The following is a 144,179-nucleotide window of genomic DNA, read 5'->3' as shown; positions in this document are numbered from 1 at the left end:
AGAACAATTTGCTCCCCTACAAGCAGTCGAGCGCTTCGTCTATGCATGGTGTTGTGTAGTGGTCAGGCACTGTCCGGCTGTTCAGTAGCCTGTAGTCTATGCACATCCTTATGGTTCAATTTTTCTTGCGCACGATGACTATTGGGGAAGCATATGGACTACGGGATTCCTTAATAATGCCTGTACACAGCAACTCTTGGAGATGTTTTCTGACATTTTCTATGTCTGCAGGAGCCAGCCATCGCGATCTCTGACGGAAGGGACTTGAGTCAGACAGCAGGATAGTGTGTTCCACCTCTTTGGCAAGACCAACATCCCACTCGCTGACTGAGAAGACTTTGGAGCGTTCTGCTAGCTTGAGTCGAAGTCGATCTCTCCACTCCTCAGGCACAGGGGAGTCTCCAAACTGAATCTGACTGCCATCAAACTGGGTGTTCTCTGACTTTCAGAGTGGCGTTGAAATAACACTTGTAGTATGATACATATGACCCATGACTGTTCCCACAGGAATGATGGTTTCTTTAGCTGATTGATTTTGGACTATGATTTTAAAGTTGTTAACTTGTACAGCGTTGCCAGGAACCACCATAGGCTGTAATAGCACACCACCCGGAAGTGGAACCACTGGAGAAGCATCCACCATTAAGATTTCCTTGTCGATTGTTTGCTTGAGGTCAACTTTACAGGAAACTTGCAGGTCTTTTCCAGTAGGCAGGATTAAAGGGCTCGGACCCCTCCACACTACACTTCCAACCTCATCATCCCTTGAGGTTAAGGAAACAGTACCCGCTACAGCAAGTTTTGGACTATTGTCAGCTTGAATTCCCAGGACTTTGGTGATGTCCAGACCCTTTTTTCTGCACTGTTTTACCAGGTTGTGAACATGACTAGTGTTTGTTCCCACAATCACGGGAATCTGTTCTTCTTTAGCACTTGGGCAAATCAGAGCTAGTACAGACACTGTGTGACTGTTGCCAGTAAGTTCAGCAGGGTACTCATAATCAACTACCACATAGCCACAATAGAGGTAGCTAAAATTCGACTCACTCAAACCCCAGAGATCAAGTCCAGTGACTACCTGCACAGGGACAGAAGATAGGTGGGTTTTGTACCACGACTCAAAGATAATAGTGGCTTGAGATCTGCTGTCAAATAGGGCAACACAGGGCTGACCCAGCGACACAATCCTAGAAAGTTGAAATATTTTCAACTTTTCATCGTAGTCACTCGGATGAGGACCAGTCAACGGTGGTTTCATTCACTGATCAATGAGCGGACAGGATGCTCAGTTCGTCTCCGAGCAAACATGGAGGAGAAGTTGATACTTGCTACGACGGATTTCCCAGAACTGTACAATATTTCTACCAAAGAATATAGAGATATTCACAAAAAGGCCACATTCTGCCAGCACCTTGTGAAACATTATCACTTTTTAAACTCTGAACCGCTTAAATAACCTTAATTCCCTCCAATCTGACACAGCCAATCAAAACAACAGAAGATTCGATTTCGCCATGGAACGAACGCGTCAACAGCTTTGCCGCTGGCTGCTGCTGCGGGTCACGTCCCGTGTGTCAGGTAATAAAAGTGGCACCGATGAAGTTCGCTGATCGTGGTCGTTTGTTGCCTCCCATGTGTCGAGACCATAATAGTCCAAACTGATAAAGTCAGTGAAGTCCTCGCCTCCGGTAGAGCTGTTACAGTAGATCTTCACACTCCCACTCCCATCTACAGCTAGTCCAAGTGTGTGGCCCACACTCAGTCACGGGTCCTTGTTTCCCACGGTGCCAGAGGTCCTCTGAGGCTTCCAGGTGGCTCAGAGTGCTATCCGTCGTTTTCCACTTTGGTAATGATATTCTACAAGCTGCTATGCCCAGCTGGGTTAGCGAACAGCAGCCTATAGTCCTTATATGAGCTGGTTATCCTCGGCTACTTGATATGCTAAGCTAACGGTACAAACAGTCCAAAAGCTTCGTGTGGAAACTTTAATATGTTTTACCTTTTACTTAGCACATAAACTCTTGAGCAGATTACCTCACAGACAACCCACAACACAAATTACTCCTCTCCATCCAAAAACCAGTGCACTTTTTCCGTTGGCTCTTTTCTCATCTCCCCCAAACCGGATCTCTCTGGTTTTTTCCTTTTTTTCCCTCCTTTTCGGAGTTGCGTTCCCTTCAAAGACTCTCACTGCATAGGAAATTACACTTCTCACATGTACCCCTAACAAATAAAATAAAACACATACACGCACTTATGTATTGAACATACAGATTAACATTTTTAATAACACAACTATTATTCATGAACTTTTATTTATCAAAATATTAATAAACTTTTACTTTTTAAACCTTTTTAGTGCCTCTTATTTATCCGGGCTACACACATAAAGCTTATACACCGAGATGGCACCCCTTTTCCCTGCCTGGATAAACTTTTTGTCAGAACTCAAGTCCCCAAACCAGCCTCTCCCAGCTAGCCGGCCTCCACCACGGACCACAATTCCCAGCATGCCCCTCGCGGGGATTCCCTCCACGTCGCACCTACTTCATGAACCGTGACTATATACGGAAGTCGCCTCCCCAGCTCATCACTCAGTCATTGTTTCTTCGTATTCATGATCAGAGTTACCAATCTACCGATCCATCTCACGAACTCTCTGCTCACAGTAAGTGTTCTTACTTACTTCTGGAAAACCCAGCACTTCAGTGTCACTTCATTGACGCTCGAACGCTCTGGGATTCCTAGATTAAATGGCGAGCCGGCGTTTCACCAGCGCTCTCACTTCCGCGTCTGTGAAACCCCGCTCTCAACAAGCTCAGCTCCCGACCCCAGCCGATCAGTCTGACAGGATGACTGAGTCCGTGAACCCAGAGGAGTTTGAGCGAATGAAAAATGAGATTATTCAGCTTCACGCCTTGGTCGACCGACTCAACACCAAGGTGAACTCTCTGACCGACCTCACTCTTCAATTATCCACAACCATCAACACTCTTCAGTAGCAGGCCCTCGCCCCACCTAAGGCGGAGCCGCACTTCAGCCTACCTGAGAGGTGGAATGGAGAGGTTGGGAGCCCAGATGGTTTGCTCGCCTCCCTCGACATGCAATTTGAGTGCCAACCAGACCCCTTCCCCACTGCCCGCACTTGGGTTGCGCACCTCACCTCCCTGCTTTCTGGACGCGCTCAGGAGTGGGCCACTGCTCTCTATAATTCTAAATCCCCTGCCTGCAATGACTATGTTGCTTTTGTGGCCGCCCTCAGGAAGACCTTCATTCCACCCAGTAGCGAAGTGGGGGCTGAAGCACGTCTATATTCCGGGGTAGCTCAGCCCGGGTCACCCTCTGCCCCCGTCTCTTCCCACCGAACGCTCTGGGATTCCTAGATTAAATGGCGAGCCGGCGTTTCACCAGCGCTCTCACTTCCGCGTCTGTGAAACCCCGCTCTCAACAAGCTCAGCTCCCGACCCCAGCCGATCAGTCTGACAGGATGACTGAGTCCGTGAACCCAGAGGAGTTTGAGCGAATGAAAAATGAGATTATTCAGCTTCACGCCTTGGTCGACCGACTCAACACCAAGGTGAACTCTCTGACCGACCTCACTCTTCAATTATCCACAACCATCAACACTCTTCAGTAGCAGGCCCTCGCCCCACCTAAGGCGGAGCCGCACTTCAGCCTACCTGAGAGGTGGAATGGAGAGGTTGGGAGCCCAGATGGTTTGCTCGCCTCCCTCGACATGCAATTTGAGTGCCAACCAGACCCCTTCCCCACTGCCCGCACTTGGGTTGCGCACCTCACCTCCCTGCTTTCTGGACGCGCTCAGGAGTGGGCCACTGCTCTCTATAATTCTAAATCCCCTGCCTGCAATGACTATGTTGCTTTTGTGGCCGCCCTCAGGAAGACCTTCATTCCACCCAGTAGCGAAGTGGGGGCTGAAGCACGTCTATATTCCGGGGTAGCTCAGCCCGGGTCACCCTCTGCCCCCGTCTCTTCCCACCGACTCCTCCTCCCTGTCACTGTCTTTCATGATGAGACCTCGCATCAGCTGCATGCTCTGGTGGACTCGGGGGCCGCCGACAACTTCATGGATGTGAACTGGCCAAACGCCTACAGATCCCCCTGACTCCCCTGGAATGAGTAGTCCCTGTTACCTCGGTGGACGGCAGACCTCTCCAGCCCTATCCTGTCCAAGACCAAACCCAGCCACTCCAGATGGTCCTCTAAGGCCAGCGGGCAACCCTCCATTTTCTTATCATCTCCGCTCCCCCCTCTCCTCTAATTCTGGGGTTCCCCTGGCCTCGTCTCCATGACCCCCAGATTTCCTGGTCCCAGAACTGCCTCCTAGGCTGGGGGACCCAGTGCCAGGCCCACCTCTCTCCTCCTCCACCCATGGCAGACTGCCCAGCTGTTGGTCTTGGACCTCTACCGCCCAATCTACCACTATCCTATCGGGACTTAGCTGCAGTCTTCGATAAGCGACGCGCCCCCACGCTGCCGCCTCACTGCCCATATGATATGGAAATCAAGGTGCAACCAGGAACCAGTCCTCCCCGTGGGCGCCTTTTCTCTCTCGCTCTCCCTCCGAGTCCAGAGCCATGGAGGAATATATCAACCAGGCCCTCCAGCAGGGTTTCATCCGACCCTCCTCTTCCCCGGGTGCTGCAGGCTTCTTCTTTGTGAAAAAGAAGGAAGGTGACCTTCGTCCCTGTATAGATTATCGGGGTCCGAACAAGATCACCATCAGGGACCGCCATACCCTGCCACTCCTCACGACCGCTCTGGACTCCATCTCCCAGGCGCGGATATTCACAAAACTGGACCTCCGGAGCGCCTACAATCTGGTCCGCATCAAAGTCGGGGAGGAATGGAAGACCGCATTCCTCACACCCACCGGTCATTGGGAGTACCTGGTCATGCCCTTCGGGCTGTGCAATAGCCCGCCGTGTTCCAACGCCTCATTAATGATGTCCTCCGCGATATGCTGGGCTGGTGGGTGTTTGCCTACCTGGATGACATCCTAATTTATTTCAAAACTGAGGCCGAACACCTCCACCATGTTTGTGCTGTCCTCACCTGGCTCCTTAACACCAACCTGTACTGCAAGCCCGAGAAATGCTCTTTCCACCAGCGGACCATCTCATTCCTGGGCTTCACGATTTCTGATCAGGGCATAACCATGGACCCTCAGAAGGTCCAGGCGGTCGCTGACTGGCCTCTTCCTACAAGCCTGAAACAGCTGCAGAGTTTTCTGGGCTTCTGCAACTTTTACCGCCGCTTCATCAAGAACTTCAGCGCCATTGTGGCACCTCTCACCTCCCTCACCCGACCAAGCCCACCCGACCAACCGTTCCGTCTAAATCCAGACGCCATTTGGGCCTTCCATTACCTGGTCACCCAGTTCACGTCGGCCCCTATCCTCCGCCATCCAGATCCTACGGAGCCTTTTGTGGTCGAGGTCGATGCCTCGGACGTCGGTGCCGGTTCCATCATGTCCCAAGGCGGGCCCGATGACAGGCTCCATCCCTGCGCCTACTTCTCTAGGAAGTTTTCCACCACCCAGCAGAAGTACGGCGTGGGTGATCGCAAACTGCTGGCCATAAAATGGGTGCTGGAAGAGTGGAGACAATGGCTTCTAGGCACCACCCAGCCTTTCACTATCTGGACGGACCACCAGAACCTGACTCATACCCGATCCGCCAAGCAGCTCAATCCTCGCCAGGCCCGCTGGGCCCTCTTCTTCGAGCCCTATGAGTTCCATCTCGCCTACCGCCCTAGAACTAAAAACCAGAAGGCATATGCCCTCTCCTGCCAGTTCAAAGACTCCACGCTCACGTCCGAGCCAGCACCAATTCTCCCAGAGCACCGTTTCCTGGCCCACCTCAGGTGGCCGTTGGAGGAGGCTATCCAGAACGCCCTCTGGGACGACTCCGCACCTCCGGAGACCCCCGTGGGTCGTCTATGTCCCTACGTCCTGTCGCAGCGAGGCGCTCTCCTGGGCCCATTCGTCACGCCTGTCTGGCCACGCTGGGTTCTCTCGAACTCTTAAGTTCCTCCAACGAGCTCTCTGGTGGCCTTGCATGGTGAAGGATGTAAAGGAATACACCAGCGCCTGTGACATCTGCGCCCGCTCCAAGACACCCAGCCAGGCCTCTGTTAGTGTCCTCAGACCTCTTCCGGTGCCCAGCCGTCCGTGGTCCCACGTGGGTCTGGATTTCGTGACAGGACTCCCACCAGTTAACAACTTTGACACAGTCCTCACGGTCACTGACCGGTTTTCTAAAGCGGTCCACTTCATCGCCCTTTCAGGTCTCCCTTCGGCCCGACGCACGACGGAACTATTCCTGGAGAACGTGGTGCGCCTACACGGCTTCCCTGTCGTTGTGGTCTCTGACCAGGGTCCACAGTTTACGGCCCGATTCTGGAAGGCCTTTTGCCACCTCATGGGAGCATCGGTCAGCGTATCCTCAGGCTATCACCCGCAGACCAATGGTCAGATGGAGTGGGCTAACCAACAGCTGGGTCGGTACCTCCGGTGCTTTGTCTCAGCCCAACCTTCGCAATGGCCTAAATACCTCCTCTGGGCAGAGCTGTCCCACAATCTTCACACCTCTTCAACCACTCAGATGTCCCCTTTCGAGGTCTGCTATGGCTACCAGCCACCGGTTTTCACCCACCAGGAGCCCGAAGTGGTTGTGCCTGCCGCGCAATCCCTGGTGAGGCGCTGCAAGAACACCTGGATCAAAGCACTAGCTACTATCACCCGAGCCAACGCCCGTTGTGCTCGCCAACATCTCTGCCGACACCGTCCTGGTCCCTCCTATGTCCCTGGGGATAAGGTCTGGGTGTCCACCGTGGACCTCCGTTTCCGTGCTGGATCCAAAAAGCTCGCTCCCCGGATCCTCGGGCCTTACACGTTACAGAAAGTCATCAACCCAGTCTCGTACCTGCTGCGGTTACCGGCAACTCTCCGCATCCATCCCACCTTCCACGTCTCCCGACTCAAGCCCTATGTAGAATCCTCCCTGCTTCCACCTCCGGCTCCGCCGCCTCCGCCTGCCCGCTTCCTCGACGGTGAGCCCATCTATACCATCCGGCACATCCTGGACGCCAGTCGCAGGGGTCGGGATGGCAGTATCTTGTGGACTGGGCGGACTACGGCCCCGAGGAACGCTCCTGGGAACCGGCCCGCTCCATCCTGGACCCGGCCCTTATCACTGACTTCTGGGACCACCTGGGCCGCCCTGGGACTTCAGGAGCCGTCCCTGGATGGGGGGGGGGGGGGGGGGGGGGTTCCTGTCAGAACTTAAGTCCCCAAACCAGCCTCTCCCAGCTAGCCGGCCTCCACCACGGACCACAATTCCCAGCATGCCTCTCGCAGGGATTCCCTCCACGTCACACCTACATCATGGACCGCAACTATAAACGTAAGTCGCCTCCTCAGCTCATCACTCAGTCATCGTTTCTTCGTATCCATGATCAGAGTTACCAATCTACCGATCCATCTCACGAACTCTCTGCTCACACTAAGTGTTCTTACTTACTTCTGGAAAACCCAGCACTTCTGTGTCACTTCATTGACGCTCGAACGCTCAGGGATTCATAGATTAAATCGCGAGCCGGCATTTCACCGGCGCTCTCACTTCCGCGTCTGTGAAACCCCGCTCTCAACAAGCTCAGCTCCTGACCCTAGCCGATCAGCGGGACGAGGACTCGGCGCCGATCCAGGATTTCCTTAGGAAACTGGTCATTCACGCTGATGTATTTTCCTTTGAGCTCTCTTCTGTAGCTTTTAACAAGATCCTTCTGTTTAAAATGTTCAGATTTAGCCACGATGAGACGAAAACTTCTGCTGTCCACTCATTTAGCTCCAAGGCGATGCACCTGGTGAAATGTGATTTTTTGTACCGTTTCTTTGGGTGTCTTGATTTGGGTCTGGAGAAAGTTCTTGATTGTTTGCTCACAGTTCTCCGCCCCTCCTGTCTGCTCCGGCAGCCCTGCAAACACCAAATTATCCCTCATGCTACGGGCTAGAAGGTCCAAAACCGTCTCTTTGAGAATCTTGTTGTCCTGGGTGATCCGCTTACTCCCTCTTCTAGGGAAGAAACTGACTCTCAGCAGTGAGCCGCTCCACCTGCTCCTGGCTGAATTCCAGAGACTGATGGAGGTTCAGGAACTCCTGATGTAGAACCTCAAGCAGAAGGAGTCGTCCCTCAAATCCCAGAAGCCATTTATCTATAGAATCTTATAACTCTAATATGTCCTTACGGGGAGATGAGGCCTCAGGTGAGTCCTGAGGATGGCTCCTCTTGGTCCCAGGTGTTTCTGTGTCAGCTGCCGATTTCTTCGGACCCATAACAAAAAACTCAGAATCTTCATCAATATAGTTTTGTAAACTTTCAAAATTTTCTCCAATTATCTCCAGGTTGAGTGAGTTATACTTACCAGATAATTTATTTGCATTGCCAGCAAATAAGTTGGGCGAAAATGCGTCTTAATTGTTTGTGGATGTTTGTTAACGAGCTGCCATCAGCTTCAAGCTGCTGTGTCCGGCGATCGGTCGTCATCACATGTGTAACAGAGATGAAAATGTGAATTTCACCAAAAGTGATGTGCAGTGATTGTTTGTTTTTGGAGCCGCCTACTGGTGGTTAGGCATAACTGCATGCAACGAGTCCTTCAGGCGCATTCACGGCCCCTCCCACCAAAGCAGTAATGAAAGCTGGTACCTGCAGCAGGTGTACTGTGAAGCCGCTCTGCACTTAGTCATTTTAACCTTTAGTTAATATATCAATAGGACTTGTTACAGATATTTAAGTGTTGTTAGAGCATATTTTGAAAAAGGTTAGCTGTGTTTGCATTGAATTAATAACTTTATAGACGAGATTCACGCTAATGGAAGCTAGATTTTCAGTCCTTTTAGTAATGTTTGGGTTTTTCTTTTTGCCTTGAACAGACCGTTGTATGCAGTTGCAGTGCACTCACACTGATGAATTACTTATTGTGTGCTTGTTTTTACATCAGGTAGGTTCAGATGTGTTTGGTAAAAATATGATTTGTAAATGTTTTATTGTTTCAACTGCCGGTGGCAGTTGACTATTATACCTACTGATGGCAGTTAACTGTTTCAACTGTTGGTGGCTGCGCTGTCATTGTTGGTACTATTAACTATTTTATATGATTTATCAAAAGAAAGTATGTGTTGCTCTGAAATGCAAGTTGGTAAATTAATATATTGCTGTTGTTATTAAATGTCACTATACGATCACATGATGGAAAAAAAGAGAAAAGCAGTAATGAACGCTGGTGGAGACCGTTGTATGCAGTTGCAGCGCGCACACACTGATGAATTATTGTGTGCTTGTTTTTACATCAGATCCTGCCAGTAAAAAGCTCTGAAGGGCAGTCCTGTGTCTGTGGCCTGATTGTATGTGTGCGGTGATTTGAGGCAACAAAAAAAGAAAAACTCCAATAACCCTGGACGGACAAGAAGAAGCCGTCACATATGCGCATCTCATCTCCCCTGTTTTTTTTTTTTCTATGAACCACTATCTTCAAAAACTTGTTATTAACAATGCAAACTGCCTTTACCTGCATTCTTCCTTATGGTAAAATAATGTCTTATTTGGTTATACAGAACATGACAAAGGAAAAATAATCACTTTTCTCAGAATCAGAAAGCTTTTATTGCCTCTGCGTGAGGTTGCGATAAAATTGGAAGGCTCTCAAATGGTGCATTTGGCACACAGATAAAAGAAAAACAAGATATACAAAAAAAGAAAAGGTAGGTATAAAAATCCATCCATTATGATCTGCTTATCCGGATTGGGTCACTCTGGGGCAGCAGCCTAAGCCTAGTGGCCCAGACTTCCCTCTCCCCAGCCACTTGGGCCACCTCCTCCGGGGGAATCCCAAGGCATATTAGATGGTGGTCTTCAGAACCCACCTAATCTTCGCATCAGGAGGCAGACACTATCTCCTACAGTCTCTGCCTTCATCTGATTGATCTTGACCACCATCTGCCTGATCCTCACCCCTTGAGGAAGAGGAGTCATGCACTGGCTGGTAATCCTTTTCATCAGTGGAGATGCTGTCTTCATCTGTGGGTGCCCTTGTTTATAAGAGAGGAGGTGCCCAAGATTTCTCCACATCTTTGCTCTGACGCCATAGCACAGTGACAGCCACACATGCTCAAACAGTAAATCTGATCTTTTTCCCATCATGCCAGAGGAAACATAAATGATCAGGGAGCTGTCGCATTTACGTAGCCTTAGCATTGAGTGCATAAGCTGCATGAACTCGAAAGGGACAAATGCTGTGTTTAGTTTAAAATGACAGCATTTTGACTTAAATAGTTTAATCATCCACTGGTGACAACATGTATTTGAGGTTACAAGAGGTTTAAATGTAGGTTTAGAAAAATTTTATAGGATGATGTAAGCTTTGATTTGTAATTCTTTTCAGTTTAGTACATTTTTCTGTTAGTTCAATTCTCAAAATATAGACTTGTCCATTGCAAATAAAGAATGGGTAAAAAATCCCTTTAATTGACTTGTGGCATTTAGTTATTATTCTGACCTTAAGTTTATTTACTATAATTAAAAAAAGAAAGCTTTTGTTAATCATGTTATTTTCCACAATCTAGGCATCTTATCAGTTTGCCATCTGCTCACTGGGTCTTACAAGAGAAAACACATTTTGTTCTTCACATAAAATGGTTTGTCCAAGACAGCTTTCTTCTTTTTTGATTCCCTTTGAGCCAGACACAGAGAGTCATAGATCTTCTTCCATGAATCTATCTCTGAGCTCCACAGAGCTGCTCTGGCTCTGATAAACTTTGAAACCTCGGTCTTGCTTCCTTTAGCCAGATCAATGCTCTCTTTACAGATGTAGAAGATATCCATGCCAATGAAGAGAGAATTGAGGGCAATCAAACCGACTCTCATACTCTTGGCAGTGGTTAGAGTCCCTTTTAGTGCTGCCTGGCCAACATCTGGGGTCTCGGAGGCCAAACGTGTACTGCCACCTGCACACCCACCAGCTCTTACAATCACATCTTTGTTTTTTATCAATCTAAGATCAGAAACATCTTTGGCCAGGGAATGAACACTTTTTCCAACAGAAACAACCTTAGAAGATCCTGTGCACAAAGACTCGATATGCCTGCCTTCTATGTTGTTTACTGGCTGGAAGATCACCTGCTCCAGACATGTCTGGAGACTCGTCATTTCTGTCATCAAACTTTCAAGGACTTCCTTGGCTTTGGTTTCATATTTTCTATTAACTCCTATCCCTGTGAATGTGGTGACAGCATTATTTACCCCACTAGTGATTCCCATCGCTTTCCCTCCGATAGTCAGACCCAGGGACAATCCTGCTGTGAATGGCATCAATGCCAACCCAGCAATTGACAAAGCACCGCCCACTGCTCCCACTGAACTTCCTGCTATGCTGGAGATCTTTGACCCTGTGTTCATTCTGTCTAACTGAACAGCACACTCCTCTAGATCGTTTAGAGACTGCAGCATCCTTGGTTGTCGCTCCTTAAACTCCATCATGAAGTCATCATAGGAAATTTCCTGAAACAAGAACAGCATACGGAAGTGCTCGTTCTCCCTGGTAAAAAAAAAAAAAAATTGAGGATGAGGTATTTTGTAGGCAATCTAAACTTTTTAAAATAGATTTAGAAACAAACAGTTCCAAATAAAAACATTTAAATGATAAAATTGTGAAGCACAGCAAGCAGTGGCTATTTGAGGCTGTTTCTAGAGGCGTCTCAGCACCCTTCAAACTAAACAAAAAGCTGCAAACTGGCATAAGTAGCTGTAAGTAACCAAGGCACATTTACTTTGTAATCAGCTTTTATTTTAAAAGTGACAACTAAAGTTTTCCTGTGGGCGTTGTATCGATCTGTCAACAGAGAGCTGAGCCGGAAGGCAAAGCTCTCGATTTAACAGTCGATCTACGTTTCCTACCCTCACCTATGGTCACGCGCTTTGGGTAGTGACCGAAAGAATGAGATCATGGATACAAGTGGCCGAAATAATTTTTCTCTGCTGGGTGGCTGGGCTCTCCCTTAGAGATAGGGTGAGAAGCGCAGTCATCCAAGAGGGGCTCCAAGTAGACCCGCTGTTCCTCCACATCAAGAGGAGCCAGTCAAGTTAGCTTGTTAGGATACCTCCTGGACGCCTCCCTGGTGAGGTTTTCTGGGCATGCCCAACTGGGAGGTGACCTAATGGAAGACTGAGGACACATTGGAGGGACTATTTTTCTTGGCTGGCCAGGGAGCGTCTTGAGATTTCCCCGGAGGAGCTGGCCCAAGTGGCTGGGGAGAGGGAAGTCTGGGCCTCTCTAGACCAGACTGCCAGACTTGCCCTCTGTCTATTCTACACAGAAGTCAAATTGAGGTACTCAGAGGCAGAGAGCACCATGAGGGGTGAGACTAGCCAGCTCAAAAATATCCAATCAGAAAAAAGGCAGAAGTGATGACTGTATCGCGTGACGCAGTGGTTTTTAAGCTGAAGTCAAAGATGGCAACGTCATAAACATCTTTGTTTAGAAGAAAGGCTTTTAGCGCTCCTTCTTGTTGTTATAAATACATCTCCAAGTCATTTAGAACAGAAGAAAGAGCCGCAGCGAACTCAGCTTCAGATGCGTTCTTTGCTGTTTATTAGAAACTGAATGTTGCGGTGTGTGACATGCTGCTCAGCGCTGATTGGCTTGGTTAGCATTCTCAGGGGTGGGGTTATTTGAATGGGAGCGTTACTATGCCAATGTTTCCCGTAAGGAAGCATTGGCATGCTTGGTCAGGCTAGGGCTTCTCTGCTTAGCCTGCTGCCCCGACCCTGGATAAGCAGAAGGGCATGGATGGACAGATGGATTTTGACTTTGGATTAAATTATCACTGAAATAGGCAAATAAATTAAGTAGACTTCCTGTAAAGTAGAAATGAACACTGCATGTCTGCAGAGTTTAACACTGACTTTTAACTCGGCCTTTGAGCTGGTTTACTCTTTAATTAGTTATAAATTTGTTAGGTTAATAAAATTGACTCTGCAATATGAACACTCTGTTTTTCACTGTGTGGGGGCTTAGACCTTCAAAGGTCATTTCCTAGAACTACCCCTGTCAGCAGGAGATTCTTACCTGATTTCATCAAGCTGGTTAATGTGATCTAGCATCGTTAGTAGGTCATGTTCAGAAAACCTGACATCCACGTGGACCTTGGTGTCTTTGTTCATCGTAAGGTCACTGATGTGGCTGTTAAAGACACAATAGGGATTTAATTCCTACAGGAAACAAATGTAGTTATGGGAGGTGCTTTTAACGTTTTGTGACTTTACCTCTCCTGAAACTGCTGACAGATTTTCTGAGTGGTCTGAATGTATTTGTCCAGCTGATTGGCCAGCACTTCTACATTCTGCTCTTTTGGAAGAAAGAACATGTTTGCATCTCTTTTGAACACCAGGAGTAGAGGACCGACACATTGTGAGGCCATGATCACAGACTGAACATGACTGATATCCTTGGGCAGTTGTAGTCTCTTTCTCCCATTCATGAACACGTGTTTGGAAGTGACTGCAAGCTTCTCCACAGCATCCAGGAAGTCTTCCAGCTTCTCCAGACCTCTCAAAGTTTCTTTCAACACTCCATCCACATTATTTTTGCTCTGAATGTTTTTTACTGCTGTCTTCCTTTCATCCAACCATTTAGAAGATGACTCACAGAATCCCCTCACTGTGCTGATGAGGCTGAAGGTATCTGAGATGTATTTGCACAATGCCTCCTGCAATTTATTTCTGACACAGAACAATTTCTTTATTAAAATAACACAATTTTTAAAAAGGGTTTCATCGTCGTCATCGCCACCTTTTTTCAATATGTGCTTTTATACAGCCAATAATGGATGACCCAATGTGCCTAACCCAACATATAAAACCACGTGAAAATAAACAGTAGCAGATATGACATGCCAGACACAACAGAACAATAAAAGATCAAAAACGAAAATAGATTAAGCAAAAAGATTTTCTTTCTGTGTGTTTGTGGTCTGAGAGGCTTCAGAACGTTTCATTTCAATAGTGGGCTTTGATGAAACAACTATCATCATCACTTCTCTTTCTTTCACTTTTACTTTGACGCTCTGTCCTCCCGACCCTTATGAAAAATATTCTACTTATAAATTCACAATTTTTTCTAAGTCACCTTTTAACACATTCACGTTCCTTTCTACATTATTTTAACATTTCCTGCCCTGTTCTATCAGTTTTCAAAATATAATTATGTCTATCAGTGACGATAAAACCAAATCTAAAACAATGCCCTTTGGAAGGAGCTGATTACAGGAAACACGCTGTTTGTATCTAACCTGACACATCTCTACATATATTCTGGCAGGACATTTTTCTTGTTGTATCCCATAGGTGTTAGAAACATAATTTATCCCAATTCATAAAGACTTTGAGGCTCAGTTTATCTCAAATTTAGTTTCACATGCTTACTTACCTTGCCATGTCTTGTTGCTGTTCCTGAATACAAATGATCCTTGCTTTCACTTTTGCTATTTTCGTGGTAGGAGTATATTTCACTAAGGTGTGTCCTCAGCCCAACCAATGACCTTCACTCTGAAGCAGGGGTGTCAAACTCAAACTCACACGGGGCCAAAATGAAACTCTGGGACGGAGTCGAGGGCCAAACTTAATATTTTTTGAAAAAGTGACGGCAAATTTGCACATTTTCTTTATCAACATATATGCAATTTTGAACCTTTAAATTTGGAAACAAACATATTTCTGCATTAACACTGAATGTGGAATAACCAAATTACACACGAGCAAGTCAGTTTGAAATAAAAGGCATCAGTGGCATTCATTACTTGTGGTATAATCAGCATTTTTAAAATCTATTCAGGATTTATGTTTTCTTGTTTATTCATTTTTCTTATTTTTTATTCTCCTTTTTTCTCCTGTAATACGTGTCATCGCTGCTGTGACGTCTAGCTTTCCCCACTGAGGAACAATAAAGGGCTTTTCTATTCTATTCATCTATCTGCAGCCTTTCCATTTCCTGTTTACTGTAGGTTAAATCTTTGCTCACGGGCCAACAACAAAATAAAAATAACATTTTATCTTAAATGAAAATGCAACATCTCACCTGTTAACTTTCATGTTTTGGAGCAGAAAAAGAGCATAAAACCAACATATTGAAAGCTCAGTTTGTTCCACTGGTTTACTGTGATGCTCACCTGTTCCAGCCAGATACCTGCATCATGGGGTTGATCTGAGCTGAGGAGGAGACTCCTGTTGTTTTGTTCATCTTCATCATAATAATGACAACATTAGATGACAACAGGTGCTCACATAGGTTTGTGCTGCTGAACATGTCTGAGCAGCTTGACCACGTTGTTGTGTGTCGGGGAGGAAAAACTACTGCAACCACAGAGTCATGCTGGTTTGAGCGTGTCGCTGCTCGCTGGAGTTATATCAGCTCTGTCTGGACGTTAGTTGGAAAACTTTCTCTTTCAGTCGTGAACACATTACTGAGCGACTAGAATCTCCGTTTCTGGGCTTCAGCGTTAGAAAATAGCTGAGTGAACTCGGTGCTGAGTGAGAGGAGTGTAGTTTGTCCGAGACAGCGGAGCTGCAGACACCGGCAGCAGGCGCTGGAAAAAACACAAAAGAGGGGGCGAGTCGGCTCCGCGCTAACGCCGCAAAGCATCATGGGAGTTGAAGTCTTTGCGGTAAAATCGGCCAGCGGGCCAGTTTTAATATATTTTTGATATTTATCTCGCGGGCCACATAAAAATGCTCCGCGGGCCGCATCTGGCCCGCGGGCCTTGTGTCTGACACGTGCTCTGAAGAGTGGTATTTATGACTGCTGTTTGTTAAAATTCTGCTGATTTATCTCAATCTTCCAACAGGGAGAATGATGAACTTGATTGTGATTTTGGTGACAATTGTGCTCAGCAGAGTCATACATTACACACTTTAGGAAAACACAGATAGAAAATGTAACCTAAACAACAGAAAACAAATCTGAATAATATTTCATGCTATTTTACATCGTTATTTTGTTTTGTCTGGCAGCTGAGGCAACATCAACCAAGCTGATATAGCTGAGTTTCTCCAGACCCTCTCATAAGTTTGAATATATTTCAATTTATTTGAATGTATTTGAAAACGAATGGAAAAAGCATGAGCTTGTAAAAGTTCCCAACCCCACTAACTCGCTGCAGGATTACATTAACACCAAATGCAGATATACAGCAAGGCAGCTTTATATATGAAGCATATTTCAGACACAGGGACAATTCAATGTGCTTTACAATTAGCATGAAATGGCACGACAATAAACAGGAGAACACAAATTAAAAATATACACAGATAGAATTATAATTTAGAGCTAAAAGGAAAAGACAGAATTAAGGTTGAGTAATTACATCACAGATTACAGTGGAGATGATGCAGCATAAGAAACAATTCATTCAAAGGCTGATGAGTGCATTAGGGTTTTTAGTTTTGTTATGAACAACACTAGGGTTGGGGCAGATCTGAGGTCATGGGGGAGTTGATTCCATATGTGAGTAGCATAGTAGCTAAAAGCATCTCCACCATGTTTTGTTCTGACCTGTGGCTCTACCAGCTGATTGTTTCCAAGGGATCTGAGAGCCCTATTAGGTGTATATACTGGAATGAGATCAGACATGTATTTTGATCCCATGCCATTGAGTGATTTATAATCTAGTAGGAGCACTTTGAAATCTATTCTGTAGTTTACTGGTAACCAGTGTAGAGATCTAAGAACAGGAGTGATGAGCTCCGTTCTCTTAGTTCTTGTTAAGACCCTAGCAGCAGCATTCTGAACAATCTGCAGTTGCTTCACAGCTTTTTTGGGAAGACCAGTGAGGAGACCATTGCAGTAATCCAGTCGACTAGAAATAAAAGCATGAATAAGTTTCTCCAAGTGTGGTCTGGACATGAGACCTCTGACTCTTGTTATCTGATGAAGGTGTTAAAACGCTGATTTAGTTAAAGCCTTAATATGTCCAGAGAAGCTCAGGTCGGCGTCAATAATAACACCAAGATTTCTAACCTGGGTCTTTGTCTTTATTCCCCTGGAGTCTAGCTGAGCAATAACATCCATTCTATCCCTCTTGTTGCCAAAGACAATAGCTTCAGTCTTGTCTTTGTTTAGCAGAAGGAAGTTTGACTGCATCCAGCCGTTTACTTGTTCTAGGCACTGACAGAGTGAGTCCAGTGGCCGACAGTCACTAAGTGATAGGACTACAAAACTAAACGACTCATAAGATGTGAAACAGTCCGCCAGAAGCGACCCAGGAAGGTTCTCTTCGACCAGTCATGTGTATTCTGTGGGGGCCTACGACTCTTGGATACAACATGTAGGAGCCAAATAAGTTGTTTCCTTTTCTTTGGTCTTGATGTTTTAATTGATATGTGGGCGTGTCATTATTACTGGTCGGAATAAAGGTAGTGATGTCATTGTTGGCGTCAGGCACTATTCCGGAAGGTCAAACAGGTTTTTGACCGCTGTGGCGTGAAGATGTTTGAATGGGAAAGTAAGCGAATTACTCCTATTATTGTTTCACCTGGAATGCAATCAACATTAAACAAGAAGCATTATCATAACAATTCCACGCTTAAGGCTGTTTTTTAAGCAAATAGTAATTTAATTAGTCAACATCGGATCAACACAGAGCGTCAACCAGGTCCCGGTCTAACAGCCTCAGAAGTTTGAGTAATGGACTTGACTTCTACAATTTAGTCAAAAACCTGCCGTGGGGATGAGTGGACGTCGTTGGACGCTGTTGTCGCTGGTCGAAGGGGAGCTGCGTGACAAGTGGAGCAACTGGATGTGCGTTGGATCCCTGCGGGTCTGAAGGGCATTTCCTGTTTGTTTGGAGGAGGAAATCAAGTCGTCGGATCAAGCTGAGGATCACCGCGGCTTTCAAGTCGTCACGGCGCCCATCAAAGAGGTATGCGTAGCGCTACGCTGAGCATGGCCATTTAAATTGTGTGCACACAAAATAAAAACTAAAATCCAATGCATTGGTAACCGAACGAAGGGAGCTACAACTTTGTACAAGTTTTCATCTTAGCTGCGAGCCTGGGGTGGTTGTCATGGAAACTGAGGGAACAAAGTCAGATATAATGAATCCCTGGACTAACGTGCAATCTATTAATAAATCAAGTAGCCTGTCGGACAGTGCTAAAACGGTAGTGGTAAAAAGAGTGGTAAAGCTAACTGAAAAGGCACTTGTTAATGAGTTAGACAGGTTGCAATCAGGTAGAAAAGCAATATTAAATAAAGCAGCAGTATTAATAAAATCAATACAAAGTTTGATGCAGAAAAATGAAAAATTTATGGTAAAAAATGCTTTGGAAGACATGCTTGCACTGTGTGTTAAGGTAAAAGGTTTGCGTAATGATTTGATGGGTTTATTGCCGGTTGATGAAAAAGAAAAACATGAAATATGGTTTAAAGCAAAAATGCTTCCTATTGATGAGTGTGTTGAGAACACTAAGGTGTGGGTTTCAAATGATGATGGTGATAAAAATGACAAGGTTGTTGATGATATAAACCCTAATGACAGTGTTTCAAATATCAGTAAACATTCAAGTCACAAAAATGGTCGAAGTAATAAATCCAGCAGCACATCAGTGGCAGCTGTCATGGCTCAGGCAGACAAAGCAGCACTTCTGGCTCGTGCTGCAGAATTAAAGAAAAAACATGCATTGGAGGAGGAAGAATTGATGTTGAAGAGGAAAAAGGAACAGCTGGAACTGGAAACAGAAATTGCTGCATTTGATGCAAAACTGGCTGTGTTGCAAACTTCAGGAAGAAAAGGTTCTTCACAAGGATCGAGCAAAGGCATGAACTCTTATTTTGAAAAGAAAAAGGGAAAAAGGTTCATGATGTTTTAAATCGGAATATCAAAGGAATATCAACCTGGAGCATTGAAAACAACTCAAACAAGTGCAAGGCAGCTATTAAAAGATGTGCAACCTACAAAAACAAGGCAATGGATTGAGGATTCCTCAAATTATCTGCATCGTCACCAGGAAGAGGACAATATTCCAGAAACATCTCAACTTTTGACTCATCCTTTGTTAACTGTTCAACCAATACATCAGCCACAAAGCAATAAAGATGTTTCTGAAAATATACTGAATGTCATGCATAGACAAAATGAAATATCATGCGGCATTGTTACAGCAGCAACAGTTGACCTCATTACCGCCAAGGAATATTCCTATATTTGAAGGTGACCCTCTTCCATACAGAGCCTTCACAAAAGCCTTTGAACAAGGAGTGGTGAAAAAGACAGGAAAAGCTGATTGTATTATCTTGAGCAATTTACAAGAGGACAACCAGGCGAGTTGGTACGCAGTTGTCAGCACATGGCTCCTGAGCGTGGCTATACAATGGCAAAGGATTTGTTACAGAAACATTTTGGAAATCAATATACGATTTCAAGTGCTTACATGGAAAAGGCTTTTTCCTGGCAACCCATGAAATCAGAAGATCTGAAAGCACTACAAGCCCATTCCTTATTTTTAAGAGGATGCAGTAATGCCATAGAAGATCTGCAACACATGCAGGAGTTGGACATGCCTGTATATATGAGAGCCTTTATTGCAAAGCTACCCTTTAACTTAAAGGAGCAATGGAGGACCAGTGCTTATGAAATAATGGAAACAACCGGACGTCCAGCATGTTTTAACGATTTGGTCCTGTTCATTGAATGTCGTGTCAAGATTTTGTCAGATCCATTGTTTGGTGAAATGCATGACCCAATCTCTGGTGTCATAGGGACAAAGTCTGTTACCAGTTTCAGATTACCATCCAGCAACAGAGTAAAAGGAAATGTTGTTGCCACCACAGTAACATCAATGGAGGTATCAAAAGGAAATAAAGAACCAGCATCTGATTCAGACAAATTGGAAAATGGGTGTCTTTATTGTGCTCACATACATCCATTGGAGGTATGCAAGAAATTTAAAGAAAAAAGGCACAAAGAAAAGCTCTCATTTCTGAAGGAAAAGGGGATTTGTTTTGCATGTTTGTGTACGGGTCACCTGAGCCGGGATTGTAAGGCCCGTCTAAAATGCAAAGTTTGTGGACACCTCCATCCTACTGTGCTTCATATAAAGAGAGAAACACCGGTTGAAACAGTGGATACTTCCAACCAGTTAATTTCACCAAAAACATGCGGACATACAGGGGCCGGTAATGAAAAGTGTGTGCTGTCTATCTTACCAGTAAAGGTTGAAAGCACCAAGGGAAATAAAATAATACACACCTATGCATTTTCGGATCCTGGAAGCTCAGCCACATTTTGTACTGAGCAGCTGATGCAAAGGTTGAATGTTGCTGGTCTGAAAACCAGCTTCCTGTTGAGCACGATGGGACAAAAAACAGTAATGCCAACACACCTATTGAATGGTTTGGAGGTATCTGGCTTACACAGTGATGACTTCTACAGTCTTCCTGAAGTCCTCACACAAGTGAAAATGCTTGTTACTGTTGATAACATGATGACAAAGGAAGAACTGACAAAATGGCCATATTTATCAAAGGTCAATTTTGCAACCATAACAGCAGATGTAGACTTGCTGATTGGAACCAATGCGTCTAAACTGCTGGAACCCTGGGAAGACATTAATAGTTGTGGAAATGGTCCGTATGCTATTAAGACAGTATTAGGATGGGTGGTTAGTGGTACACTGAATGGTAACAGTGATATCTTAAAAGATGAACCTCTCACAGTCACAGTGAACAGAATTTATGTGTGCAAATTGGAAGAAATGCTGGCAAACCAATATAAGCATGAGTTCAATGAGAAAGTCATGGAGGGGAGTGAAATGTCCCAAGAAGATCTCCAGTTTATGGAAAGCATGGATCGTTCAGCAGTGTTGCAAGGGAAGCAATATTGTTTAAAGTTGCCCTTTAAAGACAAAGAAGTACTTTTACCAAACAATCTTGCAGTAGTCAAAAAAAAGATGCAAGTTTTGAAGAAAAAACTCTTGAAAACCAAACTGCTGCACCAAGGGTACATAGAGTACATGGATACAATCAACAAAAAACAATATGCAGAGCAAGTACCTCACCAAGATCTGCACTGTGAAAAGGGAAAGGTTTGGTACATTCCGCATCACTGTGTTTTCCATCCGAAAAAGAAATCTCTTCGTGTGGTGTTTGATTGTGAAGCTACATTTCAAGGTGTATCCTTGAACAGTAAGCTGTTGCCTGGGCCAAATCTCACAAGCTCTCTACTTGGAGTTTTACTTCGATTTAGAAAGGAGCCAGTTACCTACATGGGTGACATTCAAGCCATGTTTTATCAAGTGAAGGTTGCGGAAAAGACAGAGATTTTCTTTGCTTTCTCTGGTGGCCAGAAGGAGACCTCACTCAGGAGCGCTTGCAATATCGTGTGACTGTGCATCTGTTTGGCGCTACATCATCTCCAAGTTGTGCAAGTTATGCACTAAGAAAAACAGCAGATGACAATCAGTCTGAGTTTCCTGAGGAGGTTACTCAGTCTATAAAACAGAACTTTTATGTGGACAACTGTCTCAAAAGTTCTCCCACCGAAGAAGAGGCAATCCAAATGATAAAGGATTTAAGCCGCTTATGTGAGAAGGGTGGTTTTGTGTTGGATAAGTGGAGCTGCAATAGCAGAACGGTGCTACAATCCATTGCAGAAGATTTCAGAGCCAAGAGCTTAAAGGATCTGGACCTGAAGCAAACAGAACATCCTGTTGAAAGGACCCTTGGCCTTCAGTGGTGCATGGAAACTGACACCTTTAAGTTCAAGATGGAGATGAAACAGCAATCCTTTACCAGGCGTGGTATGCTGTCAACTATCTGTTCGGTGTATGATCCACTGGGTTTTTTGGCACTGATTGTTCTGCTCTCCAAAATAATGCAGCAAGAACTCTGTAGGAGACGCTGTGGATGGGATGATGATCTACCCAAAGACATCTCCCACCAATGGAAAAAATGGTTGAAGGATCGGGATCAACTGACTGCATTTAATGTAAATAGATGCATCAAGCCAGTGAAGGTTGGGAAAATCAAACTTGCACAGTTACACCACTTTGCTGATGCAAGTGAACGAGGATGCGGAACTGTAACCTATTCAGATGTTGAATCCAGAGGACGACATTCAGGTTACCTTTCTGCTTGGCAAAGCCAGAGTAACACCATTAAAAGCTGTTACTATTCCAAGGTTGGAACTGACAGCAGCTGTTTTAGCTGCCAGAATGGACACTTTGCTGAAGATGGAGCTCAATTTCAAACTGGAAGCTTCAGTTTTTTTGGACAGATAGTACTTCGGTACTAAAATATCTGAACAATGAGGACAAATGCTTTCACACATTCGTGGCCAACAGAATTTCAACCATCAGAGAAGTGTCAGAACCTTCACAATGGAGACATGTCAGCTCTAAAGACAATCCAGCTGATGGTGCATCAAGAGGAATGAAAGTCTCAGATTTCTTGGAAAAGAACAGCTGGTTGAAAGGACCTCCATTTCTTTGGAGACGCCCAGAAGAGTGACCCGAACCAGTTTTGGATACATCACTGGATTGTGATGATCAAGAAGTGAAGACGGAGGCAACAGTGAACACCATTAATATAGGTCATGACAATAGTCCTACAGACCAGCTCATCTTGTACTTCTCTGACTGGAAGAAGCTCAAAATAACAGTTGCTTGGTTTTTGAGGTTGAAAGTCATATTGCTGGCCCGAAGTCGTTCAAAAAAGCAATTGCAGGATCAGTCAAAGCAGACCACCAATCCAATGGTTACAAAAAGAGGTGCTTTGACATTGGATGATTTGATAGAATCAGAACTTGCAATAATTCGTTATTGTCAGCACCAAAGATTCAGCAAGGAGATTCTTTGTCCTCAGGAACAAGGATAGTGAGTCAACAAAGTTCAATTTATAAACTGGACCCAGTTTTGGAGCATGGTTTTCTGAGAATGGGTGGAAGATTGAGCAGAGGATCAATGCCTGAAGAAGTTAAACATCCATATATCCTCTCCAAAGACCAGCACATCTCTACTCTCATCATCCGACATGTACATCAGAATCTAGGTCACAGTGGACGGACTCATACACTGTCAAAGGTGGGAAAAAGATTTTGGATTACCAATGGAAATTCAGCAGTAAGAAAGATCATTGGTGCATGTAGTTTCTGCAGCCATTATAATGGAAGAACAATGGAACAAAAATGGCTGATTTGCCAAAAATTAGGATTCTTCCTGATTTGCCACCATTCACCAACACAGGAGTGGATTACTTTGGACCTTTTGAAGTAGAGGAAGATCTACATGCAAGAGGTATGGTGTTATCTTCACCTGTATGTCCAGCAGAGCCGTTCATCTGGAAGTTGCTGCCTCATTAGACACTGATGCATGTATAAATGCCATAAGGCGCTTTATCAGCAGAAGAGGACAGGTGACACATTTGACATCTGATAATGGAACCAACTTTGTTGGTGCACAAAGAGAACTGAAGGAAGCCTTGGCAGCATTGGATCAGGACAAGATTCAAGGAGCCTTGTCACAGGTTGAGGTACATTGGAGTTTTAACCCACCAACAGGCTCACATCATGGTGGTGTGTGGGAACGCATGATCCGTTCAGTGAGAAAGGTTCTCAACTCAGTACTAAATCAACAACGGTTGGATGATGATGGACTTCATACAACATTTTGTGAAGTAGAAGCCATTTTGAATGATCGACCAATCACAAAACTCTCAGACAATCCCAACACCTAATCATCTTCTTCTTTTAAAGCGTAAACCTGCTTTTCCACCAGGCGTGTTTGAACCTAAAGATAAAAACATGAGAAGACGTTGGAAGCAAGTACAGTATTTTGCTGACATTTTTTGGAAAAGATGGATCCATGAATACTTACTTTTACTCCAAGAGAGACAAAAATGGAACGCAAGAAGAAAGAGTTTGGTCACTGGAGATGTGTGTTAGGTATTTTTAATTGTTCATTATTGTTGTGAAATCTTTTCCTTTGTCTATGTGAAGAGTTCATTCGCCTTTGCTGCTTAAATGTGGTTAGGAAAAACCCTGACCTAGTTATTTGTTTTCACGTTTGGGTGTTTTAGGAAACTCCTTTCTGCTTTAGGCATTTTGATCCAGTATCTGAAGTTTTCCTGTGCATTCTAAGACCAAGATGTTATTCCAGACTGGTCAGGCAGGGGTTGCACGCTAATGGTATTTGTGGGTGTGAACATTTTGGATTCAATAAAAACCCCTCCATGAGCTCCCGGCTCCTTTGTGAGAGGAAAATGGCTTCCGTGTGTGATGGTCTGAGTCACTCTCACCCTCTGCAGAGTTCTATCACTTTGCAGAGTTTGTCTGTCTGTTTAATAGGTTTGTTACAGTTTACCAAATTAAGAATCTAATCCCTCTGTGTGTGTGTTCTGACTTCCTTTAAGGTAATATAAGTTTAAGGTATTATAAGAACAATGCTAAATTAAAATACTCAACATAATAGTGAATAATGCTAAAGTAAATTACCGAACATAGATTAAAATTACCTATCATGATAATAGTGAATAATGCTAAAGTAAATTACCGAACATAGATTAAAATTACCTATCATGTGGTGGAGAATGTGGGCAATGCAGAGCTGGTGAGCTGAGGGCTTTGTCTGTGAGCTGAGTGGGGGTAAGGCTCCGTTTGGCTCCATGGACGGGCTTTCTGCGCCCAGCTCTCGCATATCGATTCAGGGTCATGTAAATTACGAATAATCAATCTACACTCTCTCTCTCTGTGTGTGTCGTCCTTTAAGGTAATGGAGGAGCTGTAATGTGGGAGAGAGACAATGGAAAGCTCCGGAGGGAGTTTGGGTCTTCGCCCTCTTTCCTCAATTTCTAATTATGTAAGGTGTGTTATTTCAGGTGACGCATATAAAAATTCTAACAGTTAATGGTCTTTCGAGCAAGGTAGCAGATGCCTTCTGGTGGGAGATCGCCTTCGGGGAGCCGCATGGCCACTTCCTCATTAAAGTCCGGCCAGCTGAATTGCTCTCCGGCCGGCTGCTCCGCAGGTGAACTTCCGCCTATGGCTCTCGCTCTACCAGGACAAGGAACGCCAAGTAAGTACCTAAATTAAATTGCACCCTTTTTCTATATAACTAGTTGGCAGTGTGTTTTTTAAGCTGAGTGTGGTGACTAGGCATTCACGCACGAAAAGACGTTTTCGTGTCCATTTAAGGGTTACACGTGTGAACCGTAGAGGTAGCACTGAAACGTGAACCGTGGCTGTAGACCTGCTGGGTTGTAATTCATCTGTGTCTGCCGGGCACAGCCCACAGTGCTGCTGTGGGTGGTAAAAGACAGGTGAATGTGTAGTGGGCCTAAAACCGTTGTGAACCCCATATACACGCAGCACGAAGTCCATGTGCTGGTGTCGAGGAAGGAAAGGATAGATGCTAAAAATCATACTATCGCTGGGATGTTAAATAAATATTTCATGGTGCACAGAGGTTAAATCATCATTATAATTGGCTAAAATAATCCAAACCGTTCTAAAATTCACTCCTTGTCATCTTGTGTGTCTGCTGACTCATTGTGTTTCTGTGTGTGAAAGCTGTCGTGTAGGTATGGTGACTCAGGACTTCAAGGAATGTTGTGTGTGTGTGTGTGTGTGTGAGTGTGTAAGACACCTGCAGTTCTGAGCATCAATGTGTGTGCATATCTGAGTTTTTGAGTACCTGCAGGTTGTTCTAAGTGTGATTGTGTAGCTACAATTTTGGAGTTTGAACCGGTTCTGTCTTTCTGTCGGTTCTGTCGGTTCTGTCTGTTTGTCTGTCTGTCTGTCTGTCTGTCTGTGCATGTATGAGAATGTCTGTCTGTGCATGTATGAGAATGTCTGTCTGTGCATGTATGAGAAAGTATGACTCTAGAGGTAATTCTGAAACGGTGTGTTCAGTTGTGTGTGTGTGTGTGTGAGTGTGTGTGTGTGTAAAAAAGAAAACTGTTTATCACCAGCAGGGTAGCTACAGAGGGAAGTTTAATCCCCAGAAGGATGGACGTAACAGCAATCAGAGACAGTGGTCCTCACTAGACCACTCACAGCCACTCGTTTGTTGGACTTGTGGAGGTCAAGGTCACATGTCATGTGACTGTCCCTCCTAGTCAGGTGGCCCAGATAACAAGAGCCCAAAGAGGCAGGGGTTTCCAAACATAGAGGAGCCGACCTAGCCGTGAGCCTGTCAATCATCAGGCTGCCTGTTAAATCTTCTAGGCAGAGACCTCATGTCAGCGTTAAAAATCTCTATTTTCCCCATAAAGGATGACATGAGAACGGTTTGTGTGGCTGAAAGATTGCTGTCATCTCCATGGGTGTGTGACTGCTGATAGAATCTTTGAAGTGATAAACTGATTTTGTGGTGTTGACGGATGAGTAAGAGGTTTAACTTAAACCAGATCCCTGCAATTTACTATTTTCCTGTTAGAAACTAGATTTTCCAGGGTTTGTGGTTGACACTAATAGATCACGTAGGATTTAGACCTAAATAGTTCCCTAATGCCCCTTTGTATATTTCTCTTTTGTGATGAATGAGTTACAGAATTAGAAGGTGCCTTTATTATAAAGTATGATTTGGTATTAATGTGGTACAAAGCCCCATGAATAGTTTCTGCTTGGTTTTTTCATATGATGTATAACTGTAAAGAAGGTGCCTTATTGCCATTTTAAAGTGATTAACTCTTTTCCTTTGTACAAATTCTAACACAGATCTGGTTTTACCAGATTCGAGTTCCTGAGAAGGCAGATTAGCTGGGAGGCCTAATCCATGTCCACAGATGCTTTCTGCTACTGGATTTAATTTAAGAATGTGGTTTTGCTTTGGGATGGTCTCTGTTTTCAATTGGTAAGGTTCCTTCATGGAATGCAAACCTTAGCTCAGCAACCTGTTTTGTTTCATTGGTCAGACTAAGTAAATATGGTGTAATTGTAACATTTGTCATTTTCTTTGGAGAAGTGAGCTACTTTTATGAGACATATGAAAAGCTTGGTTTAAAGTACTCTGACTCCATCCTATGTTCTTTTATTTGCAGTTAATTGTATATTGGGTTTATCTTTACTTTTTACTTTCTGGGAGTGCGAATTTACCAGATTTCAGGGGGTGACAACCTAAAACCCGGGTATTATAAGGTTTGTAGTGCCTGTCTGCATACAAAACTACAGTTTGGGCATTCCAAAAATAATGGTTGTCATCATTTGAATCTCCCTGGTTCCCCGATATTCTGTTAAATCTTTATTTGATTTGTTTTTCAAAGTCTGCTGCTGCTGAAGTCAGTCCAGCTCAAGACTGGTTGAGCTGCTTGCTGAACAGTGTTGAGGGTCTGACCTCATGAGGAAATTACTATGCAGTGATTTTCTCCAAAATGACTGTGCTTAAATTGCTCTGGAAAGCAAATAATCACATCAGCGCCAAGAAACTTCATTTCCCATGATGCTTTGCACACGGAAGCATTGGGTGATGTCACCGCCTAGTACCAGAAACACGTTCTGCGCATGTGCGGGAAGCCGTGGAGCTTTTCCCGCGAACTAAGACCATAAATCTTCAGCAGAGACAAAGAAACCTCGTTCTTTTGCCCAGGATACCTGGCGGTAAGGACACGCTTGTCGAACGCTCCGACAACTTGAGCACGCGGAAGCTCTAAGTGCCCAAGTTGAGCCCACGCAACCGCTGGAAACTACACTCAACTCCATCGGGACCTGACTGGGAACGAGCGGAGCTCCATCCAGCTCTCAGAGACGCTGTAAGTTGTCAAACTCAGCACAAAAGAAACTTCGTTCTCTTTGTGTCCAGCCCGTGGAGAAACACTCCCGGAGAACGCCAAACAACGGAGAAAGCATCAAACCGACGGATGACGCTGAAAACTGCGGAGAAAACGGAGAACCGTCAAATCAAACAGCTGGGGACGCCTTGCTGCTCTTCTGGTGATCAGAAAACTCATTTTTCTCTCTCCTTTTCTTCTCCCGTTTCCTCTATAGTCCAGAATAAGCAATAAAACCGCGCTATTGCTTTAAAAGTAGCTTCGTGTTTTCCTCTTTCGTTCCCAAAACACGTCCGCCGGGTCATTTTGAAAGAATAAACTGCTTATTGATCATCGCTAATATCTTTAGTCGTCAGCTCTGGCCAGGCTGCCGACTCCTTTTAGATTAAATAATTTACAAGTGACCTTTTGTTGTTTGTTAACTTTTGAAGTGTTTGAGTTAAGTTTTACTGTGATTCTAAGCCACTAAGTGTTCGGGAAAGTAGAAAACTTTACACATCCAGGTCTCCTGTTGAATGCGAGGGGAGGGGAAGAGCCCCACACACACTCACAGCTCACTCCCCCCACCTACTCTGGGGAAACAAAGACCCATTCATCTCACACACACACACACACTCACACTCACTCACACACACCACACAAACACCTTGAACATTATTTTGAATATACATCCTTTTATTATATCACATGGTTATTATTCATTTATGCCACTGTTTATTCATTTGACAAATTGTTAATTAAACGTTATAAAATTCAGATTTTCGTCTCCAGTAGCTTTGTTGTGTCGAAGAGAAGTCTCTGCTCCAAGGATTCTACGAACTTCAAGAAAGACTGATAAGAGTTTTGGATTCAATTTTTCCCCGGTTAAAGGGGAATGGTGCCCCGTATGTCTAAGAATATCTTAATTAATTAATAAATCAGTAAATATTTACATATTTACAGAATTTATTGAAGAATCCAAAAGTAAGTTGAAGCTTACTAATTGTTCGCTCCTAATAACCCCAACAACAGTTAATCAGATAAGTGTTTTCTGGCTCTGAGCAAAAAAAAGGTTTGCCTCAGATCTTTGTCAGTAAAGGACAAAAGAGACAGAAATGTTCTGAGTTCTGACCCAGTCACTCAACTTCTGAGTAAGGACGTTTTGCTTGGTGTAAATTGTGTTTTAATGCTGCTATAGTAAGGGTGAGCTGCCATTTCTGTTTAACCTTTTGCTTGTTTGATAAGTCAGGCAGATATATGGTACTTCAAGGGTTAGTGAGTAGTTAGGTTTATTCTTTATTATTTTGGCCTTTGACTCACCCTGAAGCAAAAGCAGTGATCTCAGCCTGGAATACATAGATTTCTTAGGGTTAATTGTTAAAGCTCTGTTCCTTTCTTTTGCTGAATAGTCTTTTCATTTTTAATGATTTTGTGTTATAATCAGTTACTGTTGTTTGAGTTTATTCATTTTGATTTTCTAACTCCTGGATTGATATATTTACATCTTTTCTTTTACTATGACTGCTGTTTAAATGTTTTATTTTGCCTTTAAGTTGCCTGATCCGTAAACAAGTAAGAACATCCTGATGAGAGACTTTGTGTTTGTTTCATGGATTCTTGTCATAAGCAGACTCTTTGCCAAGGTAAGATATCTGGCCATAATGGTTTGACTTACTGTTTTTACAGAAAGGTGTTTGGCTTTTTCATAAACCTAAAAACTTCTTGTTAAATGAGTCTTATTGGGTTACATGAACTAATAGTGTGGGTTGTTTAATGCAGCATGGAACATGAATTGATGAATGTAGTTTGCTGATAATTATATGAGTTGATTCCAGCTTAAAGAGGATACTGAGTGGACTTTGTTGGTAAATTTCAGGTGAATGTTGGCCCCATTAAATTCAAACTGGACTGTGTACTGAATGGTTGTTGCTGAAGATGTCAAAAAGCCACAATAACACTTTTGCGCTTTCTCACCGCAGGCCATGGAACCAAGGAGTTTGGGGTCCTGTTGCATGTGATACCACCACAAATGAGGCGTCAAGGTCACTCGTCTCATCCCTCCCACTGCTGCATACTGCTGAGAGGCCACTACAACTGACCATCATCAGATGGAATGCATGCAGGCTCGCCAGGACGGCAGATAAGTAAACGATCTGCCTTCAGCTTGCAGGACCAATCCACCATGTCGCTGCTGATGATGGGAGATTGCACTTTGCTCTGAAACTGCCCCTCAGCATCTGATGGAACGAAAGGAATAGCAGTAGTTGGGAGGAACAACGGAATCAACATCTGGTGTTTGAGACCCCTCCTGGGTCCGTCCACACGGCACTGTGACCTGCCTCCAACGACGTATCCAGTACCCCAAATCTCCCGTCTGGTTTCATGGCTCCCTGTCCAAAAGACATCCCCTCACCATCTCTCAGAATGTCTCTCTCTCTCCTGTCACATCGCAGGTTGGCTCCCTGCCCCCACTTCACGTTGCGTGAAGATGGGCGTCCTTACGAGGACATTTGAGCTGAAGAAGGAGAGTATGGGTCTGTGATGACTCGTCTGTCTCATCTCGACGAAAGGGCAACACCATTCTATGGAAAACATTGTTTTAACATCAACTTTCCCCCTCTAGCAATTCCAACGAATCGACTGAGTTTGCTGGTATCTAATAATTCATATCAACTCGTGTTCAAGTTTCTTGCATCTGTGATGGTTATCTTAATAAAGCTAGGCACACAGGATAAAGTAGATTTTGGTGTTTGGGTTATTGTTAAGCTAAAATCATCGTATTCATTCATAATTCGTGCTCATTGACTATTGGGTTATTGACATCTTACTCTGATTTGTTATAACAACAAAAATGAACATCAGGATGGAATGTTAGGTATTTTTAATTGTTCATTATTGTTGTGAAATCTTTTCCTTTGTCTATGTGAAGAGTTCATTCACCTTTGCTGCTTAAATGTGGTTAGGAAAAACCCTGACCTAGTTATTTGTTTTCACGTTTGGGTGTTTTAGGAAACTCCTTTCTGCTTTAGGCATTTTGATCCAGTATCTGAAGTTTTCCTGTGCATTCTAAGACCAAGATGTTATTCCAAACTGGTCAGGCAGGGGTTGCACGCTAATGGTATTTGTGGGTGTGAACATTTTGGATTCAATAAAAACCCCTCCATGAGCTCCCGGCTCCTTTGTGAGAGGAAAATGGCTTCCGTGTGTGATGGTCTGAGTCACTCTCACCCTCTGCAGAGTTCTATCACTTTGCAGAGTTTGTCAGTCTGTTTAATAGGTTTGTTACAGTTTACCAAATTAAGAATCTAATCCCTCTGTGTGTGTGTTCTGACTTCCTTTAAGGTAATATAAGTTTAAGGTATTATAAGAACAATGCTAAATTAAAATACGCAACATAAAAGTGAATAATGCTAAAGTAAATTACCGAACATAGATTAAAATTACCTATCAATGTGGTTGTGATTATGGATTCTTCCGCTCATAGGCGTCATTTTAACCGGGGACGCCGGGAACATGTCCCCGGCAAAATTTGTAATTGGCAGCTGTGTCCCCCCACTTTCAAAAAAGCCTGCTGATGAGGATTTTTGTTTTACCAGCTCAGATCTTATACCAGGGGTCAGCAACCTGTTCCCATCAAAGGGCCATTATTACCCATTTCCCACAGTAAAGAAAACACCGCAGCAGTCGCATCGTTGTGGGCGGGGCCTACCCTCAGACAGCAGAGAGCTGCTCCAACAGGTGACAGCAGCCGGTACCATGGGCGTCGCACCCGTGGGGGATTCAACACCCACACTTTTCCAGCTGTTTTGCTCACCTCCACACCAGTCTGGTTTCTTTATGTCGCACTCACTCTGTTTGCCTCATCTCCTTCTTCACCTCCGCTTCTGACAGCCGATGTCGGGTTTCCAGGAGAGGGAGGGACGGAAGAGCTCGACTGAATAATTTCACATCTTGACATTAGCTGTACAAAGTCTGAGTTTGATAAAGTGAAGAACAACAATTTGCAGAGGTTTATAACAGGCGCAGCGCCAGGTTTTCATTTTTGGGTGGGCCACGGTGATTTTGGACGGACCTTAATAAGCAGTGACTTAGTGAAGCAGGCAGGTCGCGCTAGAAAATTTAGTTTAAAAAGACGTCATAAATGTTTCCCGTCATTTTAATTTCTAAAATATGAAGTAAAAACTCCCAATTTAATTTTCATTCATTTGTCATTAATATGTAGTCTACACCCGTGCGTTAAGTGGACCAACTTCCAGTAAACGCAAAGCATCCAGCCCACCTCTCCAAATGCGTAAAATGTGCATCAGCCGCTAGTTAGGCGTGCCGCGCGCACCGTCAGCTATCGGCCCAGACAAGAGCAGAGAAAATAGAGAAAGAATAGAGGATAATTGTGTCTGGATGTGGATGGAGATTACATTTTACAGCAGCCTGATCATCATTTAAATACGTAAACCATCACCTGTCTTCTAGTCCATGCTATCAGCATTATTTTATCTGGTGTGTGTGTGTGTGTGTGTGTGTGTGTGTGTGTGTGTGTGTGTGTGTGTGTGTGTGTGTGTGTGTGTGTGTGTGTGTGTGTTCCACTTCAAACACTGGTCTAACCAACCAGACCAGCGTGTCCAGTAACATATTAATGTTACAATTAAACAGTTTCACTTCATGTAGGCTAGGAACATTTCACTTGCCGTGGCCCGGCCGCTTCTGCTCCACATAAACTTTGTGCGTGATCAAATGTCTCTACAGGAGCTTTCTGAGCTGAAGAGGCGACTGGATGCGTCATGCGTCTCCATATTGGAGACGGGAACAAGCGCTGTTCAGCCAAACTTTCATAATTTCATAAAAATAACATTTTTCCAAGTGACACATCCCTCAGAGAGACTGGGTTTCCAGACCGCTTCAGTGGGAGGAAATCAACAAACATCCTTGAGTTTATCCGTCAAAATAAACAGTCAAATGGAAATATCTGTAACCTGTCATTTAACTGTTTTGCATTCTTGTGAAGATTGTTGCAAAGAGAAACAACTAAACTTGATTAACCCCAGAGCCACGTGCACTGCGCTGTACGTCGTGACTGTAAATGAGGGGAAACGATTTAATCGGATCCTTTTCTTTTCAACATGGTTTAATGTAAAGTTTCATTCAGTACAAACTTTAGTTATACCAATATAACGAGACAGAGCCTGGATTTGTATTCTGAACAGTTTAAACATGTTTAAAACGGAGACATGCGTGACACGTCTAAAATTCGCACCTGCTCCGCTATTATGGAAATTAAACTAACAAGATGAATAGCATGAACTTATTTTAGGCACAGACAACATCCCCCACACTTTTGAAAATCTTGCAACGCGCCTGGTCGCTCGTGTACGTCAAAGTTATCTTTCGTAAGAAGATAATCAATAAAACGATTGATATAAAGTGGATCCAGAAGCTGTAGCCCGTCTCTGCCTACAATATTTTGATATTTTTCACCCTGTTGGTGGTTTTACTGAGCAGGTGCCACTTTTGTCACGCGATTCTTTTTAAAACATGTTTAGACTGTTCAGAATACAAATCCGGGCTCTGTCACGTTTGATTGTTGTAATTAAACTTTGTAGGTGGGGAAGGTCAGAAAGCAGCTCAGAAGCGCATATGATTACGCACAAGCGTGACGCGTCAACCCGGTCTCACAGTAAGACTGGGTTGGGCCTGTTCAGGTTTATGCAGACAATCTTTACATTTAGAATAAGCATACAGATGTAAAATTAATGCAGTAAAATATAAAGCATTTTATTTAAATATCCATTCATTATTTTACAAGCACAGAGAGCCAGATGGATGGAAGAGCCGCATGCGGCTCCAGAGCCGCGGGGTGCCGACCCCTGTGCTAGCCTACTTTATTGTCCCCAGCAATTTTTAAACCCCACTCAAGTGTATGGTTATTGTCCCCAGCAATTCTGAAAACAAACTGACGCCCTTGCTTCCGCTCCACGTGGCTCTTGGCCACTTGGGAGGGTTCTGAAAACCTTTCCAGATAAGAATGGATTGGTACGTTCAGTCAGATTGCAAACAAAAACCAATGTTTTGGATGGGCCAGTGACAAAACTTTGCCTTGTTGTATAAATTGACCTTGATCATTATGGTTGCTCCTACTCTATTTAGTTTAAATTGTTATTGACAATAACAATTAGGGGCCGGTGTGTAGGAGCCAAATAAGTTGTTTCCTTTTCTTTGGTCTTGATGTTTTAATTGATATGTGGGCGTGTCATTATTACTGGTCGGAATAAAGGTAGTGATGTCATTGTTGGCGTCAGGCACTATTCTGGAAGGGCAAACAGGTTTTTGACCGCTGTGGCGTGAAGATGTTTGAATGGGAAAGTAAGCGAATTACTCCTATTATTGTTTCACCTGGATGCAGTCAACATTAAACAAGAAGCATTATCATAACAATTCCACGCTTAAGGCTGTTTTTTAAGCAAATAGTAATTTAATTAGTCAATATCGGATCAACACAGAGCGTCATCCAGGTCCCGGTCTAACAGCCTCAGAAGTTTGAGTAATGGACTTGACTTCTACACAACAGAAGTCCACTCACTTGCTTTGGCGAGACGGCTTCAGACCAGATCCTTGAGAACTTCCACTCCACTGGTACGTAGGCTCTGCACTGGCGTTGGATTTGTTAAGATTAATTTGATAAATAATTAAACCTCATTAAATTCAACCAGATTTATTTTAAAACCCAGACATCACATATTTCCGAGTCAATTAATTAAGCTCTTCATAACCTATAAGGTCATCTTTCATCAGAGTTTATTCATTGTCTCAGTTGACATTACCTTGAATGACCATTTATAATTTCTCTTGCATCATAATTAGTAGTAGAAATATAGTAATAAATAGATTTTTATAAACTACATTTTTGCTTCTGTGTCAAATTATTATCAAGTCTTGGTTCCCTGGCTTACACATTACTGAGTTTCATCATCAATTGAATATTAAAGGTTCAATACAAATAATTTACATTTTTATGGAATATTATATTTTATTGAATATCTTTATATTCTATTGACAATTTATTAAAAGCAACCACTTACAAAGTGTTACATCACTGATATTTATTACATTTACGTTAATTTTCTCACACCTGATCAGCATTTTACCTCTTGGTTATGAATATTTGTTTACCTTATTTTTTCTGTATATACTACGACCGGCTTTCCTTTTTCCAGACACTGAAAACAGCTTTGAAACAAGAACAATAATGTTTGAGATGCTGTGAAAAGAAAAACATTTTTGATGTATTTAATTAGTTAGATTTAACTTGTTTAGCTCATCTTCACAGTTGTGTGTATGCTATAGATACGCCATCTAGTGGGGAGAAAGATAAACAGTGTAACATATTTAAAAGATATTCCCATCTTCCAGTAGACTTTTAAATGTAGTTTTATATGACAGACCTTAGTAAGAGTTAGAGGCTGAAGGTGTCTAACTTTACCTTAGACTGGGGTTTCCGATCAACTGTCTTTGCATTAACTTCACCGTTGTTAATGGGTTTTGGTATTCATACTCGGATGATGGACATGGTGATGTACACCTCCACCTGTCCTACATCCTCCCCTTCACTGTAGCATATTTTTTGTTCCTCTTTTATCCCTAGCTGTGATCGCAGATTCTTACTGGTGTAGAGGATCAATAGTTACATCTTACGTAGGAAACCATCAAAGGTGAGGTTCCATAGAAAATATGGAATTAATTTGATGTATCTTTGAATTCCACCTTTAACCAGAAGATCGGAACTTTTATTGCAGGGATTAGGTAACACTTCGTAATAACCCAGAGTCAAAGAGAGAGAGAGAGACAAGTTTAAAAGCTTAAGAAGATTAATTTCTAAACAATTTAAAACAAGGCTAACTCTAACTCTAACTACTATGTGATGAATGGATCTAGTTGTGAATGAGGCAAAATGGATGGTGTAAATGTGGAATGTTGTAATAAGAACTCTCGTTTCCGGAGATGCCTTAGTTCTGTGTGGGAGCGAATGTTTTGCTCTAAACTATAGTCGGAGTTTCAAAAACCGCATTCAGACGCTATCTTGCTGCGCTACATACCCTTGTGGAGACCTCCGTTGCAGATCCAGAATGCCAGTTTCTCAAAACCCTTTTTGGCACCGAAGCCGATGAAACAGCGTACGGTACGACAGACTAGTCTTGGAATGCCCCCAGGTAAGCGGCAGTTGGTTGACAGCGTCAGCGGGACCCTGAAGGGTCCGTGAGTTCAGCTTTTACTCTGAAGGAGCATTGCGTCAGGTGGAGCTTGCAACAGGTTTTATCATCCAGCTTGTCGCTAGGTTCTTTGTGGTTAAAAAGTTATGAGTGACCGGCTCAAAACTCTAGAACATTTGAACTGGTTAAGGATGATGTGGGAATTAGTTTTATAATTCAGATGTTTTGATTTATGGTCGAATCAGAGTTGGACACAAATATAAACACCGCACAGATCATGCCACGCGTCAGAAAGGAAAGCTCTGATTGGAGAGACAAAGGAATGTGTCATGTGATTAACATTACGTGTAATCAGTCTAGTGTGTAGTTTAAAAGTTATATTACTTATTAAAATACTATCATAGGATTATGATATCAAGTAATTAATATTCTCATTTCACAGATTGATTTAACATTGAGTTTTACATGATTATTTGGACTAACACAGGTATTTGATCATTATTTATTAGAGAAAGTTTTTGGTCTTCTTTCTTCTCTTGAGCTGTAGGGGTAGGCAAATAGCTAGTTAAACAGTTTAGATGCAGAGGCATCAAAAGGCATTGAGCATATCAGAAGGAGATTAGTTCTTCCGGAGGAGAGGGGACCTTTAGGTCAGAAAACAGTTCCTTCATGATGCTACACTGGTAATGTTGGAACTCTGGGTCCAAGGGAGTTTCATAGTCTGAATGTTAGGTTTCGATTTAAAATTTTATGATTTCTACCACCTTATTGATCCTCTGGGGAAATCATTGTCAGCATTTGACAGATCTTTGAAGAGCGGTGGGCTTCCATCAGTATAGCACCCCAAGGCAACTCTCTGAGTTGTTCTTGCCAAAGGATGCTTCGGCACGTAGCCTCTAGGGACTGGGGATCAAGCAGCTCACCTTCCACACAGTGAACAGCCACTTTCCCCATTTCAGCCACAGTCGCCCCAGCATAGTTCCCACATCCTTTACATCAAACTTTGTTCCCATCATGAACATCTTGTTCCAGTAGCTTGGTTCTCATCAGAATGTCCTGATTTCCCAAAATCTAATGTGGACCTTATTCATTTGAGAGGTGTCCAAGCCAACATGTCATCATTATAATTATTATAACCTGTTCATTCTGTATTGAGGTCCCTAGAATCTGGGTAGCACGGGATTTAAATAAGGACCATCTGACCATTTACTCCAAATTTGGACGACACTATTAGTGCAACTACTTGGCTTAAACAGTATAATGAAGTGTGAGCTGGAAATTCCACAAAGCAGGAAGTACAGAGAACGGTGGAGAATGAGATTGCTAAGATATGATGGAACTTACAAATCAAGACTATCAAGTAACTGCTAACCAATCACGCAGATTACAGAACAAGGCAGTAGAAAAAAGTGACTGTAATATCAGGACAAAGGAACACATCAAGCTTGACAAATACCAACAGCTGAAAATACAAAACATAGAAGCTGTTAAACAGTTGAATCAAGTAAGCTAAGAACCAGCCTTTTCAACAGGTTGTTGAGCCTTTTTAGGTCTGATACTGGCACCTGGCAACAGGTGATGGCCCAGGTGATTACACTTTCCACAACAGACTTACAAAAGATATGCAGCATCTTGCTAGCCTGGTGAACTTGACCAAATTCTTGCTTTGAAAAGCGATATTATATTGATTATAATAATGTATTTATTTAGTCTGGCTTGCCGGGCTAGCAACTTGTTGCAAACTTTGAAAGACCTGAGCTTCCTGAAGAAGTACAATCTACTTTGTCCCTTCCTGTAGATTGCTTTACTGAGTCTCCGGTCAGTTTGTTGCATACATGGACGATGGACACCAAGGTATTTATGTTCTTTGATCACCTCCACTTCATCTCTCATGATGCAAACAATGTGACCTATTTGTGTTTCTTCTGGAATCTACAGTCATCTTCTTTGTTTTGTCCACAGTCAAGATTAGGTGAATGTTTTAAAAGAGTTATGATCAGAAAACATAAGCTAAAATATTTACTTCCTCATTAATGTTGTATATTTGGTGAAAGTTTTTTTTGGTTGAACTGTGAACTGTTTGAATTAAGTGTTGTGAACGTGTGCAGTAAAAATAAATAAAACTTTTCAGTCTGAGTGTGTGTGTGCATGCATGTATGAAGAGGAGAGTATTAATTTTTGTTCAGCAGTTCAAAAATTACTATAAAAATCCAAAAATCAAAGTTGCATATTTGTGGATATTCTTTAAGTGGTTGGGGCGCTTGTCCTTTCCAAAATGGCGGCGCCGTTAACGCATACATTTTTTTTTTGCATCTACGTCGTTGTATGTCTATGAGACTGGCAGCCGCTGACAGAATAAGTGGGAGGTTCCCGGAAAAACTGCTAACCGGAAGGGAAGGCCAGACCTCAAGAAGCAGAAGGCAGCCGCTGCCGATGAGGCCAGAAAAAGAAAAAAAAGTAATGTAAGTCAAATTACTCAAATTGATCGAACGTGTGTGAAGGGAGAAATGCGGCGATATTATGCACTAATGTGCCAAAAATATGTTGGCCATAATTTGGTCAAATCCGGTGTAATTTGTCAAGTGCGGGCTCAGCCGAAATGTCCATTAGACTGAATCGAGTGGGGCTACGAGCTTCTAGCCTTCAGAGCCCCAACTGTTTTGAAAATGTCCACAAAGCTGCGTAACAAACGCTGCTACTAATCACACGACATGGTCTCATGGCAGCAGCAGACACTAAAAAGGCCCAGAGTTTTTAACAGGCTGTGTTTAGCAGCTGGCGACGTGTATCCGAGCAAAGAAATGTCTTAATGACGTTTTGACACAGCGCTAACAAAGCTAATGCTATCAGAAATCAAGTTTCCCTTCAGCAGCGCAGCTTTGGTGTTTGTTATCGTTTCGGCTAATGCTAATGAGCTATAAACGTCAAACTGTTGAAGATTAAATCTTTTTGACCAACTGGTCCAAGTTCCAGTCAGTGTCACGTTAAAAGCCCTAAAACACCTCGTACATTAGCATATGAATATATTCATAAATAATCAATTATCTGTATTTATTTATCAAACAGGAAACTTGTCCAGTTAGGTTGAAGCAACGACTTAGCTTTTTGCTAAAGCTAACCACAAACTGAAAATATTTAAAATATTTTAACTTATGGTTGTGCAGACTTTAATGGTAAAGTTTAATGGGTTGGATTCAAAACTTAGGAGTGGAATAATTCATTTGAATGTTTTTTTAATTGAAGTTACAAAGAAGATCCTTTTCGTAAACTAAAAGTAAAATGCTGTCAAGAGCTTATCAAAGTCACTTATCAGTGTTTCTTTGTCAGTAGTGTCTGGAGGTAAATTTAAGCACACATTGGAATGAAAAATGCAGCATTTTGTACTGAAGTTTCTCTTTTATAGGTGTTTAAATTCACACAGACGTTTTTAGCTGTGTCATCTCATAATTTCAGCAGGCATGTTACTGTTCTGCACATTGCACTGTGCAAGGTATGTGTCTGCACGTGCGTTTGCTTACATTTGACACCAGATATTGTCACACACCACCAACCACCCTGTTTAGGGTTTATTAGCGGGAGCAGAGTACAGACTTTGGCACAGAGGAATTTCTGAGCTCATGTAGTCTTTATGACGTGTGGACTTTGTCCTCATAAAATGGCCACCCATTTTGGCAAACCAGTCATAATACTAAAAGCAGTGAATTAAAATAAGGGTTCTCTTTTTAATGTAGTACAATATTTTTCTATTAATAATGAATTCAAAATGTCATAAGACTGTGGAAGGTATGTTGTCATCCTGAGAGGTGCCTACAGTGGAAAAGTAGAGGAAAGTACAAGTTGTTGTTCATCCAAAATAGTAAAATCAGTTTTCAAGTTACTAAATTAATCAGTGTGGCAGATTTGATTCATATGAAAAAATAAAAGTCAGCATTTCTCTACTTGGTCATTGAGTTTTAGACACAGAAGTCACAAGCACAGGAAGTGCCTGTAATTTCCTATTGGCCTTGAAAAGTGCTTATGATTAGCTTCTTTGCTTCTTCTGTTATGTAAAACCTTCCTTTATTGGGACCTAAAACTTTGGAAGCACTTTGGATCCAAAGGGTTTTTGTTTTCCTTTTATATCTTAAAGCAATGCTCAATCTTTAGGCTTTTTATCGTCTCTGGGGAACATTTTACCTGGGACACCTAGCATCAGTGCACATTTAAAGTGTGAATGGGGCATTGTGAGACAAAAGGGAATGCAGCCTTTCTATCAGATCCCACCAGCTGTCACTGGACCCCGCCCTTTGTGAACAGCATATGTCTTCACTTGTTTTCACAAAACTTGTTCTGCAAGATCAATTTGCTGGACCACTTCTTAACCTTCTCAGACTCGAGGTGCCCTCAGTGTCCACTTGGAATGGAGCGCTCTGGAAACTAGTGTTGTCAAAAAAATCGATACCTAGATATAAATCGATACTAAAAGTGGTATCTAAATTAGATATTCCATCCCTGTGGTATCGATATTATGGACTATTATACACAGCCTTCTTCAAGTACACCGACACGCATGACAGCCAGATGCTGTAAAGCAGCCTCCGCCTCCCAGACAAACAGAAGAAGAAGACGCCGCATGGCTACATTGCAATTTCCCACGCGAGTTGTCTCCGATCCAAGTTTTGTCTGCCAAATAAATAAACAAAAACATAAACAGCGAATTTGGGAGGCGCTTCAAAGCCCAACTTAATTAGCATACCAAGTCCGACACGTAGTTGTATATTCACGCTCATGTGCTTAAAGGAAACTCCCGTTTATTGCAACCCGGACTTAATTTCTAGCATGCAGTACGTTTGTTTACTCACGCTGACAACTTTGGTGCTACTTGGATTCCCCGGGGTATTTAGATCCATCGGCGAATCGCTGTCAGTGTATATCCATATAACGGGTGCGGACGGGCACCCATGGTGCAGCCTCGAATTAAGACATTATCTGCACCAAAACATCTCAATGTCGAAAGGTTTTGTTAGGAATCATTAACGTGATTCCCCTGTTTGTTTGGAGCGGGTCTGGGATTTCTAGGCGTGAACAGACTAGCTGCGGCTAATTAACCGGCGCTTTTAATGACGTCACTGCCATGCGCCAATCTGTTTTTATTATGATTACCGGTAGATGTACCTTTGTCCTACTGTGGAGAAATTCATTTTCTCCCTTTATTGACCAACAGAGTTGTTCAAAAGTACAGAACAAAACATATGGCATTACATCTTATGACAAAAATGCACCTTAAACAGAGTTTAAGCAGCAAAACATCACTCTGCAAATAGTGTATATATAGTGAGACAATTCATGATTTAAAGTGTTAACTTTCACCAGTTTTTGTACGCACGTTTTAAAAAATGCTGATACTTGAAAGGTTTAAGCACTTTATACACTTAATTCTTAACATGAAATTTTTGCAATATAAATTGAGGAATGTTATTTTTTTTAATAAACTTGTTCAATAAATTGGTGTTTTTAAATAGCATCGAAATCGAGTATCGAGTTTTTTTTCCAGTATCGAATCGAGTTTGAAATTTTAGTATCGTGACAACCCTACTGGAAACTATTCAGATGAAATTTAAGGGAGGTAAACGTTTGACCTTTAGGCATGATCTTTAACAGCTTCACCCATTATCAATACACTATTTTTTAACTTGAGATGGGTGTTATAACTTTGCATTCATAAATGTTCTCGTTTAGGTTTTAAATGATCTGCAGTCCCTGCTGGTTGTTCACGCTGGCAGCAGAGCAAACAGGAGGCCATGATGAATATTTAACATCCTCTCCTGACTGCTCTTCTGCCTTTTCTCCCTGACCCACGTCCTGCAGTCTCTCTGACCTACTTCTTTGTGAAGGTTTCAATGCTTATTAGGGATGTCATCTAAGCATTAAATGCATGTTTTAAAATGTGTGAAGGAAGTCATTGACAGTGTTGTTGGTCTGTGGGTCAATCAGCTGCTGCTGCCCTTTATGGCCTAAATTCACTGGTGCTAATGTTTCTGCTGTGGCACTTAACAACCTTTACATTATTAATTAGAGATTTTCCATAAGTGTTTATATATTTTTGATATGAGGAAAAGTAATTTCTTGCTTATGCTAAAAGCAAAGAAAATTTGTGGACGACTACAAGACCAACTTTTTGTTTTTGTTCTAAGTAGGGTTGTGTTAATTAAGTAGGGTTGTGCTAATTATATTGCTACTAAATACTGATTTAAGCTCTAAACAATCCATCTATTTTGGTATGCCTTCTGTACATACAAATATCAATTTCCACGCCTTCTGAAGGCAAACCCACATGTCTTGTGGTGTCCTAAAAAGCCATCTTGACAAGTTTCAGAAAAATACACCTCCATTTCTCTCATTTACGACCCCAGCATTCTCTGTGGCTTTGGGCCCAGTCATATTTCCCCATATGGTTCTTTTCCCCAAACACACACACGCACACCGTGCACATTGGCTCCCTGTGCTTCCCAGGCACTTGTAGCAGCTCTTCTCTGCTTTTATAGTAGCTCTGACTGTTTGATTCTCATGATCTATCGCATGGCTCAAATGCAGATACACTGATTACTGTACTCTCCTTAAAATGTTAAATGTGCCACAGTGTTGTGTTTTTGTATAAAGTGGAGAACCAAATGCAGCGTGTTCCCAAGCTTACAGAGTAAACGTGTTAAATAGTGATTTCTATGTTGAGCAGAATAACCTTGCTGAGGATATTTTCACACTGGAGGAGACTTTATCTCCAATGACCTAGAAGTAGACTAATCCTGTTATCCAACACATAGTTTAAATTTATTTAATACTTCATGTCTTTTTTGCTACAAGAAAACAATCTGTTGCTCTGGAGAGGAACGTCTTGAGTAACTAGCTGTACAGACTTACTGTCCAAATGAACATAACGCTTCCTTTCCTTCCTCATTTTTGATGGTGTGAGCATAAATGAAAGTTCTTGTCAGCTAGCTACAGAGTGATTTGTTTTTAGCCCATAGTTGAACTTTTCTGCTACAAATGGAGGTGGGTGTACTTGTGTCAATCCTCCTTTAAGATGATGTCATGAGTAGAAAGATTTTAAAGCATGCTTAACTGTAATTTTCAAACATCTGTAGTGCATACTATAAATGTTTACTGCTACTCTTTCTATAGATGATATACTGCTGCATTGTAAAAAAATAAACATGTAAAGTTCTGAATATTTAATGGCCAAAGCTGTGATCTCCTGTCACATGCTAAAGATTAGACCCTGCTCAACAGCACGCTGAGCTAAAAGCCAGTAATCTACATGCAGTGATGCCATTCCTTTGGCTTCCTTCGTCCTAAACTTTCCTCTCCCCCACATCCCATCTTCATGTAGTTTTGTGACTGCGTCAAGTTGTCTGACGAAGCTGGATTTGTTGAACTCAGCAGTTAAATGTGTTCTGCAATCTTCACTTCCTGCTTTTAGCTGAGTTGTTTCCTGTCCATTCACCGAGCAGAAGCTGGCTGACCTCACAAGTATCACCTGCTTAAAAAAAAAAAAAACTAGACGCGGTTTTAGATGCTCATGTTTGGCTGATGAGCAGCAAACACATAACTGGTCTCATGTTGAAACCTCAAAACTTTATTTTTTAAAAGATTAAGGTGAATGAAATATAGTCAACCCTATGTTTTATTTACTCTTTGCGAAGTTGGTCCACATTTTTAAGTGTCTACATTTTTATAGCAACATGTTTGTGTGTGGGGGGGTAGGGGTTGGGGGGGGGGTCATTATGTAAAAGTCATAATACATGGAAACAGTCACGGGAATCTAAACTTGTTGAAGCAGAGATCTGTTCACAATTGACTCACAATATTTAAATATTCATGTCCTTGCTTTAGGATGTGTTTGGGTCAGACTTGATGTAGATTTGTTTCATTTTCATGTTTTAAATTGGTTCAAATTTTCATTCATCTTTATCCTGACTCCAGATCTATTTTAGATAATTTTGAGATGTGGGTTCAGGGGAAAAAAAATTATACACTGCTCATTAGGGCTGAACGATTCTGGAAAGTAATCTAATTGCATTTTTTTCTTCAATATTGCAATTGTGATTTAATTCATGATTATTTTCTCATATTTTTCAACTAACGGAAGCAAAAAAATTCTATGTAACTTGTACTGAATATAAACAAGTTTATGTATCTACAGATTTATCTACATATCATGTCAACAAGTAAACTCAAAATTTTGTATGTGAAGGTACAATGCTTTGCAGCCAGGAGCACATCCCTTGAAGGAGCATATGTATTAGCATCAACTATGAAAATTTATTAGCAGGAAAGAAGTGTTTACCATTTATTGAGGTCTTTTGTGTTTTGAGTTTTTGATGTCTTGTCCATGCAGAGCTTCCGTAGTTACATCGATAGCTGCTAGCCAAAACTCAGTGGAGTTATAGTCACTGACGGTTTTCTAGATTTACTAAAATATCTGTCTGTACTTACTTGATTTATGGCAGTTTTTACTTTTTCTTCAGACTCCAAATTTTATAATTTGGCACGTTCCTAATTTGTAATTTGTAAAATGTAGTCCGCGATATTACCATTAGCATCCCTATGGGTTTTTCCATGTATATTAGCATTGTGCTAACCACTTGCTGCCAGTCAAATTGCAGCCTTTGCAATTAGGAAATCCTTTTGACACATCGTAATTTAATTGCACATTGCAATTATTCATTCAGCCCTACTGCCCATCAAAAAACAAGTTTCCATCTGCATTCAACTAAGCAAATTGGTACGAGCCTCCTATTGGATAATTACAGCATGGCAAGTTATTTAACCTCAACTGGTGCAATGAGTTGTTTCTCGTTTCCTAAACAATCATGTGAAAAGATACATCTGGTGGTTGTGGAAAAGATGGTCTGTTTGAGAAGGGTCAGATAATTCGCATGCAGAGAAAGCAGAGAAACATCGAAGGAGATGCAGAAATGACTAAAATGGGTTTATGATCTGGGCTTGCTGCAGTTGGTCAGGTCTAGGTTCAGCAACAGGATGTGCTCTGAGAATGAGGTCATCTGACTACCTGAAAATACTGAATGACCAGGTTATTCCATCAATAGATGTTTTCTTCCCTGATCGTACGGGCTTATTCCAAGATGACAATGCCAGGATTCATGTGGGTCAAAGTGTTCAAGATTGTTTCAGGGAGCATGAGACATTTTCACACATGGATTGACCACCACAGAGTCCAGACCTGAACCCCAATGAGAATCTTTGGGATGTGCTGGAGAAGGCTTTGTGCAGCGGTCAGTCTCTGCAATCATCAATACAAGATCTTTGTGAAACATTACTGCAACACTGGATGGGAAGCTTATAGAAAAAAAGCCACAGCGAATGTGTGCTGTAGTCAAACAAAATATTAGTGTATGACCTTTTTTGGTGGTGACTTTGTTGGACGGGCAGTGTTGGCCTGTTTTGTGGGAATTATGACATCAAAGGGAACAAATTGTTATAGTTTAGCACGTTGTCTCTGTGCATAAGTGTTTCAAAAATGTCTCAATTTGGTCATCAGCCCATACCAAATTTGCATTTCTTGCAATTTCTTACTCGGAGAATAAGTGATGAGTTACAAGTGCTTGGAACAACTATTCACACCTTAAAGGAAATCTGTTATAAAATTTTCATTGAAGATAGTAAAATTTACTGCGGCGTGACGGTGAGGCTGCGAGTCTCACGTAAGGCAATCAGTTACCCTTGCAAATGTTTTTTAAGACTTTTTTTTTTTTTTTTTGAAAATTCCTCGCAACATTCTCTGCTCATTGAGATACTGGTTTTCATGTCTGCCACCCAAGTCAAACCAGTATTTCACTGGGCTGGGCTACCAAGATTAAGAAAAATATGTTAACCCTCTCAGTCTCAATAAGTTTTGATAAAAGGACGAACAACTGAGTCCTTCAGAGGTACTTCTGAGTTAAAAAATGCTCATGAAATACGTGTGTGGAGTAACCAGGTAGGCAGGTTTTAATGCTGCAAATCTGCAACGCCTGCCTCCAGAGGATTAAAGAGCGAGTTCAATGAAAAAACCATTTTAGTTATTATTCTTAATACATGATCAATCATGCTGAGTTTCACATGCAGATGAACGTGAAAATGGTTTTCCACCACTATTTATTGCATTAGCTGCACCCCCCCCCCCCAAAAAAAAAAAAAACAGGAATTAGAAAAGCCACTCGAATGCATGTCACCTTGTCAAAATAGCATCCCATCTTGACTTGTGAAAGGGAAGGCTGTTGTTGGTTTATCATCTAGGAAATGGCAGAGAATGTCTCAGCCAAGTAGAAGCTAACCGTTAGCATTAGCAACTCTTGCAGAGCTTTTTCCCCACCGAGATCCACTCATGAGACATTTATTAATGCTAGAGACCAGTGCTAATGTACTGATAAACAAGTCAACTTGGTCCTTAAAACTTTCTTCATTTTCGTAGTACGAGTCGCAGGGCCCCACTGTTGCTTCTGGAATTTTGAACATGTTCGATACAAATTTAGTAACTGAGTTACTTGTTGGCGGCTTCTGGAACTTTTGAGTTTAGTTTCTGTGAACCAAAGTGTGTGAAATGTGAGAGAGCTTTGGAAGAACAACATGAAGACAGTTTGTGACTAAACTAGAATAAGGAGGAAGGACACTGAGCACATTTTCGAAGCTGTGGCAATGATGTTTTTGCAGTTTTGATTAATCAACAGGGTGTAAGTCAGCCAAGTGAGTTAATGGCTTTGATATGTGCAGCCGTGGGAGCCAAACGGGGCACAATTGAAGCTCTTGTTTATACTAAACAAAGTAAACTATCACCTTGTCACCACCGTGCTGAGGCTCAACACAGTTTGATGTTGTAAAGTTTTTGATAACGAGCCAAAAAAAAAGCTCTTGTACACTTTCTAGTTGCTTAGATTGTGCTTGCTTAGCAAAAACTTGTTTTCTTTGTGTTTTCCAGTTCCAACAAGTGAGGCATCATCTTCCTCCATAAGAACCAGCTGCATGAGCTGAACTTACCTGGTCGGCTTCACCATCCTCCTGCACTAAGCACGGCCCTTTAGTCACCCACACACCCTCTTCCCCTCCGCAGAGTTTATTTTTCAGTTTTCGACATTTCAACATGGCAGGTCGAGGCGGACCAGCACGGACCAACGGCACCGCAGCGAGCAACAAGATCTGTCAGTTTAAACTGGTGCTGCTGGGAGAGTCGGCAGTGGGGAAGTCCAGCCTGGTGCTGCGTTTTGTCAAAGGCCAGTTCCACGAGTACCAGGAGAGCACTATTGGAGGTGAGAGAGGTGGTAGTTTCATTTGTGTGTGTCCACACACACACACACACACACACACACACACGTTTGTCGTGTTGTGGGAAAGCATTCATTGTGTTTGGAGTCAAACTGATGGTTACAAGAATGTCTGAGAGTTTGAAGTTTGTAACGATCAAAAAAATTTTGTGAAACCCAAATCAACACTTTCTCTCCATAGTCTGTAAAGTATTTCCTTTATTCCAGATCCACGATAGGTTTGTATCTATTGGACTATGTCGAACCCTCGATTAAAAACTAAAGTACTGAAGCAGATCACAGCATGTTCCTACCAGCACACTGGAACTGATACCTTACAGGTTTTCGTCATTTCAGTCCGCAGTTCAAGCAGAAAGAGGACCAGTAAAACCTGTTTTTAAAGAGGAAAAGCTGACTCGGCAGAATTCTGGACTTCTTATCCATAAACGGGCATATTGAATTTTCTTTTTGTTTTCTATGATTTCTTGGAATACATTTTATAAATGAAAGCTCTTTGTGGGTCCAGTGAGGGTATTGGAAACAAAAAGGTGTGTGTGTGTGTGGGGGGGGGGGGGGGGGAGAGGAATGTTAAACTTATTGTTTTTGTAACTTTTACAATGGGAAACGTTGAACAAACATTAAGCAGATTTTTCAGAGAAAGCTGTAATTTTTCCTCAGAGTTTGAAACATAATCAGTGGTAGAGTTGTGTTGCTGTTATCCAGTCAGAGGCAAGATGTCCAAAAATCAGGAAATGGGAATCCAGATCCTGCTGCCTGAAGCCACTTTCTCCTCCAGCTTATCCTGATTCAGGTGGAGGTACATCCACAACTGATTACTTCAAGCTAGCCCTTACAGCTAACTAACTGTTACACTGAGGTCAAGTTTGATGTGGCAGTGATGAGTCGTTCACTGACTCTGACTTTTAAGGATCCATACCAACCTCTTTAACTCAGCTGTGAATTGGCTGATTTCACTTCATCTCCAACTATAGTGAAGATTTTTTTTCCTGATTGACTTGAACACATCTAGAAGTAAAAAGTTAAACATGGAAAATCAGTGATTGGCGGTGTGAATTAGAGCATAGTCAGCATTTCGTTTCTGTGCTGAACCTGTGGTCAGCTGCACGGCCGGTTAAAGATTAAAAGCTTTAAAGTCTGAGCTCAGTACGAAAGAGTCAATTTCCTCATCATGTGAGAACCAGCTGATCATGTCAGAGGAATTCACTAGAGCTTCTCTTCATGAACTGGAATGTTCTTCATGTCTGTGTTTCTCAACTCGATCCTTTATCTGATGTCTGATCACGATCTGAAGTCACATACATTGAGATTTATCAGCTTGTAAAAGTTCATAATTAGCATGACTACAGATCAGGCGTTGGTACGTCGCATATATGACGTCACCACAGAATCTCCTCCCCTAGCGTAGCTGCTACTTACCACATGGCCACATTTATGGTGGCTCTTTCCTCCTGAAGGAAGGATTTGAAGTTTGCCAAACTTACAGCCAGTTTTCCTCTTCTCTTCTCCGTTTGTGGTTTGATGGCGTCAATTTGGTGATGTGCATTTGTAGTCTTGGATTTAATTTCCCACAAAACCTAAAATAACTGTTGCCTTGTTAATAAATCAGAGCTTTCTTAGCATCAGAATGAGTCTTTAAAATTTACTGACATCATATGTGAAATCCATAATGCTTAAAAAAAAGGGTTAGAAAATGGCGTTTTTAGCCCCGTTGACTTGCATTTTTTTTCTTTTTTTTCCTTCCGGGGACCCATGGTCCGGAAATAGCCTTAAGCTCCCTATAGAGAATTTATTGTTGCAGATCTGTGCATCAGTCAGATTTTCACAAAAGCACATTGTGAATTTCTTAACAGAGTGGACACTTATGGAGCATTCAGTCTATTCTACACAATATATAAAATTTTGAGAATATTTTTTGCCCAGTCTCCTGCACAAGAACTCCCGCACGTCTTGTCATGTTTTAGTCACCTAAGAGCTTTTTTTGGCTAGTCGTCATCTCGTTTTCATTAGGAGAAAGAGGTATTGATGAAATAAATTGGTCCTCGTCATGGCGGATGAAGACACTGGACTCCAGGTGTTTTAACGGTTTCACCAGCACAAACTAAAATGGTTGCTTGTTTTTATATTTGTTGCAGTATTTTCTTGTGAACCTTTACTACTCGAGTCTTGCTTTGGATAAAAGTCTTAATACTTCCTGGTTTCTGACGTCTTTTTTTCCTCAGCTGCCTTCCTCACGCAGACGGTATGTTTGGACGATACAACAGTCAAGTTTGAGATTTGGGACACTGCTGGACAAGAGCGATATCACAGCTTGGCACCAATGTACTACAGAGGAGCTCAGGCTGCCATTGTTGTCTTTGATATCACCAACACAGTAAGTAGAGTTGACCTTAGCCTAGGGATGAGTACCCAATACGGTACTTTTTAAGGCACCGACCGAATTCTAGTACAGACTGAATACCGATTCATGCCATATGAAACGGTGCCTTGTTTCGGTACTTGTGCCACGCGCAAGAGCATAATGTCAGCCACTGTGGGCGAGCTGTAAACAAAGAGAGGAAGCGTTCTGAAGTTTGGGCCCACTTCACTAAATGCGATGGGCTATTGGGTGATGATGTAACCAGCAATAAAGATCTGAGGTTGAGGCATCTTAATCTGCTCCAGCAGCTAAATAAACTGTTTAAGATAACGTTAGCTTGACAGTTTAGTTTTTGTTTTACATAGCTAATGGTGCGTTCACTTTCTCCTCAGAAATTCCAACTTCCGAGTAGGAAAAATAAACAGTTTGAAAATGAACGGCAAAAGGAACGATGATGCACAGTAAATTTAGTTCACAGCAAAGATGTTTGCTTCAGTGTAATTTGTAGTTTATAAAACTACAAGGACCCACCATCACAGTTTGTCCAGAAGAGAAAGGAGAGGAAAAGGAGTACATGGAGCTGGGTTTAGTTTGTGGAACACCACAATATTATAATACAAACTGTTGTACGTGTCAACGTTTGCTTTAGTTTCATTTGTAGTTTATAATATGTGGTCTCCTCATCAGAGTTATTCCAGAGGGCATAGAAGAGGATTAGGAATACATGAGCTGGGTTTGTTTTTGCATAATTTAGAAACGGTTGTTGTTAAAGGTTTCCATAATAAAGAATTTTATACAACACTACGATGAAAAAAATACAAACAGTTGTATGTTATCATATTTATCAAATATGGTTATATATTGGAAAAATAATATATATGTAATTAAAAAAGTGATTTAAATAATTATTAAACACTTGCTTTGGATAAAAGTCTTAATACTTCCTGGTTTCTGACATCAAAGGTACCCTTCCCTACCTTAGCCAGACACGGGCAAAGGACACTAACCTGCAGCTACAGAGCTTTGCTCTTGTAATATAAAGCAACATACAAAGCTGCATCAGAGATTTAAAAAGCTTTATTCTTTTAAAGGATACATTCACACGTGCAAAGAACTGGGTGAAAGAGCTGCAGCGACAAGCCAGTCCCAACATCGTTATCGCTCTGGCAGGAAACAAAGCTGACCTGGCCAGCAAGAGGGCTGTAGACTTCCAGGTAAGGACGAACGAACGCTGTCAGTTTGTCCACCAGGTCATTATGTTCTCATTCCTTCACTTTGTTTCTTAGGAAGCACAGGCGTACGCTGACGACAACAGTTTGCTCTTCATGGAAACTTCAGCCAAAACGGCCATGAATGTCAATGAGATCTTTATGGCTATAGGTGAGTTCTCCTCAGAATAGAAACTGATAGTTTGTTAATCATTTAGATAAGCTGCAATTTAATCAGCAGTTATCTGGATTAATAGTTAACATTTTAGTTTTTTAATTATTTTCATTTCAGAACACAACTGAGTAATGCTTGGCTTGATTTCATAGAACTCACTTTAGGTCGATGCCTTCAGATTTTTAAATGATTATAGTAGCGTTCTGTTGTGTTTGATTGGATTTTTACCTCTTATCTCAAGTGTGTGTGTATATATTAATTAGGGTGAGACTTGATTAACTCATTCACTGCCAGCCATTTCCTGATCGCTAACGGCCTTCGCTGCCAGCGTTTCTCACCGTTTTTACAGTTTTTTTAAGAGTCACATAACGTTTCGCTCTAGGATGATGTCGACACCAAAACAAAGCGAAGACTCACCTCTTACATCAGGAAGAATCCACGTGTTTCGAGCGTTATCCGTTCTTTCATAATCCGTTGTTGAATTGTGATCGGCAGAAGCTTTTCCGATTCGCGCCTCATTTTCTTTACAGGAACGGCCCTAAACGATCTCCTAATACATGGATGGTCTGCTTCCTGATCATGTGACGTGTGACGTATGCGGATGAAGATCGGCTTCAGGGCTGAGATGTGTGTTCTCTTAGCGCGGGGGCTCGTTCTGATGCTCAAACAGTAAAAAAATGCAAATGGCAGTGAATGAGTTAAAAAAATGAATTTAATTAAATAGAGGCTATGTTATAAATTAATCTTAATTAATCACATTTTAATCGTTCGGGTAAATGTGCCCTCAGAGCAATTTTTTAAATGAAAAATAATGAGGCAGAGAATCAAACATTAGACATGATTATTATTACTTTAAACTAAAGCTTTTTAATTTCCAAAAAATGCATTTAATTATTCAGATGTCACTGTGTGATATGTTGGGCTGTAGCGAAGCGTCAATGACGTCGACGGCTCGATTCTAAAACCTTGTCCACGTCAGATCCGGTAGTCGACGCACCACGCCCACTTGTTGCATCCCCAGGAGTTTGTAAATAGAGGAGGGATCTGCATGTTTTTCCTCTAGTTCGCCCTCTTCTCCGCCTTCACTAACATCTCCGCCAAATACCGAAGACCCGGAATAATGTCCATCCGCTACTAGATTCCTTTCCTGTTTTGCCCGCCTTCGTCTCCCGGCACAACAACTTCCGGGGTCAGATGCGCTGCTCCGTCTCTACCGCAGATGTAGAAAATCACCGGGAGCGTTTCTCCCTTCATTAAGGAGCTTCTTTCAGACATTAGGAGAGCTGTTTTGGTGGTAGCAGTCTCTCCTCTGTGCTGGTCTGTTTGCTGCTGGGTGTTTTTGGTTTATTTAAACTTGGTAACTTGAACGTAACGTTGGTAAAGCTACTGTTAGCATTTTCGCTAACAGCTTCTTGCGTTTGGATAAGCTGTTACGTTTTGGTTTAGAGTTCATCTTTTTTGTGGCGTAGATCTCCCTTTTGTTACATTTAGAGTGTTGTGGGTTTTCGGTTTAGTTTAAAATATCACCTTGAGTTTGGTTTAACCACCCAGTTTAGAGTTTGGACCTTTGGAGATCCTTATTTTGGTCCAGAACCCAGTAATCTTTGCCCAGTGGGACATCCCTAGTTATTTGTACCGTTGTTTTAATTCCCCACAGGCAGAATTAGTTTTATTATTCCCAACCTGTGGATGGAAAGGTTTATGTTTTTTTTGTAATTGTAAATAAACCTGATCATCATTTTAACTTTTAAATCCCGTTGTTGTCCCTTCCTTTTTGCACACGAGCCAAACTCCCCAGGAAGAGTCGTAACACCACTCGCCTCACGCACATAAGTGACCAAAACAAAGCAGCATGGAGACACTCCGTCTCCAACCACCTCTCAGGCAGCAGCCTGCACTCCCAAGTTCTACACGTCACCAGAACATAACCAACCAACACAATAAAAGCAGTGTTTTACAAAATGGAAGGCCTGTAGTGTTTATTCTCTTACAGTAACACTTTATCAATTTTTTAGAGGAATTTATTTGAGATTTTTTTGGTTTTTATTAACTGTGCAATAGAAAAATAATCATTAGATTAATTGTCTAAATAGTCATTAGAATAGTCGACTATTCGATAAAATAATCATCAGAATAATCATTTTAAAAATAATCGTTTACCCCCAGCCCTGATATGAAACAAGACCAAATATACTAAAATGCATAACTGCAAATAGACAACACCTGTAAAGGGTCCCTGAGCCTTTATATTGTCTCTCTGTCTAGTTGAATTACTGAAATAAGTGGACTTTGCACCAGATCCTAATTTTTCCAGTTTCACTTGTTTGTATAATTGGGTATTTTTATTAACATTTCTATTACTCATAATGTAGTAAAAACACATTTATAAATAAAAGTCCTTAACTCGTTCACTGCCGGCCATTTCCTGATCAGAAAAGCTCTTCGCTGCCAGCGTTTTTTAGTGTTTCACTGTTTGAGTCACAAAACGTTGTGCTCTGTGAAGTTAATGCCGATACTACTAAAACAAAGTAGAGACTCACCTCTTACATCAGGAAGAATCTTCGCATTTCGAGCCTTATCCGTTCTTTTATAATCCGTTTTCGAATTGATTGGCAGAAGCTTTTCCGGTTTTCCGGCAGTAAATGGGTGAAAAATGACAGAACAGGCACAACTATGATCTAGGATTTAAATTTACTAACTTTTAACACCAGAGCAGGCGTGACATATTCTGGCTATGATCAAGAGCACCAACTGGTTCCAGTTGGATGAATGGAGGAGGATGATGGGAAGATGAAACATCATGACGGGGAATTAATGATCTGCCTGCCTGCAGCAGCAAATCTGGTGTGATCTGATGGGACCTTCCTTACATGGGAAGTCCCGCTGTCCCACCAAGAAGGGGATGCTGCAGACCTGCAGATTCACGCCTGCAGCAGCGAATCTGGTGTGATCTCCAGCCTGAACACAACTTTCTCGTTCCTCGCTGCCCCGATGCGCTTAAACATCTGCCCCTTTAGCTCTCCATCAGCTGATGACCGCTTCAACACACCTCGCTGCTATATATATATATATATCTGAAGGAGTACAACAATACGCCAGTGTTTTATTCGTGGACAGAAACGATGAGAAACATGGATTTAGAGCTGTCTATTGCACAAAGAGGCGGAGGAGAATGAGGGACAAATTTGTCCGTGTTAAAAAGTTTCTAAAATACATAAACGATGTAAACACAATAGTAAGTGCACTAATGTGGACCAGTTACATGACTGTAATGGTGGCAGGATACCCTTGAAAAGCGCTGCGCCCTCTGTTGTCCTGGTTGGGAATTACTTTACAACACTCCAGGTGGGGAGACCAGAAATCGGCTGACGAAGTCTGAAGTGAAAACCTTTCTGTCGATGCATGTGCACGACTCCATGCTTGAGTTAATGGAGTCATATAAATCGGGCTTAACTGATCAAAGCAGTAACAAAGACTACTTGTGCTTTGGTTCCATTGAGTGGAACGGTTAAACGATTAACTCTTTAGGTTAAAAAGTGGTCATTTAAAGTTGTGTATTGTGAAATAAAGTGGTTATTTTTGTATTCCACAACAGCCAAGAAGCTTCCGAAGAACGAGCCTCAGGGTGGAGCGGCCACTGGTGGACGAGCCAGAGGTGGCGTGGACCTGCAGGAGGCAGCGCCGCAGGGTCGAAGCGGCCAGTGCTGTGGGGGTGGGAACTAAACTAAAGCATTGAGTCAGCTGACCCAACCAATCTACAGCTTCGATCAACCAGACCAGAAATCAGCCAGCTGTCAAACAACATCCTGCTGGTCAGTCCAGCTACCCTCACAACACCAGTTAACTGTTTGTCCATCGAGTCCACTGGCCAGTAAAGAGCCACATGATTCTGGCTGATGACCCCCCCCCCCCCCCCCCCCCCCACCAAATCGACCAAGAAATCAACCCTATAGGCCGAATTACAGAATCATGTTTTTACCCCAGGACTTGTCGATCCATGACTTCTTTTTTGATGAACATTTGACGTCACCTTGGCGGGAAACAAAAAAATAATTCCCATTTATGGAAGGAGGAAAAAACCCACGTCATTACCAACTGCACTTAATAGGATCGTCTTGTTCACTTCTGTGTTTGTGTAGAGGAAAATAAATTAACAGGATGGAGTAAAAAAGGCTTTGTCTTTTCGCTGCTAGTCCTCGCTTTGACAGCGCACTATTAATGTCTCATATGTGTCAGAGCAAGGTTTCTGCAGCGTCCCTTTCTGACTGGGTCCTGATCAGCTAGACGAGACTAGAGGTTTCCACCGGGAGAGCACCAGACGGACAGATTTCTTTCCTTATAGAGCTCTGTAGATTGATTAATATTGTTATTGCTATTATTACTGTTTCTTTTGACACAAGCTGGTCAGTATGATTTTTTTAAAACCTTCACTCCAAAGGTTTTAGTCATTCATCTGTTATCAGACCATATGCAGTAAATTAAACTAACCCTTTCACCTGTAATGTAATTTTAGCATTCATGTAATCTTTCTAGAGGATCTGTGTAAAAATGGCAAAAACATAAAGCAAAGATCTGTTTTCATGACCAAATCACATCTTGTATTTGTAACAGAAGTTTCAAGTTTATAATTCATCTGTAGACATTGTCAAAAGAATCTTCCCAATCTTTTCTTTTGTCAATAATTTTTTGTCTTAATTATTATTTTTCTTTGCTCTGGAAATGTATGGTATTAAATGCACTGGTTCTGTCTCAACAGTCTTGTGAATCGAGAGGGTGTCTTTAGATTTTCTTTTTTTTTTTTGTCACTTTTAATAATCATATGAGGAAGGGGAGGGCTCTAAATTCTTGACCTATTATGACATCAATAACTAGCATCTGCAGATGGACACACTGCTGTCAGGTGGGAATCGTGGACAGGTCCGTTGGTAGAAAAATAGAAGGTAAAGTCATTTTTATGAATAAATGAGGAAGGTAAATTTTGTTGGCTTGTTTATATAATGTCATCTCATTTAAGTGTTAACCCTTTGCATTTGATTTGACAACATTTGAGAAGTCTTGTCTGATTTCTTTAAAAAGAAAACTACAGTTTTTGAATAAGTTAAAACCTATAATCAACATAATTATTACGGTTTACCCAAATAGGGTATTAGATCCAATCAAGGATAAGTCATGGTTGAATAAACTCATTAACCCTGTTAAAATATTTTCTAAATTTAAAATGAGCTGTGTATTTTAATATAAAGTTGTTTGCAAATGTTTGGAAAAGTAATTACAAATGTAACACCAATTTTAAAGCTTTTTTTCATGCTCAAAATTATGTTTGATACATTCTAGTAATATATATCCTATAATAGGCACGATTCCCAATCAGTCTTTTGGTGCATGAATCATTTGGAGTTTCAAACTGATTACTAAATACAAAAATAGTTTCTCCACCATTTCGCTGAGTTTCTTATTTGACTCACGGAACTGAGATTGAAGGGTTTTCTCCTTATCTTTTAACTCCTGCAGCTCCTTTTTCAGTTGGCTAGTTTTGATGTTGAAAGGCGCTGTTCAAATAGTCAGAAACTTTGCCCTCAAGCAACTGAGTTTCGAAATTCTGCTTATTTTTGAGCCGTAACTTGGTGTATTTGGGTGGGTTAGTTTCACCCTTGTTACAACTCTGGGGAGGATTACCTCCCTGAACAGGAATCGTTTGGAGTGCTGTTTGTATTCCTCACTGCTCATTTTCAACAGATGGTTATTGAAATAATTCAATAAAACAATATAACAACACTGTGGACGGTCAGAAAAATGGGCTGTCTCTTGGAAATCCCAAAGTGAATGACTTCGAACGTGCCAGACCCTGACAATAGAACTTTGTTTATGACGTAATCGCGCAGCACTCTGAGTCGGCATAGATATTATATATACATTCATACATATATATATATATATATAAAAGTATATGTATACATATATGTATATATATATATATATATAAGTATATGTATATATACATATATATAATTATATATATATGTATATATACATATATGTATACATATACTTATATATATATATTATATATATATAAGTATATGTATACATATATGTATATATACATATATATATAATTATATATATACACATACATATATATATGTGTATATAGATACGTGTGTGTGTGTATATATATAAATATACACACACATATTTATATATATATGTGTGTGTGTGTGTGTGTGTGTGTGTGTGTGACAAATATTTTACATAATACTTCTGGAAATATCACATCCGGTGCTAACGTTACTGTGAAGCTAGTGGACCTAAATCCACTTTTTCAGACGGCACTTGAACGCAGCATATGAGGTAAACGGGAACGGAGAGGAAGGAAGTGTTTGTTGCAGCAGCGTGGATATGTCGGACCCGGCGGCGCAGGCCTTACAACCCCGGCTTCTCCAAACCCAGTCTACCGGGACTGCGGGGTCTGGTGCTGCTGCGACGGGTTCCGGACCGGGGAACAGCGACCCGGCCAGACCAGGACTGAGCCAGCAACAGCGCGCCAGCCAGAAGAAAGCCCAGGTCCGAGCTTTCCCACGGGCGAAAAAGCTCGAGAAACTTGGCGTATTCTCCGCATGCAAGGTAGCTAACTCAGCTAGCCGAAGTTCACAACAACAAAGCACGCTTCTGGTTTGATTACCTTTACGTTATTTAAAACTTCATCAACAATACAATAAATAAACGTGGGGTTTACTCTTTGCAGACAACGTATCTGTTAATGTCCAGTTCTGCATAATACATAATTACTTTGCGGGAAATATTTTCAGTTATTAACGCGCCTGTATGGTTTGTTTGTCCTGTTCTCAGGCTAGTGACACATGCAAGTGTAATGGATGGAAAAACCCAAATCCACCCTCAGCTCCTCGTATGGATCTGCAGCAGCAAACAGCCAGTCTGAGCGAGTCTTGCCGCAGCTGTGGACATGCTTTGGGTACTAACTAACCCTCCGCACATAAACTAACCCGTTTCTACATGCAAACTAACCAATGGCCAAACCTAAACTAACCAGCATCCACACCTAAACTAACCAGTTTCTAAATACAAACTAACTAGCATCCAAACCTAAACTAACCAGTTTCTACATATAAATTAACCAGCATCCACATCTAAACTGATTATCATCCACTCTTAAACTAACCAGCATCTGAGGAGAGTGTTAACATGTCTTCAGTTTGGTCACCAGCCCCTCACAAAGCTGTCTCAGTCTATTGTACTAATGATCAGTGGCACCTTCAGAAATTGTCATGGGGTGGCCATGGGGACAGAGAACATTTTGGGGTGGCACACCAAATTGATCCTCATGGTAACTCTGAGAATGTTTTGCTTGCATTGTAATAAATGCTCATTTGTTCATGAAAAAAAAAATACATTTATGGTTTATGTGAACATTACCTCGACTTCTTAAAGAATATTGGTCTTTAAGACCCAGTAATTCTCAAACAGATTAAAAAACCTTTGCATACGTTTGAAGACATGGATGCGGTTTGCTTTTTGCAACAATAACTTTCACCCCCAATTAACTCAAAATGATTTTTTAATTTCATATGTTCAAATGAGTCATGATGTTTAGAGAATATCTACGCTGATTAAGAAAAAACACTTTATAAAAATTGTGGACGAAGTTATCTGATTAAAAATGAAACTGATAGTGTTCTCATCTCTGTTTTTATTCTTTGATGCGAACTTTCCAGCTGATCACGTGTCCCATCTGGAGAACGTGTCTGAAGATGAGATCAACCGGCTGTTGGGAATGGTCGTGGATGTGGAGAACCTTTTCATGTCCGTGCACAAGGAGGAGGACACCGATACCAAACAAGTGTACTTCTACCTCTTCAAGGTGGGTGCCTCACCCCAATGAAAGGTCCTAATGGACCAACCAGGGAGAAGGCGACCCTCGGGATGTTGGTGTAGTTCGGTCTTTTACTTCTTTCCTCCTTTTTAAGCTCCTGAGGAAATGCATCCTACAGATGAGCCAGCCGGTTGTAGAGGGGTCCCTCGGAAGCCCGCCCTTTGAAAAGCCCAACATTGAGCAGGTGAACTCTTTAGAAAACGCCCCAGGCCCGAGCAATCCTATAAAGAATGCACACTGACCACTGGCTTTCACCAGTTATAGATTTTAAATTGGTGTCATTGGTTCCCCAAAGAGTGTTAATCAGCTGCAGATTTTACATTTGATAAAGATGACCTGAGAGTTTTATTCAACATCCACCTCGTGTTCCTCTTCTGCAGGGCGTTTTGAATTTTGTCCAGTACAAGTTCAGCCACCTGGCACCAAAGGAGAGGCAGACCATGTTCGAGCTGTCGAAGATGTTTCTGTTATGCCTGAATTACTGGAAGTTAGAGACGCCGACGCAGTATCGTCAGCGTACCCAGAAAGATGAGGCAACCGCTTACAAAGTGGACTATACCAGGTGTGTGTTAACGGAGAGCGCACATGTAGTGTTTGTGTTTATTGGTCTGACGTAACAGCAGTGTGGATCTATTGTGTGTGTGTGTGTGACCATCAGGTGGTTGTGCTACTGCCACGTCCCACAGAGTAACGACAGCCTGCCACGCAATGAAACCACTCAGGTGTTTGGTCGAAACTTACTCAAATCCATTTTCACGGTTACTCGGCGCCAGCTCCTGGAGAAGTTCCGGGTGGAGAAAGACAAACTGCTGCCAGAGAAACGCACACTCATCCTCACACACTTTCCCAAGTAAGCACAGGGTCTCTGTAGGGAAAGCTAATGTGGACAACCTGACGACTGCGTGTGAAGGTGCAGGGTGGTGGAGGGGCGAGCTGGGGTTGTCCCTCCATTAGACAGAAAAATAAATATGGTGTAATGACATTTCCTTCACTCTGGTGCAGTTACACAGGTTGTTAAACACCTATTATACCTACGGAGGTAAAACCTTAACTCAGTAACTATTCACTAGGGCTGCTCAATTAATCGAATTTTAATCACGATTACAATCTGAGTTTTGAACAATTATAAAAAACAAAGCAAGCCGATTATTTGCTCCTCCCGCTTGCGCTGCCCTGAGTTGCAAATGAAGCGCTCCTCCACAGTGTTGCCAACTTAGCGACTTTGACGCTATTTCTAGCAGCTTTTCAGACCCCCTTCCTTCTTGACTTTTTAAATCTTAAAAGTACCTAGCGAACACCTCAGAAACATCTCTGGTAACCCTTAGCTACTTTCTGGATAACTGTCGTTGACGTTTCCTGCAGGTTAGCTAAACACTCCACCTGCGCCCCGGACCGTTCTTCAGGACATTAGGAAAGGGAATGATGCAGTGATGTGTCAGTCGTTAAAGAAACAGCTCTCAGAGCCGGCTCCCTGTTGGAGTAACCAGAGTGAGTGACACACACACACCGCACCTGCGGACTCCTGAGCCACTGAAAACGGCTAAATGTGCGCGTGCAGCGTGCTAAACACACGTGCAGCTTGCCCCGATTGCTGTGAGACCTGGGGGGGGCGGGGGGGGGGGGGGGGGGGTGCAGCTGTGGTTGGGACAATTATTACATTAACCGATGGACTTGTAAATAAACAGTTTATAAATAAGGTAGAAATAAGTTCCTCACGCTGATAACTAATGACTAATCTCTCTGAGGACACGGTGCTAGTGCACGCTCCTACAGCACCTTGACACGACTCAATAAATGTTACGCAACATTTTGTGAACATCAATTTATTTGCATTTATTTGTTATAAATGCCACTGTATAATTCTTGCTGTCAGTATTTGCAAGATATTGGTATTTGGGTCTGTACTGATTACACTTAAATGGGTTAAACCAAGGTCTATAACCCTTGGGTCATAGACTATGAGCTATAAGTATATTGGTCTTTTTATACTGGGAATCAGGAGTTATTTTAGTGATCATCTTGTTTCTTATTTTTGTCCTGATTGTGCCCTGAGCAGTTTTATGAATGAATAAAAACAAATAAAATCAACATAAATTGAAAAATCGTCCTAAATAATCGTGATCTCAATTTCAGTCACCATAATCGTGATTATTATTTTTGCCATAATCGAGCAGCCCTACTATTCACCACGAACCTCCAGCTGAGTAATGTAGAAAACACACAAAAAAAGAAACTTCCAATAAAATGTTGATTGCTTGTTTATTTCATTTTTGTTTATAATAAGAAGCAGCAGGTGGCGACGGACAGAATTTGAATTTAATGAACCATTTTAACATTTTACTCTTAGTTATATCCCTATTATCCAAAGCAACAATTTATCCCAGTACAAATGGTATTATTTCTAGTCAAACTGAAAATACAGACATCAACAGGTATTTTGTTAGTAGGTTAGTAGTAGATATTTTATGTAAGGATATCCAACAACTGCACTGGTTTGAGACAAACCCAAATCCTTGAAAAAAGCAACATTAATTGGATATGTATTCCAGATATCTATGAATCTGTTGTTCCAAGTAAATTATTAAATTCCAGATATCCGTAATAACATTCTTACTAGGGATGTGAATCTCAGAGCAACTCACGATTTGATTCCGATTCTTGGGGTGCCGATTCGATTCAGAATCGATTCTCAATTAAAATCGATTCACAATCAGTATTAACAAAGAGTGTCAGCTCCAGGATGAACTTCGTTGTTGTGCAAGTTAGTTAAAGCTATGGGACATTTTTATTAGACTTTAAACTGGTCGTGCTCCAAAATGCTAATTTACAATGTAAAATAAAGTGATTCTAAAACTGTAAACAGAAACAATCTTTTGACCAAAAGGCAACATTTATTTTTCTTACCTTGTAAAATATAACACCTCTGTAGTTACCTAACAGTAGCTTTGAAAGTAATACGGTCAAATACTTTTCAAGTATGTGTAGAAACAAGTTACATGAGTAATCCTGAGTACTCATTTATCAACTTAGAAAATAAATATGAGAATATCTCAAATTTCTGAGTATGGAAAAAATTACATCCAAGTGCCCTCTTATCAGCAGATTCAAACATAAATCATCTCAATTTATGGGAGCACAAAAGTAATCGGAGTACTGACTCTCCTAACAAAGATCACAAAAGTGCATCTCAAACCTGTAACATGCCAAATATTTGAGTTCTTGGAATCGATTCTGAACCTTTATAAATAAGAATTCCGATTCAGACTTGAATGGATTTTTTTCAGCACCTCTAATTCTTACTATCTACACCGAACACTTCAGATATACGACAAATGATGTCACCTTTCCCATTCATGTGTGTTGGTTTTGCAGCGCAAGGCTGAAGTTCTGCCTATCTGAACTTACATTTAAAGTAGAACTATTTTCATTTCAGATATTAAAATAAAGTTACTGATAGCTGGATGTTTTTTTTTTCATTGTATCTATTTAAAATAAGACATTTTACTAGTAATAGTTGAATTCTAGGCATTTTACGTGAGAGTTTCTCCTAGTCAGAATTCACTTTAGCTATTGTGTTTAGCTGTAGGGATGTCCCAATACAACTTTTTTCACTTCCGATATGATACCGATATTGTAGCCTTCAGTATCGACCGATACCGCTATCAATCTGATACGATATCAGAACAAATCAAACTTACTTTCATCTGTTTTGTAGTGTGATATGTATGAAAGGCTTGATCAAGTGATATACCGTAAATCCTCTAATATTAGCCTGTATTTAATTAACGGCCGGGTATCATATTTTGGCCGGAGTCGGCGGAGGTGAATAATGGCTGGTTTTTTATTGTGGCCGGGTGGAATGTGGTAACAAGCAAGTACCACGGGGGGGGGGGGGGCGGTTGTGTCATCCGTCTCACTTTTGATTTGCCAGTGATAGACCGCGAGGGTAACTTTAACCGTGTGGAGACGAAGAGGAGGCGAAAATTTGATATCAAGTTCAAAGAGAACGTGCTGATTATGCTGCAGAACTCTCTGGGGAGCAGTATGAACTAGTCACTAGTCGACTTCACCGCTCTATAGTGACTTTTATGCCTGTCATCGACTAGTCGCTGTCACGTGATAATGACCGGCAAGATGCAGTCCACGGAAAAGACAGCAGCCTGCTGTCAGCAGGTGACAAGCTCCTGCGCGTCGGGAGGCAACGCGCTGTGCCAGAGCGTCGGTACCGACACCCGCCGTAAAACGGACATTTAACCAAATTGTGACCTTTAACCTCTTGCAATTTAACATTCCCCTCACCCCCATTCTAACCTTAACCAGCTTGCGCATGCAAAGCTCTGATTTTTGACGCGCTCCAGACATCTGCGTCCTGAGCTCGGCCACAGTAACATTATCAAATCAGGTGTCGTCACCTCAAAAACTAATTTAACACGCGATCGTTCATGTCGGCTCATTTCCTTTTATGTTTTCTGTCTTTTATTCATTTATTTGTGCCTGATGCCTTTCGCTGCTGTGGAGCGGGGTGCATCACCTGTTTTGTCCTCGGTGACGCACCTAACTGATGTGGCCGGCGCTCACCCTGCTGTTTTTGCGGTCGGTAGATCTTTTAAAACTGCAGTTCAAAGGTAACTCATAAGGTGAATATATATGAACCCAGGTAGCAGTTTTTCTTTAGGGTTGAGAGGAGATGCAGGAAGATAATAAACAGACCGGACAGAAAATGTCAAATAAAAACAAGTTAGTTTTTGTACCTGGTGGTTGCAACAAACAGACACCACTGAAGGTAATAAGAAGTGAGGAACAGAAAATGAAATAATTATTTTAATGTTTAGAGCAGCAGGAACTCCGAGAGGCTGCAGGTGCATCAGTGAGTTTGCGGCCGCTGCGCAGGGGGAGGGAGGAGAGGGCTGAAGCAGAAACTACCGTTGTTAAAAGAAATGTGTTTAACTTTGAAAATGTGGGCGCAATTTTAATTGTCAAAAACTCCAGCGAACCATTAGTTCATTCTGCTCAAATAGAAATTGAGGCCTGCCTCTAATTCTGGTCCTCCTTCCAATAAAAGCCTGGAGCTTGATGAGCTTGAGTCAAATACAGGCCCGGGCCTGTATTAGATGATTTACTGTAACTCAATCGGAGAACAAGAGCCAACAGTAAGTATGATGAAAAATGAAACTTTTTTGTTAACCATTGTTACGATTCAGGCTGTCTAGGGGCATGGGGTAACCATTGATGTAACCATTGTTCTCGTGTTAAAATTAACAAAACAACATTTATTTACATAAATATAACACAAAACACAGATTATCAAAACAAAGACACATCAGCAGCAACTCAAAACTAGTAACAACTAAACTCTCTCATTAACCAAATCGATGCCAAAACTTCGAAAGACCATCACGTAATTTCCTTAACCGAGGGATGTCTTATTTAAAGCAAAGTGTAAAGTTTCCTTTGCACTGAAAATGGTTGCAGTTAATCAGTTTTTCAAAGCACCCACCAAAGTTGTTACATTAAACTTAATTTAACAAAACCAAATGCTGCTGAGGAGACACCAGACCAGAGAGAACCTCTGGTCAGCTGCTCCCTGAACTGAGGGCTGGCTGATTTTTATGTTGCTGGCAGAGCTGATCATCAGGAACAGCTGGGAGAGTCTACAGGGTATCCGCGGGTCCTTAAAAAGTCTTAAATTTGCTTTTGCAAATTTAAGGCCTTGAAAATCCTTAAAAATGACAAATAATCATTAAATCCAGTTTCCAAAGGTCTTAAATTACCAAAGACCCAATAAACAAGATTATTTTATTTCTATAAAAATTTCCGTGAATTTCTAGTTAGTGTTCAGCATTTTTTGTGTACGATGTTGGCGTAAGGAGAACCGTACACATTCAGTTGGTTGTGAAAGGGGGCTATTTTTAGATGAGCACATTAGCTGGTTAAGCTAGTGGGAGCTTGCGCCATGGGGAAGTGCAAGTTTAATGGTAACTGGATGGTTAATCCCATGTTCACGACATGGTTAGCACCGGTTCCAGGCAATAGCTGGAAATTATACCTTAAATTTAATTTTAAAAATAGCTTAAATTTGGTCAAAGTGACCTTAAAAAAGGTCCTAAAAAGTCTTAAATTTGGCTCCCTTAAACCTGCAGATACCCTGATCTAACTGGGAGGCAATCTAGTGAGATGGGAGACAGGTGCTGCATCTCCTCTCTCTCTCTCTCTCTCACACACACACACACACACACACACACACACACACACACACACACACACACACACACACACACACGGAAAAACCCAAATGGTTGCCATAACAACCATTCTTTGCAAAAACGTGAACCTTAACGAACTGCTTGTATCGGAGATTTTTGATTCCGTCCGATATAATCCGATAGTGTTTTAGGCCGATATCGAATTACTTCCGATATCGATATTGGAACGGGACATTCCTACTTATCTGGAACATTATTTTTTACTGAGAACAACAGATTGGATCAGGAACACAGAACCAGTCTGCCTGATAAATGTTTACACAGCCAGAGAGCCTAGCTGATGGATAACACTGACTAGCCAGCTAACTCCACTAAAACCTGTCCTGTGGGACTTTATAACTTACTTCATGCCTCTCCTGATGTCCATGTCCGTGGAGGGATCAGAGATGGACACAACCTCTTGTTGGAGGGACTTATCCAGCTTCTGCAAGGCAGCACAGAAGTTTCACTTAGATTCAGTTTTTATTTTTTTAACTTTTTTGAACACCCCCCAGTCAGTTGAGGTGGTTTGGGCATCTGGTCAGGATGCCTCCTGGACGCCTCCCTGGGGAGGTGTTTCAGGCATGTCCTGCCGGCAGGAGGCCCCCGGGTCGACCCAGGACACGTTGGAAAGGTTACATCTCCAATCTGGTCCGGGAACGCCTTGTTTTGTTTCATTAAGCTTGGGGTATCACGGGTGTTTGTTAAAAAGGAGTGACAACCCTTTTTACCAGTTATAAACAAACGCCATGCTGCAGCAGGTCAGTTCAGTTAGGATGTAGCCGTTCAGTCACTATCGGATGAATCAGAATCAGAAAACTTTATTGGTCCCCATGGGGCAATTAATTTGTAGCTTACCACACAGAATAACTCGCTCATAAAAACAACCAAGCAAACAATCCATTTATACAATCACACAATCACACAATGTGTGTCACTACCAACATGCCGAACACATCCTAAATGAAGGGTAGAGGATGAGCAGCAGCCCTCCAAAAATGGCACCTACTTAAAGCCGATGATACTTCGCTGTTATTTCGCCACCCCTCCCGGCTCAGAGTTAAGCAGTTCAATAGCTGATGGAACAAAGGAGTTGGCAAAGCGGTTTGTTTTTCGAGAAGGTACATAATAACGACGTCCTGAGGGCATAAGAGAGAACTCAGAGTACAGAGCATGGAGGGGCTGACCAAGGATACATTTAGCCTTTTTTCGCGCCCTCTCCTCCCAAAGAGACTGTAAGTCTCTTTGTTTGGCGCCAATAATTTTGGAGCAGATTTTTACAATGCTCTGCAGCTTCTTTTTGTCCTTCATGGACAAGGCTTTGTACCAACAAACAAATGAAAATGTTAAAATGCTTTCTATAAAACAGCTATAAAAGTTGCAGAGAATCCTTTTATTCACGTTAAAATAGTTCAATTTCCTTAAAAGATAGATTCTCTGCTGAGCTCGTTTAAAAATGGAGTCCGTGTTTGTGACAAACCGCAGCTTGTTGTCAATCCAAGAACCAAGGTATCTGTACTCTTCAACCACCTCCACCACTTCACCGTGGATGATGCTACTACCAAGGTGGGGTGGTGCGGAGCGTCTAAAATCAATAATCATGTCCTTGGTTTTTTTGACGTTCAGGTCCAGGTAGTTACTGTCACACCAGTCTACAAAATCTGACAGCGCGGGACCATGGTTTATTTCAGATCCCGAAAGTAAGGACATCAAAACAGTGTCGTCCGAAAACTTAACCAAGAACCTGTTGTTCTGAGTGACCCTGCAGCTGTCTGTGTACAGGATAAACAACAGGGGGGACAGAACGCATCCCTGAGGAGATCCGGTGCTGGACATTAATGGGAGAGAAATCTGACCATTAACCAACACCCGCTGGGTCCTCCCCGTAAGAAAGTTCAAAATCAGTAAGAGAAGCTGATCGGGCAAATTAAAAACATTGGCAAGTCTTTCAATCAGGATGTGGGGCTGCATCTTGTTAAAGGCTGAAGAAAAGTCTGCAAACAAGAGCCTTACACAAGTCCCCGTTTTATCAAGGTGCCTGTAGACCGTGTTCAATACACAAAGCACTGCATCTTCTACCCCCTTATTTTGCTGGTAGGCAAATTGAAGTGGGTCAAGTCTCCCCTCTGTCAGAGATAAAATTTCAGATTTTAGAATTTTTTCAAAAGTTTTCATCACAAGTGATGTGAGTGCTACTGGTCTAAAGTCAGACAGTTCCTTTGAAGTACTTGATTTAGGGATTGGGATTATAGTCGAAGTTTTCCACAAAGATGGAATCTGACCCACATCCACACATGTTTGAAACAATCTGCTAAAAACACCACTCAACTGGTTGGCACAGTGATGCAGGGTACGCCCACAGATGGCGTCGGGGCCCCTTGCTTTCCCCACCTTTACCTTTTTAAGTAAGATGGTGACCTGGTCTAGTGAAATTACAAATCCCTCACTAGGTTTGAGGGCTTCCTTGCAGACCCCAACCTTTCCAATAAGGTCCCCCCTCTCAAACCGACTAAAAAATGAATTAAAAACATCTGGCAGGACAGAGTCAGGCACTCCTTTTACATTGATAAGTTTCTTATCCTCTTTTTGGTGATTACAAGAAGCCATACATTTTATACCCTTCCAGGCTGCCTTAAGGTCACCACCGCTATACATATCTTCTATTTTGTCCTTGTATTTTAGTTTAGCTTTCCTGATCTCATCTCGTACTTCTCTAGATATTGCTTTTTTCTCAAGGTGGTTGCCACCAGAGGAATAAACCACTTTCTTTTTGTTGATGATTGATTTAAGCTCTTTGTTTACCCATGGCCTATTATTTGGATAAATAACAACAGTCTTTGAGTGAACCAAAGAGTCCACACAGAAAGTAATATAAGATGAGACTGTGTCGCACAACTCGTTAATATCCCCAGATGAGTTAAAGAAGCAGTCCCAATCAGTACACTCAAAACACGCTTGGAGTGCTGAAATGTTATCTTCTGACCAGCACTTCACTGATTTCACCTCCCGTGGTAGCCTCTTGAACACAGGAATATAGCGGGGTATAAGATGCTTTAGGTGGCTATTGCATTTCTTTTTATGAAAACACACTTCCAGTGGAATCTGCTGATTTCAGGTTCTTGTCGATGCTGGAGGAGGAAATCTACGGTGAGAATTCGCCCATTTGGGAGGCAGATTTCACCATTCCTGCTTCGGACGGCTCTCAGATGGGACCTCAGACAGGTGAGGCAGGTGTGCAGCGGCTGGTGGAGACATGGAGTTTGGTGTTTGTTGAGAACTGGTACTTTAGCATCAGGTCTGTCTGGCCTTGAAATGCCTCACAAAAGATGCCATCACTGCTGTTGTCGTGGTTACAAGTGGCCTGCAATTGATGATGTTTGTGATTGCAGTGATGAGTCCAGCGTCGGTCTCTGGGTCTGCTGCTTTGTCCAAATGTCTGAGCAGCAGCTCGTCTCTAGGCAGCGTGGACACAGGAGGCGTCGAGTCCATCATAGGTCAGCTCGCCAACATCTTCACTCTGAATCACACTCGACCTTCGGGTGTCTCAGTCACTCAGGTGTCAGTTCAGAGGATTGTGTATCACATACATCCAGTCTGACCTAATTACATGGAGAACCTCAAAGGGCCATTTTGGTAAATGTTTCTGCTTAAACGTTAAACTTGCTGTAATTAGCCTCCCTCACTTTCGAATTACACACTTTTTACAATCATGAGTGTCACTAGGAGCTGCAAAATGGAGAACTCCTGTTGCATCCATGGGTCAAAACCTTTCTGCAGAACTGATGCAGTGTGAAACTGAGTGTTATAAAGTCACTCTTTTCATGTAAATATGGAACTTCTGCTGGATTGATCCTATTATTTTGATGAGAGAATTATTTCCCTCTCTCCAGGGGAAAAGCGCAAACTTCCAGAGGCGTTGACTCTAGAAGATGCCAAGCGGATCCGTGTGATGGGAGACATTCCCATGGAGCTGGTTAATGAAGTCATGATGACAATCACAGATCCTGCTGCTATGCTCGGACCAGAGGTCAGCCTTCACCGCCAGTCAGGAGGGCAATGATGTTTTGAGCTGCAACTGAAGCCTGGAAGTTCGGATGTTGTCTCTCTGCAGTCTGATGGCACACCGTCAGTCCTGCAGCAGAGAGAGACACAGTGGGGGGACAGGACAAAATCAGCATTTTGATATATCGGCTATATCGATATGTTTGCATATATTTACAGTTGTTATTAGGGCCGGGACTTTAATGTGTTAATTATGATTAATTAATTAGAAAAAAATGACGCATTAAAAAAATTAACGCTTTTAATCGCAGCTTGCATTTCGAGAAAGGCGGAACCTTTGTTATTGCACGATTTTCTCGTAGACCGAATATCACTGATGCACACAACAATGCACAGTGCTAATGGCTACTAAAACGGAATAAAAACAGAAAGAAGTTGCCTTGCTTGGACTGATGCAGGATTTAGGAAACCCGTCCGCCTCTTTTCTTAACTGAAAAAAAAACAAACTTCCGGACAACAACGGAGTCCGTGTCGCGGACATTTTTCAGAGATCGATAGAATAATTCTTTGCCCTAACAGTAGTTTATAAAAGTAGTCAGACAAACGAGAGGCACCTGGCTGCCGCTGGGAGAACGCTCCGTGTTCTCACTACTCTGTAAACAATCACAACGTGTCTTAAAGTTGAAAACAGAAGTTTAAGTTAAAACAGAAACGCTCTAAAAATGTGATTAATTTAGATTAATTAATTACAAAGCCTCTAATTAATTAGATTAAAATTTTTAAACGAGTCACAGCCCTAGTTTTTATACATTGGCATTGGCCGATACTTGTTGTTAGTGAAGCCGATTTAAAGTCAGGCACATCCTGGGGCAGCCTGGTGCTGAATTTAATTTAAATGTAGTTTTACGTTCATTACCATCTGCGTAACCCCGGCTTTCCACCGGAGCCGTCAGCAGCACGTTACTGCAGCAGCACGTCATAGCTGCTGATAGGAACCGCTGTGGTCAACAGAACCTTTTCCACTGGAGCCGTCAGCAGCGTGAGTCGGCCGCGTCTCAGGAGCAGCATGTCGCGGCCTTTACGCGCCAGTTCTATTTTCTACGCGCGACGCCTCTGAAACGGGTCAGGTTCAACATTTTTGGGGAAGGAAAGACAGGAAATCGGACGCGGAAATGGAGAGAAGCTCCAGAGATTTTCAGAATAAAGAACGTACTGCCTTCCGGTTGCTTTACTTTAAAAAAAAAGTTACTAACTGTGAGGCCCCGTGAGAAGTTATCACCTAGCTAGCGGTCTCCTTTGTTTTTCAGGTCCGTATTGGCGATTATAAAACGAACAGAACATAAAACACAAACATTTTGGAGCCATATTGTAGTTTTCTCCTGCTTGTTGTTGTGTTTACTGACGAAGTCACTCGTGTGACTTCGTGCTCTGTCGGTGACGGCTGCTCCCCTGCTGCTTCGCGTCTCGTGGGAAGGGCCAAGCAGCAGTTTACGCGAGCAAGACGTGCTGCTGCAGTAACATGCTGCTGACGGCTCCTGTGGAAACCCGACGTAATAAGCGCTCTACATTAACTATTTAGGTGTCTGACTTTAACACTGAGCTGTGCAGAGTTTAAACACTGATTCAGCTCTAGGAATTTTGTGCATCTACTGATGTTATAAGTGACAATTTAGCATGAAAATAAGGTGGAAAATGTCTGGTTCTGCAATATATATCGGCCATCAGCTGACCATGTTTCCTACATATTGGCGCCGGTTTTGGCAATAGAGAAATGAGTGTCGGTCAACCTCTAATGTGATGTATAATTTGCATATGTGGTGAATTGGTTGTGGGAGGAAGGTCGGTTTCTATGAAAAGATTTTAACATTTTACACAATTAAAAGTTGAAAATTCATAGGAGGAAGAGACTCAGTGTGGTGTGTTTGCAGCCTTAATAAAACTAGTTGCTATGGGTTTCTAAGACTTAGGTGTAATAAGGTATCTCTAACAGTTTGTTTATGTTTGAAGACAAACTTGCTGACGCCTAACGCTGCCCGGGACGAGACAGCCAGGCTGGAGGAGAGGCGGGGCATCATAGAGTTCCACGTCATCGGAAACTCTCTTTCCCAGAAGTCCAACAAGAAGATCCTGATGTGGCTGGTCGGCCTTCAGAACGTCTTCTCCCATCAGTTACCTCGTATGCCCAAAGAGTACATCACTCGGCTGGTGTTTGACCCGTAAGTGGACAGTCTTTCACCAGGTGTGTCATCGTGTAAAAGCAGCTGCCTTTGCTGACACTTTTGTTCCGACAGGAAGCACAAAACCTTGGCTCTCATTAAAGATGGCCGTGTTATTGGAGGCATCTGTTTTAGGATGTTTCCAACCCAGGGCTTCACAGAGATCGTCTTCTGTGCCGTCACATCCAACGAACAAGTCAAGGTAGTGAGGATTTAATTAGAACACACCGATCCCTGCTGATTGTTATTAGAGGTGCTGAAAAAAATCCATTCAAGTCTGAATCGGGATTCTTATTTATAAAGATTCAGTATCGATTCCAAGAACTCAAATATTTGGCATGTTACAGGTTTGAGATGCACTTTTTTGATCTTTGTTAGGAGAGTCAGTACTCCGATTACTTTTGTGCTCCCATAAATTGTTTGAATCTGCTGATAAGAGGGTGCTTGAATGTCATTTTTTCCATACTCAGAAATTTGAGATATTCTCATATTTATTTTCTAAGTTGATAAATGAGTACTCAGGATTACTCATGTAACTTGTTTCCACACATACTTGAAAAGTATTTGACCGTATTACTTTTAAAGCTACTGTTAGGTAACTACAGATTTGTTATATTTTACAAGGTAAGCAAAAATAAATGTTGCCTTTTTGTCATAAGATTGTTTCTGTTTACAGTTTTAGAATCACTTTATTTTTCATTGTAAATTAGCATTTTGGAGCACGACCAGTTTGAAGTCTAATAAAAATGTCCCATAGCTTTAACTAACTTGTACAACAAAGTAGTTCATCCTGGAGCTGACACTCTTTGTTGATACGGAATGTGAATCGATTTAAATTGAGAATCGAGAAACGATTCTGAATCGAATCGGCACCCCAAGAATCGGAATCGAATCAAATCAAGAGTTGCTCTAAGATCCACATCCCTACTTGTTATTGTGCATTTATTTAATATCTTTTGTTTTTACATCTCTTATTGACACAAATCTGTTGTGTGTGTGACTCTAAGGGTTATGGAACTCACCTGATGAACCACCTGAAGGAGTACCACATTAAACACAACATCCTTTACTTCCTCACTTACGCTGACGAGTACGCCATCGGATACTTCAAGAAGCAGGTACAGCAGACGCACCTCACCTGTCTCACTCCACTCTTGCGTGCATATCTCATAATTGTTTTCTTTTATCTGTTGCAGGGCTTTTCCAAAGACATTAAAGTGGCCAAGAGTCGATACCTGGGATACATCAAAGACTACGAAGGAGCCACCTTGATGGAGTGTGAACTAAATCCTAGAATTCCCTACACGGAACTTTCACACATCATTAAGAGACAGAAGGAGGTGCGTAAGGAGTCCTTCTAACTCAAATTCAATTCAGTTCAAAGATACTTTATTAATCCCAGAGGGAAATTAAGAGTTTCAGTACACACAATTCTGAGATCAGACATACATTGGCAAAGACACATGACAAGAATTGGTGACTGTGGTCAATCGCAACCCGAGTTGTGCTACCTTAATAGAGATCAGAGGATTTATATGAGGATTGGGTCAGGTGGAGGAAAAGAAGACACTTCAGAGTTACCCTCCACAGGGAGGGCAGCTTTGCTCTGCAAAAAAAAACACCTCAGACAGATATGCAACAGACTTCAGACAACACACAACATAAGTGTCCACTAAGTGGGGTGGTGGGTTGGGACTCTCCACATGTCAGTGCATGCAGCCGCGATGAGCAGCGCTCGTCACCTCCGTCTGGACGGGAGGGAGGTTGATGGGTTTAGAGGGCACAGTGACTCCTGGAACGATTCAACAGCCTTCACCGGTCACAGTCCCACCCAGGCTGGGATAGGGAGACAGAGTTACCATGGTGACGGCAGCATTCCACATTTCTTCTGAGGGGGGTAATCACTTCAGCCTCACAGGCTCAAGGGTACCAGATTCAGATAAGAACTTGTTTTGGGGCCAGACACAGATAATTTCCTCTCTGTCTTAAAGTTTCGTTGGTCCTCAACCTCTCAAAATCCAATAATGGCGTAATTAAAACTATCCCAATCCACACTGACCCATCAACTTTCTCCTTGATGGAATCCACCTTCTGTGCCAGAGTCTGAATCTCAGCCAAAGTCCCAAGCTTACGACTCATCTCGACAATTATATGAGTCTGAGCATTCACAGAGCGGTGTAATCCATCTCTGAGCTCCGGGATTGAGCCAATATTCCTCGACAGCTCGTTAATTTTCCGGTAAGCCAGGTAACCTCCCAGGCCAAAAAGCAGGAAACCCGACACCAACACCACGAATATCCACACATCTTCAGAATCCTCTAAAGACAGTTGGGAGAGGCAGATCAGGTTCCACTGTTTCCAGGAGTCCATGATATACCCAACTGGATCTGTCCCATAGGGGCACCCGGGAGCCCCTTCTCCCGTTGTCATCGTTGAAAAAATTTTGTCAATCGCGTTCAGAGACCAGCTGACCAGGTCCATTTTTAATAGTTTCCAGTAAAAATGCAGAAGCGCCGTACACCCAAAGACAGACAAAGAGCCTTGGGATAAGGTAGGGAGGAGAGGAGGAAAAAAGCGTCTGTACTCTCAAAGAGCCGGAAAAAGATAACTATGTGCTTTATCGACGAGTATTTTTAAATTGAAACATTTCTGACATTATAGATAATTAAGAAGCTGATTGAGAGAAAACAGAGTCAGATCAGGAAGGTTTATCCAGGTCTGACCTGCTTCAAAGAGGGAGTTCGGCAGATCCCAATGGAGAGCATCCCGGGAATAAGTGAGTGGACGACATGCTCTGACTTGTGTGATTTAAATAAAAATCTTCTCATTACTAACAATGTTTATGTTTCTTCTAGGAGAGACGGGCTGGAAACCCAGCAACAAGGACAAGGGGTAAACGCATCTAAAACATTTGGATTTTAGTTTCTGTGGATCCAGACTGACTTATTGCCCCAGTGTCTTACACCTGGGCCACACCGTGTTTTTCCACCATTGTTGACAAATCCATTGTTGTTCTGAACGTAGTTTTGACAAAAAAAAGGGTGAGTGTGATCTGTAGGTCTTTGGTATTCCGTGTGACCGGCGCAGCTTATTGAGCACCCCCACGACCAAATTCAGCCTCCAACAGTCTTCAAGAAGTGTCATAAAATCTATGTGACTCCAGTCTGCAGTCGACCAACGAAAATACACCCAGGGAGTGACATGTAAAAGCTGGTGACGAGCGTACAGTGCCAGAGTCGCATTAGCAACATTAGCGACAGTGGAGGCTACCCTCAGGAGCATGCGGACCACTCCTTTGGAGTTTGTTAGAGTTTAACAAAGAAGTGTTAACGCTCATGCTTTTTTTCTCATTTAATTGTTGTTGTCATGGGCATCTGTCGGCATTTAGTGATGTACGCTTTTTGGTGAGTGTGGTTGTGTTGTTAGCATGCTGCCAGAGCGAGATGTTGTGCTCACTGAAATCTTGGACCGTACAGTGTACCACCTCTAGAGTCCTCACAGTGCAACGTGAAGCAGTGTGACAGGTGAAAAATGCAGCGTGGCTTTAGTTATACAATAACACGGCTGTTTACCACTATGGTGTTACCACAGATTTATTGGTGATGCTATTTTTAGCATATCAGTTCAAAATGTTTGTGCAACAGAAGCACCGTTATTGATTGACTGTAGTAACGTGCATCACATTGGCTTCATGTGTTTTGGCCTTCTTGCCGTTTGACTCCCTCATTTCCTGTGACGCTTGTCCAGGATTGGGTTTATTACCCGGGGCACAGTGAGGGTACACCTTTTGTAACTTTTGTTTAAATAATATAAGAATGTTTATTAGGAATGTAAGAAAATATGTATATGGCGTATGAATGTATCGCAAATATTGTGATATATTGTATCTCTCCTGTATGGTGGTACGTATCGTATCGCCATAATTCACCAATTAACATCCCTAATGTACGTAATGAATGCATTATAATGGAAGGACGGGATAAATCTGATGCACACAAGGAGACTGAGTAACCAGAAGTAAATGTTTTCTAGTCACTCTTTATAATTAGTGTCAGATTTTAAATCTGTTTCCACCATTTAGAACATTAAGGTTGAAATTTTAATGAATGTCAATATTGGCTGATTGACTGAATTGAGTTTCTGCTAAAACATGGGTGTGTTTTGTAGGAAGGAGGTGAAAGACCCAGATGTGCTTTACAACATGCTGAAGAACCTTCTGGCCCAGATAAAGGTAAGCCTCACCTGCAGAGCTGGCCATATCTAGACCACATGAATAACGAGCTCTGAGACTGCTGAAGACCAGTGTTGCCAACTTAGCAACTTTGTTGCCATTTCTAACGACTTTTCAGACCCCCTTAACAACTTTTTTTCAAAAAAGCGCCTAGCAACAAATCTGGCGGCATTTCTGACCCCCCTCAGCTACTTTGACTACAACTTTGTAGCCGACTTTACCCACCGATTAGAGATGCATCTGAAGCGACAGGACCATCCTTCCTTCCAGAGGATCAGAAAGAAAATGATCTGTGCATGTGCGTGCAGCATGATCATGCTACCCCCACTGACCAATCAAACCTTTTGTGGGTTTTCACAAGTCCATTATTTGAGATAGCCACCGGAGCTACATAAAAGGCGACTGCTCCTTCCGCCATCCTGCCGCATTTCAGCAGCTGAGCTCGGCTGGCACTGGCAGGCAGCGTCGCACTCACACATGGCTTCTCGCACCACTTGTGGTGCATTCAAGGAACATTGGAACTCTATGATGAGTTCAATAACGTAGCACATTTAAAACTTTTATAAAATCACAATAATACTGAAAGCCATACACCTCAGGTCATTGGCAGTTTGCATGTAACGTTACTGAATACTAAATACGGCCTGCTTCTTTTTACACAAAAGTACTAAAAACAACAAAACCAAACAAAAATAAAAAATATATTGTCTGTTAGGTCAATATATAGCACTGAATCACAACAGAAGAATACATCTCAAGGCACTTAAAAGAGAAAATTCATTTTAATTCAATCATACATGCATTCCTATCAATTTAATATTTTTGTGTTTACGAGTTCCATTCTCTTCAGACAAAATAGAAATATTCCTTCCATTGTTTTGTGCCATCTTTCCTTGATGTTTTAAAGGCTGCTGTTCTGTATTCTATGGGGTTTTTATTTTAATAAAATATTAAAAAATAAATTAAATAATTTCTTTAATAAAATCACGTGGTTTTTATTTGATTTACTCTACAAGACCGGTGACGTCATGACGCAAACCAGGTGACGTCATTGTGTCATATGCAAATTAGCACTCTAGCGACTTCTGGGGGAAACTTCAGCTACTTTCAGTCAAAAACAGTTGGAACACTGCTGAAGACCTAATTCTGACTCCTGCACAGACTCATCCTGATGCCTGGCCTTTCATGGAGCCTGTGAAGAAATCTGAAGCTCCTGATTACTACGAGATCATCCGCTTTCCCATCGGTGAAGAACTCCTTTTCACTGTTTCTGCTCTCCTGTAAGTCCAGCTTTCTGTTAACATTTAAATTGTGTTCTTGCAGACCTGAAGACCATGACAGAACGACTCAAGAACCGATACTACGTCACCAAGAAGCTTTTTATCGCTGACCTGCAGCGAATCATCAGCAACTGCCGCGAGTACAACCCTCCAGACAGCGAGTACTGCAAGTGTGCCAACACTCTGGAGAAGTTCTTCTACTTCAAACTAAAAGATGGTGGCCTGATTGAGAAATGAGCTTCAAAACAAGAGAGGGAAATCTAACTCACTGCTGTGGTCTGAGTCAGCTAAAGGGCATGAATAAAGTTCATTTCACAAGGGAATTATGGGAAAAAAGCCCCTCAGAGCCAGCTGAGCGTTACAAGTGTCACAGCGACATCAACTTAGAGCCATTTTGCTTTTTCCAGAACTTTGTGGAGAGAAAAAAAATCAACATCCTACATCCTTCAGTGAGTGTACCAAAGTTACAGGTCCGAGATAGAAAACTGCTTATTTATTGTTTGACTGAACCGATTGTGTTGCTTCTACGGTTTATTCCAGTTTCAGGCTTAAATTAAGTCATGAGCCAATTTATATTTAGTTACTTTCCAGAAGAAGAAAAATAAAGCAAAGGAGCATGGGACCTAAAGCCACGTTGCCTTCTGATACTGACACACACTTGAACGTCTCGGCCGACTTCGTGAGTGTGAAAAGTGTTCTGAGCAGCGGGCGGCGCCGAAACCTTAGTTCAGATATTTGAGTGTAAAAGTTTTGAGTTAGAGATGCACAGATTCTGGCTTTGTGGGCGACGATTTATCTCAAAGAATAACGGTGAAGAAAAAGTAGCTTTTAACATGAAAATAATGGTTCAGGAAGTAAAAACTTCTGCCTGGAAGAAGATGTGAATATATGCGTAGTGTTGAGTTCCCACGGTTGGTTGTTAGAGTTCCAGATTGGCCCGTTCTGCTGAATCTTGGTCAAGTCGGATCATCGGCCGTATTCTTGGTGCATCACTAGTGTGAGTTATTATCTTACCTGTTATAGACAGCTGTTGAACAGCCTCAATTTGGAGAGACGGAGAAGAGTTCTGATCAAACAGATGAGCTAACGGCAAGTCTGAGCGAAGCCAGTTAAGCGCTTCTGCTATTGTTCAGCAACACTCGTCTGAGAGATTTCATACCTGTTCATTTAAATCTTTATTAACTATTAAAGAAATACAAGTGTTTTCACTAATTATAAAGAATTATTAGCAGAAATGGAAAAGTGGAACTAGCTGCTGTGGCACTTATACATAGAAACTTTCACATTTAGCTAAAAAAAAACATAAAACGTGATGTAAGTTCATAGAACAGCTTGTGTTTACAGGATTCTAATGAAGGTGTTTAAATCCTTTAATTTTGAAGTTTTTTCAAAGTTATTAGTGTGGGTAAAACAAACTTAATAAGCACTTTTAACGAATAAATTAAAAGTGTAATTTTTGGGTCTGCATCATTGGCGGTTTTAAACAGGGGCCCACAGGGGCCTGGGCCCCTATAGAACCGGCCCTGGCCCCTGTGCTGAAGAGATCTGAGTTTGTTTCCCCGCGCTGCCTCGGAGAAGGGAACTAATGCGCTGCAGTGTTTCACACGGAGCTTTTAGAGCGCAGCACACTCTGTAGACAGAACTGTTTACCTGGTGGATTTTTGAATAAAAGATCAAAAATAGTTTAAATGGGACCCGAGGAAATTCTTGAGCACGACTAACGGATGTAATCTTCAAATAGTCACAAACTATAATAATCAACTAGAATTATTTTTTTACTCAAGTCTCATGTTGCGGTGAAGCATTCAGAATTGTTATCTGAGTATCATAAAAACATGCCAGTTTTACTTTCACAAGTAAACCATTACTGCATTCGCTGTAATAGTTTACTTGTTCATTGTCTTTTATTACGAATTTATTTGATTCTTATTTTAGTAAAATACAGCTGTAAAAGATCATAGATGAAAAAAGTAAAGGAAAATTTTTGATAAATTTGATCCCCAAAATATAGTAAAGATAGATATGAAAAAAAAAGAGAACAACAAAGTGAGTAGTTTCACAGTACTAGGAATTTCCTTTGGGAAAATTGTGCACAAGCACAAAATTAGTCATATGGTGGAGACAAAAATGATTTTTGATTTTGCCCTAAATTTTCCCTTTTTTTTCATGCACCCCCATGAAAAAATACTGGCCCCACTGTGGCCCCCCTCGGAAAATTTGGTCTAGAACCGCCCCTGGTCTGCATGTATGTGTAATCGCCACAGTGAGGCGCTGGGATACCTCTAAACTCACCCTAAACCTGACTTGGACAACTCTTTGTAGACTGATGTGAAATGTTTGAGATTGGAGTTATACTGACGACACTTGTCTCATTAGCTCGTCGGTTTGATGATTGTGCATCTCTGTTTCTACTGCCTGAGGCCGTTCGAGGAACTATCTAAGGCGGGTAAGATGATGTCCAGACCTTTTTACAGAAACCCACATCAAAAGAGCTGAACTGTCAATGTAAATAAATAAAAATGTATCAGGTGACTTAACAGTTTCAGGGTTTGCTTCAAAAATCATTTTTTCTGTAGATAATTTGTACAGCTCGACATGTAAACAACCGCGGTGAAGTTAGCTTGAAGTTGGACGTTGGATGTTCGACAGACATTGGTTTACACGGTCAGCGATAAGTCTTCATGCTGTGCACAGCGGCACAGACGGCGGTAGTTCCGAGGACTCGCTAATGGGAACGGCGGTTCGCTTGGGGACTATCAACAAATCTGTAGTCCTTTGTAAACGAGTACAAAAAAAAGTAAAACTTCCAGAATAACTTTCTAAATGACTCAAAATTACTTCTGACTTGTGTTACTAAACTACATTTACAAGACACAACAATTTTAACACATTTCACGTGTTCTCAAACGTGTATTGAATGAAATCACTTTATTAAAACCACCATTCCCATTAGCGAGTCCTCGGAACTCAGGTTACCGCTGTCTGTGCCGCTGTGCACGGCATGAAGACTTATCGCTGACCGTGTAAACCAAAGTCTGTCGAATATCCAACGTCCAACTTCAAGCTAACTTCACCGCGGTAGGAAAACGGTCCTTTAGAGTTCGAGGTTGGATTTACAACTATCTGAATTCGGTCCTTGGGTGCCAACATGGACGTAATTGTCACTTTAGAAGTGGGGGGGACGTGGGGGTGGGGGGGTATATCTTTACAGTATGCTCTAATGGGAAACTGGCTTTAACACAAACGGCTGTTTTCCGCTTGGTCCTAGAGATCAACCAGTGTCAATTTAACATAGCGTAATATTGTTTTTGGATGGTAAAAAGTGCAGGGGTCAAAACTTGACTTTGGAAAAAGTGGGGGACCCCACCCCCAAAAAAAAAATTTACGTCCATAGGTGCCAAACAAAACTCAGAAAAACGATTTTAGGTTTAGATCATAGACTTCCACTTTAGACATGTTTCTGCACCATTCCAAGTTAGTCGGATGTCGTGACGTTTTTACCACGAACGTGGTGGTTCACTGCTAGGACAGAGTTTTTTAGTGATGTCACGTGTTACACACATGGGAGTTAGTCCAGTGTTTTGTGTTTGCTCCGTGCTTCTGCTAGATTGAGGAGCTAAACATTGAGATGAATGCTTTTGGAAAGAGCTGCTTTCCTCTCATCACACAAGCTAAAGTGGATGTTAATGCATGGCCGTTTTTATTCTGAGCTACTACAGCAATCAGTTTCCCTCTGGGATTAATAAAGTATTTTTGAATTGAATTGAATTTACAGTTTTAGCAGCTACGTTTCTTTTCCTTTTTATTAAATTAAGGTTTTATTCATTCCTTTTTTCATCCGTCGTGTCAAGGTGCTTCCTGAGCTGTAAACACGTTTCAGGGGAATAAACAGCAAACACTGCTTGATTCAGCTGAACGTTTCATCGAAAGCTTTTTTCTTCTTCATGAATGAAGAGCTTTGAAGTGATGTCAGCATTATTCAGGGTTATTTCACCTTAAATCCACTGATGCCGCATTTCACATTTTTTAAATTAAACAAAAGCGAACAGTGAGTCCAGCTTTATGCTGTTGAGTTTACTGTAACACTGTTCATGATGATGCATTTTGTAAATAAACGTGGATCTAAACCCCCGGGTGACTGACTCACTTGGTTCCAAGGATGAGAAAATCTGCCTTGGACTCCAGTCAAGTAGTAATTCATAAATGTGGGTAGTTGTAGCTGAACTTCCTTCTAAAAAAAACTTTCAATCAGAAAAATATTTTTTACAAGTTTCAGTAACACTTTACAATAAAAGTTCCTTTATTAACGTTAATTAATACATAATAATGCACTAATTAACTATTAAAATATTAACAATTTATAAATACCAAGCAGACACCCCCCAGCCCTTTAAGGACACTTATTGGGGACATTAATAAAGGGATCCTTTGTTAATTAATGCTTAATAATTTACTAACGTTAATAAAGGGAACCTTATTGTAAATTGTTAGCCACGTTTTGATAAAAGTCACTGATTTGAGATAAAAGAAAAACAAATTTTGATTTGAATTATTTGAGTGTTTACAGGATTATGTGAAATGTTTAGTAAATGGGATCATGTGAAGCCATATTTGATTTAAAACATTAATAAATTGAAAACATTAATAAATATTTATGTGCGGTTTTGTTTTGTAGCTCTTGCCCAGAGTGTAGAGTAGTGATGTGTCTCTATGAAGTGAACGACGGGACACGGGAGCCGGCTCGTCATTTGGAGCCGTCCCCTCCCCTCTTACTTTGGTGAAAGCTACAGGCGATTGGTCAACATGTGTAACTGCGTGTCCAGACTGTCCACACACAGAGCAGCAGGGGCGGGGAAGAGGGAGGACCAGACCCATTTTTTTTCTTTTTAAAACCACATTTACATTGCTAATAGGTCCTATTGTTCAGTTCTGCAACACTATTGGCTGTTAAAATGTGTAAATAGGCCCGTTTATTTGGCCTCCTAGAACAACATGTGAAAGGTTAAACAAAGGTTTAGCAGTTGTTTTCTAAATTTGGGTTTCTGGGGGTTAAAAAGCTAAATAAAACGTCGAGCTCCATCGTTTAAAGTTCCTTCTCCCTTCTGCCCAACGGTTCCACGGTTGCTAGGCGACGGAACGTTCGCCGACCGAGGGAGTTCATGAAGGCTAGGCCTGTCCAAATTCACAGCCGTTAACATCCGGTCTACCCGGCCGACGGAGGACGCAGCCCACGTCGGCCGGGTGGGCTGGGTCCTTCGAAGGATGCAGACCCTGAATTGAGACACAGCCAAAGACACACAGCAGAGCACATGCGGGTGGAGGGAGACGAGAGGGAATGAGGAGGAGGAAAAAGGCGAGCGAGAGAGAGGAGAGTGCGGCGAAGACGGTGAGAAAATGAGCGACAGCAGTCGGAAAGTTGAGATTTCTTAAAGTGTTCAGTAAATAAATCCATATAAATGATAAGTATTTGATATATAGTGTAACCCACTTTTATGGGACTTTTATTTTGAAGGTGCTGCTGACAGGATGTGATGTTTGAAAAGAGAGAAAAACAGAAGTTGGAGTGGAGTTGTTAATGGTGTTATTTAAAATAAAGCGACCCTGAGAGTTCACGGTTATCAACCTTTTCTTGAGCAACCACAATCCTCTATCTTCTCCCGTTTCTTTCTGGAAGGCTCGGTTACAATAGCATTTTTTTTACATTAGTAAACAGTGGCGGCTGGTGACAAATATTTTTGGTGGGGCTGTGCTATTTTTTATTTTTAAACAAACTTGTGCTTTCTGAGCTTTGTGCACAACTCCACTATTTCCTGAATTAAGCACAGCTCTTTTATTTCCTGTCTTACATCATTGGACAAACTGATTAATCCAGGTGTGTCTGACTATTGGCACGCTGCCTTGCGGACCAAGGTAGAAAAATACTGCATTAAATTGCACATAAAATAACACGACCATAAATGGTAAATAGGCAATGCAAGAGGCAAGTAACAAAAACATTTTGTTTCAACATTTGAGTGAACACGAAAAATTATGAGCAGGTCACTGTTACAGTAATGGTAGTAAACACTACTTAGACAAAATGTCAGAAATTTACACTGTTAAATATTTCTGGAGTGTTGTGCCAAGGTCAACTTTATACAAAGATCAAGTGGATGCATTTGTGTGTGTGTGTGTGTGATACCTCATTTGTACAGAAATGTTGCCCTTCTGTCCTTCTGAGTGGCAAAGCTCTCGATGACATTTTTATTGAAGTCAGGAATGTTTGTGACAAGCTTTTTTTCCATGGAGAGCATGGCAAGAGCATTCAGCCCATCCTGTGTCATGGTGTTCCTCAAGGAAAGTCTTAATCCTCTTTAAAGTAGATAAATAAAAAACAACAGATAAGTACATAGGAAACACTTTCATAGGAAATAATGTCATCAGTATCCTCTTACAAATGTAATATTTCCCAGGTATGGGACAATAAAACATTTCTGATTCTCAATCAGATGTTTTTACATTTGAAATAAAAACATCTCAGTGTCTCCCCTAGGAATTTTTCCAGCTGTGGTGGTGGGGCCGGCCAGCGGGGGGGGGGGGGATTATGACTCGTCTCACCTTTAAGTTAATATTGTTTTATTAGACACACTTACACACACTCCACTTTGAACTCCACCTATCCAGCAACTGCTGCATTTAAATAACTAGTGTTGAAGAATACACTATTATTTGCACAATAATATTTTTTTTTCAAAACTCTCACTGACACACTTTGCTGGGTGGGATTTGGCATTTAATTTTTCTTGATTTCTTGCAAAACATCTCCAGGGCCCTGTGGTAGGGGAATTCCCCCAAAGGTGGCCCATTGATGCTGAGCTGCAGGCATGCAGCCAGATGATCCCCCTGCAGCCTGTTCCTCAAGTCAGTCTTTACCTTAAAGAGTACAAATGTTTCTTTTAATTTCTAACTCTAGGAATCTAACAACAGACAAAATTTTACTGAGGGGTGGAAGATCTCTTTAAATGTCTTACCCTATTCATTGTTGAGAAGTCCCTTTCACAGTTAACACTTGATATTGGTACTGTCATGGCAATGGCTGCAAGTTTGCTGACCATTGGGTAGAGGTTGGCCCATTCATCGTTTTGTGCTGAGAGTTTCTGCAGAATACTGAGTTGGTCCAAATCCTAAAACCAAACACAGAGTGACAAGTGGAGAAGTTACATTAAAATAGGCTTATCAGTCACATTTAACAGTAAAATTTACTTTTATCTTAGAATATACCTTGAAAGCCCCGGTCACCATATGTTTTTTAAATGACGCCCACTCTTGTGACAGTGTACTTTCTGGCTGCTGTGGCAGAAATTTCCTGGAGAGGGTAAGGACATTAGCTGTCGCGACAGCATCATCCTCTGTCAAGGTTTGAGGTCCCAGCACATGAAATGCTGACATTACATCGATGTTTTGAAATCGCCTGTCCAGGCTATCCAGAAGAGCATCAATATAAGGCTCCATAACCTAGCAATAATTACGAAAATAAAATGATCACAAATAATTGAAAATGCACATAGTATGACCATGCCAATGTTTCTAACATTGAATGACACTACATTGATTTTTTTTAATCTACCTCTGATCTGAATCGGGGCCAAAGCATGCCTTGGGAGTACTCTTCCTGGCCTCTGCCTCTCCTCCCCCTCTCCTCCTCAGGGAGGATACCAAATGCCCCTAGTCTTGTGGGATCATCTAGGTCAGTTTGGAGCTGAGCCAAGAAGGAACCTGCCTTTGTGTTGCCTGCGTCCTTGATGTCTTGCAAACATGCTATCGTCACAGGAACCTGTAATGAGCAAGCACATCAAATGCTTGAAATTAATCTTGAATTCTGTAAACTGTCATTAACTGGTTTGAATCTTTTCTTTTTTAACTTTAAGAGACATACTGAAAGACGTGTTGTGATGGACTAACCTGGTCTTTAATGGCTAGGAAGTTCACGTTTTCCTTTTGGAATATTTTTGAAAGTCGTGCTAGATGGGGAAGCACATCTGCTTGAAGATATATTGCAGCCACGAACCTGTATTTGCAACAGTAACTGTACAGTCCTTTTGCAAGCGGACATTTGTTACTGTCCACTTCTTCTGCCAAGGCACCAAGCACTGCGCAAAGGTTGCGTTGTAGATTGCTCACTGCCAGATGCTGAGACAGCCACCGTGTGTCCTTCACTTCCTAAAAAAATTTATAATCAATTTCCAAGGCAAGAAGTTACTAAGACAAGAACAAAAGTACACAACACTAGTCAATAAAAATTGTGTTCATAGTCTCACCTTTACAGTCAGGTTGTCAAGGCCCAAGACCTGTGAAGCAGCTCTAAGAACTGCAGTTCTGTTTGCGCTGTTGTGAAAATACAGGTGGAGACTTTGTAGATGATCCCTGAATGTTCCCATGTATGGAACTTCAGATGAAGCATCCTTACAAGCCAGGGCGAGGCGATGAGCAGCACAGGCAACAGACAGCAACCAGGGCAAGGAATCCTGCATCTGCTTTGCTACACCACTCAGCCTCCCTGTTACAAAAAGGAAGCAAATACAGGCCACTCACTTCCTCCATGCTTGCTAGTGGTACTATGGTTATTTTAGTTATTTAGTCATCTGATCACACAACTGTTGATCAGTTTTGACAAAAACACTGACAGTAAAAAAAACAACTCTGTGTAAACAAGTTCATACAGTACCAGTCATTACTGCTGCTCCATCTGTTCCCAGTCCAAACAGCTTTTCTGTAGGGACCTTTTTTTTGACGAGCACTTCATTTAGAGCTGCCACAATGGTGTTTGCCTTCCCATCAGACAATGCCACTAAGCCAAGGAACTGACTATAAAGCTTGCCTTCTGCATCCATATATCTGGAAGACCAAGTAAAAACATTACTATTAGTATTATTGATTCAGCCAATAATTATTGTCCTCTCATCTTAATACCTGACATGCAGATCCAGCTGCCTTGTCACGAACACATCCGTGCTCTCATCAATTTCTAGCCCTATAGCCACAGAAGACTGGATGTCCTTAAGTATGGGCTCCTCCACCACTGCAGCCAAAATCTCAAGCATCTCGTCAATAATTCGATGTGATCTATAGTAGGGCTGCAACAATGAATCGATAAATTCGATGAAAATCGATTACTAAAAGCGTTGGCAACGAATTGCGTCATCGATTCGTTGTGTCGCACAACTCTTCCAAAAGCCCCCCCCCCCCCCCCCTTCCCGCCCGCCGTTGCGCGCAGACCAGAGCAAGTCAGATCAGCGCGAGGGAGAGCCGCAGATCAGCGGGAGGGAGAGCCGCAGATCAGCGCAAGGGAGAGCCGGCAGATCAGCGCGAGGGAGAGCCGCAGATCAGCGTGAGGGAGAGCCGGTAGCGGCAGATCAGCGCGAGGGAGAGCCGGCAGACTTGCGCTGCTGCGAACCGGTTCCGCATTGTTGCACAGCGATCCAGGCAGCTGCTTCCAGCGCACGGTCCATTCTCAAAGTGGCGCAACCAAAAAACTATAATTAGCACACGATCGTTCATGTCCGCACATGTTCTCTATTTTCTGTCTTATTTGTGCCTGAAGCGCGCTACTGCGGAGCTCATCACCTCTGCTGTGGTGATGTCACCTCACGCAGCATCGAAAACGCGCTCTCCGCTTTATGGTCAGGAGATCCCTTTGATCTGCTCAAAAGTAACTGATGAGGTGAAAAGGTAAGAATCCAGGCAGCAGTTTTTCTGGAGAATTAGGAGGAGATGCAGGAAGATGAGAGACAGACAGGACAGGAAAATAGTTCAATAAAAACAAGAAAACAAAACAAAGTGTTGAAAAGTAAAATGTAGGTAGATTTACCTCCACTACACGTTTTTACCAGTAAAAAACAATAAGTTATACACATGTATTTATACATCTGATACAATTCAGATCACCTTCAAAACTCAGTCACACACCCAGGGCCGTTTCAAGACATTTTGGGGGCCAAGGCAAAATGCCCCCCCACCCCCCCAATAACTGGGCTCCCCAGAAGCCTCTGTGTAATTCATGCCCTCTCCAGTAGTGTTAGTTATATGGTGTTTATAAAAGCCCCTCAGACATTACTGACATGTTCTAATATTATCAGATGAAAAACTAAATTAGACATGCTGTCTCATCTGCTTCTTTTATAAACTTGCAAAAAGCAACAAAACCATTTGAAAGCCACTATTTGTGGATTCTCTGAAAGTTTCCATGGAGTGTGTGACAACTTATTTTTTCATTGATCCTATCGTCTAATCTCACAGCTGAAACAAGCATCCTTAAAGAGCGGGTCAATTGAGCCTCGGAGTCCTTCTCCACCCACGTATCAATTTTAAAAAATGCAACATTAGTAGGCGTTGCCTGGAGGACCGAGAGGGCGGAGCCGCGGCAGTGACGAAGACGATGGCTAACTAGACGAAGCTAGCTCCCTTCACTCTGAGCAGTTGATAGAAGTGGAGGACGTTTCTCCCCCTCCTTACAGACACTCGAGAAGAAAGGGACCAAGTCTATTTGGAGGAGACAAGCGGACCTGAGTCTTATTGTTTTGAGCTTGTGAGTTGCCTGAAACTCCCAGAACCGACCCAACAGAATCACCTCTGAAAGGTAAGTAGCCGTTAGCCATAGCATTGGATTAGCTGCAGGGTTTGTCTCCACGGCCCCAAAAAGCTAGTATTCAGCATGTTTTAGAGGTTTATCTGCTTCAGCACACCTGGTTTTAATCAGCAACAAATAGCTGAGCTGCTTAACAGCTAATCTAACCTGTTAAAGCAGGAAAATCCACTGAAACATGCTGGATAGCTCTCCGGTAGCCCTGGGCTCAAGGTACAGTCTGCTGCATATAAAGTTATGAAAATACCCCATGAGAAAATTATTCTGTAATGTGTTCAGCCCACTAAAACTGCCCTGATTTCTTTATTTATTTACTAATAACAGCTGCTCTCTCGGTTCTAGGTCCTCTGGTGTCTGCAGCTGGTCTCTGGTGTCTGCAGCTGGTCTCCTCTGCTGGTGTCCTCAGGATCAGGAACTTCCAGAAGAATGTGCCTTTCAATGACTCTTTCCCCCTTATTTGTTATATTAATTAAATAAATCTCAATTTATATATTTCCTGTTTTTGTTCATGTCCATAAATACTTAAACATGCTTGAAATTAGAACGAGCTTTTAACAGTGAGGTGCTAGTTTAATTAATCACAATAGCTAGTTAAACATGCAACAAAAATGTGATATTCAATGTAATTTATAAATATCCATTAAAATATCAAAACTGGAATCTAAATGAGATATTTGGCAGCACAAAAAACTTGTCAAACACAATATTTATTATAATAATTGTAGGCAGACAGGAGACAGAGCTGATGGAGGTTCTCAGTCATCGAAGGAAGGCTGAAGGCTTGAACAGGAGATGTGGTGTTGTCTCTTCTCTCTCTATTCTGCCAGATGAGCTGATAGGTTACAGGTGTGTGAGGACATCCTCATGCTGTCATAACCAGATGACAGGAGTTATCAGGTGATCAGCCAGGCTAATGAGATGCAGAAAGAAAACAAATTCAGGACAGTGTACAATATGTGGTGTTGCTCACCTTATGTGCTCTTATAGAATATTAATGTGTGCATGCCTCATGGTGTAGAGTCCATATTTTGCTGAATGTCCTGCAATAATGCAGGTTATTAGTTAATTTACTTTTGATAGCAAAAACAAAATATTTAATGTAAAAGTTATTTTCCAGGAGAATCAGCTTACACGTCACCACCAAGTGTCACGGGCAGAATCAGTAGCCTCCGTCATGATGTAATCACATACTTATTTAATTGTTAATATCTTAAAAATTCTGAAATGTTTTAATTTTTTTTTTACCTTGAACAGTTCACTGAGCTTGCACTGTCACTGAGGTGGAAGCTGGAATCAACAGCAGACACCTCACACCTTGGTCTTTTCAGGGGGTCTGGACGCTCTGGGACCTTCTGGAAGATGAATTTTCATCATGGTCCCCGTGGGTCACCAGACACACTGCGGCTGTGAACTCCATTCTGGCTGGCTATGTAAAAACAAAGAAGCAGCACAGTTATAAATGTTTAAAAGAGCATAAAATCACGTGTAAAAATAATCTGTAAAACAAATTAAAACTAGAAGGTGATAATAAAATGTTTGCATAGAAGATTATTAAAAATAATTCACCTTTGCTACAGGGAAGGTTTCACATCAGCCTGGACAAGTACATTCATGCAGCTAAATCAGTCTGACAGCCAGTGTCTTGGGTAGATTTAGCCTGAAAAAAAAAATAGAAGCACATTGTTGTTGGAGTTTATAGTCAGATAATATACAAAAGAATCTCCTATATAGGCGCTTTATAACATTCCTAGTGTGTGATCGTTGTTATAACGTAAAAGTCAGTCACATATGATGTGGAGAGCCTGAAATGCGACCTCCTGAACAGAATTCCTCACAGAACCGGGTCACAAGCTGGATTTCACGCTGTAATGCTGTCAACAAGTGCTGCGTCAGTTAGAGTCACTGTTGCAGAATTGCCGACTGACTAGCTAAAGGAAGTGAACCACGTCTCTCAGACTTTGCATTTAGGTAGGGAATTGTCTTTAGAAGATGTTAAAACGTTTATTTAGCTGACTCACCTCAGACTGGAGCCCGCCGTGGTGGGGGAGCAGAGTCGGTGGGCTGCATCTAAATCGCGGAAGAGCCACGGTGGGCACAGCCTCCCTCTTCAAACGGAGACGTGCAGAATCACGGGTAAAATGCCCACAGAGTCACCGCAACCATACTACACTACACCTACTCACCAATACTAAGACGATATGGAACACTAAACCCGAAATACTTTCCCAATTACACTAACAGCCAAACACTAACTAAACTATAATATACAACAGCCAAGCTAACACTAAATAAGTATTTATAACACTAAAATATATGCTAAAGACTAGGATATGCTAATGCTATATGCTAATGCTGAACTACCGCTGACCTCCTACACTCGCTTGCAAATCCAACTCCCGCTCGCCACAGGGCGTGGCCGAGACGCTCGTTGCTTTTATAACTTTGGCACGGAGCTGCTACGTAGTACTCTACTGGTTTACGTAGTACTTTACTCTTTAGCCATTGGCTAAAATTTATTCAAAATGACTCAAATTCTATGTTTTCAGCTGAAGGTGGCGCATTACTGTGGTTTTTAGACAGAATTTTTAATTTTTAAAGAAAATGCACCAAAATGCTAAAATAAAGAATGCACACATTTAAAACACTATTAGACACTCATTTATACAGTTCATCAGCAAAAAAAAGTTAATTTAGACGTTACTTGCTCTTTAATAATCTTTGCACAGGAAGCTTACCGATGCTGTAGTAAAACAAAAGGTATTATAATTTATTATTAATAAAACCTTGTTGCAGCACTAAAGCAGAAAAATTAGATTTTGCATTAAATATGCAAAATATTTACATATGAATTGTTTTAGAGCCCTTTAATTGGCAGAATCTGATATTAATTTAGTTCTTACAAAAAATGGGTCCCAACATGGTTTGTGTGGCGTTGCCATAGTGTGACGTCATAGGCACAGATCCCTGTCCTCTTGTTTGGAAATGGAAATATGGTCACCCTACATTAAACAAACTGTCCACCCGGGCTTTTGCGCTGCAGAGACGCTTCGCTGCCTACGACTGAACGTCAGTTGAGAGTCAGTTTCATGCAGAATGACCAATGAAGAGAGGGCCTCAAGTTAAGACCCTTTCCTCATTGGTCAGTCCACACGAGGTGGGTCAAAGGTTACTCTGGGCAGGTTACGTGTTGTCAGGCATTCAAGTATTGAGTATATTTACTGCATATTACAGTAAAATATTCTGTATGTGACCACATTATGGTGATCCTTGGGTCGTGATGATGGAGCCCTTGAATATTGTTGCCCAGGGTACAACAAAGTGTTAATCTGGCCCTGGTTCCGCCGTCACATTCCCGCAGAAACTGGTTGATCACACCGGGGCCAGACTAGCATGTGGTTTTACAACCACAATGTCCTCAGAAGCAAAAACGCTTTTAAAAGGGAGGGAGGAGTCCTAACTGTTGCTGCAGGCGTGTTGTGTGAGAGTGCAGTTATATACTGGTTAATATATTTTTGGGTTCAGTTGCTTTCATGTGGCCTAATGTGTGTCTATTTGGGATCATTGGAATGATCAGCAGCATTTCTTGATGTGACTTTATGGCAGTTGCCCAGGGCATCATCGCAAGGAGGATGGCATTCATTTACTTTTGTTTTATTTGGTATTTTTTCAGTCATTTTTGGAAATAGTGATCAATTTTGATTAATTCACGGCCTATGTTTAATTACATTTAAAATAAATGTCAACAGATGAGATCAAACAAAACAGATGAGAATTGCCCTTAAGCTGTTTAACTTGGACCAAGCATTTTAGGTCACAGATAGATGTAGCTTAGGGTCTCTGTCTATACACCTTATAAGACAATTTAGGTGATGGCATGTTGTTTTTCTGCTATTGAACTGTTTTCTAATAATGTTGTGTTAAATAAAGTGAAGGAAGGAGAGAAATAACATTTCCCTAGCAGTTTTTAAAAATGTCCCCATGTAATCCGATTAATCGATTAATCGTGTCGAGACCCCATCCGATTAATCGATTATCCAAATAATCGTTTGTTGCAGCCCTAATCTATAGTTGGTTCTTTTCCCAATCTGTGAACAAATAAAATCAATCTGGATTTTACCTTATGTACTCAATCTGACTAGTAGTAATATTTGCAAATATTATAGCAAGAAAGTTTATTTACCTTAAGCTTTTTGAAGTAATCGCACCCAAGCAGCTCTGACAATTCCAGAAGTGCTGGGTAGTTTGTGTGGTGTGCCTGTTCTTTTTTTGTTAAGTAAAATAGGCATTTAAACCCCCCCATGATAGCCTCGTGTTCCATATAAATCACTGGATCGAAGGCATCCAGTACTGCTGAGCCTAGAAATGTGTAAATAAATACAAGACAAAACTGTTTATGCTTAAATGATTTCAGAGTTTAAATGACAAATTTAGATGTGGGATTGCTGTAGCTTACCTTGTGCCAGTAAGGCATGCAAACCCACACTTTGTTTGTGGTGCTCTGTAGCCATGTGCCTGTCAAGGTAATCCACACGGTAAATTTGACATCCAGCCTCAATGAATGGCCGTTTTGATGTTCCTCTCTTAGGTGCTTGTTTGTGTTGGCAGCACAAACGGCAGAACATCCCTTGGAGACAACATTTAAAAGGTATCATTGACCAGTGACTAAAGGTTCAATTCAGGTTTATTTGTTAAATATTAAAATACAGATATGATCCGTCTCAATACTTTTTAACAATAACTCCCAGGAGTCAGCAGGGAACCAGAAAAATTACCAGAATTTACTTATTTAAATTTGATATTCATGAATGTCAATATATATTGCACATCTGTGTACACCTGAATTTCTTACAGAATTGACCAAATTCATTTACATAGTGTGAATAGAAATGATGTATAATTAACATGATCAATCAGCTGCTCACCATTAAACAAAAAAAAAAAACAACTTGCCCAAATGAATACAGGGAAGCGGAAACAACACTCACCATTGGTGGAGTGAAAGAGCCAAGAATGGAATCTGCTGTTTTTGTTGACCCATGTAGGATCCCATCCTGAACACCTGTGCTTGTCTTGGGGGTTTTCTCCTGGGCCACTCATTTTTCCCGGCCCTCCTCTACTGGTGTCTTCACCACTGGTCTCTCCCACTCCATTAACGCCACTTGGTTCTGTAACTTTTTCACCACTCGGCATCCCTGTTCCTTCCCCTGTGTCTGCTGCACCTAACTCTTCTCCTGCCTGTCAAACATTACTTGCTTGATTTTTACTGTTGCAGAGCACAGAGTGAAGGTTCTGCTCAGACCATGCATGGGCCATAGTAGTGATGGGTAGATGAGGCCTCATGAAGCATTTCATCACATTGCCCAAACTGTGTTGATATTGTGCCAAAATTGTGCTGCTACCAGGTTGGTCTACCGACACCTGCTGGATCTTAAGTATAATTACAGGCAACCTATAGATTCAAATCATCTACCGATCAAATAGCACATATGTTATCTTGGTGAGTAAATAAATGTTTTTCAAACTGGAAATAAGGTTGAGGTTCTTCCCGTATAAGATATTGTTGAATTTCTGTATAAAAGTAATAGTGTTCACACTCATGTTGTATTGCTTAATTTTTTGAATATGAGATCAGTTAGCCTACATTATTTGACAACATACCCTGCATGATGTGTGGCACTGGTTCTATTACCTGACCAGAGCTATCTTCCTCTGCCTTTCGCTTCTTTGAAAAATACTTGAGCAGGCTCATCTGAAATTGAAACCCATGCCGGATTAATACATGTACAGTGGGTAGCTACATTAGTTGTTTAAGCTAACATGACTTTCTGCCTCCTTTAAATTGGTCCAAGATCATTACTGGGCTGGCCCTATTAAACACGTTCTACACCCCTGCTTAGTAAACTCAATGAAGTATTTTTAAGCCAGTATAAAAATGACTGAAACACAAATATACATATTTGGCATTATTGACCAATATCTTTGATTTAATTTATTTGTTAAGAACATCAAGAAGCATTACAGTAAACATTATAAATATATTTAATTATAATCTGTTTCTTTGCTTCACTGTTCTGGTGCTGAGAATATCACTAATGTGGATCAAAGGAGATCCACAGATGAATGCACCTCTTATTATTTGGAAACTACATTTACTGCAGCTGGCAGAGGCAGAGATTTTTTCTATTGATACACGGAATTTACAGAATCATTTTAAATTTTAATAGAGAAAGACTGCAGGAGGGAGCGGTAAAATACAGGGGGTTCACCGCAAAAACAAGAAATTTACGAGTCTGGTGAAACCCGCTGGTTTTCCATCAGGCAGTCACGGGGCAGTTTCCAACGACCCAGTGGCTGTGCTGGGTCAATGTTATCGAGCCCAGTCCGGTGTCGGACACTGGCTCGGCCGTGAACGAGCCGGTGTCCGACACCGGCTCGGCCGTGAACGAGCCGAGGCGACGTCGTGCTCTTCTTAAGAAGAAGTGTTATTTTCCCGCTTCAGAAGAAGCGTCCAACGTGGTTTTACACTTTCTCCGAGACATGTCACGTCGCTAAGTTGTTAGCGCCGCTCGCTAACACATCAATAGTGCAACGTAGCCTGCTGGAGGTTTTAAGGGTTCAGATGAAACACCCGACCTCTCACGCTGCTCACACGTTGTCGCTGTTGCGCTCACGCCGTAATACAGTATTAAATGCGGTTAAAGTCAGACACGAATAAATAAATAAATTTTACATGAATAAGTGACGCTTAGCCTGGTGGGGGGAGGAGAACCTAGCCTAATAAGCACTGGAGGAAACCCTGTCAAGGTCGTCAACACTCGTTTATCTTAACGCTATTGAAACATGTAAACCACAAAGCATTATATCCACTGCTACCTTTCTAATTTTAAACTCAGTAACTTATGCTGTAACTGCACCTTGCCCTGCCTGCTGCTCCTTGCTGCCCGCCGGCTGTGATCAGAAGCGACAATAGAGTAGTTCCCGCTGCTTCTTCGGGAAACAGCGCAAAAAAAAACAAAACAAAAAAAACTTGGGATCTTGTAGCCGTGGCGGTGGGATTTCAGCCGTGGCGGGCCGCCACGGCTAAGCCTATGTAAGGGAAACCCTGCATCTGATTGAGAATCAGAAATGTTTTATTGTCCCAAAACCTGGGAAATTAGTTTGCTGCAGCAGAAGTGTAACAAGTCAAATGGAATCAGATTGATGTATGTACAAATTTACATGAAATACACATTTACATGATTAAATATGTATAATAAGTATGTGTGTTGAAATGAGTTTTTACAGTTATTGCACATTAAACATGTTATTAAACAAATGTCCCGGTTTGTGGAACAACCAAGGATTTCTGATTCTGATTGTCTTGTTCACAGAAATGTAATGTACAGCTTACCTCTGCACCCAGCTGCTGTTGTTCTCCCTGGCCAAACGTCCTCCGTTTCTTCCGTTTCCCTCGCCGAGCTGCATGGCAATGTTAGCTCTGGCTAGCATGGCTAAAAAAAAGAAAAAAGAGTCAAGCTCAACCCAAACACCAACGAACAGCCTTGGCGGTAGCTCTATCGCCCTTCGGGCTTCCGAATCGACGACGCTGATTGGATGCATTCCCATTCCTATGCCTTCGATTTTCTTGTCAGCAATTGGCTGGCTGCTTCACTGCTGTTTGGGCGATCTTTCTGTCGCCTCCACCGCTCGGCAGGGAGCTTCTCACCAATGATATAGATATATATGTATGATTTGTTTTTGTTACAAAACACACAATTAACTTAGAATATGTGATTATTGTTAATTTTATTTATTTATTTTTTAATAAAATTTAAAAACACTGGGGAAAACTGGGGGGGGGGGCACCCTATCGCCCTCTAGTGGCCAGCTGCCACTGTTAGTAAATAATTTTGCATATAGTTTAGCGTTATTTTTGGTGATAAATGTACTCTATGCAACAGAAAATCTGAGAAGCCACTTGGGAGCCGACAGAGCCGGCTCTTTTTGGTGAGCTGAGCTCTTTTTGGTGAGCTGAGCCAAAAGAACCGGCTCTCTAAAAGAGCTGGAATTCCCATCACTAATGTAGAGGCCCTAAGTTTCATTTTCCTTTTGCTGTGTTCTTTAGTTACAGTTTTACCATCAAACACGCCTTTAATCATAAACAGCACCCAGAGCCAGATTACACAGTTTAAGGTTTTGTCTTTGTTACTGGTGTTTATGTCTAAATGAGAAAGCAGAAAAGCTTCCCGGTATAATCATTAATCACATTTAACAGCTGATCTTCTAAAGATGACGTTTCATTAGGCTGTGTTTACGTCACACCTTTAGTCTCACCTGTCCATCATCTGTTTACCCAAGGTCAGGTCACTGGTACCACATCCAGCTCCTCTAGGGGAATCTTCAGGTGTTCCTAAAGCAAACAAAGTCCTGGGGTCTCCTCCCAGTGCATCTTGTTCAAACAAACTCAACTGACTCCTTTCAGTGAGTCGTAGTGGCTCTACTCTCAGCTCCTCCTGGATGATGGAATTCCTCATCTCATATAGAGGCTGAGCCTGACTGCCCTATGGAAGGGTTGCTTGCATCAGGGATGTTCTTTCACCCCTGGTCCTAATCTTCCACGACTATGGTCCAATGAATCTCGATCTAAACATGGTGGAGAGATTTGAGTACCTCCATGACACCAGGGACCAGGACCTCCTTAGACGGATTTAAAGTCAGGCAGATTTTAATTAACATAAATATTTATGTTCCTGAAAACCATCTGCATAATAAATGCTCTATCAAATTATTTTCCACAAAATGATCTATTAATATAACCAGTTGAATATTTAATACCTGGTCAGGTAATTAGTTTACTAAACTTTTGTTAGATGTCTGATATTAACACTGAGCTGGGCACACAATTAGGATTTAATAGTTGGTTAAATTTGGGGTTCAAAAACTGATTCAGCTTCAGACATTTTTGTACCAACTATCTAAGAGTCTGAAATAAATATTTGTCAGGTTTGATTTGATTGTGGAGCTAGCGAGAGCTATTTGCCTAGTCATGTGGATTACTGAACATGAAATATTTTGTGGAGAACGTGCAAGAGAGAAAGAAGGAGATGAATAAACATTTAAGCAATCTGGTTAAATATACAAAATATAAGGTATGATTCTAGAAAATAACACTTCACCAAAGCTTGGAATTTACAACATATTTCACACTAGTTTGCCAGAATGTTTTACTTCAGATCCACCAGCAGGCTAAATTTAAATCATTTTCAGCAATATAATTGACAGTAAACAGTTACAAAGGTTTGATAAATCAAAATAATTTTGAGTAAAAAACATAACTCATCAATTTATGCCAGTATGTATACCAGATGTGTAATGTGCCAGGGTACAAGCCAAGGGTGCCCCCAAGGGCACCCCTAGAAAATTACTACCCCTCCCCCCTCCAGGAAAAAGCCTGTGTTAATAAATCATATTAATGTTCAGTCAAACCATAAATTGATCTTATTTATTCAAGACATAATTGTACAAAAAAAAATAGAAAACATACAATAAAATAATACAATTAATGAGTAAAGAAATAATCAGAATAAAAAAATACACGTTTCTGCTGCTCACCATTTAAAAAACGTTTTTATCTCCATAATTTTTTGTGAACACATCAACAGGTGAATTAACCTAAAAAACTACATTTTAAAATTAAGTTTGGAATAACATTTTAAATAACTGAAATGTATTTTTTCTGAAATGTTTGTGTTCATAAAATAAAAGTTAAATGTTTTGTGCATATACAAACAGTTTTTTTTAAATAAAAACAAATAAAGGAGCAATGCAATACATCGCCACAGGCTAAACTCTCCCAGAGTTACCACAACAACCAATTTGGTGTACCACCCCAAAAATTTCTTTGGCTCCATCTGGCCACCCCTATCAAAATTTTCTGGAGGCGCCCCTAAAGCAGATTCAATTAAATTCTTTATTAATCCCAGAGGGAAATTGATTGCTGTAGTAGCTCAGAATAATTCAATTCAATTCAAAATTCAATTCAAAAATTGAATAATAATAATAATCAAGTCATCAACGTGTCACGACGTGCCGGTGAGTGGAGCGGAGGTGAGGATCCAAATGCTGGGGAGGAAGCAGGCAGGTAGACAAACTGGAAAACTTAAAGGGTTTTAATAATTTACGCACGCAGGACATGGAAACAATGAGGCAACAAGAGACACAGAACTGGAGGGGTTTAAATACAAGAGGGCCGGGAGCTTGGGTGATTGGGAAATGAGAGGCAGGTGGGAGCAATCAACAGAGACGTAGGCTGAACCAAATGGGGAGACAGGACAGGGTGTGACAGTAACCCCCCCCCCCCCCCCCCTCGCCCTCAAAGGGCAGACTCCAGACGCCCACAGGAACACAGAGCAGGGCGGGAGGAGGGGGACCTGGAGGGAGGGCCAAAAGGGACCGAGGGGTCGATGGAGAGGAGGCAGGGACCAGCAGAGTCCGGGGGCCTGCGTCCGAGGCAGAGGAGGAGACAACGACAAGCTCTCGGGGGCTGCGTCTGGGGCAGAGGAGGTGGCGGTGACGACGGGCTCTTGGGGGCCTGCGTCTGTGGCAGAGGAGGAGGCGGTGACGACGGGCTCTTGGGGGCCTGCGTCTGTGGCTGAGGAGGAGGCGGTGATGACGGGCTCTTGGGAGCCTGCGTCTGTGGCAGAGGAGGAGGCGACGACGAGCTCTAGGAGGCCTGCGTCTGGGACAGAGGAGGAGACGAGGATGTATTCTTGGGGGGCCGCGCCTGATGAGGGCAGGACTGGTGGTGACTGGAGGCAGAGACGCCGGAGGAGACATCCTTGACTTCTGGACTGGAGGCGGCGTCGTCGACTTCTGGACTGGAGGCGTCGTCGTCGGCCTCTGGACTGGAGGAGGCGTCGACCACGGGACTGGAGACGGCGAAGAAGTTGGACTGAAGGGGACGTCGACCTCTGAACACGAGGGAGCGTCGACCTCTGGACAGGAGAGAGCGTCGACCTCTGGACTGGAGAGAGCGTCGACCTCTGGAGTGGATGAGGCGTCGACCTCTGGAGTGGATGAGGCGTCGACCTCTGGAGTGGATGAGGCATCGACTTCGAGCCTGGAGGCGTCGATTTCTGGCCTGGGGGCGTCAAACACGAGACTGGAGGCGTTGACTTCTGGCCTGGGGGCGTCGACTTCTGGCCTGGGGGCGTCGACTTCTGGCCTGGGGGCGTCAACTTCTAGCCTGGAGGCGTCGACTTCTGGCCTGGAGGCGTCGACTTCTGGCCTGGGGGCGTCGACTTCTGGCCTGGGGGCGTCAACTTCTGGCCTGGAGGCGTCAACTTCTGGCCTGGGGGCGTCGACTTTTGGCCTGGGGGCGTCGACTTCTGGCCTGGAGGCGTCGACCCTTGGACTGGAGGTGTCGACCCTTGGACTGGAGGCGTCGACCCTTGGACTGGAGGCGTCGACCCGTGGATTGGAGGCGTCGACCCGTGGACTGGAGGCGTCGACCCGTGGACTGGAGACGTCGACCCTTGGACTGGAGGCGTCGACTTCAGGACTGGGGGCGTCAACCTCCATCGACTTCTGGTCCGTCAGCCTCTGGACCGCCGGCTTCTGGAGTGGAGGAGGAGTTGCTGCAGACGGGACCGCTTGGACAGGCTGGACCGGACGCGGTGCGACCTCCGGGACCACCGCTGGAACTGGATGTGGTGAGACCTCCGGGACCACTGCTGGAACTGGCGCTGACTGGACTGGTGGCGCGGGACCTGGTGGAGCCGGTAACTGGAAAAGCAGGGAGGATAGATTATCCAACTGGAACTCCTGGAGACTGAGGATCTGACGGAGTCGGACCAGCTCAGCTCGGAGACCGGCGAGCTCTGTTGGATGGACTGCGAGCTCGGTCCTTTGGCCTGGAGACGAGAGAGCTGCCGACTGGACCGGAGGCGGGGCCGCTGGCTGGACAGAAACCCTCTCCTGGAGATACGGGAAGGATAGGTTGTCCAGCTGGAACTCCCAGAGGCTGACGAGCTGACGGATCCGGCCAAGCTCCGCCTGGAGACAGGCGAGCTCTGTCAGCTGGGCTGTAGGTGTGGTTCCTCCGCCTGCAGATGACGGAGGCGCTGATTGGACCGGAGACGGGACAGCTGATCCGACTGGGGGCGGGTCCAAGCCGGCGCGCTGAGCCGGGGCAGCTGCGAGCTCGCGGCTCCGTCCGGGGACAAGGGGTGACGGTGGAGCCCGGCATCCTTCCAAATGCCATGGGCCAACTCCGGGGGAGCACACAGCCAGTCTGGTGCCCACATAGCAGGAGCAGTCCGTCTGCGCCTCCCCGTCCAACTCTCCTTCCGGCTCCGGGAGGGTGGAGAGGATCGCCGAAGCCCGGGCTCGGCGTTGGCGTCTGCGGCGAGGCGATGCCGGAGGAAGAGGAGCCGGCCGGTGGTCCGCAGTTAAAAACTGGGGCAAGCACTCCCAAGGGAGAACCTCCCCGCTGGATCCTTTTTTGGGTTGCCTCATTCTGTCACGACGTGCCGGTGAGTGGAGCAGAGGTGAGGATCCAAATGCTGGGGAAGAAGCAGGCAGGCAGACAAACTGGAAAACTTAAAGGGTTTTAATGATTTACGCACGCAGGACATGGAAACAATGAGGCAACAAGAGACACAGAACTGGAGGGGTTTAAATACAAGAGGACCGGGAGCTTGGGTGATTGGGAAACGAGAGGCAGGTGGGAGCAATCAACAGAGACGTAGGCTGAACCAAATGGGGAGACAGGACAGGGTGTGACAAAAAGAGTTGTTGTATATTACAATGGCTGTTGGCAGGAAGGATCTCCAGTAGCGGTCAGTGTTGCAGCAAAACTGAAGAAGCCTCTGACTGAAGACACTCCCGTTGTCGGACAGTCTTGTGAAGAGAATGCTCAGGGTTGTCCATCATTTTCTTGATTCTCTGGAGAATCCTTCTATGCATTATCTTCTCCAGCGGTTCCGAAATTGCATAAACTCTGGCTGAGTCCTTGAAAGGGCTTGGAGTTCCTCCATCTTGTTGGCCAGTGATCTCACATTGCCCATTATGATCGATGGAAGAGATGGTTTGAATTTCCTCTTTCTCTGTCTCAGTTTTGCTCCCGCTCTGCACCCACGCTTCTTGCGTTTTAGCTCATTCGGGATTTGTGGCTTCAGTTGAGGTATTATTTCAGCCTTTCCACTGTTAATCATCTGCTACCGATTGTAAACCAGCTTGTTGCCATGGTTACACATCATAACAAATGCTCAAAAAGTGAAAAAAGCTAAAAAAAAAAGCAGTAAAAATCCTCCAAGCTTCACAGCACCAGAAACAGAAAAGTAAAGTGTCCAAAAAATACACTTTTTCTTGAGAAACTAGAAGAAAAAATGCCCAAGAAAAGGCAAAACTTACATATAGTCAACAGAGCTACTCCAACATGCAGCCACCCAGAGCAGCGCAGCTCTGGAAACAGATGCACTCATTTACAAGCTTGATAACAGTTAATATTTCTGATGGTAGTGACTGACTGCGAATAAAGCTTGACTGTTAAGAGTTTGAACTTTTAAACATATCAGCATGTAAAATAGCAGAACTGAAGTAGAGAATAATGTCTGTTTCAGTTGTGTTGCATTGCAAGTAGAGGAAAGGTGGCACTGTGAAAGACAACAGTATTTGCATAGCTATAATACTGATATAACAGTACAATATCAGATCTGTTTCAAAATATATCACGATATGATAATAATATATCGCCCAGCCCTATTTACCTCGTACTCAGTCTTGAAAATGTCCTGGAAAATCATTTCCAGAAAAGAGTTCGAACCCTACTAAACAGTTCATTCCTGTAAATTGTGCAAAAGCTTCTGATGTAATATTTTTTCAACGAACGTGTTGGAGCTTTAGGGGTTTTACGTGCAGCTGAAACAACAACCTGCTGTTCGAATCAGAAAGTTAAACAGAAAACAAAAAAGCCACCAGGGGGAATGAGCCAGTTCAGTTATCATTTCCAACCACGAACAAGCAGTGAGTTCTGTTTCAGTGACGTAACACCAGAAGGGGCCCAGTCGGGGCACACCCAACGCCTCAGGACGATTTCAGCACTCAGAACATCTCCGCCAGAGGCCCCAGTTGGAGCAAATGAACACACACATAACTCCTAACTGCGTAGCGTTTGTTTAGGAAGTTGCTGTAAACAGTCTTTAGGGTCCGTGTTATCCGGTTTCCTCTGTCACTGCGTGATGACTGAACCGCGTTGCTCCTTCAGGAACCCCCTTAGCAGGGCCACATGTCTGTGGCCGTGTGATTTTTACTTTCGTTTTCCTATTTCAGCGTCAGACAGCTGATGAAAACAGAGTTTAAAACCCACCACCTGCGCTGTAGAGCTGCAGAGGAGAAGGAGCAGAGACTCCACACTGATCTTCGTCTCCACTGGCTGGTGAATTCAAATATTTTATTTACTTTCTGAAGAAATGATATACAAGCATCTGTCTCAGAGTGGTTGTTTATGTCAGCAGCTTTTTCTACTGTTTCTGTTTGTTTCGACTGTAACTGCCTTGTGTCTTTGATCAGGTTTAACACAGAATGGCAGATTTTGGCCTGTATGCTTACCAGGAGGAGGTGGTGCAAAGGGCCCTCAAGGGAGAAAACGTGATCATTTGGCTCCCGACAGGAGGCGGTAAGACCCGGGCTGCTGTGTATGTGGCCAAGAAGCATCTGGAGACCACAGCCAATGCAAAGGTGATGGTCCTGGTGAACAAGGTACGTACCAGACAGGATCAAAACCAGGTATAGATTTATTCATGTTTGAGACGTAATCAGGTGAATTCCCCACCACAGGTTCACCTTGTGGACCAACATTACAACAAAGAATTCGAGCCGATTCTGGGTAGTCGTTATCAGCTTGCGAAGGTGAGTGGAGACAGCGAGGAGAAGGATTTCTTTGGGAAAGTGGTGCAGAGCAAAGATTTGATCATCTGCACGGCACAGATCCTGTACAATGCCATGATTAACAAAGAGGAGTTCAAACACGTTGAGCTCTCAGGTCAGTGAGAGTCTAGAGTTCATCGGAACCACTGACGGAGAGGTTAAGCTAACACACGCTGCATTTACGGTCCCATCCAGATATCACTCTGCTGATAATAGATGAGTGTCACCACACCCACAAGGAGTCAGTCTACAACAAGATCATGAGATGCTATGTGGAGAAAAAGCTGCTGAGACAGAAGCCGTTGCCACAGATCCTGGGTCTCACAGCATCACCTGGGACAGGTGGAAAAAGCACGCTGGACTGTGCTGTGGAGCACGTTCTGCAGGTATGTTCAATAGCATGTATGGGAATTCCCGTGGAACTCATCCAACAGCAACGTCATTGCCTCCTCTTCCTCAGATATGTGCCAACTTGGACTCTGTCATTGTCTCGACTAAAAACTACGTCCCTGAGCTGAAGAAAAACGTTCCCAAACCCATGAAGACCTTCGACATAGTGGAAAAACGTGGTGCAGTAAGCAGATGTCCCTGCTTTTTAAAACAGTCACACCCTTTGTATCATGTTGCCAGTTCAAAATGTAACACCAAGAGCAGCTGCCGCTGTGATTACATGGTTACAATTAAAATGCACGTTTTTATTTTAGGATCCATTTGGAGATCGCTTGAAGTGGATAATGAAGCAGATCCATGAGTACATGGATGTTCCTCCCGACTTCAAGCTGAGAGAATGTGGCACACAAGAGTATGAGGGAGATGTCATGATTCTAGAACAGCGAGGTAAAAAAAAACACTAGCATTAATAATCACTGAGATCATTGTTAAAGCTCTAGCTTAAAGCTTATCGTTACTTTAAATGATGCAGTTCAATCTGGTGTGTACGAGTTTAGTAGAACGTTTACAAATCGGAAATATAAGTGAAACATTTCACCACAAACTTTCTGGATGTTATTTTAATGATTATAATATTTTTTCACGTGTTCTGGAGAAGGCATCTTCACTCTTTCTCTGTGTTTCTGCTGAACCAGGAGTTAGAGAGAATAACAGACGTCTAGCACAATGTGCAATCCATCTGAGGGAGTACAATGATGCCTTGCTCATCAACGACACCCTGAGAATGATGGATGCATTTCGTTCTCTGGAGGAGTTCTACAGCACAAAGGCTGCCAAGGCCTTTGATGGAACAGACATCTTTCTGGTGGGGCTTTTCAATGGTAAGAGCCTAAAAAAGCAAATACATTATTTTATTTGGTTTGACTTAAATTTATGTGAACTTACATTTTCTTTTTGACGCAGAAAATCAGGTGGAGCTGAAGAATCTGGCCACAAATGTTGTCTATGAGAACCCCAAAATGGCCAAGCTTGAGAGTGTTCTGTTAAACCAGTTCACCCCAGGAGTCCAGTCTAAAGGAATCCTGTTTTCTAAAACCCGGAAAAGCACCCACTGCCTCTACGACTGGGTCACCAAAAACACGGCCTTGCAGGAAGCGGGCGTCAAGGCAGACATCCTGACTGGAGCTGGGAACGGCAACACTCACATGACACAGGTAGGCCGTGGATCAAAGCTGTAGGAAAGGGCTTCCCAAGCAGCCTCTGTTCAGAGAATTATTGCATCCTTTAGAACCATCAACATATACATATATGGACAATGGGTTTCAATAGACATAACACTTTTTTGAAGAAAAATGGGAGGTGGCCACCACTGCCATTTTGACCGTGTCACAGGTTCCGTCCAGCCCAGACAATTCCACAAAAGGGAAGAGAGGTGGAGCTGAGGGTGGGGCTGTAAGGCTGGGATCAACTGACGACACCCGGTCGAACTAGCTACAAGCTAACCTGAAGCTAACTCAAAGCTAACGCGGAGGTGGGAGCTAAGCTAACGGAGGTAGCAACCTAGCTACAACCGGAGTTAACTGTGCACAACACCAGAGCTTCTGAGTCAGAGATACGCCGGGCTGACCGCTGGGTAAAACCGGGTGGAACACAGAGGTCTCCGAGACCTCCACAAGCCGGCAGCCACGCAGCAGACAAGCGCCGCTGCGATCTGAGATGCGCAGAGCTGCCGCTGGGGAGAACCGGGTGGAAAGGTTTAACATCCCAGAGCTCCACAAGCCGGCAGCCCGCGCAGCAGATGGGAGCCGCGATCAGACAGAGATGCGCCAAGCTGCTGGGAGGGGAAAACCGGGTGGAAAACATCGGTTTCCATCCAGAGCTTCACAAGCCGGCAGCCCGCGCTCCAGAAAGAAGTCGCGATCAGACAGAGATGCGCCGGGCTGCGGGGAGGGGAGAACCGGGTGGAAAACATCGGTCTCCCGAGAGCTCCACCAACATGTTATATTTCAACCCATTTTCTAAAGTGCAGCATTATGTTAAATGCACTGGGTTTTACCCTATTACATTTACATTTCATGGTTAAACAGTACATGTCAAAATTTAAGCTCAGCTCGGCAGTGACCTAAAATACATAAATATAATTTTACTGAAAAAAATGAAGTGGAGACTCCTTGGATGCTCTATTAGTGCAATTAATGCCACAGCAAGTCATTTTGTCTAACAATTGCACAACAAATATCCAAAAAGAATACACAAACGCTACAACTAATGGTCTAAGTTGAGAGACTGAAAATGACCGAACAGTTTTCAGGCCAGACCGAGGCTCTACTGAGGCCTTTCCACGGAGCTAGCTCTGTGGTCACGTGGGTCTGATGCTCATTAATTATACAGAATTTTAGACTTTTAATACACTTAAACAGAAGAGTGAGAAAAAAATTCAGCCCCCTTAGAGTTGTCATGAGTGTAAACTAGATCATTTAAACCAAAAACATGTTTTGGTACCAGGCTGTAAACATGTTTATTTCTGCTGTGAAATTGGTATTTTTAACATGGGAGTCAATGAGGATTTGCTCGCTTCTGACACCAGCCCCTAGTGGATGAGGGTGGAACTGCAATTTATTTCACTTCCGGGTTGGCCTCAATTTTTCACCTGCATTGTGGGGCCTTGTTTAGAACTGATGGAGTAATGGATGCATAGGACCAAGTCCAAAATACCATCATCCATCACACATCGTAGTGGCTTGAAGCTTCTGAGGCAGAGAGGGGGTAGGCACAGAAGCTGCTTGTGCAACTGACTTTTTCTTTTGTAAAATAAAAAATAGTCCAATAATTTTATCAAAACTATGCTGTTTTGTTTACCAGAGTGTATTTGCAAATCTAATGTTCATAGAGGTATGAGATACAAACCACGAACCACTAGGGACACCCACTGGCCAAATATTGGTACTGTGCATCTGAAAACCTCCTATAAGTAGTTAAAGGGGCATTATGGAAGTTTGACAGCCAAAACATGTATAGAAATAATAAATGTCTTCTTCATACATTCTCCTGCAATGCCCTGGTCCTGTAGAATGAGCCCTGGTATTTTTATTGTGATTGCCTGTTTTTCTGTAAAATCACAGAAAAAGAGAGATGCTCGGGTTGAGCAGGCTGCTTCATGCGCGTTCACGCTCAGGCATAGCCCGTAGCATTTGCTATCCGTAGCTTTAGCAGCAGAGAGAGGCAGTGCCAACTCAGCGCTGTAGCTACATTTCTGAGGACCCTTAGCTACTTTCTGTGGAACGTTCTTCTAGATATTTCCTGCAAATTAGCAACACAAATGCCATTTTCACTTCAAACCATTCTTTGGTTTGACGTTGTTTCAGCTGTCATCAAGGATATAAAAGTTATAGATACTGTGAATGTTACTAGAGTGTAGCTCACCTTGTAAGATGTCTGACTCTCATGCAGAAGACCGGGGTTCGATTCTGGATGTGAACATAGTTTATTCAGAGTTTATTTTTTACTTTAATGGTATATTTTTTACAGTAAGATGCCCAAATTTTTATTTGAGACTCGCCGAATGGCATTGAATTCACAGATAAAAAGATGTGGGTTCAACTTTCATTTTGGAACAATTTTTCAAGCAAGGGAAGGGAATGATCTGAGCATGCAGGAGGACTGACCCATCATAAACCTTTGTCGGCTGTGCTGAAGAGAAAGCTACAGAACCAAATTATTAAATTAATTAGCTGCACGTTCTCCTGTCCTCTGTCCTCCGGGCCACACACACACACGCACGCACGCACGCACACACACACACACAGACGGGACTGTCTCAGCTGTTATTTTCTTTAAGGAGTGTGCACGTACAGCATGCACGCCTTGTGCACGAGCCTACTATTGAAGATGCCGTTACGCTTTTGGCCTGAGTGGGCAATCGCGAGCATAAAAATTCAAAAGTCTGTAAAGTCCCTTTAAATGTAGTCCTCCAGTGAAGTACACATAAAAAGGCACCAGAGCAGGATGGTGGTGAGGTTAACCGTGGTTTGAATCCTGATTGTGGCCTTTCTGCATGTTGCTAGCACGTTAGCATATGTGTTTTCACTGGGTACTCTGGTTTCCTCCCACAGACCAAAACATGTCCGGTTAACTGGCAACCCTAAACTCTACTTAGATGTGAGGATATGAGGTTGTGTCTGTAAGAGACTGGAGACATGTCCTTGGTCCGGTGACTGATGGAGTTAGGCACCACCGTGGGCGACGGTGGCACAGGAGTTAAATGCTCGCTCCGTAATCGGAAGGTTGCAGGTTCGAGCATCGCTCAGTCTGTCGCTGACATTGTGTCCGTGGCCAAGACGCTTAACCCACCTTGCCTGCTGTTGGCAGTCGCTCGGCAGTCTCCCCTCTGTCAGTGTGCCCCAAGGCAGCTGTGGCTACATCGTAGCTCATCCCCACCAGTGTGTATGTGTGTGTGAATGGGTGAATGACTGGTTGTGTTGTAAAGCACCTTGGGAGGTTCCAGGACTCTAGAAGGCGCTATATCAAATGCAGGCCATTTACCATGTATCGCCCTCGGAGATAAGTGGTTTCAGAAAATGAATAAACTTTATTCCAGTCTGACAGAGATTCTTTAATATTCTGCTGAAACAGCAGTGTGATATGAAAATGATGGCAGTTCAAAGGCTAAATAATATTTGTATGGAGTTGTGTGAAATTCAAGAGATTGAAGCCATACTATGCAACTTTTTAGTATTTTCAAATTATTTCCTTGTAGTGTGTCAGTATGTGCTGAAATGACCCTTTACAAGGTTCACGAACTGTCACACACACCCCTACCACCCTCTGTGGCCAGAATATCACATTTGCAACTTCAGAGTGCCGGTCCGGTCCCTGTTGGATTTATTAATAGTGGAGCTGACGTGAGCCTGCACGTTGTAGATCATGAACACAGCAGATTTGTTTAATTTAGTGATGAATCACTCCTGTGGACACTAATGAAGGCTGGGAGACCTTTCAGCTGTTAGATTAAGGCGTGAAAAAGACAAACACACAGCGAGGAGATGTTTCACTTTTGGTTTCATAATGGAACACTAGGGGGTGCTAAAAGCAAGCCCAAACTGCCTAGTGTCCCCTTAACGAAAACTTAATTTCTCTGAACTAAACTCTTATCCTTTTAACCTTCATTTACCTTCACATATTTTCATTTTATGTCATTTTCTGTAGAACGAGCAGTCAAACACGATCCGCAGATTCCGCAAGGGGAGTCTCAACCTCCTGATCTCTACCAGTGTAGCCGAAGAAGGCCTTGACATCCCAGAATGCAACCTGGTGGTACGCTACGGACTCCTCACCAACGAGATAGCCCAGCAGCAGGCCAGTGGACGAGCCAGAGCGAGAGACAGCCAGTATTCAGTGGTTGCTCAAGCAGGAGGCCCGGAGCTCCGCCGAGAACACATCAACGATTTCCTGGAGGAGCTGACCCAAAAGGCCATTGCCAAGGTCCAGAGTATGAGAGATGCAGAGTTTTACAGAAAGGTGAAAGCATAGCTCTAAACAGGCCCTTTCCCCCTTAAGCCTGGTTCATGCTTCTCCGTCAGCTCCGCAAGGGACAGACACGCACGGATTGACGGAAGCGTTTTGCTCTCATACTTCTCCGTCTCGTGGAGAGTGTTGCAAAGCAATTGCCCGGCAGGACAACAGAGGGCGTAGCGCTGTTCTGTGGTATCCTGTCATGTATCGGTCCAAGATCGTGTGTTTATATTGTGTTTTTTGTGTATATAAGAGACTTTTAACACGGACATATTTGTCTCTCTTTCTCCCACCTCTTCATGCGCCCCCCACCTCTAAACCCACGTTTCCTGTCATTTCCGTCCACAAATAAAACGCTTGCTGCGCATCTTTTCACTCCTCCAGTCACGGGAAAATTAAACGTTCATATTTTTGGAGTTTTTTCGTGAGGTATTCTTCAAGCTTCTCTGTGTCTGCCGCTAGTTATCCTCGGCTCTCTTTGCAATTGCGGCACTGTAAACAACAGCGGCGTCCTGACCAATCACAAGCTTGCGTTTATCCGTCTCATTCGACGGATGTTTAAAAAAGTGGGCTCGACTCCGTACGTACTTGCGTGCCTGCCGGAGCCCTATGCAAAGACGGATAATGGTGTTGCGTGTCTCCGCACTGATGCAGATGGAGAAGCGTAAATCAGGCTTTATTCTCAATGCTTATTCCCTGTGATCTTATTCTTGTTTGTCTTTAGAGAATCGAACTTCAAATAGAGGCTGTCAGTTCCAGTAAAACATCAGAGGACTGTAAAACAGAGAAGAAGGGTCTCTTTGCTGCCTCCAACGTCAAGATCCTGTGCAGGAGCTGTTTTAAAGCAGTGGCATCTGGAAGCGACGTCAAACTTCTGGAGAATTCTCACTATGTCAACATAAATCCAGACTTCAAGTGAGCTGCTCTCTCTGTTGCAGGTTCTGTAAACATGTGATCCTTTCTGTTCTTGAATGCGCTTTTCTATCCGTTTCCAGGGAGTTCTACCGCCAAGGTGAAAGGGTGCTTCTGCAAAAACGCTTTGAGGACTGGGAGCCTGGCTGCACAGTTATTTGTAATAATGGCAATTGCAACAAGGTACACTTGTTTTTAGAACTTTGCTAAATGAAAACCAAATCCACCAGAGAGTAGGGGTTGTATGAACTAGTCGACTAGTCGACTTCACTGCTCTGTAGTGACTTTTTATGCCTGTCATCGACTAGTCGCTGTCACGTGATAATGACCGACAAGATGCAGTCCTCGGAAAAGACAGCAGGTGACAAGCTCCTGCGCGTCGGGAGGCGACGCGCTGTGCCAGATTGTCGGTACTGACACTCGCCGTAAAACGGACATTTAACCAAATTGTGACCTTTACCCTCTTGCAATGTAACCTTCCCCTCACCCTCATCCTAATCTTAACCAGCTTGCACATGCAAAGCTCTGATTGTTGACGCACTCCAGACATCTACGTCCTGAGCACGGCCACAGTAGCATTATCAAATCAGGTGTTGCCACCTCAAAAACTAATTTAACACGCGATCGTTCATGTCGGCTCATTTCCTTTCATGTTTTCTGTCTTTTATTTGTGCCTGATGCGTTTCGCTGCTGTGGAGCGGGGCGCATCACCTGTTTTGTCCTCGGTGACACACCTAACTGATGCGACCGGTGAGCACTCCGCTGTTTTTGCGGTCGGTAGATCTTTAAGAACTGCAGTTCAAAGGTAACTCATAAGGTGAATATATATGAACCCAGGTAGCAGTTTCTCTTTAGGATTGAGAGGAGATCCAGGAAGATAATAAACAGGCAGGACAGAAAAATAGTCAAATAAAAACAAGTTAGTTTTTGTACCTGCTGGTTGCAACAAACAGACACCATTGAAGGTAATCAGAAGTGAGGAACAGAAAATGAAATAATTATTTTAATGTTTAGAGCAGCAGGAACTCTGAGAGGCTGCAGGCACATCAGTGAGTTTGCGGCCGCTGCGCAGGGGGAGGGGGGAGAGGGCTGAAGCAGAAACTACCGTTGTTAAAAGAAATGTGTTTAACTTAGAAAATGTGGGCCATCAACGACTAGTCAAAGTCGACTCGATTTTCATTACTTGACTGTCGACTTAAAAAAAATTTAAGTCATGCAACCCCTACCAGAGAGCTCTCCTGCTGGAGTGTGTCATGTTTTTGTGTATTTACAGGATTGGGGATTTGAAATGAAGTACAAGGAGAGCAACTTACTGCCAAACATGGCCATTAAAAACTTTGCCCTGGAGACTCCAGTTGGAAGGATGACTGTGAAGAAGTGGAAAGACGCTCCCTTCATGGTAGAGGAATTCAGCTTTGAGGAGTACTGCTACAACAACATGCCTGACTTATTTGATTAAAATACAGATAGGCTCGGCGCTGATTTCACACTCCACTTTACTTTGTTCTTCCTTTCAACTTCAGGTGGTTAAACAACTAATGTACTGTTAAATGCTCTTAAGCTTCAGCTCCTGCTTTTAAAAATTCACTCCACACGTTCTACGTCTTAAATGCGCTGGCGGGCCAGCGCGATAGCAGCGCGCTGAAACCCCATTACTGCCTGAAATTAGCGTGACAGCTTTGTTTATGCCCAAGGTTGTAGTTCTGTTACACATTTGGTATGCACTTCCTTTCATTCAATTGGGTCAAATATTGTAGAAAACCTAAAAAATATTTTAACTGATAGGAATATTTTATAATCACAAACAAGATGTGTTGCACAAACAAAATTTAGATCCTTTTAGCAAAGTCCCTCTTAGACTGATGATATAGTTTATATATTTTTTTTTACTTATATGTGCACCTTAATACCTGAACATGGTGAACTAGTGAGTGGATCTAAAGTCAGATGCTTTTAATATCCACTAGGTGGCAGTGTTGGCTAGCCAACCGTCCTTCAACTGTTTTGAACAGTTTTTAGAGGTTTTATCTGTTTTTAATCTCACTGGTGCTCAGCCAATAAACACAAGTGATTAAATCCTAAAATATAATGCTGTAAACATGACAACAAGGATATTTTTTACTGTTAGTAAATAAACTTTACTGGCACATTGTAGGAAGAATTCATATTTGCTCCACAAAAATGAAAATGAACCATAAGGCACAACAGCTTAAATTGCTGTGTGTTTATGTCTTCAACAAAGGAAATGAAATCAGATTGTCAGGAAAGAAAGTTTTAATAGATTTCTTAAATATAAAAAGGTCAAAGAAAATAAATGTGCTTCAAAACAACCTTTTCTATGAAAACAAAATCACGTTTGAACTTTTTGTTTATTTTTCTGTACCAGGTCACCATAGAATAATACTTTTTTTTAAGCTTTGATGAAATATTCTTGTTTTCTTGTGTTGCAAGAAAAATATTTATTAATAAAATCCTTACTTGAACATGTTGTGATTTTGATTTTCTAATGACTGATTGTGTCCTTTAGCTGCTCCGTTTACAGACAAACTGGTTTTATTGTACGACAACAAAGAGTCAGACATATTTAGTAGGTTTAAGCAAACAAACACATTATTAATTTAAAGCAACTAGCAGGGGATTAATTCATTTCGGCTGAGCAGTAAAATTAGACATCTTCCTTTTTGACATATAAAATATTTCTTCCATGGCGTTTCGTGAGCCATAATCCCTTCAAATCTGTCAGAAAGCTTGAATCAGCACTACTTTTTTGGGCGTAATCACACTAAAAACAAACTCCGTTCCATTGTCACTCTTGACTTCCATGCCTGCTAGCAGAGGGAGACGTGCAGCGTGATTTGCTCTGATCAGGCTCAGGCTCTATAATCAGCACTGATTACTTCCTTTTACTTACCAGCTTAACGTCCCATGCATCCTAATTGCAATTAGCTGTCTTCTGAAATTAAAGCAGCTCTGCATACGTGAGCAGCAGATCTCTGCGGCTGTGTGTGTGATGATTCAGAACTTGCTACTAACACTGGAATCTAGGGTACTTATTATAGGGGATTTCTGATCACATTTACTGGCAAAAGTGAGACAGAAATTCATGTTGAAAACAAACGCATCATGAGGAAATTTACAGTAATGGAGATATGCACAATAACTATCCTGGAGCTGAAATGTCCATGCTTATCAAGATTACTTAATTACCTAAGCAGCCATATGTTTACCAAAGCCTTAAAAACAGTCTCATAAAAAGACAAATGTAAATTTGGGAGGGGAAAATACATATTCCCAAATGTTCGACCCCCTTTGGATTACCATGAAGTTCGTGTTTCCCAACCTTGGTCCTACATGTTTTCCATGTCTCTGCTTCAGCACACCTGATTTACATTGGCTCCTCAGGAGTCAAATGTTGCAGCAGTTAATCACTCATTCATTTAAGTCAGGTGTGTGGCAGCAGAGACATACTGGTGTTTGAAAGTGCAACATGGAAAACATGCAGGACGGTGGTCCCTGAGGACCAGGGTTGGGAAACGCTGAATGACTGAGAACCTTTACCAGCGTGCAAGCTAACTGAGCTAATCTAAGCTAGCGTAGGTTGAGTGACTCTGTTGCCCTCTGCCTTTTGGGCTAACACTTGTAAGCAGGAGGCAAGCTGCTAGCGCTAGAACTCACAGCTCATCTGCTACCTGTCAGTCAAAAGGACATGTCCTTAATAATTCATAATTCAAGCTTTAATCACACCTAAATGAACGAGTTACAGAGTTAGCCCCTTAGTTCAGATTTACAGATTTTTTCCACATGTAACAAAACATTTGATTTTTGGTTGGCAAAACAAATAATACTTTCAAAAAGATTTTTACGTTCAGTGTTTAGATGACAGTGAGTCTGTTTTAGGTTTCCACAGCTGAACATCCTACAGATTAACTGTTTTTATTTCAAACACACCTTTTGATTATGGCGGGAATTGGAGGTACCATTCATGATACGCAAACATCTCACCTCTAACTAGATAACAGCAACGTGACTCCACTGACTCCATTCGCTTTGCAACAATGATGTTTTATCTTCATCAATAACTCAAGCCTGGAGGAGTTCTGCTGTGTAGTGGAGTAGCTAATGCTAACAGTAAGCTTAGGCTAGCTGGGATGTTCTCTCCTGTTTCCTGGATGCTAAACCAACAACAACTCCTTCTTTTAACCGTGTTTCTGTTATAGCAATGATTTGAAAACGTTTTTTTATTTTGTGTTAAATAATCCAATATTGCAATTACTTTAAAATATTGGATTATTTAACACAAAATAAAAAACGTTTTCAAATCATTGCTATAACAGAAACATGGTTAAAGGAAGGAGATGAGGAGGAGGTACAAATAGAGGGGTATGAAATGTACTTTATGAATCGGAATAATAAAAGAGGTGGTGGTGTTGCACTGTATGTGTGTCACAATTTAAAAAGTAAAGTCATTCATAACATGTCAACAGCCATCCAAGATGTAATGGAAATGATCACTATTGAAATAATCTCTGAAAAGACAAAAAACATAATAAGTTGTATCTATAGAGCACCAGGATCTTGTGTAGAATCATGTAGAAATACAATTACTGAGATGTTGGGTCGAATCTGTAACAAGGATGTATTTCTCTGTGGGGACTTTAATGTTCATCTAGAAAATGTAAACAATTCAAAGACAGCTAACGACTTCATGAATTCAATGTATCTACTGGGTCTGTTTCCACTGATAACCAAACCAACAAGAATTGACGCACATAGCTCAACAATTATAGATAATATATTTACTAATGCTTCAGAGGGGATAGAAATAAGTGGAATAGTAATGACTGATATCAGTGATCATCTGCCAATTTTCACAGTCTATAAAAACCACCAGATCAAAAATCAACAGAAAATGGAAAAACTTAACATAAAAAGAAATAAAATAGCTTCAACTGTTCCAAATTATTTTGAAAATGGACAGTCTGAAATTAGTGAAACCAGTAAAATAGTAAATGACTAACAATTTTTTTTTACTAATGTGGGACCTGACTTGGCAAAAAACATTCCATAAAGAATTAATTATAGTGCAGGCGAGAATATCAAAAGCATTAAAACCAGTATATATTTAAGTCCAGTAACTAGTGATGAAATAAGAAATATTATCAATAAATGCATCAATAAAAGAAGTGCTGACTGTAATCGTTTAGACATAACATTAATAAAAAATATAATAGAAAGTATTATTCATCCATTCACTTACATATGTAATTTATCTTTTGCAACAGGGACATTTCCTAACTGGAGGAAAATTGCAAAAGTCATACCACTTCATACAAGTGGAGACAAACATATATTTTCCAACTATAAACCAATATCTTTATTGCCACAATTCTCAAAAATACTAGAAAAATGATATATTGCTAGGTTGGACCGATTCCTGATCAAAGAAGAGATATTAAATGACAGTCTGTATGGTTTTAGAACAAATCATTCAACATCCATGGCACTAGTGGAATTAACAGAAGAAATATCGGAAGCCATTGACAAAATAACTCATCTAATAAGTATCTTTATTGATTTAAAAAAAGCATTCGATACAGTGGATCATAAAATTCTTATTAGAAAACTTTGTAAATATGGCATCACAGGGATGGCCCTAAAATGGATAATAAGTTATCTAACTGATAGGCAGCAATATGTTCAAATAAACAACACAAAATCACATATAAATAACATTACTTGTGGTGTACCACAAGGGTCGGTATTGGGCCCTTAACTATTTATCATTTATATAAATGACATTGTTGAGGTATCCAGTATATTAAAATGCACCTTATTTGCAGAAGATACAACTTTTTACTATTCAGGAGATAATGTTGAGCAGATGATAGAAGTGATACAAACAGAGATGAATAAAATTAAACTATGGTTTGATGGGAACAAACTATCATTAAACAGTGATACATCATGTTTTATGATATTTAGTAATACATATTCAAATGATGAAATTTTATAAATATAGATGAGATTAATATTAAAAGAGTTAAAGAAGTCAGGTATCTGGGAGTCATCATTGATGAAAAAATGTCTTGGAAACTACATATAAACAGTGTCAAAACTAAAATATCTAAAACTATTGCACTGTTACATAGAGCAAAATGGTTACTTGATAATAATTCCCTATATTTGTCATATAACTCACTGATCATGCCGTACCTGAACTACTGCATTGAAATCTGGGGAACAACATTAAAACTTACACAAATTCCATTTACATCTTACAGAAAACAGCAATAAGAATAATCACAATGAGCAACTACAGAGATCCGTCCAACCCATTATTTATAAAATTAAAAACGTTGGTTACGTATTATAACCCCAGATTCTATGAGTCTAGTCGCAGCCCTTAAGCTAGCTGCTATTGGAAGGATGATCTCCGCATCAGCCAATCATGAAGAGCTTAAATGTACGCCCACCAATAGTGGCCCCCCTCGTGGTATATAACCGCAGTGACCCCACTGCTCACCTCCAATGGCTCTTATTCCCATCATAACCAGTGGGGCCAGTGGCTTAAGGGCTGCGACTAGACTCATAGAATCTGGGGTTACAATACTTAACCAACGTTCTATTTCGTCTAGTCTTAGCCCTTAAGCTAGCTGCTATTGGAATAAAGCACAGCTGGATGGGTTTACGCCCCACTGGTTAACACAACCAATGGACACACCCAAGCAAATCTCCTCTAGTGGGGGACGTTCAGCCTCAGACCAGGCTTAAAGACTGAGGCAGGCACGATAAGAGAGGGGCCCCCACTAAAAAACATCATCCATAAGAGGATGAAATCCATCTCAGCAAAGCCAATGAGGTGCCATAAACATTCATTCAGCCTGCTGGGGTCCAAGCACCGAACGAGTGATGGAACCTGAAGACACATCTTGTAAATAATAACGAGTAAAGGAACAGGGTGAAGCCCATGAAGCAGCCTGACAAATGTCTTCCATTGACACACCACTGAGGAGCGCCATCGAAGAGGAAATCCCTCTGGCTGAGTGAGCCCTGAGTGCCTCAGGGGGATCCCGCCCTGATGATGTGTAAGCGAGGGAAATGGCGTCACATAGCCAGTGTGAAAGACGCTGGGCCGACAGCGCCTGACCAAGGGAAGACTCCCTGTAGTGCACAAACAGGTTTTGTGAGCGACGAATCCCTGAAGTGCGTGACACATATCGTGCAAGCGCGCGCACCGGGCAGAGAAGGTGAGAAGCCGCCTCCTCCTCAGAATTATGGGGAGGAGGAAAAAGTCCAGCCAATGAAATTGACCTGGATTTGAAGGAAGCATTAATGCTTTTGGGCACAAAGGCTGGGTTGGGGCATAAAACAGCAGATCCGCCATCCTCCCGGATCCTGAGGCATGCAGGAGCCACTGAGAGGGCGGTTAGGTCACTCACTCTCTTAACTGATGCTAGCGCCAGCAGCAATACAGTTTTAAGCGACAGGAACTTGAGTGAGACCTGGTCCAAGGGTTCAAATGGAGCTTCAGATAAGCCACGCAGAACCACCGTTAGATCCCATTAGGGAAAAAGCGGGCGGGACACAGGTCTGTTCCTCCTGACACCTTTTAGAAAACGTTTTGTGAGGGGATGATTGAAAACAGATCTATCTCCAAAACCCTGATGACATGATGAGATAGCTGCAGCATATGTCTGAATGCGAGGCCCCTGTCCATCAGTATCTGCAGAAATGATAGGACATCCGCCAGCTGGCAGGAGAGCGCTTGAACATTCCGTTCTGCGCACCAGTTCTGGAAAGCTGCCCATTTAGCAGCGTAAGACGCAATGGTAGAGGGCGCCCGCGCACTCTGAATCGTGGCGACCACATCATGCGGCAGCCCAGAAGCGTTACCGCTCAGCGGCCAGACCCACAGCCGTTGGCCTATTTCCGGAGGATGTTTGATTATCCCATCCGCCTGGAGAAGGACGTCCGCCCTCCACGGGAGCCTCCACGGGGAGCCGGACACTAGCGCTTGCAGGTCCGGAAACCATGACGCGGACACGCGTCTGGGAGCCACCAGAATCACCGAGAGCTGTTCCGACCGAATTCGGTCCAGGAGACGGGGAATCAGAGGGACTGGTGGAAACGCATAAAGGAGCGTTCGAGGCCAGGGCTGGTGTGAGAAGGCGTCCGCCCCGAGCGGGGGTCCGTCCCGGGGACTCAGGGATATGGCAAGCCAAAACCGTCACAATACGCCACTTTCCCAACCCGTCTAGTTAAGAAATGGCGAAAAAAACGCCGTTTGATGTGCCAAGATGTCGTAAAATATGGCGAAAACTCTGCCAGAATATGGCAAGCCGAGAGTGAAGGACGAGTGGGAGCCGGGCCTGTGCACGGGGGCGACAGAGTGCTAGCGGATGGAGCCGCGCACTGTGCCGCCGCGCGTGGTCGAGACAGCGACATGACATCCCGCCCCACCCAACGGCGTGGGGAGAGCGGGACAAGTGGGGCCTGGCTGGATGCTGGGGCCGGAGCGCAAATGGAGCGCACCCTTACGACTGGCCGTGTATTATGACTACCTGCAGGAACATGTGTGCATGCAGCAGTGCTTGGTGTGGGGAACATGTGTGAAAACTCGGCAGAGGATTCTGCGGAGGACTGTAGGATTGTGCTCTTTGAGTGACGTTTTTTGGGTTTTATTTCAAAACCAACAACATCAGAACAATCAGTAACACACACATTCCCCCCAAAGAGTCACTTCCGTGGCTGCTTTCGGCGAGGCTCCTGCACCTGGGACTGCCAAGACGGCGTCTGCTGGCCCCGCCGGAACCGTTGTCCGCCATCTCGCTGGTCCCGCTGATGTGGAGCCGAAGCGGGAGGCCGGCTCCGTGGAGCGGGCGGTGCAGTTGGACGTCTGAAGCTTCCGCGCCGTTCGTCCCATCCTCTGGCTGAACGGCCGGAGTGCGAGGCTGACCGAGGGTGGACCAGGTCTCGCACCGTAGCCGATAGTTCGGCCGTCTTCTGAGCCCTCTCAATGACGCCCCTAAGATGGGGACCAAACAGAACATCGGTGGTGATGGGGCCATCCAGCATCTCTCTTTGCAGATGTTCCGGAATGGAGGGCAGGGCCTTCAGCCAGATCGCTCGCTGGATGAGGGTCTGCCAGGCAGCGATGCGAGCAGAACCGGTGAGCACAGCAGCACACAGATTGAGGATAGCATCAGCAGTCTTAGTTATGACGGCTTTCGACTCCTCGGGAGCTTCCAGCTCCTCCATCATCTTGGAGACACCGAAGGCAAGAAGGGCGATGTTATTCCCTGCAGCGCCGGTCTGAAAGGCACACTGATGTGCGCGGTCGGTGAGTCGCGTCAGCAGCTGGTCATGTTTTGAAGCGGGAACAGCTCGCGGGCCAGCGAGGTGGTTCTTGGCGCCGAACAGCGAGGCCAAATCCGGCTCTAGCGGAGGAACGGACGGCCAGCCTTGGTCGGAAAACCCCTCGACCTTGGTGATGGGTGCATACATGGAGACTGGCGCCTTGAGCTTTGCAGGCTCGGAGAAGGCGGCAGACCAGCAGCTCATAGCAGCGGGGAAGCGCGGCCAGATAGGGTCTGGACAGCGTGTCTGAGTTGCCCCGAAAATTCCCGCCAAATCATCCGCTTCAGGCAGGGCCGGTTCTGGCACAGCTAGCCCCTTGCGGGCTGCTGCCGCGGAAATGATGGCGGGCAGCTCCTGGAGCAGTGCTCTCACTGCTGGCAGGGAGGAGCGAGAAGCCACTGGGGCAGAAGGACCCGCTGAGCGAAGCTCGTCGACCTCCGTTATGTCTAGGAGGGATGCCGCCTCATCGTAGTTTTCGCTGTCGGTGACGTCATCCAGCCGGTTGAAGCCAGCCGGCTCCTGACCGGCGTCAAAGAAAACCAAAGCCTTGTCCAGCGGGTAGGAGTCAGCCACCGGAAATTCTTCGTCGGCGGCGGGAGTGAAGTACTCGACCCGGCGGATCTTCTCCGCCACGGGCAGAGCGGCACAGAACGGGCACGAGGCCTGCGGGGTCAAGGCCAGGCCAGCATGGTGAGCCCCGAGACAGACCTCACACTTAGCGTGCAGGTCGCCGCTGGAAATGGAGCCCGTCTGGCAGGTCGGGCAGGGTCTGGCGTCGCTGGACATGGCTGGTAAGTAGTCTTCGGATAATTTTGCTCTTTTGGGAAAATATTTGCTCTTTAATAAAGCTCTCAAGCTTGGCATGAAGAGAAAAAGGAGGTGAGCAGTGGGGTCACTGAGGTTATATACCACGAGGGGGCCCACTATTGGTGGGCGTACATTTAAGCTCTTCATGATGCGGAGATCATCCTTCCAATAGCAGCTAGCTTAAGGGCTAAGACTAGACGAAATAGAACACTAAAATTCTACGATCTGGTGGACTACAATATTTAAAATTTATGCATAATGCAAACAAAGGTTACGCACCTGCAGGTTTAATCAAAAGATTTACAAAGAGACATAGTAAATATGATTTAAAAGGACATGAATTATTTAATATACCTAGACTTAGGATACTCGTAAAGGAACATTGTGTGTCCATATATGGAGTTAAAATGTGGAATAAATTAAATACTGAAATCAAGAATGCAAAAACAACATTGACTTTCAAAAAAAGAGATAAAAAATGAAATGATTAACTTATATAGATCTGTTACATAAACACGTGAGGGGAGGGGGGTTGGGGGGGGATGAAAGAAAAAAATGGGAAAAGGAAACAAGTCTGTGTATGCATGTGTATATATGTAGGTATATATGTATGTGTATAGGTCTATAACTTTGTGCTTCTTTCTGTGTAACTTGTTTTCTCTCTTTTTTCAATTCATGGGTTGAGGTTGTGTCAGCCAACCAGTCCAGAAACCATATTGTTCAAATTTTTTAAGAATCATATGATTGTTTCATTTGTATTAATGTCATTTTAGTTAAAAGGGGCAGATAACATACATTTTTCTTCTTTCTGTCCCCTTTTTCATTTAGGCTTGTAGCAATTTTGTTCTGTATTTTTATTTTAATGTCAGTAAATGAAAAAAAAAAAACAAACAAAAAACAAATAAACAACCTTCCCCGTCATGAGCCAAGATGGCTGAGTCCGTGAATGCTAATTTTATGACGTTGAAGGGACTGTCTTTTTCTGACCCGTATGTTTCCTTGTCTATTTTCTTTTGGCGGCTAATGCAGGGGTAACGGACTGTTTTCCCCATTAGCCTGTATGTTATACTCAAGAGTGACTGATCATTTGTAAATGGGCTGCATGGTGGTGCAGTTGTTAGCACAGTTGACTTGCAGCAAGAAGGTTGCAGGTTCCAAATCCGGCTGCAGCCTTTCTGCGTGGAGTTGCGTGTTCTCCCCTTGTATGCGTGGGTTTCCTCCGGATAGTCCGGTTTCCCCCACAGATCACAACATGCCCTATAGGTTGACAAGTGTTTGTTGCTTTGGATAAAAGCATCTGCCACGTAAATAAACATAAATAAACTAGCATTTTACCTTTCAGTGAACCTCCTCTGTAAAGTCCCTAACACAGGACACACATAGCACCAAAGCTCCTTTCTTACTCATAGTATAATTTCATTGAACTTGCAAAAATGACCTATTTTCTACTGATATTTTTTGTAATTTTGTCCGATGCTTTTTTCTTTTATTCACACTAATACAGCTATTCACTGTCTCCATGTTATGTTTCCTGTCTGACCTGCCTGCAGAGCACATTTCCCTGAAGGGACAGTAAAGTGAGGTTGATGTTGACGCTGACCATGATCAGCAAATCCCATTAACTGGTCTAAACTTTGGCTTTGTATCCAGCTGGTTTCTCACAAAGCAACACGCTCAATCAATCAATCAATCAATCAGTCAATCAATCAATCAATCAATCAATCAGTCAATCAATCATATTTATTTATAAAGCGCTTTTCAAACAAAGTGCTACTCAAAGTGCATTACAAAATGACCCCAGATTCCCATAACAGGTTAAAAACATTAACAGACATATGCACACAAACACACGCACGCACACACACACACACACACACACGTAAAAATTATATTTGGCTGAGTCCAGATGAGCCAAGTAAGGTAAGGCAAGGAAACGCCATCAGAGGAGTCGTCTGCCCTGGCAGCATCAGGTCTTCCACACTAAGTCAGGGTGCTCAGAGGAGGGGGAGCGTAGACCCCCACCTCCACTTAAACACTACCTATAGAACGTCCAGGAAGCTACAGTCGACCACCGCTCCCGGGGCAGAGGGCCCCTACAGAGGAAACACTGGATTAAAATGAGTAAAAATATAATAAAAGAGCTAATATAAGGGACAAAGGTTAGAAAATAAGTCATAAATAAAATCATATAAAACATGCAAAGCAAGCAATAAAATATAATCATGTACAACGAGAAATAAAACTGTAGTTAATATTTAGATAAAAGCTAACCTAAATAGGTGGGTCTTGAGCCTTGACTTAACATGAACGTTCTCTGCAGCCCTGAGGTCCTCTGGCAGCTCGTTCCAGAGGCGAGGGCCATAACACTGGAAGGACGCCTCGCCGTGAGTGTGTCCTGACTTTAGGGATGACCAGGAGACGCCTACCAGAGGAGCGCAGAGGCCGCGAGGGTTCATATGGTAAAAACAGTTCTGAGAGATAAGAAGGCCCAAGACCATTAAGACACTTAAAAACCATTAGAAGAACCTTAAAATGGATCCTGAAACATACGGGGAGCCAATGCAGTGATTCTAAAACTGGTGTAATGTGCTCTCGCCTCCTGGTCTTCATCAGGACACGTGCTGCCGAGTTTTGTAGAAGTTGTAAACCTCTTTTTGGGAAGAGCAGAAAGAAGGCCATTGCAGTAGTCTATCCTACAGGTGATTAAAGCACGCATCAGTATCTACGTATTGGCCCGAGAGCGAATGGGGCGGACTCTGGCGATGTTCTTTAGATGATAAAAACCTATTTTTGTGATATTTTTAATGTGTGGGATAAAAGTCAGCTCAGAGTCAAAGATGACACCCAGGTTCTTCACTTGTTCAGATTGATTAAAAGACAGAGATTGTAATTTCGGTAAAAGCTTCTCTCTCTCTGGGCCTCAGGACCGATGACTAAAACTTCATCTTTAGTGTGTTCTTGCTGTGTTGAGTTTCAAATTCCATCTTTCAGTTCTTTTTAAAACACAGAAAAGGTTTAATTACCTGCAGCGTTTCGTTTGCGGCTGCAAACATCATCAGGCTGACGCCGATGGTGGCGTCACTTCCTTAGTTTAAAACATATTTAGTACTAAAATATTTCAGCTACAATAGTTTAGTTTAGTTGTGGCACTTCAGAACGGTGAATGATCCAAGCTGAGTCTTTTATTTTAATTTACATCCCTTTATTCTGATCCCTGCAGGACAATTTAAAGTGTTCATAACTGTCTTTTGGGAAAATCTGGAAAGGGGGGTTGATTACAGGCCAGTGTGGAAAATAAAAGAGGAAACCAAGATGTTTAACTAGAACATTTCGAAAGAAGATTTAGAGTTTTGATGCAGCTACTGCCTGAAATTACAGCTTGTACTGAGACAAAATAGCCATTGTTGATGTGTAAACTCACTGGTGTTTTTTGTTGTCTGTGACTGCAAATGGTGATTTTCTTTTTAGGACACTGGTAGTTTGTCCTAAAGCTGAAGTGGTAGCAGCTGGCTGTTTCTCCTTCTCTTTTGTTATTGAGGAGATAACCTCCCACACCAGTGGTGTTCTGTTGCTAAAGACGTGAGTGTGTGACGAATGACGGATCCAGGGAAGTGAGGGAGTTCGCTAAACTTTTAACCAAATTTTCTATAACAGCTTTAATGGTAACAAGTTGATGAGATGTAGGAAAACAGGTGAACATTAAACAGGTATTATAACATTATTATCCTGAATATAAAAATACATTTAAACTGTGCATTGTGTTTGTACTGTGAAGCGTACCTGAGCTAAAGAGCTTCAAAGGGGCGGGGCTTTCTCACCTGTTTTGCTAAAATTCCATTGTTGAACATAGGGAGCCTTGGTCTCCTCCCTCTCTGGTCAGCTCATGGGTTGCAGGAGGAATGAAAAAATCAATGCAAGTCAACGGGGCTATACTTTTCTATTCCCCTTTGCCTGAATCACATATATGTTGTACTTCAATGTAGTCCCTGGAAGTAGCTGGACATGACTTAGGCTCCCTATGAGGGTATCTTTCACAGCTTTTATTAAAATAAAATTTGTTGCTCAATAACAATCAAAGCGTGATTTCAATCATAAAAGGTAAAAATAAACAGGACCAAAGATAGTTGTAGTTAGTAAATTCTTTCTTTGTCTTGAATGCACACTCTGATCTTTATTTTATTGGTATCTTCTCGTGTAATTATGATTTAAATGCACTCTGATGAGTAGGGTACACTTGATTGACGGGTAGATTTTCCAATCAAGGATTTCAACCTGACATGTGGTTGATAGAGGTACAGTCAGCTGTGACTGAAAAACAGCCTTTATTTTTACATTGATATTATTCAAATGTATTGAATCCAATTGGGGTGCAAAGAAATATTAAATCACATTTCCTGTTTTCACTCTGACATTTTGTTACCAAAAATCAGAACACGTTATTCCCTTCTGAATAGCATCTGAATCAAACCTGACCCACGCAGGATAATGTGAAGGACAATTCAAGGCCTATGGATTGGCATCCCTAAAAAATAATCAAACGTATTTAGAAAATGTTATTTTTTACTTGACCAGACCAAGGACCACAGTTGTTTTCAGTGTTATTTTTATACAACAAAAAGGGACCATTTCTCACTCAAAGATCACTTAGCTGGAACTCGCAGCGATTCTATATTTTCTGTTGGTTAAAAATACCGTAATCATTAGAAAAGGTGGTCCTTTTGTTTTTGGTCCATCACAATAACCACAAAAGCTTCTTTAATGTGAAAAAGTCAAATCTTAGTTATAGTAACTTTGTTATTTCTAATAAAACTGTTTAAATTAGCGATGAATGAAAAGAGAAATGTAGAAGAAAAAGAAACGTTTTTTTATAAAGCGCCTCTCAAGATCAAAATCACGAGGCGCTTCACAAGAATAAATACAGAACATTTTTTAAAAATGTATCATAAATAATTGTAGATTAAAACCCCACAGGAAGAAAAAGAATGAATAAGAAAAAAGTAATACGGGATCCCGAGAAAGACAGAATCGGTAGAAACAACAGCATGAAGAAAAGTTAGTGAGGAAGAGTCAACAGAGGGTCGCACCAAATACCAAACAACAGCAGCCTGGGCTTTTAAACATCTACGTAAACGGCCTCAACAACAGATAAGAAAAGAGAACGTGGGAAAAAACATGTTTGAAACTGTGGAGAACTGGAATGGAATGCAGAAAAAATAGAATAAAGTTATTTACACTTTAGTGGAAAAGTGAGTTTGAGTGAATGAACTGCAGCAAAAGCCCTGGAGGAGGAGGCCTCTGTAACGTCACCAGGACTCGAATCAAAGGAATTTAATGTAACCAGAGACGGACAAAAGCCTCTGACTGGGATGCTAAACACTGCTCGGATCAGGCCAGCCCAGATTTCCGTGTATCACTGCAGCCGGAGATAAACAAAGGGCTCATGAAGCATAAAAGGATTTTTGCAGACTTACGTGGATCTGCCAGAGACCAGTATTGATCGTCCTCCCTCATGAGACAGTCAAAGGCAAGAAGACGCTGCTACAGAATTATTTATGGACGTTTGGATTGGCGACTCCTCCAAAGAAATTTACTGTCACAGGAAATAAAATGATTCAGGTAACTGGTCAAGGAAAATGTTTAAACTCATTTTGATGATTAGGTGGACTGATGATCTTTCTCAGACCTTTTTAGGTGTTCAATTGAATCATTGCAGAATGAGTTGACATGCATTTTATCAATTCAATTCCCCAATTTCAATCAGTTCAAAAATATTGTAACAGGGTTGATTCCTAGAACTTTCAAAGGAACTCAGGTTCTAACCACAGAATTTAAAATAGGCTTTAAACTGGCTTCTCTCCCATTCTTTGGATCTGCAGTTGGGTCTGTGTAATGCCACCCAGAATACGGTAATGACCAGCAGAAGCAGTTAGTGATGTAATGGACTTCTGGATTGGAGACGTGAGTGGCTGTCCTCTCGTTTTCTGGCGCCAGCCTATCAGCGTCCTTTGCTGGCTCATCATTGGCCAGATCACTATCGGGCTTTGGTGAGGACATAGCCTCTGCCAGTCTAACTGTGCCCTTTGTGCCAGTTTGTTTGTTCGTCTTCTACTCGTGCTTCTTAGAGTTTAGGGATCTCAGCTGTTGAGGGGGACCGCGCGTTTGAAGCATCACACTGAATTAATTTTATTCAACCTATTTTCCCTGCATTAATCGCCAAAAGGAGATAGGAGGGAAAAGCTTGGGTCAGAAAAAGGCAGTCTCCTCTACGTGATTAGCATTCATGGACTCACCCACTGTCAGGACGCGCTGGTGAGTGGAGCGGAGGTGAGGATCCAAATGCTGGGGAGGAAGCAGGCAGGCAGACAAACTGGACAACTTAAAGGGTTTTAATGATTTACGCATGCAGGACATGGAAACAATGAGGCAACAAGAGACACAGAACTGGAGGGGTTTAAATACAGGAGGGCTGGGAGCTTGGGTGATTGGGAAACGAGAGGCAGGTGGGAGCAATCAACGGAGACACAGGCTGAACCAAATGGGGAGACAGGACAGGGTGTGACACCCACTTTGGCTCGTGACTGGGGAAAGCTTTATTAATTACTGTTGAGAAGAGCAAATGGAGGTAGCGGAAGAGTTGCGCTGCTGTTAGCCAATCAGAGGCAAGGTGTTTGAATATTAATGAGTATGACTCCAAATACTATTGTTTTCCTTTCCCTCACTGCCCAACTGACTTATTGAGATACGAATCAAATTAGCCTCAGTGGTGGAGATTCTCATCTCTAATAGGGACCACAGCAGATTTGTTGGAAAAACGAGTGAATGAGACCGTTAATGAATGGTGGCTTCTCCCTCTGATTTAGACCATGTTGTGTGAAGTGTCTGTCCATCTGTCTCATTTATTTTTTTAAATACTTTAATTATTCCAACGTTTCATTAATATATGTTTGGTAGAATGTGATTTACTGAATTTTATGAATCTTTTATTTCTACCTTAAATAGCATTTTAAGCATTTTACAGTTTCTCTTTTTACACAAAAACAGTAAGAAAGAAAGTAAATCTGAACACGTCCTGAACCCAGAGTCTGAGTTTAAAACCCATCGTATCTGTTGTGATCTGAATCATCACGACCAATATTATCACCTGTGACAAAAACAACAATGAGAACAGCTGAGTGGTGTACTGAGCCACTGATCATGCTCCTGGAGCTGCAGAGTTCCCTAAAAGAGGCACTACATTAAACGCTTGTGAGGTTTGACAGATCCAATTAGAATGAGGTCCATTTACCTCTCAGCACAAATATCTCGGCCTGCTCCCCAAAGAGCTTCTTTACCAGATCTTCTCTCCTTTGGTTTATCGGTTATCTAAATAAGTGGAGCGATTATCATCCAGCATTACAACCACTGCTCAGGCTGTAGCCTCATCAAAATCCTAAATGCATAAACATTTTATTACTTGAAAATGCCTGTTTCCACGTCAGAACCATTCATCCTGCAACCACACGTGCGCTTTTCTTCATCCCTCAGAATTTCTATTTCTAGTCTCGGGAAAAGCTGCGTTTTTTTTATCATTCCTCAAATGTACAAATGATAGGTTGTTTCTTGTTGTTTCAGGAGAAAAGGGAGTCCTGCATCTCCAGACGAAGCACAACAAAACATCTGACTCGAACAGAGGAAACAAAGCAGGCTCATTTCTGCTCAAATCTATTCTTTGATTTTCTTGTCTGTGGCCTGTTTTCTTTGTGTCCTTCACTCTCCCTCTAGTCTCTTCTCACTTGCAATTACTCCACAGAAACAAAACGCTTGTCAGTCTTTTGCTGTTCAATAGAAAATGGTTTATCTGTCCTTATCTGTCCAGCAAACAAGCCAATTAATTTGATCAAGCTGTTTGAAAGTAATTTTCAGTCTCAGCAGGAGGGTTGTGTTAGACTGGCAGCAGTAACTCAATACGTCCGTTGTTCAGAGGAGAGTTACGCCTAGTAAGATAAATGCGTTACAATGTTATGTACCTTGTTTTAAAAGTATTTTAATAAGTAATCTGCTTTATTCGACAGGCGGATTGGTTCGGCGTCTGCAGTGATGCGGACGCTGAGCCGATCTGTCGTGGGGAAGAGGGAGCTGAGCCAGAAAGCCAGGCTCTCGATCTACCGGTCGATCTACGTCCCAATCCTCACCTATGGTCATGAGCTTTGGGTAATGACCGAAAGAACGAGATCGCGGATACAAGCGGCCGAAATGAGTTTCCTCCGTAGGGTGGCCGGGCTCAGCCTTAGAGATAGGGTGAGGAGCTCGGACATTCGGGAGGGACTCGGAGTAGAACCACTGCTCCTCCGGATCGAAAGGAGCCAGTTGAGGTGGTTTGGGCATCTGGTCAGGATGCCTCCTGGATGCCTCCCCGGGGAGGTGTTTCGGGCATGTCCTGCCGGCAGAAGGCCCCCGGGTCGACCCAGGACACGTTGGAGAGGTTACATCTCCAATCTGGTCCGGGAACGCCTTGGGGTCCTGCCGGAGGAGCTGGTGGACAAGGCCGGGGAGAGGACGGCCTGGAGCTCCCTAGTTGGGATGCTGCCCCCGCGACCCGGACCCGGATAAGCGGAGGAAGACGAAGACGAAGACGAAGACGAAGACGAATCTGCTTTATGCTGCTTATTTAAACACTTTTTGAGTTACTTCACACCTGAACATGTGCTGCTGCTGCTGTACCACATAGAGCTGTAACACCCCATAGAGCTGTACCACATAGAGCTGTAACACTATCTCTAGAAACAACATTACAGACCAAGTTCACGTTTTTACTTGTTATTTTTGAAAAACAATCAGTCACTTTGAGTTTAACATTTAGACTAAACAGGAAATGGTAAAGACGGCTCTCCCTTGCCCTGCCTCCAACATGCCTCCATCTAAAAGGCTTATCCAGAGTTATCTCTGTAGTTATGCTGCTATAGGCTTAGACTGCTGGAGGACATACTGACCACTTTTCACACTCTACTACTTTCTTCTACAATCTGCTCTTTAACTGTACTATTTCCTGCTATTTCAGCTGTTAACTTTATTTTTCTCTGTGTTTTTCTCCCCAGAAGAAGCTACAACGATGTTCTGCTGAGCTGTGGTGGCCTCATGGAGGGGGCCATCATCTAGCACACTGCTGCTAACCACTTACACATTCTCCCTCTCCTGATAATAACACTTTACTTTCCTTGACATTGGATGTGCTACTACTAGTTTACCCGTTTAATTATAGATTCACTAGGATAAATACAATAAAGTGTATCTCTCACCAAATAGAATATTTACTAAGAAATCACAATGTAACCGTGGACACATTGTGATTTTTTTCTCATAAGATGACTTATAAGGCATTCATTCCTACTAGAGACCACTGCAAATGAATAAAAATATGAGTAAAGCTTACCTTTAACTCAATGCAGGTCAGGTTAGCATTCAAGTGTTGAATTATATGGTAAACTACAATAATCTGCACTATTATTTCTTAGATTTATAAAGTTTTTGGTTGAAATTCTCTAAACTACAATAAATTAATGAATATTTACCTGTCCAAAAGAAACTTTGCCAAGTCTTCATGAGTTTTGAGCTCTAGTAGATCACAAAGCTTCCTCCATCTTTTAGAAAAACTTGCCAATGTAAATTCTTCTCATTTGTTGTAAACGTCTCACGATGAATTTTACAGGAGGGCCTTTGAACAGTTTAAATGTTCTTTGAGAAGTTGAAGGCAGATCAGAAATGTATAACTTTGGCGCTTGTTTTTGTTGCTCCATTGCAAACTTCCGGCTTCTTCTGGTGTCACCTGTTGTGCACAATGGGGACTTTTCCATTCTCGTTGATTAACAGCTCCCTCTACTGGTCAACAGGCTCTCGTAAATCAGGGGGAAATACGTAATCTGAAAGTTCACGCATTTTGAGATCACACAGTGAAACTTACCCCATTAAAAGCAACATGCTACTTCAATTATTTCATTCAGATTTGTGTGTTTTCCTGCTTCCTCTGCTCTTCTATGGTTGTAAACTTATGAGTATTTCTGCAGTCAGGTTTGATACAAAACAAGGGTTGGGTTGGTCGCTGAGTGAGCCTTTATTCTGTGTGATTTTTAGATGAAATCCAAGACCAGACTTGTTTTTCTTTTAATAGGTCGTTCCAGTAGCATCACACACTCTGTATAGAAAGGTGCGTTTTGCATGTCGTCACCATATATTTCTTCAATGTCTCAACCCTAAAGAGCAGAACCAACATACTAAAAGCTGTTTTTAACATTCAGAGAAAATGAAAGCTCTGCAAAAAAAAGAGCAAGATGATGTTCTGTCAAAGTGCTCCTGAATGAAAATTGTGTGAGAATAATTTTCCTTCTCCATTTTTTTATGCTGATGTGAACTATCAAATCCCTGATGGAGGCCTTTGATGTGGTGCTCCATTGTCTTGCCACGCTGCAGGAAATTGAAAGGAAAGATCTTGGGAGTGTTAGTGAAGGAGAGAGGAGGTGGAGGACGTGGGTGACGTGCAGCCCATCAGGGTGTTCTGAGACGTGGCCCACGGAAATGAACTAGCCTCGCATGACCTTGGGGAGCTCGCTGACTCAGTGTGAAGATGTTCAGAGAAGAGAAACAGAACTTTTGTTCTAAAAATAAAATGTAATCAAATAAGTATTAACTCCAAAGAGTCAAGGTTCGAATCTATCACTTCATCCAGGATTTTACCGTATTTCAGAGAAAACACAGAATCTGTAAAGATTTACAGATTTTTTTAGAGACAAAATTGGATTTGCTGTTCTCTAAGCCTTGGTGAGGAGAGAAAAGCTTTTGTTCTTGATAATGGAGGTTTTTCATTTTCTAAAGGACATGCACTTTCACTGAAAAGTTTTTTTTTGTTCCAATAAATTATACTGACAGCATGAACTGGCTGCTCAGGTTGATGACTATAAAGTGGTTTTAGCCAAGGTTAACACTAATTCATGCTCTTTTGTAAAACCCTGGAAAGTGAAATTAGCATTTTTACCAGCAGACATAGTGAATATATCTGAAATTTCCAGTATGTTCCAGTAAGTTTGTTCATAATAAGGACACATAAAACAACTTCCTGTGTGCTTAAAGGCATTTATTAGAATCTCAAATTTTTTTTAACAACTCCGGTTAAAAATAAACACACTGACACACATCCCTAGTGAGTGTGTGTCAGTGTGACAGACATGGGTAAACTGATGAAGTAATTTTACCTATTTGACACATTCTTTGGCACTTACTCATTTAGGAATGCTTATTTAATCAGGAACTAACCATTAGTTCATCAGTAACAATTTGTTGGTTATTACCTAACGCTATCACATGTTCAGTTTTACCTAACCATTACATTCATTGACAATCTGGTTAATTAAGACACACATAACATTAGCTAAAGTACAATAGTAAATCTGCAAAGCAAGCTAGCTTAAAACATTTTTTCATGCCTCTAAACGACATGCTTGTATATATATATACATATATTTTCTGCTCAATGATATCAGAGAAGGAGAAACAGCCAGCTGCTTCCACTTCACCTTTAGGACAAAGTTGAGTCCCAAAAACAAAAACACCATTTGAATTCATGGTCAACAAACCTAGAAAACTGTGGCTGGTGTTTAGGGCTCTCTTTAACTGTGACGATGTGAATTCGCATGTTAGGGGAGCATGGCCCAGGGATGGCAGCCAACAGGAGGGGTGAGAGTTCTGTGACCATGTTCGTGTTTAAAAGCTAGCTTGTTTTGCAGATTTGCCATTGCAGCTTTAACTAACCAATATTGCAAAAAGAGCAAGGCACACTTTGTAGCTGTTCTTTTAGGGCAGATGTGACTCAGGAGGTAGAGTGGCTCATCCAATAAATGGAGGGTTGGCTGTTCAAGCCTAACTCATTTTTAGTCCTGCCGTTGTGTCCTTGGGCAAGACATTTCACCTTACCTGTGTGTGAATGTTGGTGGTGGTCAGAGGAGCAGATGGTGTAAAAATGCAGCCCAGCATCTGCCAGACTGACCCAGAGCAGCTGTGGCTATGACGTTGTTTACTATCACCAGTTGTGTGAGATGAATGAATAATGGATTCTCTATGAAGCTCTTTAGGCCCTTTTAAAAGTGCTATATGAATCCATTATTATGATTATGAACATTATTATCTCTACTCAGGCGAAGAGCGTTCTTTCTTTTCTGCTTTTTAGTCATCAGAACATTTTTGAAACAGTCATAACACTTCATATTGGATTAGTTTTTTTTCCACGAACAAATCAGATTTAATTCTGGTATCCTTTATTTTGTTTCTGTTTTATTTGTTTCACAAATAATTTCATGAAAACCATACTAACAGGACAGATCTAAAATCAGACCAACAGAGAACCGGCAAATTAAAAAAATTCTGGTAGCTCAGAAATCAAATATTAATGAGCTTCAGTCGAAAAAATATTTATAGTTAACTGTCAAATGCAATAAAATACTCATTTTTTAAATATCCAAACGTTTAAACTGAAAGTCCAACTATAAAATGTACGTTGGTCCTGTTTTTTACAGTGACGGCAAAAACTTGCCTACATGTAACCATGTGTTCGCGGTTAATGTGGAGCAAAAGGTGAAGGTGTGAAGAGAGCACAACCTGCGTCTGTTCATTTCCTCCACTGTAATGTTCAGTTGTTAGAGGAGTAGGTGGGACATGTAATGTGGGCGTATAATGTGTGAGGCGGCAGGTTGGACGCAGGAAAGTGGGTTTGCTCTGGCGGGAAATGGCTATTTACGTAGCTGAAAATGGAGTGTGCCTTTCTGACATTTTCATAGCCCTGCAGGCAGGAGTAACCTTCAGTGGAAAACAGAACGATTAGAGAAATGGGAGGTGGGGGGAGGATGGAAAGGGACCAGCAGGGTGGGAGAGACGGGGAAGAAATCAGGGGAAGTGAGAAATGAAATGATTGGAAACACAATATGGAAAAAGAAGCGAGGCAGGAAATAAAGTTTAGAGGTTTAACTGAGAAAGAGGAAACTGTATAGAATAGTGAAATAAACTGAAAGTTAATGTCATTGAAAGTTAATCTGACTTTCTAAGTTAAAGAACGTCAACAGATTTTCATATTTTCTCATACACAGATAAAGTCATGGTACCAATGTCTAAACTTAAGGAAACAGCAGAAGCCGCTGCAGACGTCTCCTTTACACCATAAAGGCAAAAATGTAACCCCAGTCAGAGAATAGTTTCAAGCTGAAATTGGATGGCGATGAAGAGGGTGAGTAATTCAGCCCTGAGCTTGCCCTGTGACGTAAAGGCTCTTTGAAAATCTCAACTGCTCATATAACAAGATATTTTCAGACTTAGGCAGCTCCAAACAGCGTGGGATTGTTGTTTGAAGTCACTTTATGCCAGTGGTCTCCTACCCTAGCCTTTGAAGGCTGCAGGTCTACATGTTTCTCTGCTGATACACACCTGACTCAGTGATTACATCACTTCCTCAATAAGTTCCTGAATTCTCCAGAAGGTGTGTTGGAGCAGGGAAACATCTAAAACAAATGGAAGGGATTAAACAACACCCTCACATAAAGATACCAGACTTGCCAGTGCAGGGTCTGTCTCACGATGAGTCCCTCGGTTGTCCGGGGGGTGGGGGGCGAGTGAGGTCCGTGAGAACGAGGGGGTAGGGGTCGCTCGTGTCACGGGTTGTGCTCAGGTGGCTAATTGCTTTTTCAGTGTGAGACATTGGAGGTGTGGTGTGAGAGTGTGTGACAACAGTATGATGAGTGTGTCTCGAGCTCAACGCGTGTGAACTGACAGCTCTGTAGTTAGCATTCATGACTCACCCACGTTGGCTCATGATAGGAGTGACTGTTGTTGCTTTAGTGTCCAGGAGAGAACAGAGATTGTCTCAGCTAGTAGAAGCTAACTGTTAGCATTAGCTAATCCACAACACAGCAGAACTCCTTTAAGCTTGTGTGCATGTGGGGTTTTCATTATGTGAGCCATAATAATCACAATTACAACAAATAAAGGCCTGAACTATCTAGCTTTGCTTGTCACAAGTCCATCTGATATATTTTATGAGATTTTTCCTTTTTGAAGCCAAAAAGCACAGGAACACCGAAGAGACCGTTCCACCATCAGGTCTTTTTGGAGAGTCTGCTGCATCAGGCCTGTGTGGCATTTGGAGAACCAAAGAAGTCACGCCTTGAAGCAGAACATTTCAGACTGTCCAGCAGAATGAGTAACGCAGAATGATTTCACTGTGACCGTGCTGCCGAAGGAGGTTTGATTACATATAACAGATGGAGCAAATAGACCCTAAATTATGAGCAACCTCATTTCCTGTGAATTACTGCTGCAGAGCCCCAGAATATTATTTTTCTTTAATGCACACATTTTCTTCACTGGAATAACAAAGTCACCATAATGAAAAGTGTGATAAAGGCACAAATGTGGGTAATTTAGCTTATCTATAAATTTTCTTTTTGTTGAATCTGTCTCTGTGTAATTATGTGGGGGTGCAGGTTCACGATCTATGGAAGATTCATGAATTTAACCAGGATGAGGTGTGCTGATCAGACTAAAGATTGGTTATGAGAATGTCCACTCAAGCCATTGTTAGCATTATTCCTCCGTTCTCATTCTGTGTGCTCTCTGCCACAGCCGGCCAACATATCATCACATGGTAATCATTCCGTAATTAATCTTTCATGTGCATCTTTTAAAAGCCTTGCATGGAAATTTAAAATTGTAAAACCCAAATCACAAAGGTGTTATTGAAACTTCTTTACTGATGCAGCAAGGATGGGTTTCACTTCAGAATCTTTCTCGTGTTATCATTTAAAAAGCTCTGAAGAGTAAAACTGCTCATCTGTATTCAGCTAATGATTGGTTGTGATCCAGCAGACTTTAACTGTACATAAATAAACTTAAACTTTAAACTTTATTGATTGATTGAATCACATTCAAATATCTCAGTGAAAATCAAAATATTAAAGAAAAAAACATTACCACAAAGACAAGGCTAATCAAAAGGTATTGGCTGAAGCATTTGCTTATTACGCCAACCCTTCTAACAAAGATCTTTCTGCATGCAGCTCCAGTACGCAGGAGCTGCATGCAGAAAAGGAAACAAAGCAAACAAACACGCATGCAAGCAAACAAACAAACAAAACAAAAAACTTTCCACCTTAAGTAACTTCATCAAAGCAAAACAATCAAGAGTTTCACTGTTATTATTTTTGCTCTTTTCATTCTTGATTTTTATTTTTTTTAATACTCTATTTTTAAACATGTTTTTAAACAAGGAAAGTGAACTACACCTTTTTAAGTCACTGTCATAATAATTATTCAACGGGTTAACTCCTCTAACAGAAACACATCTCTGTTTTATATTTGTCCTTATTCTGTTTTTGGTAAAGAATTCAGTTCCCTTTAAGTCATATTGACTCTGAGTTTAAACAGCTTCTGAGTTCAGCAGCAAAGCAAGTTATTTAGTGCTTTATACATTATCTGTGCTATTTTAAATTCAATTAAATCATAAAATTTCAGGGTATTCAGATTAATAAACATAATGTTAGTTGGTTATATTGATTTATAGTTCTTATAGCTCCTTTATGTAACTTGAAAATAGGAAGAGGAAACGTCTAAATCAAAGAGAGAAACCTTTTTTTTTTGTCATTTAAAATCTCACCTGCCACCTTTCAGGCCAGAATTTTAAACTAAGATCGTCTGAAGTTGAGAAACAATGGAGGTAGTCTCAGGTTGCCTCCAAAAGGTAAACAACCGAAGACGTAAAATGAGTAAACATCTCCTGATTCTTTTATTCATCCTGAGGTTGATGGGACATTTTGCTACAAACACCCAGAAACATTATTTTGGCCCATTTTCAGCCTTCAAAAACCCTTTACAGGGTTCTCCTCTTCATCCAATGATTTAACTTCAAGGTGTGGCTAACTGAAAAAAAAAATATTTTTAATAATTATTTTCTGATTATATTCGATCACTGTGAGTGCTTCATGCAGGCTGAACATGAAAACAGTCTCCTACACCTATTTCCTGCATTAGCTTCTGATAGAAAATAGCTAGGATTTGAAAATCCTCACATATTTATGTCACACGGTGAATTTGCATTCATGGCCTCGCCCATCTAAGCTCGTGCCCACCCACAGGTGAGCTTTTTACAAAAAAAAATAAATTTTTGCAGCGAGTATAGTGGGCGGAGAGCGTCTTAGTAATCGTCTTGGTGATCATGACTTTGCAACATGGCTGGACACGTTCTGTTAGCCAATCAGAAGCGAGGTGTGTGCACATGATTAAAGATAATGAGTAATCCTGCTGTTTTCAGCCCATCCCTGCCCCAGCAGACTTCTGCATCTCAGAACAGGAGCATCATAGCTTTCTTTAATGACTAAACCACAACTTTAAAGACAAACAGCTTTTTGCTAAAGATGTGGGATGTTTAGCTTCTGCTCCTTCCCAGAGGAATAGGAGTGTGATGGAGTGTGGTGGTGGAGCAGGAAAGCGTTGTCCCTCTGTTGTTGCTCCTGAGGGTGAGGAGGGGCGGGTGCTGTGAAAGTCACCAGCAGCACCGGAGGTTAATTGCCAAGCTGTAAATCACTTAAGACAGTTTTGCTTTGGGAGCTGCTGGCATATGGTTGCATCGTGGTATTAATAGGCCTTTCTTTTTTCACAACGCAGATGAATTTAACATGATAAAGACACAATTATTCAACTTTTGGAGTGATTTCTTTCTAAACCACAATGAGAGGCTCTTGATAACAAACTTACAAATCCAATCAAGACACTGCATTTGACAAAGGAGCTTAAAATTTAAATAATTTGGACACTTAAGAAATGTTGGTCATGTGAACACTCCCGCCAGCCCTCAAAAAGGAGCAGCTTTTAAATAAAAACATTTTATTTCGCTACAAATGCTCTGAATGACACCATGTGTATATACAGTATTTGTTTGTCTTTATGTCCCCCTGGAGGGAGAAAACACAGTGAAAGTCACCATCAGCTCTGACCGTCACCTGAGTTTTAGAGGTGTGTGTGCGCACGCACAAGCATGTGTGGGGGGCGGGGCAGAGGCGATCAAGCCTACAGCAGGAGGACAAACAATAATTTATGGTGAAATGTTGCTTTGTGCCAAAGCCAAACCAACATGACACATCAGACAGGTTCCAGGTGCAAAACAAACAGCTGTATTAAAGAAATGATCCAGGTAGTAAACAGAAACATAGCGGGGGTCAACAGGGTACCAGCAGCAACCTGATGAGGAGAAACTGATTACTGAATGAAAACATCAGAGATGATTGGATAAAACTAACGTGCTTCGTGGTCTAGCCCTCAGGCCTTAAAGCTCAATTAGAGTTTTATTTTGCCTGAGATCAGATTTTTCTGTTTTCATTTTAATTTAAGTGCAACCAAGCAGGAGACATTCAATTCAATTCAATTCAATTTTATTTATATAGCGCCAAATCACAACAAGAGTCGTCTCAAGGCACTTCACATAATAAACATTCCAATTCAGGTCAGTTCATTAAGCCAATCAGAAATAATGTTTCCTATATAAGGATCCCAGCAAATTGCATCAAGTCACTGACTGGTGTCAGTGACTTTACAGCAATCCTCATACCAAGCAAGCATAAAGCGACAGTGGAGAGGAAAACTCCCTTTTAACAGGAAGAAACCTCCAGAGAATCCTGGCTCAGTATAAGCAGCCATCCACCACGACTCACTGGGGATCGAGAAGATAGAGCAGACACACACACACACACACACACACACACACACACACACACACACACACACACACACACACACACACACACACACACACACACACACAAACGCACGCACGCACGCACGCACACACAAAGACAAGTAATGTGTCTATAGTTCTATTGTGATTTCTTAGTAAATATTCTATTTGGTGAGAGATAAACTTTATTGTATTTATCCTAGTGAATCTATAATTAAATGGATAAACTAGCAGTAGCACATCCAACGTCAAGGAAAGCAAAAAGTTATTATCAGGAGAGGGAGAAAGTTTAAGTGGTTAGCAGCAGTGTGCTAGACAATGGTCCCCTCCATGAGGCCACCACAGCTCAGCAGAACATCATTGTAGCTTCTTTGGGGGAGAAAAACACTTAGACATGACATCACACTAAGTAATTATGATTGACTGATTTATTTCAAAATTGCAATATTGATAAAAACAACATCAAACTTTACGTTTCATTTCCCTCTGACCTAAGTGTACGTAGAAGTATAAAGTTCTGTATTTGTACCCAATTACACGATTCACTTTACAGTCAGTTTAATTTTTTCAAACACGTTACAGTGTGTCACGCTGCCCCCTTCACAACCCTCGACATCCTCCAGGGGAGGACCACACACCCACTCAGGCCAAATGAACTCCACTACCCTGCATTCCCAGCGCCAGTGTTCCGGTCCACGTCACCCGCCACATCTACATAAGGAAGTATAGCTCAATGCCAAACCACTCAGTCATTGATCTAACCGAACTGTGCTCCGAGTTCCGACCAGATCCAACCCGATCACTCAGCCCATTCTGACCAGATCAGCCCGTGCTACTCACCCTGCCGACTCAAACAAAGTCAGCTTGTTACCTTTGGAGCCGCCGTGCTCTCCAGTCATTATACGGGTTGACTCCTAGAACAAACCGCGTGTTAACCTGCCCGGCGTCAGTCACTCCGCGCTTGGGTTTAAAAACACGCTACATCCCGAACTCTCGCTCTGGTTCAGCTCAGCTCGAGTCAGGCCTTACACAGTGTAGAGTTTCAAAACCATATTCACTGTTCTAATGATGAGCGGACAAAAAAATAACTGCTCGAAAAGTAAACAAAACAAAAACAAACAAAAAATAAATAAAAATAAAAGAAGATAAACAACTATTCTAATATCTTTCTTTTTACAGCCATCTTTTCTTGTATTCTGGTCTTTTTCTTTGAAATGAGCAGGCTGGACACCAGTAGGGCATATGGCTGCCACAGCAACACAAACACTCCGAACTACCTAGGTTACAGCGTCTCATACAATAGAAGTTGGCCAGAAACCCACCAACGCCCTCACCCAGTCCTCCAGCTCCAGTAAAGTCCTCAAACTGAACACCGTCACACCAGCAGTCCCCAAGACTCTGAACAAAACACTCCTCTACACAACATACCTGCTGGAGTGCAAGAGGATGTAGCATAGCATAGAATAGACTTGTTGTTTCCAGGTCCCTGCAGTCGCAGTTAAATGGTAAATGGTAAATGGCCTGTATTTGATATAGCGCCTTCTAGAGTCCTTGAACCCCCCAAGGCGCTTTACAACACAATCAGTCATTCACCCATTCACACACCCATTCACACACTGGTGGGGATGAACTACGATGTAGTCACAGCTGCCCTGGGGCGCACTGACAGAGGCGAGGCTGCCGAGCACTGGCGCCACCGGTCCCTCCGACCACCACCAGCAGGCAACGTGGGTTAAGTGTCTTGCCCAAGGACACAACGACAGCGACAGACTGAGCGGGGCTTGAACCCGCAACCTTCCGATTATGGGGCGAGCACTTAACTCCTGTGCCACCATCGCCCCATCCAGGTGCTTCCCAACCAAAAACAACCCACCAAGAAAACTGCTATGACCCAACCTTAACTTTGTCAAAACCACAGAGTCCCTCCTCCCACAAGCAAACCCCGTCCTGCTGTCACCCACAAGACTCTGCTGCCCATAATATGCCCTACCTGCAACACCCTCATCCCAGGCAGCCTGCCAAAACCCTACAACCTTCTGACCAATCTCAGAGAAACACTCCGGCAGTGGAGTGCCCAGTTTGTGCAACAACACCCTGACAGAATACAGCAAGTCAGGCATAGACTTATAGTGCAACTCCAACAGCTCCACCAACGTCACCATCGAGTCAGAGCAGATGACAGAGCACACCAGCGGATGCCCCTCTACCCACAGCAGGAGACTGCCACCAACTCGGGCATGAATACAGAACAACGGTACCAAATTTGACAACCGTATCAATAGCCCAGGTGAGGGACAACCAGTCCCACCACCACATCAACCGGTTCCCATTTCAACAAGAAGAGCTGACACCGGGGACTTTCAAAAGACCCCGCTGCACACCCTCAAAGCCACCGCCTGAACGACATCCTACAGCCCTAAAGCACTTGAAGTGTAAAACTGAATTAGTCACGGCCCTATACACCATCAGTAAGATGCCCCTATCCACCCCCTAATTAGTCCAGTCACAGCCTGTCCTGTCTCCCCATTCTGTTCAGTCCTGTGTGTCTCCTGATTGCTCCCACCTGCCTCTCATCTCCCATTCACTTTATATCCCAGCTCCTTGTGTATTTAAACCCTCCCAGTTCTGTGTCCCTTGTCTGTTCATTGTCTTCATGTCCCCATGTGTTCCTTATTAAAAACCCTCTGAACGTTCCTGCTTGCCTGCCAGCCTGCCTTCTTCCCCGCATTTAGATCCTCACCTTCGCTTCACTCACCTGTGCACCCGTGACACCCATGGTCCAGAAGTAGATGGGCGTGAGTTAGGGCTTCCTATAAGGACTTCCCCACATCCCTGCCCAGTGAGTCAAGATGTCAAAAAGAACTGGGCTGATCACACTGCCCTGCGGAACCCCATTCTTCACCCCACCAACCTGGAAAACACGGAACCCATCCTGGTTGTCCTGCCACTCAGGAAACTCCTGATCCAGCGCAACATTCTCCCATGCAACCTGGCCTTTCACAGGGAGATCAACAGCCCCTCCTTCTATGACATATCATAGGCTTTCTCGATATCCAAAGACTTCGCAAGCACTGTCTTTTTATAGTCCAAATCCAGAGGTGCTACAGCATCCGTTGTTGAATGCCCAAGTCTAAACCCACTCTGAAAAGGGGCAAAAAAAAAAAAACAAACAATCATTGCTCTTTAAAGTGTGAACCAGATGAGCGGTAATCATATGCACCATCGCCTTAAAAACGATGGACATCAGGGCAATGGACCTGCGGGAATCTGGAGCCTAGGGTGGCTCAGGTTTCAGGTACAGAACGGTCATCAAGTGCTTCCATTCTGCAAGCGATTGACTAGCCTCCCACATGGAATTGACCATGCACAAGAGCTTTTCTAGGAAGAGATCACCCATATGTTGAGGGATCACCCTCCCTCCCCAAACTAGCAAGATGGACGGCTTACTTCAGCTTGCCAGGTGTATAAAATAGGTTTTTATTCTAGTCTTATTTCCATCTCTCTGAAACACCTGTGAATGATTTGCTAATCAGCCCAGCTTCACTCACTCAGTAATCACCCTCCCAACAAATAGCTTTTGTTTCTCAGCTTCTTTTCCTCCTGCTTTCTCTTTGTGCTAACTCACTGCGCTCTCTTGTTTTAAGGTCTTTATCGTTAAACTGCTAATTTTTCATGGAGTTTAAATCTGCACTTTTGGGTCTCCTAGAGTTATGCAAACCGACAGTCAGTGATGCGTCCATACGTGTTTGGCCCATCACTGTAATCGTTCTGCTCAACATCTTTAATTTAATTGCGTTTTTATTTGTGAAATCTGAATTATTTAGTCCTATAGGCTAAGTTATAGACATGAAATTATAGGTAAATATTCCAATCTGTAGCACTAAAAATGAAATAGGTTTTGGAGTTGGGGAGGTTGGTGCTCGTTCCATCTTTCATCTTTAACAGTGGTTCTTCATTTACTGACTGTCAGTCACAATCTGTCCCGCTACTGAGCCTCCGTGGACCCTAAAGTCTGACTGACAGCCTTAGCTGCTGATTACTAAATGGTTTCTTTTCTATGAGGTCAAATAAATCTGAGGTGACATTTGGAGTTTCTTCACATTTTTAAAAGTTTATTTCTTGACATTTTCTTCTTTGTAGAAACAACACATTTAATCTTGATATTTTAACATTTACACTTTGTTATATGGGCCTTTTGACAGTACAAATATTTTAAGCTTTTTTATGTAATGGAAATAACATCACATACAAACAATCTTCTGCTGTTACTTTTAATTTTATAATAGCCTCACTATTTCATACAACAAAAATAAGTCACGCCATTAGGTCACCCAGATTTAAATAAGACGTGAGAGTGAATACTCCAGGGTTTCAGCTGTGACTGTTTCTAAACTCAAGGACATTTTATATTTAAAACATTAATAAAATAACCAACTCTCTAAATCCTAATTTACAAAAGAAACCATTTCAAAGGGCATTTTTACTACAGCAAGACGCTTTCATTTTTCCTAGACGGTTCGTAGATGAACACACATTTGTGAGAACAAAGTCTCGATTCTTAATGGCAGCACTAAAGACTCGTTATTTCTCCCTCCTCTGTATTCTTTCTTTCTCCACACTTCACTTCGGCTGCACTTTACTGAAGTTAATCAACTGCTTGAAGTGACACTCCGTGTGCCCTCTGATTGTCTCACCCATTGCCGATTTAGCTCACTCTCTTGTCCGTTAAAAGCTCCTTTTTTAAGACGGGGTTTTAAGTTCACTTAGGATGGATGCAGCATGCCACTTTTGTTGCTATGGAAACCAGATTGACACATGGATGGACTGTTGAGAACAGTGTGAGTGGGAGTTTGAGAGGCCTGACAGCTTTTATGGATTACTCAGTTGCACAGACTTGTGGCCTTTTGTCCACCTGCAGGAGAAACACAATACAGAGTGTTTGTACGCAGATATAAACATCAGAGGGATGAATCATGGACAAGGTCAAAGCCAATAAATAACAGGAAAAGTTGTTTACCGTTGTCTGCTTTATGTGGGTAGTACCTAATCCTGCTCATCGAGGCTCACTATCCTGCATTCTGATTTGAATCAACTTGATGAGACTGAATCATTGAACTGGCTGTATCTCACAGGGGTGAGAAAATGTCTGGCGATCCAGGGCCTGAGGCAAAGCGGATTAGAAAATAGCTCTTTTAGCGCCGTTGACTTGCATTCATTGTTTTGTTCTTCCGGGGGACCCATGAGCCGAAGGGGAGGAGACTTACGCTCCCAATTTGCAGATTCTGGAGACGGGGCCAGAATCTTCAGTTTGTGTTTCGTAGGATGCAGGAGTGACATCATAGTCGGACGGTGGAAGGAATACTTTGAGGAGCTCCTCAATCCCACCAATGCGCATTCCGAGGAGGAACCAGAGCTGGGAGGCCTGGGGATGGACTGTCCGATCTCGGGGGCAGAAGTTGCTGAGGTAGTCAAACAACTACACAGCGGCGGAGCCCCGGGGGCGGATGAGGTTCGTCCTGGGTATCTCAAGGCTATGGATGTTGTAGGGCTGTCATGGTTGACACGTCTCTACAACATTGCGTGGTCATCGGGGGCAGTTCCTAGGAAGTGGCAGACCGGGGTGGTGGTCCCCATCTTTAAGAAGGGTGACCTGAGGGTGTGTTCCAACTATAGGGGGATCACACTCCTCAGCCTCCCTGGAAAGGTCTACTCCAAGGTACTGGAGAAGAGGGTCCGATCGATAGTTGAATCTCAGATAGAGGAGGAGCAATGTGGTTTTCGTCCTGGCCGTGGAACTGTGGACCAGCTCTATACCCTTGCAAGGGTGATGGAGGGGGCATGGGAGTTTGCCCAACCAATCCACATGTGCTTTGTGGATTTGGAGAAGGCTTATGACCGTGTCCCCAGGGGCACCCTGTGGGGGACGCTCCAGGAGTATGGGGTGGGTGGCTTTCTGTTAAGGGCCATTCAGTCCCTTTACCAGAGGAGCGTGAGTTTGGTCCGCATAGCCGGTAGTAAGTCGGACCTGTTCCCAGTGAGGGTTGGACTCCGCCAGGGCTGCCCTTTGTCACCGGTTCTGTTCATCACTTTTATGGACAGAATTTCTAGACGCAGCCGTGGTGTGGAGTGTGTCGAGTTTGGTGGCAGGAGAATCTCGTCTCTGCTTTTTGCGGATGATGTGGTCCTCCTAGCTTCATCCAGCTCTGACCTTCAGCTCTTGCTGGGTAGGTTCGCGGCCGAATGTGAAGCAGCTGGGATGAGGATCAGCACCTCCAAATCTGAGACCATGGTTCTCGACCGGAAAAGGGTGGCTTGCCACCTCCGGGTCGGGGGAGAGGTCCTACCTCAAGTGGAGGAGTTTAAGTATCTCGGGGTCTTGTTCACGAGTGAGGGTAGGAGGGATCGGGAGATCGACAGGCGGATTGGTTCGGCATCTGCAGTGATGCGGACGCTGAGCCGATCTGTCGTGGGGAAGAGGGAGCTGAGCCAGAAAGCCAGGCTCTCGATTTACCGGTCGATCTACGTCCCAATCCTCACCTATGGTCATGAGCTTTGGGTAATGACCGAAAGAACGAGATCGCGGATACAAGCGGCCGAAATGAGTTTCCTCCGTAGGGTGGCCGGGCTCAGCCTTAGAGATAGGGTGAGGAGCTCGGACATTCGGGAGGGACTCGGAGTAGAACCGCTGCTCCTCCGGATCGAAAGGAGCCAGTTGAGGTGGTTTGGGCATCTGGTCAGGATGCCTCCTGGACGCCTCCCTGGGGAGGTGTTTCGGGCATGTCCTGCCGGCAGAAGGCCCCCGGGTCGACCCAGGACACGTTGGAGAAGTTACATCTCCAATCTGGTCCGGGAACGCCTTGGGGTCCTGCCGGAGGAGCTGGTGGACAAGGCCGGGGAGAGGACGGCCTGGAGCTCCCTAGTTGGGATGCTGCCCCCGCGACCCGGACCCGGATAAGCGGAGGAAGACGAGACGAGACGAGACGAGGATGCAGGAGACTTTAGCTATTTGTGGATCTTTTTGCTGGTGAAGC

General features: G+C 42.7%; 5 protein-coding genes and 1 long non-coding RNA gene across 6 annotated transcripts; 3 read left to right on the top strand and 3 right to left on the bottom strand.

Moving 5' to 3' along the window:
* Window positions 1-9,667: 9,667 nt before the first annotated feature.
* Window positions 9,668-14,556, bottom strand: apol (apolipoprotein L). The gene is made up of 4 exons (XM_015940817.3): window positions 14,503-14,556; window positions 13,341-13,796; window positions 13,144-13,257; window positions 9,668-11,613 (listed from the first exon to the last, which is right to left on the bottom strand). The coding sequence occupies exons 1-4, from the start codon at window positions 14,508-14,510 to the stop codon at window positions 10,677-10,679; spliced, it is 1,515 nt and encodes a 504-aa protein (XP_015796303.3). The 5' UTR covers window positions 14,511-14,556; the 3' UTR covers window positions 9,668-10,676.
* Window positions 14,557-38,331: 23,775 nt separating this feature from the next.
* On the top strand, window positions 38,332-54,966 carry rab5c (RAB5C, member RAS oncogene family). Its single transcript, XM_015953868.3, has 6 exons — window positions 38,332-38,470; window positions 46,963-47,290; window positions 49,525-49,676; window positions 50,753-50,875; window positions 50,948-51,041; window positions 54,640-54,966. The coding sequence occupies exons 2-6, from the start codon at window positions 47,125-47,127 to the stop codon at window positions 54,765-54,767; spliced, it is 663 nt and encodes a 220-aa protein (XP_015809354.1). The 5' UTR covers window positions 38,332-38,470; window positions 46,963-47,124; the 3' UTR covers window positions 54,768-54,966.
* Window positions 54,967-57,368: 2,402 nt separating this feature from the next.
* On the top strand, window positions 57,369-77,528 carry kat2a (K(lysine) acetyltransferase 2A). Its single transcript, XM_015953869.3, has 18 exons — window positions 57,369-57,668; window positions 57,894-58,017; window positions 58,778-58,923; window positions 59,030-59,119; window positions 59,316-59,497; window positions 59,594-59,785; window positions 68,293-68,399; window positions 68,567-68,671; window positions 69,068-69,204; window positions 71,187-71,395; window positions 71,471-71,597; window positions 72,403-72,513; window positions 72,592-72,735; window positions 74,057-74,171; window positions 74,251-74,287; window positions 75,563-75,626; window positions 76,788-76,872; window positions 76,950-77,528. Exons 1-18 carry the CDS (start codon window positions 57,444-57,446, stop codon window positions 77,141-77,143), a joined length of 2,394 nt encoding a protein of 797 aa, XP_015809355.3. The 5' UTR covers window positions 57,369-57,443; the 3' UTR covers window positions 77,144-77,528.
* Window positions 77,529-82,158: 4,630 nt separating this feature from the next.
* On the top strand, window positions 82,159-110,729 carry dhx58 (DEXH (Asp-Glu-X-His) box polypeptide 58). The gene is made up of 13 exons (XM_054732669.2): window positions 82,159-82,292; window positions 101,838-101,943; window positions 102,078-102,266; window positions 102,345-102,549; window positions 102,630-102,820; window positions 102,895-103,008; window positions 103,139-103,271; window positions 103,520-103,705; window positions 103,788-104,038; window positions 108,030-108,341; window positions 109,060-109,250; window positions 109,331-109,430; window positions 110,521-110,729. Exons 3-13 carry the CDS (start codon window positions 102,090-102,092, stop codon window positions 110,704-110,706), a joined length of 2,046 nt encoding a protein of 681 aa, XP_054588644.2. The 5' UTR covers window positions 82,159-82,292; window positions 101,838-101,943; window positions 102,078-102,089; the 3' UTR covers window positions 110,707-110,729.
* LOC107373689 (zinc finger protein 862) lies at window positions 83,645-86,125 on the bottom strand. The gene is made up of 8 exons (XM_054732670.2): window positions 85,856-86,125; window positions 85,611-85,780; window positions 85,204-85,442; window positions 84,848-85,105; window positions 84,513-84,719; window positions 84,167-84,400; window positions 83,917-84,069; window positions 83,645-83,818 (listed from the first exon to the last, which is right to left on the bottom strand). Exons 1-8 carry the CDS (start codon window positions 85,984-85,986, stop codon window positions 83,645-83,647), a joined length of 1,566 nt encoding a protein of 521 aa, XP_054588645.2. The 5' UTR covers window positions 85,987-86,125.
* Window positions 88,218-89,324, bottom strand: LOC139069984 (uncharacterized). The gene is made up of 3 exons (XR_011520646.1): window positions 89,094-89,324; window positions 88,773-88,953; window positions 88,218-88,437 (listed from the first exon to the last, which is right to left on the bottom strand). It is a non-coding gene; the product is annotated as an uncharacterized lncRNA (long non-coding RNA).
* Window positions 110,730-144,179: the final 33,450 nt, after the last annotated feature.

This window comes from Nothobranchius furzeri, chromosome 5, assembly GCF_043380555.1.
Source record: "Nothobranchius furzeri strain GRZ-AD chromosome 5, NfurGRZ-RIMD1, whole genome shotgun sequence".
NCBI classification, from domain to species: domain Eukaryota; kingdom Metazoa; phylum Chordata; class Actinopteri; order Cyprinodontiformes; family Nothobranchiidae; genus Nothobranchius; species Nothobranchius furzeri.
Note: the sequence above shows the minus strand (reverse complement) of the source record. Positions and strands in the feature narration are given on the sequence as shown.

Coding starts and splice junctions, on each gene's coding strand:
- apol (XM_015940817.3), bottom strand. Junction 13,258..13,340: donor TGTCAGCAGTTTCAGGAGAG/GTAAAGTCACAA, acceptor TGTCTTTAACAG/CCACATCAGTGACCTTACGA. Junction 11,614..13,143: donor AACCAGCTTGATGAAATCAG/GTAAGAATCTCC, acceptor TTTTTTTACCAG/GGAGAACGAGCACTTCCGTA.
- rab5c (XM_015953868.3), top strand. CDS start 47,125: ATGGCAGGTCGAGGCGGACCAGCACGGACCAACGGCACCGCAGCGAGC. Junction 47,291..49,524: donor CCAGGAGAGCACTATTGGAG/GTGAGAGAGGTG, acceptor TTTTTTCCTCAG/CTGCCTTCCTCACGCAGACG. Junction 51,042..54,639: donor TGAGATCTTTATGGCTATAG/GTGAGTTCTCCT, acceptor ATTCCACAACAG/CCAAGAAGCTTCCGAAGAAC.
- kat2a (XM_015953869.3), top strand. CDS start 57,444: ATGTCGGACCCGGCGGCGCAGGCCTTACAACCCCGGCTTCTCCAAACC. Junction 71,598..72,402: donor CATCCAACGAACAAGTCAAG/GTAGTGAGGATT, acceptor TGTGACTCTAAG/GGTTATGGAACTCACCTGAT. Junction 72,514..72,591: donor TCGGATACTTCAAGAAGCAG/GTACAGCAGACG, acceptor TATCTGTTGCAG/GGCTTTTCCAAAGACATTAA.
- LOC107373689 (XM_054732670.2), bottom strand. CDS start 85,986: ATGCTTGAGATTTTGGCTGCAGTGGTGGAGGAGCCCATACTTAAGGAC. Junction 84,070..84,166: donor TGGTGACCGGGGCTTTCAAG/GTATATTCTAAG, acceptor GTTTGGTTTTAG/GATTTGGACCAACTCAGTAT. Junction 83,819..83,916: donor ACTTCTCAACAATGAATAGG/GTAAGACATTTA, acceptor GTACTCTTTAAG/GTAAAGACTGACTTGAGGAA.
- dhx58 (XM_054732669.2), top strand. CDS start 102,090: ATGGCAGATTTTGGCCTGTATGCTTACCAGGAGGAGGTGGTGCAAAGG. Junction 102,267..102,344: donor TGATGGTCCTGGTGAACAAG/GTACGTACCAGA, acceptor TCCCCACCACAG/GTTCACCTTGTGGACCAACA. Junction 103,272..103,519: donor CATGATTCTAGAACAGCGAG/GTAAAAAAAAAC, acceptor CTGCTGAACCAG/GAGTTAGAGAGAATAACAGA.